The 144,179-nt window shown below is 43.5% G+C and overlaps 5 protein-coding genes across 16 annotated transcripts in view; 3 read left to right on the top strand and 2 right to left on the bottom strand.

Annotated features, from left to right (window-relative positions):
- The window catches only part of LOC124049042 (syntaxin-binding protein 1), a 52,558-nt gene extending 34,792 nt beyond the window's left edge, over nucleotides 1–17,766 (bottom strand). For both annotated transcript variants that reach the window (XM_046370337.1, XM_046370338.1), the window contains exon 1: nucleotides 17,615–17,766. In XM_046370337.1, the coding sequence (XP_046226293.1) occupies nucleotides 17,615–17,651 (37 nt within the window). In that variant the 5' untranslated portion in view covers nucleotides 17,652–17,766. The remainder of the gene's footprint in view (nucleotides 1–17,614) is intronic.
- Nucleotides 17,767–23,087: 5,321 nt separating this feature from the next.
- On the top strand, nucleotides 23,088–70,890 carry LOC124049039 (protein Niban 2-like). Of its 8 annotated transcripts, none has more exons than XR_006841350.1 (15): nucleotides 23,088–23,450; nucleotides 41,318–41,448; nucleotides 44,402–44,530; nucleotides 44,704–44,809; nucleotides 45,091–45,258; nucleotides 55,482–55,597; nucleotides 58,269–58,373; nucleotides 60,673–60,835; nucleotides 65,949–66,136; nucleotides 66,361–66,516; nucleotides 66,847–66,966; nucleotides 67,265–67,372; nucleotides 67,533–67,644; nucleotides 67,865–70,011; nucleotides 70,223–70,890. XR_006841350.1 is itself a non-coding variant. In XM_046370334.1 (14 exons), exons 1-14 carry the CDS (start codon nucleotides 23,396–23,398, stop codon nucleotides 68,785–68,787), a joined length of 2,580 nt encoding a protein of 859 aa, XP_046226290.1. In that variant the 5' UTR covers nucleotides 23,088–23,395; the 3' UTR covers nucleotides 68,788–70,890. The 8 variants fall into 8 exon arrangements, 1 of the variants encoding a protein (XP_046226290.1); XR_006841346.1 differs by having other exon boundaries at nucleotides 67,865–70,103; nucleotides 70,177–70,890; XR_006841347.1 differs by having other exon boundaries at nucleotides 67,865–70,176.
- Nucleotides 70,891–71,141: 251 nt separating this feature from the next.
- On the bottom strand, nucleotides 71,142–80,195 carry LOC124049041 (probable low affinity copper uptake protein 2). Of its 2 annotated transcripts, none has more exons than XM_046370336.1 (4): nucleotides 80,016–80,195; nucleotides 76,580–76,646; nucleotides 74,075–74,318; nucleotides 71,142–72,456 (listed from the first exon to the last, which is right to left on the bottom strand). In XM_046370336.1, the coding sequence occupies exons 1-4, from the start codon at nucleotides 80,019–80,021 to the stop codon at nucleotides 72,291–72,293; spliced, it is 483 nt and encodes a 160-aa protein (XP_046226292.1). In that variant the 5' UTR covers nucleotides 80,022–80,195; the 3' UTR covers nucleotides 71,142–72,290. The 2 variants fall into 2 exon arrangements, with proteins under 2 accessions (XP_046226292.1, XP_046226291.1); XM_046370335.1 differs by lacking the exon at nucleotides 80,016–80,195 and adding an exon at nucleotides 79,059–79,151.
- A 366-nt stretch (nucleotides 80,196–80,561) lies between these two features.
- Nucleotides 80,562–103,299, top strand: LOC124049038 (ER degradation-enhancing alpha-mannosidase-like protein 3). 2 transcript variants are annotated; one of them, XM_046370332.1, is made up of 20 exons: nucleotides 80,563–81,727; nucleotides 81,916–81,961; nucleotides 82,641–82,741; nucleotides 83,398–83,437; nucleotides 83,772–83,884; nucleotides 84,096–84,249; nucleotides 84,494–84,628; nucleotides 84,722–84,827; nucleotides 88,990–89,087; nucleotides 89,444–89,569; nucleotides 89,932–90,015; nucleotides 90,105–90,188; nucleotides 90,296–90,420; nucleotides 90,627–90,792; nucleotides 90,950–91,104; nucleotides 94,173–94,284; nucleotides 94,553–94,723; nucleotides 94,970–95,135; nucleotides 100,321–100,506; nucleotides 100,947–103,299. In XM_046370332.1, exons 1-20 carry the CDS (start codon nucleotides 81,585–81,587, stop codon nucleotides 101,270–101,272), a joined length of 2,637 nt encoding a protein of 878 aa, XP_046226288.1. In that variant the 5' UTR covers nucleotides 80,563–81,584; the 3' UTR covers nucleotides 101,273–103,299. The 2 variants fall into 2 exon arrangements, with proteins under 2 accessions (XP_046226289.1, XP_046226288.1); XM_046370333.1 differs by lacking the exons at nucleotides 100,321–100,506; nucleotides 100,947–103,299 and adding an exon at nucleotides 96,368–97,219 and having other exon boundaries at nucleotides 80,562–81,727.
- A 4,780-nt stretch (nucleotides 103,300–108,079) lies between these two features.
- Nucleotides 108,080–142,702, top strand: LOC124049037 (neural proliferation differentiation and control protein 1-like). Of its 2 annotated transcripts, XM_046370330.1 has the most exons (9): nucleotides 108,084–108,432; nucleotides 129,066–129,215; nucleotides 138,680–138,781; nucleotides 138,941–139,147; nucleotides 140,631–140,697; nucleotides 141,071–141,155; nucleotides 141,752–141,831; nucleotides 141,966–142,065; nucleotides 142,247–142,702. In XM_046370330.1, the coding sequence occupies exons 1-9, from the start codon at nucleotides 108,333–108,335 to the stop codon at nucleotides 142,325–142,327; spliced, it is 972 nt and encodes a 323-aa protein (XP_046226286.1). In that variant the 5' UTR covers nucleotides 108,084–108,332; the 3' UTR covers nucleotides 142,328–142,702. The 2 variants fall into 2 exon arrangements, with proteins under 2 accessions (XP_046226287.1, XP_046226286.1); XM_046370331.1 differs by lacking the exon at nucleotides 129,066–129,215 and having other exon boundaries at nucleotides 108,080–108,432.
- The last annotated feature ends 1,477 nt before the right edge of the window (nucleotides 142,703–144,179 follow it).

The following is a 144,179-nucleotide window of genomic DNA, read 5'->3' as shown; positions in this document are numbered from 1 at the left end:
TTCTCAAGCTCTGTTAAGTTAGATGGGGAGTGGCGGTGAACAGCAATGTTCAAGTCTTTCCACAGATGTTCAATGGGATTCAAGTCTGGGCTTTAGCTGGGCCACTCAAGGACTTTGACATTCCTATTCTGAAGTCATTCCAGCATTGCTTTGGCTGTATGCTTGGGGTCATTGTCCTTTTGAATGTAAATATTTGCCCCACTCTAAGGTCAATTGCACTCTCAAGCAGGTTATCATCAAGGATTTGCCTGTATTTAGCTCAATTCATTGTTCCCTCTATCCTTACCAGTCTCCCAGTCCCTGCTGCTGAAAAGCATCCCCATAGCATGATGCTGCCATCACCAAGCTTCACGGTAAGGATGGTGTTAGGCAGGTTATAAGTTGTGCCCTTGTATTTCTTCAGACATAGCGCTTTGCGTTCCGGCCAAGGAGTTACATTTTTGTGTCATCAGACCACATCGTCTTTTGCCTTTTGCTCTGAGTTTTTCACGTGCCTTTTCGCAAAATCTAGGCGCTAACATGTGCCTTTTCCTTTAGGACTGGCTTCCGTCTCCCATAAAGCCCAGATTGTTGAAATGCTGTAAAGACTGTTGTCCTTCTGGCAGGTTCTCCCATCTCAGCCAAGGAACTCTGTAGTTCTGTCTGAGTGGTCACTGAGTTCTTGGTCACCTTCTTGACCAAGGTCCTTCTTGCCCGGTTGCCCAGTTTGGTCGGATGGCCAATTCTATTTTAAATTTCCCAATGATGGAGACCACTGTGCTCTTGGAAACTTTCAACACTCTAGAAATAGTTTTAAACCCTTCCCCAGATATATGTCTCATAACTATTTTATCTCAGAGACCTACGGTCAGTTCTTTGGATTTCATGGTACAGTTTCTGCTCTGACATGCACTGTCAACTGGACCTTATATACACAGGTGTGTTTCTTTCTAAATTACATCCAACCATTTGAATTGGCCACAATTGGACTCCAATCAAGTTGTAGTGACGTTAAGGATGATCAAAGGAAATTGGATGCACCTGAACTCAGTTTAGAGTGCCATACCAAAGGGGTGTGAATACTTAGATATTTCTGTATTCCATTTCCAATAAAATTGCACACATTTCTAAAAACATGTTTTCACTTTGTCATTATGGGTTATTTTGTGTAGATGGGTGAGAATGTATTTTAAAAAATATATCCATTTTTAATTCAGGCTCTAACACAAAAAAATGTTGGAATAAGTCAAGGGGTATGAATACTTTCTAAAGGCATTGTATTGGACACCATTTTCTTTCATATTTATGTTATGTGCCAAGTGCTTTTACTGGTATACAAAGGTACCCATAGTATCAGATAAAGAAGTAATTTGACACGGAGCTAAAAGCCACAAGAGACTAGCAAATCCACAATGCTACGCAGATCACTGCCTGTGTATTAAATGCTGTCACTGGAGGGAAGGTCTCTGAAAGCATCATGTCTACTCTATCTTACACTGTAGCTAGCAAAATGCAGGGCTGCCTCCACCAATGAGTCAAAAAGCATGATGAAATACAGCTCGTCTATTGCCTTCCCATGCAATTCCATTCCAGAATGGACTGAATCTATTTTGACTCCATTACAAGTAAATATAGAATCAAATGTATCATCCAAGAGAGAAGACACATTTTTACTAGATACAAAATTGATTCTCTGAACTTAAAAAAATACAAATCAATTATTGGTGGTTGACTCAAATTGGCGCTAGTTCTTCTCTGCTGCAGTATGAATAAACTCATCCCATTGGTCATCTGTGGATCAGGCCAAGGCAGGGCCATGTGTGTGTGTGGCGGATCCATTATTAGCCTGATCGCTGTTGTTGGCCATCTGGCTGCAGTATTGGGATAAATCCATTTAGGATGACTCTCTTTAACATTTTGCGGTATCCCCATATAAAAACCGCTAAGCCCTTTGGCGCAGTAGTGCCCAACATCTGGGCATACACAGAGATACAGATGGATTATCACAGATTAAACAGGCTGTGTGTGTGAATGTGCTACGTGGAGACTACAGGGCCATTCAGAGAATGAGGGGGATTTGTTGGGTAATTGCTGCCGATAGTAATTTGTAAGGACAACACTCACATGATGACTAAAGGGATAGCTCACCCAATTTACTACATGACATATTGGTTTCCTTGAACCCTGTACACAGTCAAAGGACAAGGTCATTTGGGTGGACTTTCCCTTTAAGCACAGACCACTCAAAGCCAGGGGGTTAGGTCTGTACATAATACAGAACTCCAGCCGTAGATGCACTGATGTCATCATGATGTGACCTCGGTAGGGAAAGAGTCTAATCTTGCAATCTTTGTGGGGAATGGCAGAGAGTGAATCCAAAGTGAATCCTTGATTCAGCTCGTCTATTTCCAGCTTTTTCTAGGCTATGTCACAAGAAACTGTCAGCAAACAGGATGACAGAACTGTAGGAGAACAAGGGATATCCTTCTCTCACTTTCCCTTTTCCTCTGTCCTGTGTGGTTCTCTTTGCCCTCCTATCTTCCCCCTCTCTCTCCCTCATACAGACACACAAACTGCAAATCCACATGACTGCACATATACATAAAATTAAGTTAGAACCAAAATGGCTGTTTTTTAATGGCATGGGGTACATACATGTATACTCTCTCTGACTCCCTTCTCCTGAGCTGAGGTATGTGTATGTAAATGACAAAGAGACTGAGGGATAGCCAAAAGACAAACACCAAGATTAACAAAGCACATAGGAGGAAGTGGAAGTGGAGGCTGTTCTGGGATTGTTCTGGCTCTTCCTTGACCCCTGTGTGGCATAACAATGCAGTCCCAGAGCAGGCAGACTGGGAGGAGGGAAGGAACCTGAACACAGTGGAGCAGCTGTGTCAACTAGCAGAGTAGAGAGGCTCACCGGAGGCACGCAGGAGTCTCCTTCAGATAGGTCTGGTCATATGCTACCAAACATAAATAGTAGAGTTATACAGTATGCACGCGTTCTGTCCCTGAACAAGGCAGTTAACCCACTGTTCCTAGGCTGTCATTGTAAATAAGAATTTGTTCTTAACTGACTTGCCTAATTAAATAAAGGTTCAATTAAAAAATATATTTTAAAAATTATCAGTGTTTGTGTCAGTCTGTGTCTGTGACCAGATCAGTGTATGAAATTGTCCATTGTGGGATGGGTTGGAACCAGAGCTCTTTCTAGGTGAATCAGGCATAGCTGTCCTCAGCCTGATCCGTGTGTCACTGTAAATACAAAATCAATTTGACATCTCAGAGTTGTTCAAATTAGGGGGATACATAACCCTCACCTGAATCTTGATACTGACTTTTGTCTTCCAAAGTAGAGCAGAGAGAATTGGAATGGGTTAGACACATACAGATGTTTCCCAACCATTCACCTCACACAGGAAGGCAGCACTCTGTGTTCACAGCATAATGAACAGCTGTCGCTTTAGCAGCCTAGCATTAGCATCAACAATAACATTAACATCAATCCATACCACACTGCTAGGCTAACATTAACCCATAACCCATACCGTAACTGTCATGTTTTGTCTTATATTGTCTTGTCATTTTGCTTTTCCTTCTGTTCGTTTTCCCCCTGCTGGTCTTTTTAGGTTCGTTCCCCTTTTTCTCTCTCCCTCTCTCTCTCTCTTCTCTCTATCGTTCCGTTCCTGCTCCCAGCTGTTCCTATTCCCCTAATCAATCATTTAGTCTTCCCACACCTGTTCCCTATCTTTTCCCCTGATTAGAGTCCCTATTTCTCCCCTTGTTTTCCGTTTCTGTCCTGTCGGATCCTTGTATACTGTTCACCGTGCTGTGTCTTTGTATCGCCCTGTCGTGTCGTGTTTCCCTCAGATGCTGCGTGGTGAGCAGGTGTCTGAGTCTGCTACGGTCAAGTGCCTTCCCGAGGCAACCTGCAGTTCATTATCGAGTCTCCAGTCAGTTCTCGTGATTACGAGTGAAATTGTTTCTTATGCTTTATTTACCGCTCCGATTTGTCTAGGAGTATTGCTATTTCCTTAAACTGGATTAAAGACTCTGTTTTCGCCAAGTCGCTTTTGGGTCCTCATTCACCTGCATAACAGAAGGATCCGACCAAAGAATGGACCCAGCGACTACAGACGCTCGTAACACTGCCGTCGAGATCCAGGGAGCCATGCTCGGCAGACACGAGCAGGAATTGTCTGCTGCTCGTCATGCCATGGAGAACCTGGCCGCTCAGGTTTCCGACCTCTCTGGACAGTTCCAGAGTCTTCGTCTCGTGCCACCTGTTACTTCCTGGTCTGCCGAGCCTCCGGAACCTAGGGTTAATAACCCACCTTGCTACTCCGGGCAGCCCAAGGAGTGCCGCTCCTTTCTCACCCAGTGTGATATTGTGTTCTCTCTCCAACCCAACACATACTCTAGAGAGAGAGCTCGGGTTGCTTACGTCATTTCACTCCTTACTGGCCGGGCTCGAGAGTGGGGCACAGCTATCTGGGAGGCAAGGGCTGATTGTTCAAACAATTACCAGAACTTTAAAGAGGAGATGATTCGGGTTTTTGACCGTTCAGTTTTTGGTAGGGAGGCTTCTAGGGCCCTGGCTTCCCTATGCCAAGGTGATCGATCCATAACGGATTACTCTATAGAGTTTCGCACTCTTGCTGCCTCTAGTGACTGGAACGAGCCGGCGCTGCTCGCTCGTTTTCTGGAGGGACTCCACGCAGTGGTCAAAGATGAGATTCTCTCCCGGAAGGTTCCTTCCAGTGTGGACTCTTTGATTGCTCTCGCCATCCGCATAGAACGACGGGTAGATCTTCGTCACCAAGCTCGTGGAAGAGAGCTCGCGTCAACGGTGTTTCCCTGCTCCGCATCGCAACCATCTCCCTCCTCTGGCTCAGAGACTGAGCCCATGCAGCTGGGAGGTATTCGCATCTCGACTAAGGAGTGGGAACGGAGGATCACCAACCGCCTGTGCCTCTATTGCGGATTTGATGGACATTTTGTCAATTCATGTCCAGTAAAAGCCAGAGCTCATCAGTAAGCGGAGGGCTACTGGTGAGCGCTACTACTCAGGTCTCTCCATCTAGATCCTGTACTACTATGTCGGTCCATCTACGCTGGACCGGTTCGGGTGCTACATGCAGTGCCTTGATAGACTCTGGGGCTGAGGGTTGTTTCATGGACGAAGCATGGGCTCGGAAACATGACATTCCTTTCAGACAGTTAGACAAGCCTACGCCCATGTTCGCCTTAGATGGTAGTCATCTTCCCAGTATCAGATTTGAGACACTACCTTTAACCCTCACAGTATCTGGTAACCACAGTGAGACTATTTCTTTTTTGATTTTTCGTTCACCTTTTACACCTGTTGTTTTGGGTCATCCCTGGCTAGTATGTCATAATCCTTCTATTAATTGGTCTAGTAATTCTATCCTATCCTGGAACGTTTCTTGTCATGTGAAGTGTTTAATGTCTGCCATCCCTCCCATTTCTTCTGTCCCCACTTCTCAGGAGGAACCTGGCGATTTGACAGGAGTGCCGGAGGAATATCATGATCTGCGCACGGTCTTCAGTCGGTCCCGAGCCAACTCCCTTCCTCCTCACCGGTCGTATGATTGTAGTATTGATCTCCTTCCGGGGACCACTCCTCCTCGGGGTAGACTATACTCTCTGTCGGCTCCCGAACGTAAGGCTCTCGAGGATTATTTGTCTGTGTCTCTTGACGCCGGTACCATAGTGCCTTCTTCCTCTCCGGCCGGGGCGGGGTTTTTTTGTTAAGAAGAAGGACGGTACTCTGCGCCCCTGCGTGGATTATCGAGGGCTGAATGACATAACGGTTAAGAATCGTTATCCGCTTCCCCTTATGTCATCAGCCTTCGAGATTCTGCAGGGAGCCAGGTGCTTTACTAAGTTGGACCTTCGTAACGCTTACCATCTCGTGCGCATCAGAGAGGGGGACGAGTGGAAAACGGCGTTTAACACTCCGTTAGGGCATTTTGAGTACCGGGTTCTGCCGTTTGGTCTCGCCAATGCGCCAGCTGTTTTTCAGGCATTAGTTAATGATGTTCTGAGAGACATGCTGAACATCTTTGTTTTTGTCTACCTTGACGATATCCTGATTTTTTCACCGTCACTCGAGATTCATGTTCAGCACGTTCGACGTGTTCTCCAGCGCCTTTTAGAGAATTGTCTCTACGTGAAGGCTGAGAAGTGCTCTTTTCATGTCTCCTCCGTTACTTTTCTCGGTTCCGTTATTTCCGCTGAAGGCATTCAGATGGATTCCGCTAAGGTCCAAGCTGTCAGTGAGTGGCCCGTTCCAAGGTCACGTGTCGAGTTGCAGCGCTTTCTAGGTTTCGCTAATTTCTATCGGCGTTTCATTCGTAATTTCGGTCAAGTTGCTGCCCCTCTCACAGCTCTTACTTCTGTCAAGACGTGTTTTAAGTGGTCCGGTTCCGCCCAGGGAGCTTTTGATCTTCTAAAAGAACGTTTTACGTCCGCTCCTATCCTCGTTACTCCTGACGTCACTAGACAATTCATTGTCGAGGTTGACGCTTCAGAGGTAGGCGTGGGAGCCATTCTATCCCAGCGCTTCCAGTCTGACGATAAGGTTCATCCTTGCGCTTATTTTTCTCATCGCCTGTCGCCATCTGAACGCAACTATGATGTGGGTAACCGCGAACTGCTCGCCATCCGCTTAGCCCTAGGCGAATGGCGACAGTGGTTGGAGGGGGCGACCGTTCCTTTTGTCGTTTGGACAGACCATAAGAACCTTGAGTACATCCGTTCTGCCAAACGACTTAATGCTCGTCAAGCTCGTTGGGCGTTATTTTTCGCTCGTTTCGAGTTTGTGATTTCTTACCGTCCGGGTAGCAAGAACACCAAGCCTGATGCCTTATCCCGTCTTTTTAGTTCTTCTGTGGCTTCTACTGATCCCGAGGGGATTCTTCCTTATGGGCATGTTGTCGGGTTGACAGTCTGGGGAATTGAAAGACAGGTTAAGCAAGCACTCACGCACACTGCGTCGCCGCGCGCTTGTCCTAGTAACCTTCTTTTCGTTCCTGTTTCCACTCGTCTGGCTGTTCTTCAGTGGGCTCACTCTGCCAAGTTAGCTGGTCATCCCGGTGTTCGAGGCACTCTTGCTTCTATTCGCCAGAGCTTTTGGTGGCCGACTCAGGAGCGTGACACGCGCCGTTTCGTGGCTGCTTGTTCGGACTGCGCGCAGACTAAGTCAGGTAACTCTCCTCCTGCCGGTCGTCTCAGACCGCTCCCCATTCCTTCTCGACCATGGTCTCACATCGCCCTAGACTTCATTACCGGTCTGCCTTTGTCTGCGGGGAAGACTGTGATTCTTACGGTTGTCGATAGGTTCTCTAAGGCGGCACATTTCATTCCTCTCGCTAAACTTCCTTCCGCTAAGGAGACGGCACAAATCATCATCGAGAATGTGTTCAGAATTCATGGCCTCCCGTTAGACTCCGTTTCAGACAGAGGTCCGCAATTCACGTCACAGTTTTAGAGGGAGTTCTGTCGTTTGATTGGTGCGTCCGTCAGTCTCTCTTCCGGGTTTCATCCCCAGTATAACGGTCAAGCAGAGAGGGCCAATCAGACGATTGGTCGCATACTACGCAGCCTTTCTTTCAGAAACCCTGCGTCTTGGGCAGAACAGCTCCCCTGGGCAGAATACGCTCACAACTCGCTTCCTTCGTCTGCTACCGGGTTATCTCCGTTTCAGAGTAGTCTGGGTTACCAGCCTCCTCTGTTCTCATCCCAGCTTGCCGAGTCCAGTGTTCCCTCCGCTCAAGCGTTTGTCCAACGTTGTGAGCGCACCTGGAGGAGGGTGAGGTCTGCACTTTGCCGTTACAGGGCACAGACTGTGAGAGCCGCCAATAAACGTAGGATTAAGAGTCCTAGGTATTGTCGCGGCCACAGAGTGTGGCTTTCCACTCGAAACCTTCCTTTTACGACAGCTTCTCGTAAGTTGACTCTGCGGTTCATTGGTCCGTTCCGTGTCTCCCAGGTCGTCAATCCTGTCGCTGTGCGACTGCTTCTTCCGCGACATCTTCGTCGCGTCCATCCTGTCTTCCATGTCTCCTGTGTCAAGCCCTTTCTTCGCACCCCCGTTCGTCTTCCCTCCCCCCCTCCCGTCCTTGTCGAGAGCGCACCTATTTACAAGGTACGTAGGATCATGGACATGCGTTCTCGGGGACGGGGTCACCAATACTTAGTGGATTGGGAGGGTTACGGTCCTGAGGAGAGGAGTTGGGTTCCGTCTCGGGACGTGCTGGACCGTTCACTGATTGATAATTTCCTCCGTTGCCGCCAGGATTCCTCCTCGAGTGCGCCAGGAGGCGCTCGGTGAGTGGGGGGGTACTGTCATGTTTTGTCTTATATTGTCTTGTCATTTTGCTTTTCCTTCTGTTCGTTTTCCCCCTGCTGGTCTTTTTAGGTTCGTTCCCCTTTTTCTCTCTCCTCTCTCTCTCTCTTCTCTCTATCGTTCCGTTCCTGCTCCCAGCTGTTCCTATTCCCCTAATCAATCATTTAGTCTTCCCACACCTGTTCCCTATCTTTTCCCCTGATTAGAGTCCCTATTTCTCCCCTTGTTTTCCGTTTCTGTCCTGTCGGATCCTTGTATACTGTTCACCGTGCTGTGTCTTTGTATCGCCCTGTCGTGTCGTGTTTCCCTCAGATGCTGCGTGGTGAGCAGGTGTCTGAGTCTGCTACGGTCAAGTGCCTTCCCGAGGCAACCTGCAGTTCATTATCGAGTCTCCAGTCAGTTCTCGTGATTACGAGTGAAATTGTTTCTTATGCTTTATTTACCGCTCCGATTTGTCTAGGAGTATTGCTATTTCCTTAAACTGGATTAAAGACTCTGTTTTCGCCAAGTCGCTTTTGGGTCCTCATTCACCTGCATAACAGTAACGGTAGGCTCCAGCTGGAGTTACTCAACACACTCTTCATACAGATAACCAACACAGCGTAACAAAACTAGTAGAATATCAGACCACTATCCTTTCCACTTCCATATGTTTTGGTATGAAACATGAACCCCCATCAAAATAGATATAATTATGGTAAAACAAAGTATGCTATTGCTTCTAAGCAGTATAGTAAGTTGAAGCAGTGTAATCATTCATAGACAGACTGAGGCATTGCCTGTTATTTCTCAGCCTTTATTGTAGGTCGTAAGTGTGCTTACCACAGGATAAGCCTTTTATCCACACAGGAACAATTAGTCTCACTGAGAGGCTGGCTGGCTGTATGTTGTTTCGTTGATGTGTATTGGTTTTGTCATGGTTGTGCATTATGTCATCCACTTCTGTAGGATCCTCAACATTGACCCCAACAAACACACAGCTTTCACTACTCAACACTGAGACTTTCACCCTTTTCCTTCCTATTCTCCCTTGGGGGTTGGCGACTACGATTGAGTGACCCATTTTCTCTGGATATCAGCATTAGTCCCCAGGGAATGTAACATCCCTGCTCTTGAATGGAAAGGTGGCCATTTTAGCAGGAGACAGCCCCTCCCATCTCCCTCTCATCATCAGAACCATACTCTAGTCTTTGAGGGCACACAGCAGGAGGTACATTCACTCTTAATTATCTCAGTTAAAAGGATTAGGATCTTGACTGATTTGGTCCTCTCTGACATTTCGGATGGCTCTTGAAAAGACAAGAAGAGAATAGACACATTTGGTAAAATAGTCATATTTGGTTTAATTATGCCCTGTTCATACTTCATTAAGAATACTAAACACAGTTCTAACATGTATGTAATAGTGTGGATACGACACAAATAAAAAACAGAGGAGAATGGATTCTCAGATGTAGATATTGACTACTGCTCTCCCTGGTATGATCCTCAGTAACAGAAGGCGCAGAGTGTCTCAGAGTGCCCTTCCACAGACTTAGCCAATCACAGGCAGCCATGAGTCGACAGTACCTCCGTCAGCTCTGTGAGGCCAGCCTGCCGTTACGCAACCTCTTGTCTCTCACAGCGTCACCGCAAAACAGATTCCAGATCAGCTGAGAGACATCTCAGGAGAACTGAACAGGAATAACAAGCAAGCAGTGACTACTCTCATCCCCATCTCAGACTGGGTCAAAGGTTGTGCTGTCAGAGGCTGACTGCCGGTCATGACCACTCTCTCAGAGCAGGAAATGGATGGATATGAGTGTGACTCTTTGCTGTAGCCACAGCCAGTGGGAAAGGGACAGGGTATTGAGAGAGGAAAAATAATTCTAACATTCTAACAAACACAGACAAGATGAAGACCACGAACAATCCCTCACATAAATACTGTATTCTCATTATGTTGAGGTAAAGAATTTGTCTGCCACAAAAATCTCTCCTGGTGTCTGGGAGTTATATTCCATCTATTTCTTCATTTTCCTACAACACAGTGTAATGATAGACTAGAGCAGGGTTGGGCAACATGCAAGCCTATTCGGTCTAGCCCGGGCGAGGTTTTAGCACAAAAGAAAAGACATGATAAATCCACCTGCAGATACATTTCCCTCTATGTTTGAGTACATTTTCCCCCTTATTTGAAAGCTGTATTTACTGACTGCAGTCAAGTGCAACGTTGAAGCAATTTACAAAATGCCTAGTCTAGTGCTGAAAATGGCAGGCCGAAAGACATGTCAACGGAGAAGCTAGTGATGCGTTGCAATGCCGCAGGCTGCTATGTCCTGGCAAGATCAGTTAAAACAAGGTTTCTCTCTGTCTGAAGTCTGAGCGGAATGTGTGCATGCGTAAGTGTCTGGTGTCTGAGTGAGGAGGTGGAGGGGGGCTGTGATAGTAGGAGAAGGAGCTCTGCAATCTCATGAGGTCTGAGGTACGAGGGCTTAATGACTCTGCACATCACCATCTCTAGATGAAATCCCTTCCCATAAAGCAATAATACTACTTTCCACATCACTTCTCCTCCATCACTCGAGCTCTCCTCCTCTTCCTTCTGTCATTATCCATCTCTCCCACTGGCAGCCTAATCTGCATTCTGTGATGTTGTTCCTCTCTTTCTTCTGCAGCAATGGCAGTATTGGCCGATGCTACTTGGCCCTGCTACAGCAAGCCTCTCGATGGTCTCTGGTACATTTTGATGTTTCTATGTTAAGTATGAAAATATATTTAATTTGTATGGTGCTTTTCGCTGCAGCGGAATCTCAAATCTAAATACAAGTCTGTCTTTGCTGTGTGTGAGTGAGGTCTGCTGGAGAGTTGAGTGGGAGGAAGGAGGAATAGTCCCTGCCAGTGCTGACACAGCAGCAGTGCTTCTTAATCAAGGAAAATGGGATGTAATTATTAATGTTCATAATCAAGACTATTCTAATGTAGCATATAAAGAGGGCTAGTCTGTGTCTAGAAAGTCATGAGAAAATATATTCAATATTGGGTCTGTCTGTGTGTTTACAGTGGCAGGCTGAGGGCACTGCGTCACACAATGAACCCAGCAAGTGTGTGTAAGGCTGTATCCCTGTCAAGGTCAGTGTGTGTGTGTGTGTGTGTGTGTGTGTGTGTGTGTGTGTGTGTGTGTGTGTGTGTGTGTGTGTGTGTGTGTGTGTGTGTGTGTGTGTGTGTGTGTGTGTGTGTGTGTGTGTGTGTGTGTGTGTGTGTGTGTGTGTGTGTGTGTGTGTGTGTGTGTGTGTGTGTGTGTGTGTGTGTGTCCATCCTGGTGTTGGCCTGGGCTGTACAGCTGATGAGTGCTTGGGCTGGGTCAATGAGATGTACAGTAACTCCCTCTCTCCCTATACTGCAGAGCCTGGTCAACCCTGGAGCCCTGCATGGTGGTGAGCATCCTCCCTCCCTCCTTCCATCTCTCTCCTCTCCCTGCATGGTGGTGAGCATCCTCCCTCCCTCCTTCCATCTCTCTCCTCTCCCTGCATGGTGGTGAGCATCCTCCCTCCCTCCTTTCATCCCTCTCCTCTCCCTGCATGGTGGTGAGCATCCTTCCATCCCCTCCTCCCTGCATGGTGGTGAGCATCCTCCCTCCATCCTCATCCCTCTCCTCTCCCTGCATGGTGGTGAGCATCCTCCCTCCTCCCATCCCTCTCCTCTCCCTGCATGGTGGTGAGCATCCTCCCTCCCTCCCTTCCATCCATCCTCCCTCCCTCATGGTTGAGCATCCTCCTCCTCTCCCTGCATGGTGGTGAGCATCCTCCCTCCATCCTTCCATCCCTCTCCTCTCCCTGCATGGTGGTGAGCATCCCTCTCCTCTCCCTGCATGGTGGTGAGCATCCCCCTCCCTCCCTGCATGGTGGTGAGCATCCCTCTCCTCTCCCTGCATGGTGGTGAGCATCCTCCCTCCCTCCTTTCATCCCTCTCATCTCCCTGCATGGTGGTGAGCATCCTCCCTCCATCCTTTCATCCCTCTCCTCTCCCTGCATGGTGGTGAGCATCCTCCCTCCCTCCTTCCATCCCTCTCCTCTCCCTGCATGGTCATCTCTCTGTCCTTCTGACTAACATTGGAATCACATCTTAGCAAGCCTCGGAAAACCCAGGCTTCTCGCATTCTGTTGTAGTTTTGGAAGGATGGAGCCGCAAGATCTTAGCAGCAGTCACAGCCCACATGGGGATGTGGGGTGCTCTTGAACCATTTTATTAACAAGCTGAGTGATGTCCACTGCAGACTATTAAAACCACCCACTCAAGCAGCAGGGACAATGAAGTGGGAGAAATACTATGAGTCATTGGGTAGGATGCAGTCGCTTGGGTCAGTTGGGCTACTGTGTCTCTATCTGGCATGTGTCACACTGGATTTACAGTCATGATCACACTACTCCCGGTTTCCTCCTCTACTGTCAGGCTAGTCTCTTCTCACAGCCCCTGTACTGTCAAGCTACCTACACAAGCCTCATATCACACCCTGTAGACCTCAGTCTGACAGAAAGGCTAGAATGTAAGACAGGGCCATTGTGATAATACTGAAATGCATGTTTTAGGCTAAGTATTTCCAACAAGTAAAAGATCAAGACATGACAGAATTGAGAGCAAGATGTGTGACATCCTTCTTGTCTGATCCATATAAAGTCAAACATAAACGTCCACTGTATTACATTTGACATTTGAGTCATTTAGCAGATGCTCTTATACAGAACGACTTAGAGTAGTGAGTGCATACATTTTCATACTGTATGAAGCACAGATGAGACTGGGCACAGACAGCACTCTAACCCCTGCAATACCACTGATTCACTATAGTAGCAATAAAAAAGAGAGCAAACAGATGGTTTTATGTTGCAGAATGCTGCTGAAAAAATACCTTATTTTGTTGAAGGATAAAAATATAGGCTACCACGCATTCTCAATTATTTTTAAATAAATACATTTTAAGGGCCGGTAATGCAACTAGAATCACGTATTCTCTCTCATTTCGTTTAGAGGTGTAGGCAGCCTACAAATTAATGTCAACATTTAATTGACACATCTATGGACTTTGGCCTTTCATTCCTATCGCTGGCCCTATTTTGTAGTCTGCTGCTTCATGGAATTGATGCTCACAGTCGTGAAGGCGGAGGGAGAGAAATATAAACGCTATACGCTGCCCATCCCCCTTCAACAGAGGTTGCTACTGCGCGTGCTGCAGAGGGCCCGTGGTGTATCGCGTTTTACTGCGTACGTTCCCGTTGTAAACCAATCCGAGTCAATATCCTCACCATCAACCCAGTTAAATAGCGCGCAGGTGCTCGATGCATCCCTCCCTGCCTTTATCGACATGCTTAACTCGCAGGCTCTACCAAACAACAGTGCAGTATTCAATATAAAAAGTATAATTAATATGAAAAAAACACACACAAAATAACAATAAGTATGAAATAAGAGAAGAAGCTATATACAGTGTCAGTACCTAATGTATAATGTACAGGGATACTGGAATATTTGAGGTAGATATGCACATGTAGGCAGGGATTAGGCAGGGGCAGATTGACCATCTGGCAATTCTGGGAAATGTCAGATGGGCTGGACCATTTTTTAGTTGTGTGGGCTGATCGAATTTGACACACAAAAAAACTGTTTTTATATAAAAATAAAACAATGAAAAAGGTGACATGTCTGGCAGCCCATGGTCCTGTTATGATGATTTAAAAAAAGAAGATTTCTGCCAATTTCTCTCTTATACGAATCTACAGTACCTACTACTTTTTATCTACTTTGTAACTACTTAGCATGCTAGCTAACCCTTGCCCTAACCTTAACCCTTTAACCTGACTCCTAACCTTAACCTAAGCTTAACCCCTAACCCTAACTCATAGCCTAGCTAATGTTAGCTTAACATTAGTGTTTGCCACCTAGCCACCTACCTCATGTTAGCCACAATAAAATGGAATTTGTAACATATCATAGGTACTGCAAATGCGTAACATAATGTACAAATTGCAATTCGTAACATTTCATGAGATTTGTAATTCGTAACATATCATATGAAATGGATGATGGACATCCACAAATTGATACATAACACATAACGTAATACGTCTGCCTCTCTGTCCAGGTTGGTAATTTGGTAAGCTAACGTGATCAATAGGCTATTTCTTGAGAATCAAGCTGTTGGGTTCGTTTATTGAATATTCTTTGCATATCTAATTGCACTACCATTACTGATAGTAGGCTTGTAGGCTATGCCTACACATCCACAATAACCTCTGGATATAAAATCCGTTGCTGTTGATGTCACCATTATCTGATAAGAACATGTTTAATCTTTTAAAAAGCATACATTCGGTGAACCTTTAGACCCAGGACAATGCCTCACCCCGTAATAAATCTGGGTTGTGTTTAAAATGCGCACACTTGTTTTTGTCTGCAGTTTTCGGTTTGGCTATTTGTTTAAGTGTATGTGGCGGTTCTAGCATGTATGGCGCCCTGAGCGAACCACCCCTTCAGCGCTCGCCCCCACCCGCACCCGGTTGCGCCCCGTGACTCCCCCGCCCTGGGCTGCTGCCATATCGCCCGTACCTAAATCCGCTATTGATTTTTGTATTACTGAATAAATACATCTCTTTGCCAAAATTCGTCATCTCTCCCATGTCTTATTCGACTAGTATTTTTTGAAAGTGTAAGGATAATAATTCAGCTATAGTTGTTCTGAAATGTTTATTGCTTGCCTACATTTTACTCCCTCTATGTTTAATTTAACACACATGCATTCATTATTAATTGATGTTGCCTATATAAACGTGAAGTTTATTCAATAGAAAGTATTTGACTCTGTGTGTCACAGAACTGTGTGTCCCACTAGCCACAACATTAAGGAAATTAGAAGGGGGGGGGGTTCTGGCAGGGGGGAGATATTCGGCACAACACCTGTTATGTTTTGCGTGATGATTGTGAGGCGTTATACAAATATGACAAGGACTTCAAATAGGCCTATTACATTTACATTTAAGTCATTTAGCAGACGCTCTTATCCAGAGCGACTTACAAATTGGTGCATTCACCTTATGACATCCTATTACACGTCAATGGAACTGTAGCCTACTGTTCAGATGGGTTAAATGGAAACTTACATTTGGACAATGACTGTAGGTCTATAATCGCTCACATAGCCTTAATATTAACTCCAGCATAATTAATCATTTATTGCAGTATAATGATACACCAAACGTAGGCACAATTTTGATTTGGGAACAGCAGTAGATACATATGACTTATTTATTTCAGCATCTTGAGAGAATGCGAATGCGTTAGATTGGCTACCGTCTAGTGCTATCTATAGCAGAATCATGAAGGCTGATAATAGTATTTCATCCAATAAAATATGCATCCAAGCAGAACTGAAATCGTATCAGAAACATGTAGTGTCGTTTTCAAATCTTTCTATTTCTTTACAACCGGTCAAACTGATGCCATTTGGAAATTTTGCACTGATTTTTTTTTTCTCCCCTGACCCTAAACGGACTTGCTCCATAAAAGAAGCAGAGGGGACAGTGAAAACTTGATCCAATCTATCGATTTATGACATTATTCTGTTGAGCCGAGGTTTATTTAGTCCAATGACTAAAGAAAAGCTGCATGTATCTAATTATAGACAAGTTGACTAACAAATAACCCACCAAAATGTAGGAAATGATAAGCAGAAACATATCTAAATCAGGCAAAAAAAACGTCACGCCTTCTCTGACTAGCCTACTGCGCATGTTATATATTAGCAGATTAGGGTCGTGTTCGGACTCAGATGTTCACTTTACAACATATAGACGGTTGCGGATGGGTTAACAATTGCGGGCGGGTGAACAAACGGCTGACCTGCGCACTACTAGTCTACACATTTTGCCAGATGATTTGTGATGCTACACTCTTAAAAAGGGGGTTCTGGGTTGAACCAAAAAGTGTTCTAAACTTGCTTTGTATATGGCACCCGTAAACGTTCCATATGGAACCCAATGGTTCAATATGAATCCATTTTGGTTCAGTCAAGAATAACACCTGAGATTCCCACACAAGGGTTCTATATTGAACCTTTAGTGGTGCAATATGCTATATGAAGCAAGCAATATAACCATTTTTGGTTTTATCCAGAACCTTTTTTCCTATGGGTGTACGTAATATTTCGTTTGAACAGTTAGAGAGATGTCTCAAAAGCCCCTACATGACCATGGCCTACAACATCCATGGACTTCAACCTCCAGGGGATTGGGCAATAGGCCTAGTGACAGCACTGTCTGAAAACAACCATCGATGCTTATTTTGAAACCATACACCGATGCTGTTTCATTATGCTTCAACTGCTACTTAAACTGCGCAAATGATGCTTGTAAATCATGGGCAAGTAGGCCTATGAGTCAAGGCGCATTGCCTCTTATTATACGCGGATGAAAACACCGTAATATCCGTATTCGAAAAGGTGTGTTAACATACGAAATGCGGATTTTTTTCTTTTTTACTGTCTATTTCATTCCTGTCCTCCATATAGAGGACAGCTCAACCTCCGCCATTACTCTAATACTGCAGACCAAGAATATCATGATGTTTAACCATTTTATTGATTGAACCGTTCATGCTGAAGGATGATGTTCTACGCAGCATATTGCACTGGTGATCCATCATAGGGGTGAGGCATTTCTGAAACACGGGAATCTCATAAACGCTCTAGACGCAGCTCTCCTGGGTGGAGAATATTCATTTACGATCCATCTAATCATCAATTACATGAAATTATGTAATTTATCGGCCTACAACGTTCTACTGTGCAGTTAACATTGTGCCTCAATTTAAAAAATCAATGGCCTGGAATACCATATGGTTTTAAACGTTGTGTAATGTCACTCTACTGCCGCACAGTTTGTATTTTAATTTCAGATTCGTAGTATGGGCGTATCTGTGTCTTTCTCGATCAAAGCACCTTCTTATGCAGAGTTCGATTTTTCATAGTTGATAATTGGCCGCGGCGCGTTCAGATTATAGCCTAAACCGTCGAAATTGTAATGCGCATCAGCATCGCTGTAGCAGAGAAATTGCACATTTATAGGTCCCTGGCTAATGCTATAACTCCCTGGCTCATGCTATAGGTCATTGGCTCATGCACATCACCACTCTGTCCGAGAAAAACGCACAGTGCATCCCATCGATGTGTATCAATGGATGTTCAAATTATATAAAATGGTCAATAGGCTAAATATAATAAGGTATTCTTACTTTCACCAACCACCGCCTTGAGTCCTATGGGTGCCATGATGCTCTTGTGTGTTTGACCGTATTCTCAATCTCTCCCTTTGACTCCCTCTTTCTCCCTCGCAGTATTCCTCTCGTTTCTCTGCTCGACCGAATGTGCACACCTCACATCGCTGCAGAGCTTCGAATGGAGACGTCACTGCTTATCTCTCCACCCCCATATCAGTGGCTACATTAGCCAATTACATTTATAAAAATGTCATTATTATATGTTTTAGTGGAGACCCGTCATTCAGGGCAGGTGGGTCAGAACCACATTTTTTACCATGTTATTTTTACATTAATACATTTGCAAACATTTCAGTTTGCAAACAATGTAAAAAATGAAATTATTATTGAGTTTATACAGTCGCATACAGACATGTTCTCTTTTTTGCTTTCTTGAGTAAGGCAGCAACAAAATGCAGGTGTTTCAGTCTAGCTCAGTGCTTTTTATGGTGGTGGGGCAGCCAGCAGAAAATACAGAGTGTAGGGGTTGGTAATGTTCTCTAGTTGCGCAGTGATTGGCTCAGTGTTCTGTCACTCGTGGGGACCCAATGTCACCTCAAAATCTATGGGGAGAGCTCGAAATTCAAGCCACTTGGGTGCTGCCATAGAGTTTTATTAGAAGTGCCCATCCAAGAAGGCTCAAGGTCATAAAGGTCATAAAATGACATCAAATCACATTATTCTACCGTAACTTTGATTGGACTGATCATGTCAACATCAGACTTTAAAAATCTTAGCTAGCAAGCTAGACAAGCAGTCATCGTCATGTTCACGTCGACAATCTACTGGCAAATACTTTTCAATCCTTGTCATATGGAGTTAAATTATAGATTAAACATTACACAACAGATAAACATTACACAACAAGTTAGGAATTGCAAAGTTAACAATGAGTGGTTTGGAAGGAATCAGTGGCTAACTGCAAGTTGTTGCAAAGCAATCACTAGCCTGCTATTCAGTGGTGTGGGTGTGTAGTCCAAGTCTGGGTTTAAGTGTCTATTCCCAGGCTTAAAAGGATAAACATTCACATGTCATGGGCCAGAAGAAGTTGAATACATTGGCCATGCTATCAATGCAGCATGACTTTGGGTGGCATTCAAAACAACTGGAAACTCGGAACTGGGGAATCTCAGACTTCAATGAGTTTAAGACAACTGAGAACTCTGAAAAAAACTAGCTCCGACTGGGAAAATACATTTTGAACGGTCCACAGTGACCACCTCGCCACCTTCCTGTTCAAGTGAGCACAGCACAACAAAGTGAGTCCAAAAATGTATTGTATGCTGCTGCATAATGATGTAATATGCCAGGGAGATGTTGTATACTGAGCGAAGAAATGAATGCTAAGTTTATGTTGTGTAGTAAGCTGTTAGTAGCCCATGTGCCTAACCCTAATAATGTAGTCCCTTTCCCCTTCATAACTTAGCCTAGTGTTCTGACTTGGTGGTGCACATGTAGCCTATAGACTGTTTTATAGAAATGTAATCGTTGAATATTGTAAGAGCTTTCATTTTCTGCTTATATGCCCTCTATATTTATCTTACGGTTCTGACTTGGTGTACAGGGAGAATACTGTAAGAACGCCCATGTTCTGAATTCTGTCGCTGATTATTTCAAAGGTGCTGAACAAACATTTGTTTAAGCAAGTCAGCCATATTAGCAAGTTTTTTTAAAGGTAGTAAATTAGGCTAAATGTACTGTTTCGCTGCCAGTCAATGCTCCGCTGACAGCCAGGTGTAGCAGCGGTAAGGTTTCACTCCATGGTGCTGAAAATAAAGCTCTGCTGTTGGGAGAGCATTATGTAGGCCCTAACAGTTTGTGGGCATGGTGTGTCACAGTTATAGTGCAATTAATGCAGGCCTGCGAAAAGGCCGGCCCGGGGACCGGATGCGGCCCGTGACCTGATTCAATACGGTCTGCGGAATCATGCTCAGATCACGTAAAGAATTTACAATGGTAAAGTTTCGAAAAAATGTATTTGTTATTCAAATTAAAAGCCCAATGAATGCCAGCCTTTGTGTAATGATTTAACTCCCACCGCTTGGGGGACATTTACTTTGAAGGCACGTATAAATAACAACTGCACGAGGACATACAGTGACTGGCAGGCTGACACACGTCACAGTTATGAATAATAGTTAGCTAGAAATTGTGCAAAAATGAGTTTTTCAAAGATTTCAAAGAAAAGGAAAGTAGACATTGAATGTAGGGTGTTCTAGCAAGAGTGGACATTGAAATATGTATCTATTGAGGTATCAGGGAAAGCTGTGGGCTTAGTGTGCAAAGACAGCATCGTTGTCTTGAAAGACTACAACTTGTCCTGACACTACCAGACAAAGCATGTAGAGAAATATATGAATATGTCTTCTGAGCAGAGGACAAGTGCATCAAAAGAGTTGCTTTCTCATTTGCAAAAGCAGCAAGGACTTTTCACGAAACTGCATTCAGCAAATGACGGAATTGCTAAACATAGCAAGCCATTCGCTGAGGGCGAATTCATTAAATAATGTTTGACTCTGCAAAAATACTTTGCCCCGACAAGAAACAGCTGTTTGAAAATGTTTCCCTGTCAAGACAAACTGTAAAAAACACATCGTGTCTAGGACATCGCAGAGAATATGGAACAATAGTTGAAAGACAAGGTAAAGGATTTCACCTATTTCTCCTTGGCCCTGGATGAGAACAGTGATGCATGTGACATGGCACAGTTGTTGATATTCTTACAAGGCATAACCCCAGACTTTGAAATGACAGAGGAACTTGCTTCATTTTCCTGCATTGCATTATTCATCAGGAGGTGCTCTGTAAAAATGTGTTCTGAAAAAGAGCCATGTTGTGGATACAGTCACTAAAGTGGTAAACTTCATAAGAGTAAAATCTTTAAACCACAGGCAGTTTGTCTCACTGTTGGAAGAGACAGAGTCAGGTCATGGAGATCTTCCCTACCACACAAACGTGAGATGGTGTGGGACCTGAAGTTGGAGATTGCTGAGTTTTTGAAAATTACAGGAAAATATGGATTTCCTTCAACTGCAAGATAAAGAATGGTTGGATGATTTGGCATTCACCATGGACATCATGGCCTTCATGTATTAACTGAATTCCAAACTACAAGGGAAAGGCCTTTTTGCACATCAGATGTACAGTCTTGTCAAAGCTTTCAAGGGAAAATTGCTCCTTCTGACCCGCCAAGTAGAAGCCAACAATCTCACCAACCTTCCGACACTACTAGTCTGTTCCTTATCAGATGACCAGCGGGAGAAGTAGACATCGCTGCTGTGTGCTTTGAACGGTGAGTTTTCTCGTCGTTTTGAGGATTTCAAAGTGTTGGAAAATGACTGAAAATGCTGTTGGTTTCCTCTCCTTTCACCTTCAATGTGGATAACGCTCCCACTGACCTGCAACTTGAGCTTGTCGATCTACAGTCTGATGCAGTGATTCATAACAAGTCAAGGCACAGATCATCTCTTACCGACTCTCATCTCTCAGCAATCCTGCGCATAGCGACGTCAGAAACTATACCTGACTTCACTGCTCTAGTCAATGCCCATCAGAGACTTCACTCCACACACTGATTGGCTAGTTTAAATGTAATGTTGGGCTCTCTCTTTCTTGTGTTTTTGTGCATACACGTTATCAAGAGTTCTGTCCGTGGTTCTGAATGCACAGTGTACTTTTCCCTCCGTGTAGTTCATTGCATGTTTAATAATGAAAATACCAACCAAAAGGAGAACATTGATGTGGTTTATTTCTATGCATGTAAAAAAAGTAAAATAAGTAGCATATCTGGACGTGATTTACAACACAGTCTGCCAACACAGTCATACACATGATGTATAATCCTGTAATATGATTCTGGCCCACGATGGCAAAAATATTGTAATGACCTGACTAGATCATAAAGGAACAATTGTCCAGACAGAGGATTTAGTTTACGAATTGACGGTTTATTAACCCAACTTTACACAGGCTACTGTTTGTCCCCCCCTTCTTCAGCTTGCCCCCCTTCTTCGGAACCATGACGACTGGCGCCGCCCAGGGGGTGTCTGAGGGCTCGACGAAGTCTGCCCACTGCATGTCCCACACAGCCTTGTCTGCCGCCTCCTGGCGTGCCAGCGGGATACGGCGGGGACGCATCTTGTGGGTCGAGCATCACCTGTGTCGATCTCATGCTGCACCAGATGAGTCTGACCCACCTCTTCCTCACTCAGCGCAAAGCTGTCTCTGAATTCAAACAGCAACTGCCTCAACCGTTCCTGCTACTCGAGGTCAAGACCAACACAGTTCCTCCCCCATATCTCCCTCACTGCAGACAGTGTGCTCTCCTCTCCCATCTGGGTTAGCTGGGCTGGGGGGGCGCGGCCTGGGCTCACAGAGGGCTGTGTCGTGGAGGTAGCTGGGGGAATGTAACACACAGCCGTAGGTGACAGGGGGGCTGGGGAAAAGTCACACACAGATGTGGGGGAGGGGGGGCAGCCATGAGTCTCTGCTGCTTTAACTGTTGGAGTAAAGGGTTTGTTGGGTTGCGTGAATGTGACATTAGGGGGGGCCATGGTGACTGCCGGCCCTCCCTGGAAGCTCAGTGTGCCCCCATTTAGGTCTAACTGGCAGCCTGTGCTCCTAAGAAAGTCCAACCCCAGTATACAAGGGTCCTGCACAGCCGCCACCCACACAGGACCTGCCCCCTACTGTCAGAGTCATTAATCCCTTCCCTTTCATGGGTGCCAGCTCACCTGTGACTGTGCGGAGCTACACGGTTGTGAGCTCACACTGAGTCCAACCTGGCACAATATCTGGCCTCACCAGAGTTACTGTGGACCCCGTGTCCACCAGGGCAGAGCAGGGAACCCCCTCCACAGTGACAGGGACATGACAAAAGTCCCCAACACGGGTCCGGCCCACCACAACAACAGGCTCCATCCGCTTGTAACGTTTTAAAAATATTTACATTTAAAAATTTAAATTAGTATTGGTCAAGAATCTTCAGCCAAAACTGGATGAAAATGGTCCGTGGTGGTCCTTTCACTTTTGCCAATGTTGATGGTCCACACGGGGGCAGTATACCTCCTCCTGGGCAGTCTCATCCCCATCCCTAGCTCATCATCCTCTCCAAGACATGGCATTTTGTTTCCTGTCAAAGATTAATTTCTTACAAAAACAGAAACTTTACAGAATAACATCATCACTCATGACATGATAGATGGCTGTATTGTAGCCTACGCTATATTAGTGTTGAAAAACGATTATTAGCCTACATTTTTTTTGCAAAGGCTAAAAGCAACATTTCCGCACGTCAATAATGAAGTTGAAATTTGGGCCAGATATAATTTCTGTAAATCACAAAAGGGTACTTTATGCACTCCACAATCTGGCCATTTTATACCCAGAATATTCCTTTAAAAGCCACACCCAGGCTGAACACGATGGAGTGATGATTTTGAGAGGGTGTGTCTTGTCAGAATGAACTGACTTAGCCCACTTTCTAACTTTTCATTTGATTTTACTCACGATCCAGAAAAGGTACAACAGGACACGCTCTTCCACCACTTTTTGTCGACGCAGATTTTCTGGGGGATAAGCGATCAACTTGCTTTTGAAACATTGTATGTGGCGTAGTTTCGGGGAAAGGCGAAGTCATACGCGGAAGGCTAGTGTATTTATTCCTCTCCTAGGTTGAGATACTGTCCTTGACATTGGCCAACGCGCCTTTTTGCCCCTTCTCTTGGGGTTTGTTGGTTAACCAGCGGGGCTGTAACGATGGGGGATGTAATTTCCACTCACCTGGACGAAGGCAAGCGAGAGATGATTACCGGTAAGCTCCTCCTTGACTTTCCCTCCAATTTACATCTTGAATTGCTGCTTAATATATTTGCGTAAAATGTGAAGAGAGATACAAGACAATTAATTTAAAAGGATATGGGCTCCTTACCCACTGTTTTTTTAAATATATTCCTGCACAGGAAACTTACTCGACAGTCAGCATCCCTCGAAAGTTACACGTTTTAAAATGTACATTGTTGCAATAAATTAGAATACTACATAATGTCAAATTTCTTCGCATAAAATTCAGCCGAATTACATTCTAAACGGACAAACTCTCCCAATTTGAATCAAACCCAATCTGAAAGACCTTATTTCTCAGAGATGATAGTAGCTACAGATTGTTACACTAACGTGATTTAACCAAATATTTCTGGTATCCATTACTGGGAGTTACAGGTTAGGTCGCTCAAAAAGAGCCTAATGATACTCCTTTGTCCAAGAACATTACACTTTCTGTTTAAAGGGTGAATTGTCTCTGGAAGACAAAACAGCCAAATACTCCATCTAAACGTGAACTGATTCTCCATTGTGGTATGGTTCTAGAACCATAAATCCCTCTACTTTCATATCACAAAATAATTTCACAAATGCATAATACACACTTACTGTATGCTGTTACACAGTTACAGCCAACAGTATTTTTCACTGACAACACGACTGTGGTGTCTGTCTTCCATTCACACACAGGTGTACAGCGAAGCAGATAGCTAATTAGCACAGGTAGTCCACACTGTCTTCCGTATGTTTTCGGTAAACAAGCAGTGGTGGAAAAGGTACCCAATTGTCATACTTGAGTAAAAGTAAAGACACAGTGCTTGAAGAGTCACTACAGCCCCGGGTTCGAACCCAGTCTGTGTCACAGCCAGCCGTGATCTGGAGACCTGGAGGCACAATTGGCCCAGCAATCTTCCGGGTTAGGAGAGGGTTTAGCTAGCTGGGACATCCTTGTCCCATCACGCTCTAGCGACTCCTTGTGGCGTGCAGGGTGGCTGCAAGCTGACCTCTGTGTTTCCTCTGGCACATTGGTGTGTCTGGCTTCCGAGTTAAGCGAACAGTACGCCAAGAAGCAGCGCGGCTTGGCAGGGTCGTGTTTCGGAGGAGTCATGGCTCTCAACCTTCAACTCTCTGTACAGGTGTTGCAGCAATGGGACAAGACTGTAACTACCAATTGGTTAACACAAAGCTGGGGAGAAAAAGGGGTCAAAGTTTTTTTTTATACTTTAAAAGAAAATGACTAATGTAAAAGTGAAAGTCGCCCAGTAAAATACTACTTGTGCAAAAGTCTAAAAGTATTTGGTTATAAATATACTTTAAAAAGTAAATGTAATTACTAAAATACATTTAAGTATTAAAAGTATAAATAGTTAAAAACCAGATGACACTATTTAAATGTATTTTTATGGATAGCCACTTCAATATTCAGACATGATTTACAAATGAAATGTATTTAGTGAGTCCGCCAGATCAGAAGCAGTAGGGATGACCAGAGATGTTACATTTTGAATGATTATCAAGAGAACAAGTACTTTTGGGTGTCTGGGAAAATGTACTTTTTACTCCATAACATTATTTTCATTAGGAATGTAGTGAAGTAAAAGTTGTCAAATATAGATAGTAAAGTACAGATACCCCAAAAAGTACTTTCAAGTATTTTTAGTAAGGACTTTACACCACTGTAAACAAGCAATGTAACATGGAAATATGGCGTTGTGGGAACCTGACAAAGGTGTGTATCAATTTAACAATTTTGGGGAAAAAACTATAGAATTATTTCTTGCTGATATGAAAGAAAAGGTCCTTATGCTTCCAAAACCCTACCGTAAACTCCCCCATACAGAAGATGCCTTTGTCTAATGACTCATTTGTGTAATGTAATGGAACTGAGTCACAATCAAGGGCTACAGGTTAGGTACTGTTTGGTGTATAGGACTGATCATTTTCGACCAACCTTAATTTAGCAATATTTCAAATGGATTTATTTTAATAATGGAGTATTCTCTAAATTCAAATGCACCATCTGCAACTGGACACATACATTTTAGAAGATGCATGTTTGGCCGAATTGAGAACAAACCTGTAACTCCCAGTAATGGCTACAAAAGTATTTGGTTAAATCACATTATCTGTTCTAACAATCTGTAGCTAAGATAATAACTGCTTTCCCAAGGACAGTCAGCTTGAGCATAATGTTTGGGCAGTAGTTTGACCCTGTCCAATTGTGGTGGTGGGCTTTTTTTAAAACGGGGCCGATATTTGTTTCTAAAGGTTCTTGGGAGCTATTTTACCGTGCACTAAATAATTACAATAGCTGCCTCTGATTATTCCTCTTTCCAAGAAGAGCTGGACAAAGAATATATATGTTTTACATAGGAAGGTACAGCCCTATTTATTTGAGCCGGAATGTACTGAAGAGGAGTTGAGACAGCGAGAAAAATAATTGCGAGACCAGCAAGCATCAGCGGCTGGATAAGGAGGGCAAATGACAAACAAGTAAGTTGTTTTGCAGTCGATAACTAGCTAGCAATATAAGCTCTCTTTTAACATGTGTTGTTCAGTACAACTTTGTGATTTTCGGCCATAACGGGGCTTGCTAGTACCACTACAAGCAAAGTTTTGCTAGCTAGCTTTGTTTCCTAAACCTAAAATGTACTGTAGTTGAAGTTATAGCTAGCTAACTAGCCTAGCTAGCTTCCGTGCACCTCATTAGGAGCAAAATTAGGGAAATGTTTTGATGACGAAGAGTAAAGGAATGACTCTGGCTTTATGACTCATATTAGTCTTGGAGTAACTATACCTCTATGTTGTAGCTAACTAGCTAATGTTTGTCTGAGATTTCAAAGTGTCTCATATTATAAACTTTGGTGGTTCGAGCTCTGAATGCTGAAAGACCAGTATCGGACCGTATACCATGGCTATGACAAAACATGTATTTTTGCTGCTGTAATTACATTGGTAACCAGTTTATAATAGCAATACGGCACCTCAGGGTTTGTGGTTCATGACAAATATACCATGGCTAAGGGCTGTGTCCAGGCACTCGTGCATAAGAAAATCCCTGTGGTATGTTGGCCATATACCACACCTCTTCAGGCCTTATTACTTCATTCTAAATCATGCTGCTACAATAGCAATACAGACAGTACACAGCGATTGCCCACAAATGTCTAATAGTTTGTCTTTCTTTCACAGACAATTCCGCTTGGATACAAAAAAGTTGATGACTCTCAAAGAGATGTGAAAGGTCCCATAACAACAATCTCCCCTTGTATCAAAGTGACTCTGAACACCTCACTGCACCACCTAAACCCACCATATGCAAGTCTTCCCTTTGTAAAACTGTAGTATTTATTATAGGCGTTAGTAGTATATTCTTCTTCTATTGTATATATGTCATGTGTGTAACGGCGTTCTTCGTTTGTTGAAAGAGAGTCGGACCGAAATGCAGCGTGGTGGTTACTCATGTCTTTAATGAATTAAATGACGATACATGAAAATAACGTAAACAAATACAAAAACAACAAACAGAACGTGAAACCTAATTACAGCCTATCTGGTGAAACTACACAGAGACAGGAACAATCACCCACGAAATACAAAGCGAAACCCAGGCTACCTAAATACTGTTCCCAATCAGAGACAACGAGAATCACCTGACTGATTAAGAACCGCCTCAGGCAGCCAAGCCCATACAACACCCCTACTCAGCCGCAATCCCAATAACCACAAAACCCCAATACGAAATACAACAAAACAAACCCATGTCACACCCTGGCCTGACCAAACAATCAACGAAAACACAAAACACTAAGACCAAGGCGTGACAGAACCCCCCCCTAAGGTGCGGACTCCCGGACGCACCTCAAAACCATAGGGAGGGTCCAGGTGGGCGTCTGTCCATTGTGATGGTTCCGGCTCGGGACGTGGACCCCACTCCATTAAAGTCATAGTTCCTCCCCTTCGCGTCCCGGGATAATCCACCCTCGCCGCTGACCATGGCCTACTAGTCCTCACCCAGAACCCCACTGAACTGAGGGGCAGCCCGGTACTGAGATGAAGCTCAGGCAGGTAGTAGGCTCCGGTAGATCCTGGCTGGCTGGCGGATCTGGAAGACCGGGCTATGCACCCGCACTGGAAACACGGAAACGCTCCATAGCATAACACGGTGCCTGCCCGGTCTCTCTAGCCCCCCGGTAAGCACAGGGAGTTTGCGCAGGTCTCCTACCTGGCGTAGCCATACTCCCTGTAAGCCCCCCCAATAATTTTTTTGGGCTGCTTTTCGGGCTTCCATCCGTGTCGCCGTGCTGCCTCCTCATACCAGCGCCTCTCCGCTTTCCCGCCTCCAGTTCTTCCTTGGGACGGCGATATTCTCCAGGCTGAGCCCAGGGTCCTTTTCCGTCTAGTTCTTCCTCCCATGTCCAATTCTCCAAGTGGTGCAGCCTCTCCCACTGCAGCTGCTCCTCACGATTAACAGGGAGAGTTGGCTCAGGTCTGACTCCTGACTCAGACACTCTCCCTCTGAGCCCTCCCCCAATAAATATTTGGGGGTGACTTTCGGGTTTCGCTCTGCACCGCCGTGTCTTTCTCTTCGACTCCATTCTCCTATAGCCCTCTTCGCACTGCTCCAGCGAATCCCAGGTGGGCTCCGGCACTCTCTCTGGGTCGACCGCCCACCTATCTATTTCTTCCCACGTAGTATACTCCATGCTTCTGCTGTCCATAACGTCCTCCCTTCGCTGTTCATGCTGTCGCTGCCTGTTAACATGTTGCTCGGTCCGTGTGTGGTGGGTGATTCTGTAAGGGGGTTCTTCGTTTGTTGAAAGGGCGTCGGACCGAAATGCAGCATGGTGGTTACTCATGTCTTTAATGAATGAAATGACTATACATGAAAATAACGTAAACAAATACAAAAACAACAAACGGAACGTGAAACCTAATTACAGCCTATTTTTTTTTATTTTTATAAAAAATAATTTATTATCTTCAATACCATTCAATCTTTACAACTCATAATTTACATACATACACAAATAATGGTATTTTAAATAAACTAATTAAACTAAACATAAACCCCAAACAAAACCTCAGGGGAGCATCTTCCCTCCCCGTCACCCTACAGAATACCTCTCCCTATCTCCCCGTCCCTAATCTATCCTCTTACAAATCTAAATGACACCCAGCCCTAAACCCCCCTTCCACCTCTCCCGAGCAGCATGCTGCCCTCACTTCCTCTCCTCCCTCTTCATCCTCCCCCTCAAATCTCCTTCCACCCTCCTCACTATCCCTTCCACCCCCCAATCTCTCCCTGTCTTCACCATGTTCTGCCTTGCTTCCCACAGCCCCCGTTTAAAGAGACTCATGAGAAGCCAGAGCAGAAACCTGTCCCTCTCGCTCTCCCTACACCCCTCTAACCTGGCCCACGTCAATACAAAATCCCCCTTTACCAAACCTAACAACACCCGTGCCCTAGCCCATACTACTCCGGCAAAGGCACAGTCCCAACAGACATGGCGCACAGTCTCCTCCCTGCCACAAGAGGATCTTGGACAGGTGGGGGATTGCACCAAATTATACCGGTACAAGATGGAACGTACCGGCAAACACTTATGAAGGCTCAACCAATTCAGGTCCTTGAGCCTGTTGTCCAGACCCCGCACCTGCACTCCCTCCCAGACCACTTCCGAGATGCCCACTACAGGCGCCGGACTCCCTGCCTTTCTGACCTCCTCGTACAGGTGCCTATGATCTAAACCTACTCGGGCAACTTACATTTACATTTACATTTAAGTCATTTAGCAGACAACCTCAGGGTGCGCACAAAAGCCACTTGGCCGCATGACCAAAGTGCCACGGCAGCTGTTCCGCCCGAGGACCCATGTTAGACCACACCATTATGCTTCTCGCCTGATACGAGAAAAACACCCGCAGGAGGTAACCGGACAGGTGTATCATTGGCTGAGCAAGCTCCGTTAACAAGAAAGAAACAAAAAATTGTGTCCAGCTTGAGGGGGAAATGTTGTACCCCCCTACCTCCCTCCCCGATGGGACAGATCATGCGTGCCCTGGCGACCCACTCGCACCTGCCACTCCACATAAACTGAAACACAAGCCTCACTAGAAGCCTCCTCAGACAAGCCGGCAATGGGTAGATGTATGCCAAATACAAAAGAGACGGCAACACATCCACCTTTAGGACCAGGACTTTGCCCATAAAAGACAAATACCTAGCTTTCCACATTGCTAGCTTCCTCTGTACCACAGCGATACGCATGTTCCAGTTTAGCGTCGCTGAGCCAGGGGTCTCAAAATGGACCCAGAGAATCCTCAGGGCTGCCTCACAGAGAGAACCCCCCCCAGGCACATCCGTTCTACCGCGCCATCTTCCGAAAAACTTGACGGAAGACTTTGCATGGTTCAGAACTGCTCCCGATGCTCGGGTGAAATCCCCAAAGATGGCAAGGGACCTTGTCAGGCACGAGTCCTTGCACAACAGCAAGGAAGTGTCGTCGGCATACTGCGTCATTTTAACACGCAGCCCACCACTTCCAGGGATCAGCAAACCTTCCACCCCTGTGTCTGCCCTAATGGCAGCCCCCAGAGGCTCCATGTACAGAACGAAGAGGAGAGCTGAGAGTGGGCACCCCTGCCTGACCCCAGACGAGAGGTCAAAAACGTCACCCAAGTGACTATTTACACTAACTCGGCACCCCGCTCCGACATATAATGTACGAATCCATCCTATAAACTTCTCCCCAAATCCTAATCGACCTAACACTCTGAATAAAAAAGGATCTATTCACGCGATCGAAGTCTTTCGCCTGATCTAGCGCTGCTACCATTAAAGGCAGACCTCTATCTTCAACCCAAGCGATGGAGTCCCTGATTAACTGTAGGTTCCATCTAATAGAGCGGCCCTCTAACCCGCACGTCTGATCCTCATGAACGACGTAGGGAAGGGCTGTGCGCAACCGGTCTGCTAAAACCTTTGCAAGTAGCTTGTAATCTACACACAGCATGGTCAACGGCCGCCAGTTGCCAAGGTCTGTTACTTCCCCCTTCTTATATAAAAGTGACAGCACACCAACAGCCATTGATCCCCCTGGGACCCCCGTCTCAAGGATGGCCTTCAAGACTTCGAGGACCACTGGTCCAAGTATACCCCAAAACTTGAGATAAAACTCAGCCGGCAGCCCATCCATCCCAGGCACCTTCCCTTTTCCCATCCTCCTAAGAGCGCTCTCAACCTCTTCTAGTGAGATCTGGGCCTCCATCACTTCTCTAATGTCCTCCGGCAACCGCCTGGACAAGTGTTCTAAAAACATTTCCCTGCTCTACATCTATTTCCCTTTCCTTAAATAAACCTTGGAAATGATCAGTTGTCACCCTGACCATATCCTCTGGTTCTCTAACTATACTACCATTTTCTTCCCTAACACCATGCATTACCTTCCTACTCTGTCTTGCCCTAACCAACTTAAAGAACATAGCAGAACAAGTCTCATTATGTTCTAGAAAGCCACTATGCGCACGCTCAAGGAAAGCTCGAGCCTTCCGCTCCTGCAACTCCCTGAGCTGCGGATCTCTCCCAGTCAAACGACCCGCCGAGTTTGCCTGCCTCGTATTCGAGTTCAATTAACCTCTGGATACGATCCACCTCCCTCCTCTCCTCCCTTTTTTCCCTCTTGCAATACCCTATTATAAAAGCCCTAATCCTCACCTTAACTAATTCCCACCACTCTAACACCCCCTCGCACATGGACCGGAGGCCCTCAAGCCTCCAAAAGAAACCATAAAACCCGTCAAAAAAAGCCTGCTCCTCCAGCACATCCCGATCTAGCTTCCAGTACCCCCTACCAAAGAGGCAGACTGGCGACCCCACCTGCAGGAGCACCCCGTCGTGATCTGAAAAGAAAACAGGCAACAGCCGCCCAGACAACTTACCCAAAGACCTGGGTACAAAAATATAGTCGAGCCTCCGCTCAACCCCCCTGGAGTTGCGCCATGTAGGACCGTCCATTTTCGGAGTAGTGTGCAGACCACCATCTACCAGACCATGGCAAGCCATTAGCCTGGCAATGGCGCCCGCATTGCTATCCCCCCCTCTTCCTAAATCTGTATTAAAATCCCCCCTATCACTAATTTCCTATTTGTGACACACAGGGGCGTCAGACAGTCCACCATCTCCCTCCTGTCTGCCACCACCTGTGGCCCATACACCACCACTAATCTAAATTTACAATCCCTTATCGTGACATCCACCCCTATAACCCTCCCCTGCATTACCACAAAGAATCCTCCACTTTTACCTCCCTGTGCCCACACAAAATCCCTACCCCCGATGAGTGCACCCCCCCAACACCCCAAACAGACTCCCCCTTGTCCCACTCCCTCTTAAACCTACTAACATCCCCTCCATCCCTCAGGTGAACCTCCTGTAAAAAACAAAAATCAAACCCCACACCCTCCAAATAACTAAAAACCGCCCTCCTCTTAACAAAATCCCTTAAACCCCTTACATTTAAACTAACAAAAGTAAAATTAGACTCCATGAAAAAAAAAAAACATGTAATACACTCAAATTCTAAACCCAGACAGAAAAAAAAACAGGAGACTCACCCGATGCTCCCCTGCTCCATATCTACCGGTGAGAACACCATCCGTAATCCCGACATCCCCCCTCTTCCTCCATCACACCATCCCAGGATGCAGGAATAGTGTTTGGCTCCGGGGTGCCCTGCACCCTGGGTCTACCCCCACAATCCTCCCCCTCCCCAGTGTTGCAGCTGGTTTGGAAAAAAATTGGGGAGGCTGAGTCCCCAAACAAAAAACTCCCCACCTCCTCTTGTACCCAGTCCTGAGTCTTGTTAGGTGTGTCCCCACCCAACAGAAGTTGAGGGCCTGGGGAAACCAGCAGCAACCCAGAGGTTTCTCCCGCCCCCATCACTCTCTTGGCCATCCCCTCCCCCTCACTGTCGGCCAATCGCCCCCTCCTCTTCATACTCTTCTTTGGTGATGGCGGCAGTGGAGAGATACCACCCTTCCCCCCGCCAGCTCCTCCACCATACCCCTCATCTCTTCCACCAGGGCACTTTCCCCCCAGTCCACTTGCTCTTCCACCGTCTCCTTCTCCACCACTCGTCCCTCGCTTTCTTCTCTCTCATGCTCCTCCACTCGGTTGCCTTCTTCCGCCGCTTTTCCTGGTTCTCCTACTCCCGTGCCTTCCGTTTCCTTCTCTCTTCCATCCACCGCTTCTGGCTCCTCCTCCTTCCTTGTGGCCTTCCCCTCTGGACCTGTACTCTGGTCATGAGGCGTGCTTCCTTCCCCTCCTCTTCTTCCCCCATCCCCCGCTCCTGCTCCCCCCCCAGCCGCAGACGCATATGACCTCTGACAGGCCGGGCACCCCCGCCACAGGTGTGCTGACGAGCCACACCCATGGCACGTCTTAGGCTTGTCACAATCTCTCGCCTCGTGATCCTCAGTTGCACAAAATCTGCATTATCTTGTACTGCACGAGGCGAATGTGACCGTAGGCCATACAGCGCCTGCAAAATGGGGGCTGACGTGCATAAAACAACGTCCCCCTGTCAGCCCCTAGGGAGAACATAGCAGGAGGATGGAGGTAGACACCATGTCCCTTTGGGTCCTCTCTGAGGAGGGCCTGGAAGCCTCTCCTCCCATTCCAAAACCCAAGGGAGTCTTTGAGGTGCCTTGCTGAGGAGACGTTATCCATGTATCTCCCCAGAAAAACGTAAGGGTTGTAAATGTTGACAGTTACAACCCTAAAGTTATTCTTCGCCAGGCTTGTTATATCGTAGTGGCACATCTGCCTCTCACTGCTCTTGCCCTTCTCAGGATATCATCGTGTTTTTCCTCTGTATATAGTGCCACGTCGTATGCTCCCTCCAACGAGTTGCCTTGGAAACAAAACACGTCCTTCACCGTCAGCTTTAGAATCCCCATCAATATTATCCTTCCAAATGATTCCCGTCCTAAAGGCTCCATCTCCTTTTCCTTCCAAGCAAACCAAATCGTGTTGGCCAGCCCAATCCCAGGGACCGACCGTGTAGATGTATTTAGCACCATCTCCGCAAGGAGAATGGCGCTCGTTCTCTTCTTCCAAAACAAGTAAAAATAAAAACCAAAGTGACCGAGCCTATCTGGTGAAACTACACGGAGACAGGAACAATCACCCACGAAATACAAAGTGAAACCCCGGCTACCTAAATACGGTTCCCCATCAGAGACAACAAGAATCACCTGACTCTGATTGAGAACCGCCTCAGGCAGCCAAGCCTATACTAGACACACCCCTAATCAACCACAATCCCAATGCCTACAAAACCCCCAATACGACAATACAATAAACCCATGTCACACCCTGGCCTGAACAAATAATTAAAGAAAACACAAAATACTAAGACCAAGGCGTGACACCCTCAGTGAAAGTTGCACCCCTGTGTAGGGGTAAGGTGACTAGGCAACCGGATATAAGAAATGGAGTAGCAGCAGCAGCTTGTATGCGAGTGTGTGTGGAGTTAGTATAAATGTATGTGCATATTTTGTGTGAGTGAGAAGAGGATGGAGTGTGTGTTTAGGGCCCTGTGAGTGTGCATAGACAATGCTAAGTAAAAGGTCAATAAAAATACAAGGTTAACTCAATCCGTGTGGTCATTTTGTTAGCTATTTATCAGTCTTATTTCTTGTGTTTAGAAGTTGTTCAAGAGCCTGTTGGTCCCAGACTCGATGCACCGGTACTGCTTGCCATGTGGACGCAGAGAGAATAGTCTATGGCTCGGGTGGTTGAAGTCTTTTCCGTTTTTCCGGGCCTTCCTTATGTGCAACCTAATCCAGTGATTGTCATTCATTATGGGTTGACAATTAGGCTGTTTTTATTTTACATTTTCAAATAGGGCTCCAGAATTAAAAATACAAATAAATTCTCCAATTGAATGAATTTGCCTACATCTTAATGTGCACTAATACCAAATGCTAGTTTATATTAGAAACTCAAAACACATTAGCTAGATTGCTAACTCTAAATATGATACTCAGTGTTAGTAGCCATTAGTGTTGGGAAGTTCGGCTCAAAAGAAGGAATCTTTCGACTTTCATTCATTTGAGTCAACATTTTATTGTGACAGCCTAAATTTAAAATGGATTCAATATGTTTTTGTCACTGGCCTACACACAATACCCTGTAATGTCTTTCGAAATGTTTACAAATTAATCAAAAATGAAAAGCTGAAGTATCTTTAGTCAGTAAGTATTCAACCCCTTTGTTATGGCAAGCCTAATTCAGATTCATCCACAAAGACAAGGGAGGTTTTACAATGCCTTGCACCTATTGGTAGATGGGTTTTTCTTCTCTTTGCTCATTATCTATTTTCCTGCGCACATATGACAGATAATTGGTGGTCGACGCATGTCTCTGGAGCCGCTGAGCCGGAGGAGAGTGTATTAATCCTGCTGTAGGACTCATTGCGGCCAGCACTAGCAGGTCAAACAGATGACTAGTCACTCTGAAAAAAAAATGAATCATGACTCTCGAGTCAGTACAAAGAGTTACTTCAAAAATAATGAATCGTTTGCAAACTGCATATCACTTAATGCCCGACCTAGGTAATCGCAATTGCCAGTGCGCATTTCATGCACTCCATATCTCAAAACCATATAAAATATTTTGGTTGTAAAAATAGTTGCTATTGAGCTGAAAATTGAGAGCTGTGAAATAAAAAGTATAGCTATAGAACGCTGATAACCTCATTTATTCAACTGGGGCATCAGAATGGCTGTGTTTTCCCCACAATATGATTTTTAAATGTTATACAATCAGAAAACCATTTTATTTCTCCCAGAGCATTTTTCCCCCTGGGAAAGAGAGAGTGGTTCGCTTGACACAGCAACAGGCCCCAACTAAATGGGTACAGGGGCAGGCAGACACTTTCATTACAGGAATCATGAGGATAATGTACTTTTCTGTTTGACCAAATTATTATTTTGGATAAGAGCAAGATCATTTTTATTTGTCAAATGGCAGCCAAGATCATCATGTCACCAGAATAAGACCCTCGATTTAAGGCTCATCAAACTCATCACAGTGAACTTCCACCACCCTGTGAAGTTCATCGTAACTTATTGTAGCCTAATAAACTGCATGGTTTCCCGAGTTGTAGTGGGAGGACCACACCTGTCATCGCATGACTCAAAGTTTACTTCGATATGATGGTTATTATATTATGGATTTGATGGTTATCAGGGCTGACCCCATTTAGTCAACTGGTCGATAGGCGGTTGGTCAACCAATATTTTTTTTTTGTCGAGCTGTGGCAAATATATCAAAAATAAATGTTATGGCACACGAGACACCTGTCTGATTCACGCCTGTCTGAGTGGTCTAATCCATTGTGTAGGCTGCAGGGGTGGTTTACCATTTCTAATCTACAATGTTTGTTTGGACAAGGTACTTTCTGTTAATGCATTCAATGTAGTAATAATAATATAGTCTTGTCATTGTAGGAGTGGAAACGTTATTTATTTGATTCCATTTACGAGTAGTCAATTTATTCATTGTCTTTTGTTTGGAGCGCTCCTGTCAAATTTGAGTTATGCATAGAACTAGGCCTAGGCTGCCTGGCCTGTGCGCAAATGTAGGCTTATAAATGTGCCCATTTTGGGAATCTGATACTGTTTCTGATTTGTCTTAACTCACTATTACTGTGGAGCTTCTCAAAGTAATCTTTTCTTCGCCTCAAAAAGCAAGTGAACAAAGTCTGTTTTTACATCCATTGAGAAAGACAGTAGTTCATGCTCTGATCCGATGCAAATGTCATAAAATAGGCCAACCTGATTACTTCTTATCCCTTGTGCAAATACCATACAGCTTTTAGTCTGGAGCTCACTGGCATGGTAAACTCTGAGGGCCCAGAATATTGTATAAAATGTTGCAAGTTTGCAGGCCTGACCCACGTTAATAGTTAATACAATGTTTCAAGTTCCTTGCAGACAGGCCATACAGAGCCAATGTGATTTATAGGATTTGTATTTTTATCAGGATATTTTCAACCTGCGGGCTGCAATGTTTTTATTTGTTGGCTTTATGTAGGCTATTTTGTACGTATTGGCAATAGAAGCTACTTTTAGGTTTGTATCATTTTCATTTAGATCGAATTTTGATTAACCACATTACATTGATTTTGAGATATGAAGAGTTTATTATAAATTAAATTATTCAGAAAATGTGCATATGAAAATCATAACTGGCAAGCAGATCAGTAGAAATGGTATAATTACTTGGCACTACAAATGGAAAAAGTTGCAGAATGCTGGTGTACCCTATTACCGGCAACTTCAGGAGCAAAATGCCAGAATCTGCAAAGGCCAGCAGCGGGAGGAGGGGGGGTTGGGAACAGGTTTTTACTTCTGGTTAGGCTTTATTGATCTCTGGCTTCCTCTTTAGTAATTTGTGTCTTCATTTTAAAGTCACAGTGCTTAAAGCATCAGACAAATGTAGCCTACATATAGTTGATTTTATTCTAACATGGGGTGTGTCTACATATTGAAAAATACACATTTTAAAATTTCAACCAATCGAATGGTCGAAAGAACTGATGACTCTCGGTTGACTACTATATATACTGAGTGTACAAAACAAGAAGGATCCAACACCCAAAGGACATCCAGCCTCCACCTTGTAGAGTCCATGCCCCAATGAATTGAGGCTGTTCTGAGGGCAACAAGGGGGTGCACAACTCAATATTATGGAAGGTGTTTCTTATGTTTCGTACACTCGTTTAATATTTTTTTGAAAACTGAGTTTTTTTATAATGCTATTCTTACACATTTTGTCATGAGGCTAATTGAAAATGTTGCAGTTTTAAAGATGATTTCCTGCAATACTATATTTTTTGTCATGGGTGTGAGGAAAAATGTGCTGTTTTTTAGCTCATTTCAAGCTAGTCTACATCATTTGCCATGAGGCTGAGAGATTCAGGATTCTGTCCCTGTATAGCTTCCAACGATGTCTAAAGCTGCAGATTAAGAAAGAAAGAAAGAGAGGGAAGTGAGTGTGTGTACAGAAGAAGAAACAGGTAGGAACATGCCTTGGGATTACTGAGCAGAAAGACAGTTTGGTTCTCACACACTGCCCTATTTTGTCCTCCCTCTCTGGCTCTCTCTCGCTCTTTCACAATGCAGTTCTTTTGGCCTAAAAATCCATCATTCTCTCTGCAGCTTTCTTTCCACCTGTCATATTCCTATTGTTTCATCTTAAACATTTAGTCTATTTCACAGTTACTACCGAACCCACTGCATAAGGTGAGAGCAGTATGTGTGTGTGTCTGCACACATGTTTGTGCCTGTGGGAGGAGTGGTTAGTCAGCTCCTTTCCTTTGGGAGTATACTGTTTGGAGTGGTTGGCTGTACTGGCCGACATCTCCACATGTGCTATCAATGCACATTCTCAGCAGCTGAACTCCTCTTTGACACACACACATTTCTGTTTTCTTTCCTACTCCTAGACTTGTGTTAATCAGGTGTCAGTGAACCTCGTGAACCTTGTCTGTCACTCCTTCATCCCTTTAACCCTCCTATTGTGTTCGTTTCATGTTAATTCATTCTGTGTTCCTTCTATTTGCTATTTATGACCTGTAGGCCTCATCGACCTGAGCTCATACAACTCATTTTTGTGTAATAAAAAAGCATAATGTATGGATTATTTTTACTATAACAAATACTCCAGATGAAACTTATTGTGCTATTTATCACAGACAACTTTGTCAAAGTTCAACAAGGACCTCTCTCCTCCTCACCAGTGTCATGATCAAGAGTCTCACATACAGTATATCGTTTAGATATTGTGCTGCCACATAATTAAATGTGTGCAAGGTCTCAAAAAGCTTTATATGCCAAAGCTGCAAGAAAAGTTCTATATATTATTGTTTGTGAGAATGCCAACAGGTGTGGTTCCCGTGGGGGAAAGATTCTGTTGGGGAGTGGTTGCTATGGAAGCCAAGAAGGTGTGTGTGTGTGTGTGTGTGTGTGTGTGGGGGGGGGGTGGGGGGTCTGGGAGAGGAAGTGTGTCCATCTGATGAACGGGCTTGTGCCTGAACTAAATGTTATACACTAAAACCGGGAATGCCACAGGTGTACAAAAGTTAAAACACCCAAAATGTAATGGAAATCATCCAATTTTATTTTGTGTGTTCAGATGCCCTGTGTGGACAAAGTCATGGAATCTTTTGACAATCAGATTAAATTAACTACATTTTTCAGAGAGAACTTGTAAATCGGTCCAATTCAACCGGAACACAGTAGGAGGGTTACTACATTATATTATACAATATGGTACAGTAAGCCTAGCCTACATCAGTGTACCATTCAAGCTACAGGATGTCTGCTGATTCTTAGAGTTTTCCAGCTCTTTAGATCATCTGCACCCAATGGAAACAGGAAGGGAAATGATCAGTGCACTCTGACTACTGTACACTCACTCTCTGCCATTCTACCATCTGCCTTTCTTTCTCAAACACAGGCTAGAAGTAGGTGGTTGTGCTGTCAGTCTCTAATCCCTGGCACTGGGACTGCCTGCTCCTTGTATTTGGGATGACTGGGATCTAAGTAGACACACACACACACACAGTTTCCCAATTTAGCCCTTAAGTGCAATCGAATCTCCCATCAGTTTAGTTTGCTGCAGACTGTCGTTCAAGCCATGCCTTCATTCCAGTGGGGAAGTGTGTCATTTGACCTAACTCTCCCTGTGGCCAGTCTGCAGGCTTTGGCACCCCAACCCAGCCTGTGGAAAGTGCAGCATGTGAATGAAATAGCAACTCTAGCCTCTGGTTGTGAATGGGGCTAGCTCTGGTCCTCAGAGAACACACATGGGTGTCTAGTGTATTGTTCTCAGTCAGGTCACAGGCACAGTACAGAGAATGTGTGGGAAATAATGGATCAAAGTGCTCACAGATGTAGCAGGAGATATCTGGTACCTTCATGATGACTCAAACAACATCCAAGCCCTGCTGGCCTGTTTCCACTGTTATACAAATACACACTGAGGGTGGTGTCATGATGAATTAGACCAGCGTGGAATATATTATACAGGTGGAACTGTGGGGAACACCCTTTTTAGTATCTATGACTAGATCCTTCTCAGTATTTATTTTTTGGGTTCTGAAACCCAGGATTGAACCAAATATGTTTTTTTATACAGTGCATTACAATACACTGAAAGTGTGAACGTGTGTTTGAGTGTTACTTTGAGATTACTTCTCTCCCCTCTTTCCTATCTTGTCAGGTCTTTCCTTCCTGCCCTCCTACTCAGACTGTTCTCTCCTTCCTGTGGCGCCCCTACCATAAACATCTCACAGATTACTGTGTCATGAGTTGAGCTGAGAACATGGAGCCACCACAAGCTAAGCCTGTGGACTCTTAAGGGATCTTTAGGAAAAGGGCTATATTTAGGAAAAGTCCTACCAAAAATAACTTGTTTTTATAATAAAGAAGATGGTCTTTATTGCTGGTTAGACCATGGTATTTTACCATTCAACATCCTGATGCTTGTATCTCCATATAGTCTGTAGTGTGGTACAAATTCAGTAGATACAATGTTATTGTAGGCTTTAATGTGCCTTGACTGTAGAAGTCTTCATTATTTGTTCCAATTTAGAATTCATTTATTGTACTACATTTTATGAACTGAGTGTAAAACACGAGGAAATCTTTCCATGACATAGACTGACTAGGTGAATCCAAGTGAAAGATTTGATCCCTTGTTGATGTAAGTTGTTAAATTCACTTCAATCATTGGAGATGAAGGAAGGGAGACCGATTTAAAGAAGGATTTTTAAAGCCTTGAAACGAGGGTGACTAGGCAAGACAAAATATTTAAATGCCTTTGAACAGGGTGTGGCAGTAGGTGCCAGGCACACAGGTTTCAGTGTGTCAAGAACTGCAACGCTGCTGGGTTTTTCACGCTCAACAGTTTCCTGTGTGCTTTCGACACCTTGTAGAGTCCATGCCCTGTTCTGAGGGCAAAAGGTGGTTGCACCTCAATATTAATATTAGGAAAGTGTTTTTAATGTTTTGTACTCGGTGTGTTTAGCCCTTTCTCAATTAATGATGTCTCTGTTTAAACATACTATAACTCATGATTTGGTATAATTCCTTATAGTGACATGTGAGAGCATATACGGCTGATAGAAAGGTGGTAAAAATACTGGAGGGTTAATGCCCTCTCTTCCACAGTCTCTCTCTGCTTTACCTGTCTGAGTCCAGTCCACCTTTTTGTTACGAGTCTCCCTATAGTATAGCCTCTCCACAAGCCTGTCGTCTATGCCACCTTCGGTAGTCTCACAGCCTCTCTTCAAGACCACGTCCTCTGTGATCTGCTGAGTCACATTACTGATGTGTCATGCTCTGGCCCTACTGCCAGCTGAAGTTTCTGGGACTGTGTGGCCTAGCTGTGCTCTCTCTCCTGCTCTCCCGCTCTCCCACATTCTCTCCCGCTCTCCCACATTCTCTCCCGCTCTCCCACATTCTCTCCCGCTCTCCCACATTCTCTCCCGCTCTCCCACATTCTCTCCCGCTCTCCCACATTCTCTCCCGCTCTCCCACATTCTCTCCCGCATTCTTTGCTGCTCTCACTATTTGACTCTCACTCTCTCTGTCTGTGACTGTCTAGCATCTCTCTCTCTCTGTCTCTCTGTCTGTTTTTCCACATTGACATGTCTGTTTTGACATTGATGTTTGAGTAACTTGGCACCTGTTGACATTTACGTTACATACTGGATTATTCAGACTGTGTCGCTCTGCAGCTGTGTTGTGTGCGTTCTGTGAATGTGTCTCTATCTCTGCCCACAGCTCGTACCAGGCAGGTGACGGGGGAGTTTGGCCATGTGTACGAGCAGCAGTATGCAGTGGCCCTCTTCAACAGTGTCCGCTTTGAGATTGAGGGGGGAGGAGCGCCCCAGTCACAACTCCTGCACCGCAAGGCAAGAGGCCGGCCCGGAAACGACTCTGTCGCACCCGTTTACCCCCTGTTGCTGTTTTTGTGTCTTCCTCTGTTCTTCTCTTGCTCCATCTGTCCCTCTTCCATTGTTTTATTTGTATATAAACTCAGCAAAAAAGAAACGTCCTCTCACTGTCAAGTGCGTTTATTTTCAGAAAACATAACGTGTAAATATATAAATGAACAGAACATTATTCAACAACTGAGACATAAACTGAACAAGTTCTACAGACATGCGACTAACAGAAATGGAATAATGTGTCCCTGAACGTGGGGGGGGGGGCAAATCTGGTGCAGTGCATGAGGAGGAGATGCACTGCAGTACTTAATGCAGCTGGTGGCCACCTCAGATACTGACTGTTACTTTTGATTTATTTTGACCCCCCCCCTTTGTTCAGGGACACATTATTCCATTTCTGTTAGTCGCATGTCTGTGGAACTTGATGCGTTTGTCTGTTGTTGAATCTTGTTTTGTTCATTTAAATATTTACACATGTTAAACTTGCTGAAAATAAATGCAATTGACAGTGAGAGGACGTTTCTTTTTTTGCTGAGTTTATATTTATATATATATATATTAACAATACACAAACGACAGCATACAGACACACACACAAACATCAACTACATCACACCTGACCAGACCCACCTGCTCACACCCCCTTCTCCAGCGCCCACATTACCCTCCTCCACATGGCCTCAAACTGCACCATTTTGTTTCTCTCTGTCACCCATGCACTTTCAACATTTAGATAATAATGCATTTGACCTTTCCATTGTGTTAATGGTGGAGGATTGGTTGATTTCCTCTTTTTAAGTATAAATATATTTTTAGATGATTGATGGTAAAAGTATCGTCCAACCCATTGGGTATCTCACTGCACCCTCGTGAATTTTCTCTCTTTTTATTTTACCTTTATTTCACCAGGCAAGTCAGTTAAGAACAAATTCTTATTTTCGATGACTGCCTAGGAACAGTGGGTTAACTGCCTGTTCAGGGGCAGAACGACAGATTTGTACCTTGTCAGCTCGGGGGTTTGAACTTTCAACCTTCCGGTCACTAGTCCAACGCTCTAACCACTAGGCTACCCTGCCGCCTCATAAATTCTATACATTAATGTACATATTAAGCTGTCCCTCTTCCGTTTATTCAGTTATTTCATTTTCCTCTATCACAGTATTCCCTCGCCATCTGTTTCTCTCCTACTCATCCTCCTCCGCTCCTCATCCTCTGTTTTTTATCTACCTCACCATCCTTCTCTGAGTCTCCCTTAAGATTTTATCTCATTGTTAGGTCGTGAGTGTTTACACTGCTATGGACACAGATATGAAGCGTGTACTGTAGCTATCTCCACTGTAATACTGTTGAGTTCTGTGTTGGTCTCCACCATCGAGTCACTGGAGGGAATTAAAGCCGATTTCACACGTGAACAAACAGTGTTGGTGCTAAGAGTCTTGTGACTGCTTTCCTTGTCTATTTTCTACAGTACCCAAGTGATGCTCTGCGTAGGGACACGCTCGCATCGACACATGCGCGCGCACACACACAAACACACATGCACATACTTACATTCACACAAGGAAACAGCACAAAACTCTTTCAGTTTAAAACAGAGGCACTCATAGGCACCTTTAACCAAGCATTGTCAGTTAGCACATAACCTTTCTTCTTCTCCAGCTCCCCCCCCCCCCTTCCTTTCTTCCTCAGCTTGGATTATGCTGTTTGAGTTACAGTATTTGTCCTACAACAGGAAATCTAAAAGGAAAGTGGTGGTGTAAACAATATGCCACACCTGTGTGTTCTCACTTTAGCCATCCAGTCTCAACCTCCACCAGCGTGTCAAATGAGATCAGGCCTGACATTACTGTATGTATGAGTCTCAAATGGCACGCTATTCCCTACATAGTGCACTGCTTTTGACCAGAGCCCTATGGTGCTATTTGAGATACAGCCTGCCTGATGTCAGGACCTTGTTGTTCCACACACGTGATGCCTTCTCTGTATGTTACAAGACATGTTTAGACCAATGGTTTCCAATGTATTTCCTGAACAGCATTAGTGTGTGGTTTTCAGTCCTTTTTAAATAGTGTCTGAATTATATTGATTGCTCTGTAATTGACTTGGTAACTAACTGACCATGCAGATCAGCATCGCTTGTACAACTGCAAACACCACGGTTATGTCCCAAATTGCACCCTATACCCTTTATAGTGCATTATGTTTGACCTGGTAAAAAAAAAATAGTGCACTATATAGGGAATAGGGTGCCATTCGGGACGAAGCCCATCATTACTGCTTTTGCTGGTACTAACTAACTAGGGTTGGGAATTTCCAGGGACCTCAAGACACAATATTATCACGATGCTTAGATGCCGATACAGTATGACATTGTCCTGTGTAATTGCGCACTATTCATTGGGTGCTGAAATCAGTAGTTTTTTCTGAAAACATTTTGTGTTGTCAGAGCTCCAGTCTGCCCACACTAGTCGCCAATCAACTCCATCGTAAATCGTGGAGTTGAGTTTAATCGGCTAGATCAGTCATGAAAATAGGTGCTGAAAACATGTTGGATTGCTATTTTAAAAGAAGATGGAGAACAAGCTATAGAATGAAAAATACTTTTGTTTTTGTGTAGGTAAAAGAAATGATCTGATAGTCGTAGTGAGGTGGTAGATGCCTATTCTCCCATATGGCTCAGCTCAAGAGCCTACATAATACATACACCATAGACATACATAATTTACACACACACACAGAAGTCAGCTCAGACAGGCCCAGCTCAGTTTCATTTAGAATGGAAAATGAATGTGTTTATGCAACAGTTGTTAGTGCATCGAACCGAATTGTATCAATTTGTTCTCTAATCAAACCAAAACTCATGTAGTACAATAATACAAGTGACAGCAGCTCTAATGCTAACTGTCTGGTGTGGTAGAACCCTCTGGAGGACCGCTCCATCTTCTCCGGGGGTCTGTTCATGTACCTGGAGGAAAACAAGAGATGGAGGAACCGCTTTGTCTTCGTGGCCGACACCTACAACATCAGCTTCTACGAAAACAAAATGGTGAGGGTGGTCGCTAGATTGTTGTTGCTAGATTTGATTTTACTTTCATAATCAGACAGATTTACATGCCAGCTAGTCTGAATCGTTTAGGTCACAGCTTTAACTGTGATTTGATGGTTCTGAACTGTTTGTACATTTTTCACCCTCCCCTTGAAATCTAAACTCTCTGATAGGCTCACGAGAGGAGTTTGCGCCCTAAAGGAACCATCAACTGTGCTGGATACAAAGCTCTAACTTCCATGGAGGAGTATCTTGAACTGATCAACACCAGCCTGCCAGGTGAGAGATGATTTGGTTACACTTGACTAGCTCATTTGTGTATAATAAAAAGCTGATCATTAGATGATCATTGGATTTTGGAATAACCAGCACTTTCCCCAATGTAAGATCAAGTACTAAAGTCCTGTGACTAGCTGGGCCATATTCATTAGGGAATACTGTAGCAAAACATTTAGCAATGAGTGGAATTCCTTTTCTGATTCAATATGTTTTCTTTGTTTTGGTGCTCCGTTGAGGAGGCTATGAACACTGATAAACCTGAATGTGTGCTTGTGCTTTAGGTATAAAGGCCAAGGTGGGCAGTGGGCAGTTTGTGAAGTGTGCCACCCAATTCCCCCTGATCCTGTGGCACCCGTACGCCCGCCACCACTACTTCTGTGTGCTGACAGAGAAGGAGCAGAAGAAGTGGCACGCTGTGCTTCAGGACTGTGTCAGACACAGCAACAATGGTGAGGAGTTGTCTGAACACACACACCACACACTGTCATAATAACGCACACAAACGGCCTATACTCTCCTTGTCGGGACCTAAAATTGATTTCCGTTCAAAATTCTACACTACACATTTACAGCAAGAATATCACCTCATGCAGACAAGTCCATTGGTGGTTCTGCATGACAGAGGATTACCCATCTCAGATAGAGAACAACATAGAGACTCTCCCTCAGCTCCACCCTGACAAATTACTGCTCTTCTGCCTCACTGCCATTGTTCACAACACAGACCTGTGTGTGTCTTGTGAAAGTTTGCATACCATCACAATGAGCTGGTCTATCAGTGGCGGTGAAATGCACAGCAGGGCAGGAATGTGTTATTGAAGTTATTGTCTTGGGCAACATCCCAAATGGCCCGCTATTTACTATATAGTGCATTATTTCTGTCCAGAGGCCTAATGAGCTACAAATTGATATAGGATGAGGTGAGCCCCCCCCCCTTTCCATGTCAATCGTAAATGTGCTTGTGTGTATTCCTGTACCTCATCAAACACACACACACATTTTCAGAGAAACTTGGAGAAGTGAGAAATCCCCTTAGGGAGGATTTCACAGGAAGGTGAAACAATATGTGATTATTCATTGAGTGACAAAGTGGGCCGATGAAATCACATGAACAGACTTGCTAGGATCCAACAGGTTGCAGAAGCAGCTCACCAATAAAATGGTGATCACTGCACTGATGGTCCTCTGACATCACGTCAGCACCTTCCCATAATGCACTTTAAATAAACACGCTCGCATGTCTCGACCACTAACACTCCACGCCCTGGGAGGATCTGAGCCGGGTTCACTTGGGATCAAAGCGCACATGCATACACACATGCAGGCACACACACACACAATGATAAGGTGCTGACAGTGTTTGTGTCCATTTTGACTTCAACCTTTGAAGATGTCTTCTGCTGATTGATTTAAAGCATCATATATAGTCATTTCCATGCAGTATATAGTACATATTTTTTTCTCATGGACTCATTATTTGCCTATTTTTATGGTGGCGCCTAGCGGTTAAGAGTGTTTGGCCAGAAACGGAAAGGTCGCTGGTTCGAATCCCCTAGCCGACTACTAGGTTAAACATCTGTCTGTGCCCTTGAGCAAGGCACTTAAACCGAATTGCTCCTGTAATCTGCTCTGGTTACTTAAACATTCTCATAAATAGGATATATATTTTTTAACACCTAGACCACATTGGGTGAGCTTAACACATCCACTTCAGCTGCACATTGACTATAGTCTCTGACTCTTTGTATGAACAATAAGAAGCTCCAGACTCTTCAACCCTTGTTGGCCCCTCTGGAGCCAATCAGAGCCATGGTACTCCTCTTACCTGTCTAAGGCCTGGAGCCAATCAAAGTCATAGTACTCCCCCTACATGTCCAGGCCTGCCAGCTGTCCAAACAGAAAGCAATGCAGAAGCACGGTGGCTAGGAAAAACTCCCTAGAAAGGCAGGAACCTAACAAGAAACCTAGAGAAACCAGGCTCTGAGGGGTGGCAAGTCCTCTTCTGGCTGTGCCGGGTGGAGATTATAACAGTACATGGCCAAGATGTTCAAATGTTCATAGATGACCAGCAGGGTCAAATAATAATAATCAGTGGTTGTAGAGGGTGCAACAGGTCAGCACCTCAGGAGAAAATGTCAGTTGGCTTTTCATAGCCGATGAGAGAGAGAATTCATACAGGAGAAATACTCCAGATATACAGTTGAAGTTGGAAGTTTTCACAATTCTTGACATTTAATCCAAGTAAAAATTCCCTGTTTTAGGTCAGTTAGGATCACCACTTTATTTTAAGAATGTAAAATGTCAGAATAATAGTAGAGAGAAGGATTTATTTAAGCTTTTATTTCTTTCATCACACTGGTGTAACTGAGTAAGGTTTGTCGGCCTCCTTGCTCACACATGCCTTTTCAGTTCTGCCCACAAATGTTCTATAGGATTGAGGTCAGGGCTTTGTGATGGCCACTCCAATACCTTGACTTTTTGCCACAACTTTAGAAGTATGCTTTGGGTCATTGTCCATTTTGAATACCCATTTGAGACCAAGCTTTAACTTCCTGACTGATGTCCTGAGATGTTGCTTCAATATATCCACATAATTGTCCTTCCTCATGATGCCATCTATTTTGTAAAGTGCACCAGTCCTTCCTGCAGAAAATCATCCCCACAACGCGTCTCCTTCCTGAGCGGTATGACGGCTGCGTGGTCCCATGGTGTTTACTACTGCGTACTATTGTTTGTACAGATGAACGTGGTAACTTCAGGCATTTGGAAATTGCCCTCAATGATAAATCAGACTTGTGGAGGTCTACAAATAAAATTCTGGGGTCTTGGCTGATCTCTTTTGATTTTCCCATGATATCAAGTAAAGAGGCACTAAGTTTGAAGGTAGGCCTTGAAATATATCCACAGGTACACCTTCATTTGACTCAAATGATGTCAATTAGCCTATCAGAAGCTTCTAAAGGCATGACATAATTATCTGGAATTTTCCAAGCTGTTTAAAGGCACAGTCAACTTAGTTTATGTAAACATCTGACCCACTGGAATTGTGATACAGTTAAATAATCTGTCTGTAAACAATTGTTGGAAAAAATACTTGTCATAGACAAAGTAGATGTCATAAACGACTTGCCAAAACTATAGTTTGTTAATAAGACATTTGTGGAGTGGTTGAAAAACATGTTTTAATGATATCTTCAAACCACCAACTTAGTACCATGAGACAAGGCCGAGTATAGCCCACGAAGATCGGTACGAACCCGAGGGGGGCGCCTCGCTGGACAGGAAGATTACGTCAGTGACTCAGCCCACTCAAGTGACGCACCCCTCCAAGGGATGGCATGGAAGACCACTAGTAAGCCAGTGACTCAGCCCCTGTAATAGGATTGGAGGCAGAGAATCCCAGTGGAGAGAGGGGAACCGGCCAGGCAGAGACAGCAAGGACGGTTCGTTGCTCCAGTGCCTTTCCGTTCACCTTCACACCCCTGGGCCAGACTACACTAAATCATGGCTGTTAAAAACGCTCAGTTGGAAATATATATATATATATTTTTTTGTTGTCTATTTTCTCCCCAATTTCATGGTATCCAATTGGTAGTTAAGGTCCTGTCTCATCGCTGCAACTCCCGTACGGACTCGGGAGAGGCGAAGGTCGAGAGCCGTGTGTCAGTGGAGATACTGCCTTGTGATATAATCTGAAACACCCTGATAAGTCTAACCACCAACACACACACATTGTGTGGCTTGCTGTATACTCTCAGCGGAATTGGTTATCATGAAGTACAGTCCAGTAAAAGTGTTAGCAACAGTGTTTTGCATCACGTTCAGAGGATCTATTGTTTGCTGGGGTAGGACTGGGTTGGGCTGAGTCCCAAATGGCACCCTTAATAGTGTGTAGCTTTTTCAAAATAGGGATGCAGGCTCAGGCTGGTTTTGTGCTTGTGGCTCAGTGTCCTGTTGTATGAAATGAGTCCTATTTGAATACAAGCCTTCTTTGAGAAATGTAATACTAAAAGCTGAGGCCTTAGCACAAAGCTAGTGGAGTGCATGGAAGGAAATGGCTGATTTCTCCATTTTCCCTTTCGTAGAGAGTTAGAGCATATAGGGAAGACTCAGGCGCTTGTCATAGTGGGGGATAATTGCCATGTTGCTGTTATTGTGTCCATAATAACCACTCAACAAAATGACACGCCCACTCGTTCCTGTGGCCTAACCTGTGGCAGGTGATGGTATTGTTGTCACTTGGTGACATCTTCATTACCAATGCACCCACACGTTTAGAATAGTAACTCATGAGGGATTTTGTCTTTTGTGCTAACGCTGACATCAATCAATGTAATACATCAATGCCGTGCAGATATAACTGATGGTCTCTTCTCTATAAGATCAGACCATTTCCATACTGTTTCTCCAGCACGCTTTCTCCTTTTTGGTTGAACTTTTCATAGTCCTATGCTTATGGCCGGCTTATGGTATGTCATCGAGATGATCTCTCATGATTAGTCAGCTTGTCTGTTAGTCTAAGCCATGGTCTATCACCATACCAGTTGTATTTCCTGCAGGGTGGTGCATCTCATTGGCAGTCAGAGCTAGCCCTGGGCTGCCACCAGCCACCAGGGAGCCATCAATTGCTGTATCAGCATTGTCTTAATGAAGAGTTCGGCGTTCCACTAGCCACGTGCAGTTACAAGCCTGGCTTAAATAAGCGGCAGGTGCAGGATCAAAACCCACCTTCGTAACATGGATAAAGCCTGAGCTGGAATGTGAAGCTACATGAAGCTGGCTAGCTTTCTAAACTCCTGAATAGATATAGCTAGCATTGTAGTATCATACCCCTCTGGTCTGAGCACCACACCTCCACATCACTGCTTTAACCCGTAGCAGACTGAGTGGGGCCATATGTTTACCATGTTTACCATGTTTACCATGTTTACCATATGTTTACCATGTTTACCATGTTTACCATGTTTACCGTTCATTGTATGTTTTCATAATGTGTTGGCTGACTGTAGAATGGGTTCTGTTTGTCCTAGTGTGTTTATCGTAGTGAGGCTGGTACACACCCAGGCTGTGACCGACAGCATGGGAAGGAGTTTTGTAATGCTGTCAGAGCTTGGTTGTAGAGAACAGAGCTGAAGGCAATAGTACGTTTCAGTATATTACCATGAGGTGCTATCATGGTATACACTTGAACTCTGAACCCATCTTGCCTCTAGGCTAACGGAGAGCTGGTTGATGGTACTGTCTCGCAGACTCCTGTAAACAAGTAATTTACAATGCACACACACAGGCTAGATGTGAAGGGAACTGGGATCTGGCTGTGGCAGGAGTGCAAAGATGGACAGGCAAACGTCTCAAATAAAGAGACCATGGTAAACGCTACCACATATTTTTTACACAGACACACACACACACTTTTTCTTGCTACTCTGGATGCAATCTGCTCCCTGATCTTGGTATAAGTAATGGTTTCCAACAAGTCATATTGTGAATCAAACATTTATTCCCTTTTCCAGGATTCCCCCTCCCCTTTTGCCACCAGAACAGCCTCAATTTGTCGGGGCATGGACTATATAATAAGCTGTCGAAAGCGTTCCACAGGGATGCCCATGTTGTTGGATGTCCTTTGAGGGGTGGACCATTGTTAAATATGTTGTCTTGCCCATTCACCCTCTGAATGGCACACATGCACAATCTCAATAAGTATCAAGGCTTAAAAATCATTCTTTAACCTGTGTCCTCCCCTTCATCTACACTGATTGAAGTGGATTTAACATGTGACATCAATAAGGGATGATAGCTTTCACCTGGATTCATCTGTCATGGACAAAGCAGGTGTCCTTATTGTTTTGTATACTCTGTGTCAATACATGTAACTTAGTAAAGGTTCACACTAGTCCCCATGTCCCAAGAGGAACGTATTTTTATGAAGAAAGGAATTCATAGCAGTCCTGTTTTAAAATGGGTTCAAACTACATCCCTAGCGACACATTTTTCTTGGTGTGCATCCGAAGTGATGCCCTATTCCCTATATAGTGCATTAGTTTTGAGTGCACTTTATAAGACACGGGTAGGACACTCTATAGGAAATAGGGTGCCATTTGGGATGCAGCCTTGGTCAGCTGATCTATATGTCCAGTGGGTTCTCATGAGAGCCAATGCCTAGACAATCTAGCCCTGTTTCACCCTCACCCATCAGCCCAGAGTTGGCACAGCGGGCACTGGGGGCAGAGCGAGGGCTTCCTGTCTCTGTCAACCCCTCCCCAACTCTCCATTTATTTCCTGTCTTTGTCTAACCCACAGCCAAAGCATGCGAGAGACTCTCACATGAGCAGCATACCACCCTGCATCTCACTACTGGCTTGCCTCTGAAGCTAAGCAGGGTTGGTCCTGGTCGGTCCCTGGATGGGAGATGCTGCCGGAAGTGGCGTTGGAGGGCCAGTAGGAGGCACTCTTTCCTCTGATCTAAAATTAATTATCCCAATGCCCCAGGGCAGTGATTGGGGACATTGCCCTGTGTAGGATGGGGTGATAAACGGGTTTCCTGACTCTCTGTGGTCACTAAAGATTCCATGGCACTTATTGTAAGAGTAGGGTAAAATAATCAAAATCACACATTTGCTACACAGTGGTGTAAAAATACTTTAAAGTGCGACTTAAGTAGTTATTTGGGGTGTCTGTACTTTACTATTTTACTTTTATTTCACTACATTCCTAAAGAAAATAATGTACTTTTTACTCCACACATTTTCCCTGACGCCCAAAAGTAATCATTACATTTTGAATGCTATCAGGAAAGGGTCCAATTCATGCACTTATCAAGAAAACATCCCTGGTCGTCCCTACTGCCTCTGATCTGGGGGCTCAGTAAACAGAGAACATCCCTGGTCGTCCCTACTGCCTCTGATCTGGGGGCTCAGTAAACAGAGAACATCCCTGGTCGTCCCTACTGCCTCTGATCTGGGGGCTCAGTAAACAGAGAACATCCCTGGTCGTCCCTACTGCCTCTGATCTGGGGGCTCAGTAAACAGAGAACATCCCTGGTCATCCCTACTGCCTCTGATCTGGGGGCTCAGTAAACAGAGAACATCCCTGGTCATCCCTACTGCCTCTGATCTGGCGGACTCACTAAACAGAGAACATCCCTGGTCATCCCTACTGCCTCTGATCTGGCGGACTCACTAAACAGAGAACATCCCTGGTCGTCCCTTCTGCCTCTGATCTGGCGGACTCACTAAACAGAGAACATCCCTGGTCATCCCTACTGCCTCTGATCTGGCGGACTCACTAAACAGAGAACATCCCTGGTCGTCCCTACTGCCTCTGATCTGGGGGCTCAGTAAACAGAGAACATCCCTGGTCGTCCCTACTGCCTCTGATCTGGCGGACTCACTAAACAGAGAACATCCCTGGTCGTCCCTACTGCCTCTGATCTGGCGGACTCACTAAACAGAGAACATCCCTGGTCGTCCCTACTGCCTCTGATCTGGCGGACTCACTAAACACAGAACATCCCTGGTCGTCCCTACTGCCTCTGATCTGGTGGACTCACTACACACAAATGCTTTGTTTGTTTGTAAATGATGTCTGCATGTTGTAGTGTGCTCCTGGCTATCCGTAAATACATAAATAAGAAAATTGTGCTGTCCGGTTTGCTTAATACAGGGCCTTTGGAAAGTATTCAGACCCCTTATTTATTCAAAATAAAAAATCTCAGCAATCTACACACAATACCCTATAATGACAAAGCGAAAACAGGTTTTTAGAAATTATTTTCATACGTATTCAGACCCTTTGCTATGAGACACAATTGAACTCGGGTGCATCCTGTTTCCATTGATCATCCTTGAAATGTTTCTACAACTTAATTGGAGTCCATCTGTGGTAAATTCAATTGAAAGGACATAATTTGGAAAGGCACACACCTGTCTATATAAGGTCCCACAATTGATAGTGCATGTCAGATCAAAAACCAAGCCATGAGGTCGAAGGAATTGTCCGTAGAGCTCCAAGACAAGATTGTGTCGAGGCACAGATCTGGGGAAGGGTACCAAAGACATTCTGCAGCATTGAAGGTCCCCAAGAATACAATGGCCTCCATCATTCTTAACTGGAAGACGTTTGGAACTACCAAGACTCTTCCTAGAGCTGGCCGCCCGGCCAAACTGAGCAAACTGGGAGAAGGGCCTTGATCAGGGTGGTGACCAAGAACCCGATGGCACTCTGACAGAGCTCCAGAGTTCCTCTGTGGAGATGGGAGAACCTTCCAGAAGGACAACCATCTCTGCAGCACTTCACCAGTCAGACCTTTTATGGTAGAGTTTCCAGATGGAAGCCACTCCTCAGTAAAAGGCCCATGACAGCCCGCTTGGAGTTTGCCGAAAGGCACCTAAAGGTCTCTCAGACCTGAAACCAAGATTAAACTCTTTGGCCTGAATGCCAAGCGTGACGTCTGGAGGAAACCTGGTACCATCCCTACGGTGAAGTGTGGTGTTGGCAGAATCATGCTGTGGGGATGTTTTTTAGTGGCAGGGACTGGGAGACTAGTCAGGATCGAGGCAAAGATAAATGAAGCAAAGTACAGAGAGGTCCATGATGAGAACCTGCTCCAGAGTGCTCAGGACCTCAGACTGGGGTGAAGGTTCACCTTCCAACAGGACAACGACCCTAAGCACACAGCCAAGAAAACGCAGGAGTGGTTTCGGGACAAGTCTCTGAATGTCATTGAGGGGCCCAGCCAGAGCCCGGATTTGAACCTTGTCGAACATCTCTGGAGAGACCTGAAAATAGCTGTGCAGCGACGCTCCTCATCCAACCTGACAGAGCCGAGAGGATCTGCAGAGAAGAATGGGAGAAACTTCCCAAATACAGGTGTGCCAAGGTTATGGCGTCATACCCAAGAAGACTCGAGGCTGTAATCGCTGCAAAAGGTGGGTCTGAATGCTTATGTAAATGTAAAATTTCAGTTTTCTATTTTTAATACATTTGCAAAAAATTCAAAAAACCTGTTTTTGCTTTGTCATTATGGGGTATTGTGTGTAGATTGAGAGAAAAAACAAACAATTTAATCTATTTTAGAATAAGGCTGTAACCTGACAATGTGGAGAAAAAAATCAAGGGGTCTGAATACTTTCCGAAAACGCTGTATAGCAATTTGAAATAATTTTTACTTTCGATACGTAAGTATATTTTTGCAATTCCATTTACTTTTGATACTCAAGTAGATGTACTTTTAGACTTTTACTCGAGTAGTGTTTTTTTGGGTGACTTTTACTTGAGTCATTTTTTATTAAGTTATCCTTCCCTTTACTCAAGTATGACAATTGGTCACTTATTCCACCACTGTTGCTACATGACTACACTACATCAAAGACACTCAAGTTGAGCCTTTCCTGTATGCTTGACTATTGTGGAGTCATGACGTGATATGTGATGCTGTTTTTGGAGCTTATGTCAGACATAATGTTTCCCCATGTATGGCTATACCTCTTGGTTATATTTAGCAGGAGTCTCCTTTTATACAGTCCTTTCCCAGTAGGTAGCTTGGCTTCTACTAAGCTGAGAGCCATCCTCTACTGATTCCGTGAAGGGTTATAGTAGTTCGGTCCATGTCACATCTGTGCACTGTGTCTAGGGTTTACTGAGAATGGTGCAACAAACAAAATACAGTGGCAGTCCTGTTGGTGAAAACAGCTCGTTGATGAGAGCGGTCGAAGGAGAAAGGCAAGAATCGTACAAGCTAACAGGCGGGGCCACAGACAGACAAGTAACGGCGCAGTACAACAAGTGGTGTGCAGAACGGCATCCCGGAATGCACAACTCATCTGTCCTTGTCACAGATGGGCTATTGCAGAAGATGACCACACCAGGTTCCACTCCTATCAACTAAAATCAAGAAGAAGCCCGGTGGGCACGCGATCACTAACACTGGACAATTGAGGAGGGGAAAAATATTGCCTGGTCCGATGAATCCCGGGTCCTGTTGCATCAAGCTGATGGCAGTCAGGACTTGGTGTAAGCAGCAGGAGTCCATGGCCCAAACCTGCCTGGTGTCTATGGTACAGGCTGGTGGCAGTCAGGACTTTGTGTAAGCAGCAGGAGTCCATGGCCCATATAGCCTGGTGTCTATTGTACAGGCTGGTGTACTGGTATGTGGGAAATGTTTTTCTGGCACTTGTTAGGTCCCTTAATACCATTTGCGCAACACACATTTCCAACACATGTAAGGCAAGAGGGGGGGGGTGGGGGGTGGTCTGCCCTGGTTTTAGATGGGTGTACCTAATCAACTGGCTTGTGTGTTTGCGTGTTGTGTATTCTTTGTATACATGCTTTGGCACTCTGTCTCATCCGTCAATCCATATGGCAGACCGAGGCAGGCACAACCCGCTTGTGGCTATTCAGTTCATGGCCACACTTCTCAACACACTCACTTTTAGACGGTGTCACAATACAGAGACCTTAATAGAAACAGATCCTCAATTCAGGATCCCCTGATTTTGAGTGCTGGTGTATTTTCACCACATAAACCAACCCACACGGTGAGTGCCTACTTCCTGAAAGTGAATAGATTTTTCAAATGTCTCTACCACCTTTTGGACAGACACATGTCAAACACCACCACCACTGCAGAAGCTCCAACCTATCCAAAATGTGTGCTCTCTGGTGCCCCCTCCAGGTCTGTCCGAGGAGTGCAGGGTGCAGACCCCGGCCTTCACAGATGCGATGCGACTCCACAGGCAAGCTCAGGGACACTACGGCACCTGGGACATGATGTGTGGAGGGCCACCACAGGTGAGAGGAACACTATGGCGCTGGCTCTGGCTCTAGCTCTTGAGGACTATGTTACATTTAGTCAATCTCATTTCATTTGAATGTATTCTGAATTAGTGATGCTAACACCTTACAGTATATGTACTGTATTTAAGATCGCTAACCGAAGTTCAGGAGTCATTCCCGGCCTTAGCTAAACCTCTTGAGTGGTCAGTGGCCATGATGGATGTCAGTCAGGCAGCCGGTCTGTATTTCACAGCTGTTTGTTGAGGATTGACTGTTTATCTGAGAGTACCTGTGGAAGGGAATAGGGTGCTATTTGGACAGGCACCCAAAACTTATCATGTCAATATCATGGCCCTGTGTGCACTGAACAAAAATATAAATGCAAGATGTAAAGTGTTGGTTTCATGAGCTGAAATAAAAGACCCCAGAATTGTTCCATATGCACAAAAAGCTTATTTCTCTCAAGTTTTGGGAACAAATTTGTTCACATCCCTGTTAGTGAGCATTTCTCCTTTGCCAAGATAATCCATCCACCTGACAGGTGTGGCATATCAAGAAGCAGATTAAATGGCATGAACAGTACACAGGTGCACCTTGTGCTGGGGACAAAAGGCTACTCTAAAATGTGCAGTTCTGTCACACAACACAATGCCACAGATGTTTCGAGGGAGTGTGCAATTGACATGCTGACTGCATGAATGTCCCCCAGAGCTGTTGACAGATAATTTAATGTTAATTTCTCTACCATAAGCTGCCTCCAATGTCGTTTTAGAGAATTTGTCAGTACGTCCATCCGGCCTTACAACCGCAGACCACATGTGTGGCAACATTGTGAACAGAGTGCCCCATGGTGGCGGTGAGGTTATGGCATGGGAAGGCATAAGCTCCAGACAACGAACTTTAATTGCATTTTATCGATGGCAATTTGAATGCACAGAGATACCGCGACGAGATCCTGAGGCCCATTGTCGTGGCCTGCATACTCACCATCCATTTAGCATGTTTTGGATGCTCTGGATCGACACGTACAATATCCAGCAATTTCGCACAACTTCGCCATTGAAGAGGAGTGGGACAACATTCCACAGGCCACAATCAACAGCCTGATCAACTCTATGCAAAAGAGATGCATGAGGCAAATGGTGGTCACACTAGATACTGACGTTTTATGGTCCACTCCCCTACCTTTTTTTAAAGGTATCTGTGACCAACAGATGCATATCTATATAATGTGAAATCCACAGATTAGGGCCTAAAGAATTTATTTCAGTTGAATGATTTCATTATATGATCTGTAACTCAGTAAAATTAGATATTGTTGCATGTTGTGTTTTATGTTTGCTCAGTGTAATAACAGCTGTCCTGGAAGGACTAATAGTGTGTTTCTAGCTTATGTAGCATTCGTTGCACCAGAGCATCACAGGCATCCTAAAATATGAACTGTACCTCACCAACACAGTAGTTTTATATGGACATCTATGCTCCAGGAAAACATCTTCTGCATGTCATGTATCTAGCCACTTTCAGCTCCAATATGCTGCCTGGACCGCATTGAGACGGTTATTCAATTAGGTCTAAACCAGAGTGGGCCAAGTCAAGCCCTGGTCCAAGCATATTCAATTAAAACACATGGTTATGGTTTTGTAATCTGCAGCCAAGACCACTGCACGTTTAGATGATACTGTCTGAATGCTGTGTTTTAATATTTATATCTTATTTATACCCTGTATTATTTTCCATTGAATGGAAATGGAGAACTGGCCCTCTGACAAACCCACTCCCAGCAGATTTATGCATGTTGGGCTTCTTTGGAGTGTGTGAGTATTTTACTGCATTTTAGAGAGAAAATAGTATTTCATGAAGTTGTGGGTGCTGAGATTAGGGAGACAATACCATAGCACTGAATACATATGATATTCCAGTTTGTAATTCAGTTGACTTTTCACAGAACAGTCTATTACACACCTTTAAACTATTTGGTGTTGTATTAATAGGTATTGTATGGTACCGGCACCTTACTCATACATTTAGTTCTTATGTTTTGTAGAGGAGCCACATAATGCTGTTTCTCATTGTAGTGCTTCAACATCACTGCCCTCTTTCCCACTTCTATGGACTCATGTACTACATCCTCAGAATCACACACCACTCAACCCATTCATATGGGTGACTCAGAAGTTGTTCCTGCACTCATAGGTTGAGTTGTGTGTTTGTTGCCGTTTGAAGTATCACAACTGACACAACACCATGTCATTTTATCTGTTGTGGAAACACCTGACTCAAACAACAAAGCTTCTCTGAAGTCTTATTTTTTTCTTTATTTAACCAGGCAAGTCAGTTAAGAACATGTTCTTATTTTCAATGACGGCCTGGGAACAGTGGGTTAACTGCCTGTTCAGGGGCAGAACGACAGATTTGTACCTTGTCAGCTCGGGGGTTTGAACTCACAACCTTCCGGTTACTAGTCCAACGCTCTAACCACTAGGCTACGCTGCCAACCACTAGTTACTCCTCTGGGTTATTTATAGAGACACCTCCTACACACACTTTAAAGAGTGTTTAAGTAATGATGCATAAAGTGTGTGTGTGTGTGTGTGTGTGTGTGTGTGTGTGTGTGTGTGTGTGTGTGTGTGTGTGTGTGTGTGTGTGTGTGTGTGTGTGTGTGTGTGTGTGTGTGTGTGTGTAGATCCTAGCCAACCTAGTGATGGAGACCCTCCATCCAGAGTTGAGGAATCTGATTGGTCCTCGTCTAAAGGGGAAGATTCAACAGCGACAGAGGAACTGGATGCTGGTGAGTTGTTGTCCCTCCTACATGCTGCACTGTGTTCTTTCCTAGAACCTGGAGTTTCCCCCGACCACATGTTAAGTTTTTCCTATTCAGGTCACATAGTCAGGAAAACTCCTGAACCTACCATTCCTAACCACATTGCTGATTGAGCCGGCGTCCCAAATGGCACCCTATTCCCTACAGAGTGAATTTATATTAGGATAGATTCCCGAGAGCAATCAGAAAAACTACCCGCGGCTAGAATCTTGATTAATTTTTCACATCTCTTACGCCACCTCCGCGTGCGAGACTGCTCCCGCCAAGCAGTTAATGTAAACAAAATAGTATCCAAGAGAAATGTTTGCTCCTATAGTAAAAATTGTAATAGCAGAGCAATGTTTTTGAAACAGCTGAAATGTATAGACATGTACCTTATACTTGTTTTATAGATATTTTACCTGTAATTGCTGTAATAGCCTGTTACTCTCAAATTGGTCGCTGTAGCTTTAAGGGAATCTCAGAACACGGCAAGCAGGAACTGCAAGCAGCAACTCCCCAGTGAATTACCAACATTTTCAGGCACAATGACACATTTTTCATGTAATGATTTGCATGATATTGGTCAAATGAAGCCTGGTTTGTTGTAAGTTAACTTCAATACGCTAAAGTTGTAGCTAATGTAAGCCTAAAAGCTATCTACAGTGGCAAGAAAAAGTATGTGAACCCTTTGGAACTACAGGGATTTCTACATGAATTGGTCATCAAATTAGATCTGCTCTTCATCCAAACAATGAGACGAGATTGGATATGTTGTTTAGAGCTGCCCTGCCCTATAAAAAAACAATCACAAAGTTTGAGTTTGCTATTCACAAGAAGCATTGCCTGATGTGAACCATGCCTGCAACATAAGATATCTCAGAAGACCTAAGATTAAGAATGGTTGACTTGCATAAAGCTGGAAAGGGTTTACAATAGTATCTCTAAAAGCCTTGATGTTCATCAGTCCACGATAAGACAAATAGTCTATAAATGGAAAAAGTTCAGCACTGTTGCTACTCTCCCTATGAGTGGCCGTCCTGCAAAGATGACTGCAAGAGCACAATGCAGAATGCTCAATGAGGTTAAGAAGAATTCTAGTGTCAGCTAAAGACTTAAAGAAATCTCTGGAACATGCTAACATCTCTGACAAGTCTACGATACATAAAACACTAAACAAGAATGGTGTTCATGGGAGGACACCACAGAAGAAGCCACTGCTGTCCAAAAAAACCATTGCTGCACGTCTGAAGTTTGCAAAAGTGCACGTGAATGTTCCACAGCGCTACTGGCAAAATATTCTGTGGACAGATGGAATTACAGTTGAGTTGTTTGAAAGAAACACACACCACTATGTGTGGAGAAAAAAAGGCACACACCAACATCAAAACCTCATCCCCACTGTAAAGTATGGTAGAAGGAGCATCATGGTTTGGGCTGCTTTGCTGCCTCGGGGCCTGGACAGCTTGCTATCATAAACTTGGGAATTCATTTTTCCGTTGATCAAGACAGCCTTACATTCTCCTGCAAAATATCTGTCCACCAATTGAAGCTCAACAGAAGGTGGGTGATGCAACAGGACAACGATCCAAAACACAGAATTAAATCAACAACAGAGAATGGCTTCAACAGAAGAAAATATTCCTTCTGGAGTGGCTCAGTCAGAGTCCTGACCTCAACCGATTGAGATGCTGTGCTGTGGCATGACCTCGAGAGCAGTTCACACCAGACATCCCTAGAATATTGCTGATCTGAATGTTTTGTGAAGAGGAATGGTCCAAAATTTCTCCTGACCATTGTCAGGTCTGATCCGCAACTACAGAAAACGTTTGGATGAGGTTATTGCTGCCAAAGGAGGGTCAACCAGTTATTAAATCCAAGGGTTCACATACTTTTCTCACCCTGCAGTGTGAATGTTTACACAGTGTGTTCAATGAAGACATGAAAATGTATCATTGTTTGTGTTATTAGTTTAAGCAGACTGTTTGTCTATTGCTGTGACTTAGATGAATATTAGATTAAATGTAATGACCAATTTATGCAGAAATCCAGGTATTTCCAAAGGGTTCACATACCTTTTCTTGCCACTGTATGGTTCAGCTAATGTCATGGGCCCTGGTCAAACGGTCCTCATCCCAAATGGCACCCTAAATAGGGCATTACATTTGACATGCCTACATAGTGCACTAGTTATGGGCCACAGTCAAAAGTAGTGCACTATGTAGGGAATAGGGTGCCATTTGGGATGCAGTGTGTGTGTTCAACCTCTCTCTCTCCCCCTCTACAGATCTCTGAGGCGGTGTATAAGCAGGTGTTGTCTCAGACCCAGGCTCAGTATGAGGCTTTAGTCCAGGCCTGTGAGGTTCAGACATCCCGTCTAGACACAGTGTTACGCACAGATATGGACCAGATAATCACCTCCAAGGAACACGTCAGCGGCAAGATCCGCGGTGAGAGACATGCACACACGGAACCCATAGGAAACACTCCTTACTGATATGTAGACTTCATTCGCATCGGGACTAAAAGAGATCCTAATCAAATCACACTGTGTTCGTTCTCTCAACAATTGTACTTCTGCAGTCTTAGCGTCTAATGTCATTGTTAGAGTGCCTACTATTTGTCATTTCTAGTGATTTTGGTTTGTTGAGTACAGAGCAAAGGGCTTATTGGCACAGTAAAGCAGTAAGACCAGTTACTGGCTACATCCCAAATGGCACCCTATTCTCTACATAGTGTACTACTTTTGACCAGAGCCTTATGGGCCCTGGTCAAAAGACGTGCACTATATAGGGAATAGGGTGGCATTTGGGATGCACACATTGAGTAACACTACAGTATTAGACTATGGCATCATGTTACTAGTGAATTTCAATGGACAATTGCCACCAGAGGGATCCTGTACTATAACTGACCCTCCCTTTCCCTCTCACATGTCAAACTTCGACTCTGTTTCTTTACTCTCTCCCACTTTCTCTCTCTTCCCTTACTCCCATCTCTTTCTTTACCTCATCTTAGTTCTCTCTCTCTCTTCCCTTACTCCCATCTCTTTCTTTACCACATCTTAGCTCTCTCTCTCTTCCCTTACTCCCATCTCTTTCTTTACCTCATCTTAGCTCTCTTTCTCTCTTCCCTTACTCCCATCTCTTTCTTTACCTCATCTTAGCTCTCTTTCTCTCTTCCCTTACTCCCATCTCTTTCTTTACCTCATCTTAGCTCTCTCTCTCTTCCCTTACTCCCATCTCTTTCTTTACCTCATCTTAGCTCTCTCTCTCTCTTCCCTTACTCCCATCTCTTTCTTTACCTCATCTTAGCTCTCTCTCTCTCTCTTCCCTTACTCCCATCTCTTTCTTTACCTCATCTTAGCTCTCTCTCTCTCTCTTCCCTTACTCCCATCTCTTTCTTTACCTCATCTTAGCTCTCTCTCTCTCTCTTCCCTTACTCCCATCTCTTTCTTTACCTCATCTTAGCTCTCTCTCTCTCTTCCCTTACTCCCATCTCTTTCTTTACCTCATCTTAGCTCTCTCTCTCTCTCTTCCCTTACTCCCATCTCTTTCTTTACCTCATCTTAGCTCTCTCTCTCTCTCTTCCCTTACTCCCATCTCTTTCTTTACCTCATCTTAGCTCTCTCTCTCTCTCTTCCCTTACTCCCATCTCTTTCTTTACCTCATCTTAGCTCTCTCTCTCTCTCTTCCCTTACTCCCATCTCTTTCTTTACATCATCTTAGCTCTCTCTCTCTCTCTTCCCTTACTCCCATCTCTTTCTTTACCTCATCTTAGCTCTCTCTCTCTCTCTTCCCTTACTCCCATCTCTTTCTTTACCTCATCTTAGCTCTCTCTCTCTCTCTTCCCTTACTCCCATCTCTTTCTTTACCTCATCTTAGCTCTCTCTCTCTCTTCCCTTACTCCCATCTCTTTCTTTACCTCATCTTAGCTCTCTCTCTCTCTCTTCCCTTACTCCCATCTCTTTCTTTACCCCATCTTAGCTCTCTCTCTCTCTCTTCCCTTACTCCCATCTCTTTCTTTACCTCATCTTAGCTCTCTCTCTCTCTTCCCTTACTCCCATCTCTTTCTTTACCTCATCTTAGCTCTCTCTCTCTCTCTCTTCCCTTACTCCCATCTTTCTTTACCTCATCTTAGCTCTCTCTCTCTCTTCCCTTACTCCCATCTCTTTCTTTACCTCATCTTAGCTCATCTTCTCTCTCTCTTCCCTTACTCCCATCTCTTTCTTTACCTCATCTTAGCTCTCTCTCTCTCTCTTCCCTTACTCCCATCTCTTTCTTTACCTCATCTTAGCTCTCTCTCTCTCTTCCCTTACTCCCATCTCTTTCTTTACCTCATCTTAGCTCTCTCTCTCTTCCCTTACTCCCATCTCTTTCTTTACCTCATCTTAGCTCTCTCTCTCTCTCTCTTCCCTTACTCCCATCTCTTTCTTTACCTCATCTTAGCTCTCTTCTCTCTCTCTTCCCTTACTCCCATCTCTTTCTTTACCTCATCTTAGCTCTCTCTCTCTTCCCTTACTCCCATCTCTTTCTTTACCTCATCTTAGCTCTCTCTCTCTCTCTTCCCTTACTCCCATCTCTTTCTTTACCTCATCTTAGTTCTCTCTCTCTCTTCCCTTACTCCCATCTCTTTCTTTACCTCATCTTAGCTCTCTCTCTCTCTCTTCCCTTACTCCCATCTCTTTCTTTACCTCATCTTAGTTCTCTCTCTCTCTTCCCTTACTCCCATCTCTTTCTTTACCTCATCTTAGCTCTCTCTCTCTCTCTTCCCTTACTCCCATCTCTTTCTTTACCTCATCTTAGCTCTCTCTCTCTCTTCCCTTACTCCCATCTCTTTCTTTACCTCATCTTAGCTCTCTCTCTCTTCCCTTACTCCCATCTCTTTCTTTACCTCATCTTAGCTCTCTCTCTCTCTCTTCCCTTACTCCCATCTCTTTCTTTACCTCATCTTAGCTCTCTCTCTCTCTCTTCCCTTACTCCCATCTCTTTCTTTACCTCATCTTAGCTCTCTCTCTCTCTCTTCCCTTACTCCCATCTCTTTCTTTACCTCATCTTAGCTCTCTCTCTCTTCCCTTACTCCCATCTCTTTCTTTACCTCATCTTAGCTCTCTCTCTCTCTCTTCCCTTACTCCCATCTCTTTCTTTACCTCATCTTAGCTCTCTCTCTCTCTCTCTTCCCTTACTCCCATCTCTTTCTTTACCTCATCTTAGCTCTCTCTCTCTTCCCTTACTCCCATCTCTTTCTTTACCTCATCTTAGCTCTCTCTCTCTCTCTTCCCTTACTCCCATCTCTTTCTTTACCTCATCTTAGCTCTCTCTCTCTCTTCCCTTACTCCCATCTCTTTCTTTACCTCATCTTAGTTCTCTCTCTCTCTTCCCTTACTCCCATCTCTTTCTTTACCTCATCTTAGCTCTCTCTCTCTCTCTTCCCTTACTCCCATCTCTTTCTTTACCTCATCTTAGTTCTCTCTCTCTCTTCCCTTACTCCCATCTCTTTCTTTACCTCATCTTAGTTCTCTCTCTCTCTTCCCTTACTCCCATCTCTTTCTTTACCTCATCTTAGTTCTCTCTCTCTCTTCCCTTACTCCCATCTCTTTCTTTACCTCATCTTAGTTCTCTCTCTCTCTTCCCTTACTCCCATCTCTTTCTTTACCTCATCTTAGTTCTCTCTCTCTCTTCCCTTACTCCCATCTCTTTCTTTACCTCATCTTAGTTCTCTCTCTCTCTCTTCCCTTACTCCCATCTCTTTCTTTACCTCATCTTAGTTCTCTCTCTCTCTTCCCTTACTCCCATCTCTTTCTTTACCTCATCTTAGCTCTCTCTCTCTCATGCTCTTGTCTGCCTGCTTGTTTTAACCCTAAAGCATCTTTCACTATTTCACTTTTTTTTCTTTTTTTGTGATTTGTTTCCCATGGAGCCAGTGTTGAAGGACTGCATTCCTTAGATGTCACTGGAGTCCAATGTTCACTTTATACCACTGGTGCACTTAAGACCGGGCTCAGGGCTCACAGGTCCACTATGTGATGGAGGAGCGGCATCTATTGAGGAACTTTAAATGTCTTTCAACTTTCGATTTGGTTTAACGTTGGACCAGAGCAAACTAACCAGAGCTAGCTAACAGGCTTGTGTGTGTGCAGAGCAGCACTAAAATTACCTTTTTGTAGTTCATAAATCCAATGTGAAACGTGATAACTATAGTATCATTAACTAGCATTGAAAAAAGTTAATACATTCTTTTAAACATCTCTCCCTAATTTCTGAATCAGGCTTGTAACGTTGTCAGGAGGGTACTGTAATCTATGTAATGTTGGCAGGAGGGTACTGTAATCTATGTAATGTTGGCAGGAGGGTACTGTAATCTATGTAACGTTGGCAGGAGGGTACTGTAATCTATGTAATGTTGGCAGGAGGGTACTGTAATCTATGTAATGTTGGCAGGAGGGTACTGTAATCTATGTAACGTTGGCAGGAGGGTACTGTAATCTATGTAACGTTGGCAGGAGGGTACTGTAATCTATGTAACGTTGTCAGGAGGCTACAGTAGTCTATGTAACGTTGGCAGGAGGCTACAGTAATCTATGTAACGTTGGCAGGTGGGTACTGTAATCTGTAAAGTTGTCAGGAGGGTACTGTAATCTATGTAATGTTGTCAGGAGACTACAGTAAACTATGCTTCAGTGTGGAGGGGCAGGTAATTTACACACACACACACACACACACACACACACAGTAGCAAAGATTTCCAGCTGGCAGGCAGACGCTGGAATAAGTTTCTGAGTGACGGAGTGAGGGCTTTGCGTAGGCGCTTTGTTAGGATTTTTGTGTGACTGGGAAAAAAATGCCCGGAACATAAAATAACATTATTAACCAGTTTCCATGCTTATAAAATAATGGCTTTGTTCCGGAACAGTATAGATCACTTTCGTTTTCGGTTCGAGTTCTGTTCCTCAAATGTCATTATTTTTAGTGTTCTGTTCCCTGAGCCTGTTCCCACCCTTGCTTTCCTCTGGACTTTTCAGTCTGATGCCTTTGGGTAAGCCAAGACAGGGCTTTGTGGAATCTAACTTTAAATTATGAAACGCCAACCGCGTACTTTTGTTTGTCCTCTGGAGTTGCTTGCCTTTCTTTGTTTGCAGAAATACATACTTTTTCATTAATCGTTAATCAAATACCGCCACTGACTTTTTCCTTGTTGAGATTCAATTGCCACATGCGCATTTGTGCTGAGTTGAAATCTTAGAGCAACACCAATGAGCAAACAGTTGGTGGTTGTATTTGATTAACGTTTATTAGAAAGGTATGGTTTCAGCAAACAGAGGCACGTAACTACAAATGTGGCCATTTCATTATTTGTATTTTTTAAAGTATTGACCTTGGGCAAAACAATTGCAGTCAGAGCTAGATTCCACAAAGCCTGGTCTCGGATCCACTCCATTGTGTGTGGAGTTTAGGCTGCTAGGTAATGCTCTGGGTAATACTGTGGTCTGGAAGTGTGGGTGTTTACTGTCTACTGATCACCATGGTGACTAACATTACTCCCCAATGTCTCCCCACTCTGTAGCTCTGGTGTTGCCCAGGGCAGGGCAGCTCCTGCGGGGCAGCGTCCAGCCCTTCCTCAGCTCCATCCTGGAGGCCCTGATGGAGCCCACCAGCCGAGGCTTTTCCGAGGTCCGAGACGTCTTCTTCAGAGAGCTGGTGGAGGTCAGCAAGAACACGCTCAACGGAGGGGGCAAGGACAAACTGGCGGAGGTGAGTGGACCACCGGACTGGACACACCAGAGGGGTTCGCAGGGACCCTGGGGGATTGTCTTTGGTGCCAAGTACTCATCCCTCTGTCTGTCTGTCTTTAAACCCCACTCTTTCTCTCGCTCCCCTACTCTTTCTCTCTCTACCTACCCCCACCTCTTTCTCATTCGCTCCCTCTCTCTCTGTCTTTCCCCTCGCCCCTTTCACCATCACTCTCTCGCTCTCAGCACATGGAGAAGATCTCTATGCTGGCGTTCCACCCGGTGAAGATGCAGAGCTGCTATGAGAAGGTGGAGCAGCTGAATCTGGAGGGACTGCAGCAGAGGTTTGATGTGTCAAGCCCCTCCGTGTTCATCCAAAGGGCTCAAATCCTCATGAGAGAGGTGAGACCTTAACCCACAAATCCCACCATCTAGTAGGCATAGTGGGCATGGATGTGCCCTGCCACACCAGACTACCAACACTTTAGTTTTCTGAAGCTCTGATGCTGTGTTCATAACAAAGTGGGAAGGTGGTAATTTCTAGTTGTGAAGTAGTAAATACTAGTTGGATGCATTCACGTGTTTTGAACTCGTTGAGAAATGCTAATTGGCTAATGGCAAACAAGTGTGTCAACCATAAAATAAAAGTACAGCTGTCATGAGCTACGTTAGATCAGTAGGAATGCCCCCCCCCCCCCATGTATCACTTATGTCCTCTCTCCTCTGTAACAGCAAATGGATAATGCTGTGTACACGTTTGAGCATCTGCTCCACCAGAGTCTGGAGGGAAAGGTCCAGGGAGGAGAAGACCTGTGTAAGACCATCCACTGCTGTCAAGACAGAGTTCTTAAGGTTCGTTAGTTAGTCTGAGGGTGGATTAGGATGAAGGCGAATGACTGGATTGATTGAATGGATGAATAGATTCGCCCTCAATACGGTTGCAAAATTCCAGTTACTTTCCAAAAATTCCAAGGTTTTCCCGAAATTCTGGTTGGAGGATTCAATATTTCCCACCTGATACCGGGAATATTCCCATCAGGAGGCCGGAAAACCTGGGAATTTGGGAAAGGTTATGGAATTTTGCAACCCTTGCCATCACGGATCAAAGAGTCTAAGGTCTTGTGTCTTTATCCCTCCCTGTCCCTGTCAGAAATATGACTATGACAGTAGCACGGTGCGTAAGAAGTTCTTCAAAGAGGCCCTGCTACAGATCATCATCCCCTACATGCTGAAGCAGCTCTCTCCCTCCTTCCATCTGGTGAGGCTCACTGAATATAGTGATACCCCTCAGACTTTAGCCACTCGTATGGAGCCCTATAACCTCTGGTCAAGTGCACTATATAGGGACTGGGGTGCCACTTGGGACGTTGTCTATGTTAAGTGCATTCGTCTGTAACCTCTCATCTCCTACCTCTCAGGACCTCCCTCGCTTCCAGGAGTTGATCTTTGAGGACTTCTCCCAGTTCATCCTGGTGAAGAACGTGTTTGAGGAGGTAGTGCTGCAGTCTGTCACCAAGGACATCATGATGGGTGAGTGGTGGACATGCATGGAGACACTGGCCTGGCATAGACTAGATAATTGGAGAGTCCTTCTAGGCCCATATTCACAAAGCATCTCAGAGTACTGAACAAGATTATATGGTCATCTTACATCAGCAGTGCTATTCTGAGGTGACTGTTGATATGGCCCTGATGTAAATGTGATACAAATGGACTGTTAGCATGGTAGTGATTCTATGTTTGCCTACAGCTGTGAAAGAGGCGGCAGTCCAGAAGAAACACAACCTGTATAGAGACAGCATGATCCTAACCAACAGCGACCCCAACCTCCACCTGCTGGGGGAGAACCCCTCGGTGGACTGGGCCACCCAGTTCAGGGGTGGGAATGAGGAGCCTGAGGGGGCCCTGGGAGGAGGCGGCCAGTCCAGCAGGAGGCGTAGGCAAGTGGTCTCCATGATCCAGCTGGATGAGATGGGTCCACTGCCCTACGAGTCATGCCTGGAGGTTCCGGGGGTGGACTTCATCCCCGAGGAGGGAGAGATTGAGGAGGTGGAGGTTAAAGCTCAGGAGCTCAAGGAGCAAAAGACCCCCACGGAACCTGATTCTCCAGACAGCGTGCAGGAGATCTGTTACCACAGCAAACCAGTGGTGGAGATGATGGTCTCGGCTTCAGAGGAGGACTTAGCTGTTCTCGCCAATGGGACAGGGTCGCTGACGCTGGAGGATGGGAAGGAGGAGGAGGTGACACTCATCACCACCGTGGTGGAGGAGATGCACAGGAAGTCACCACAGTGGATGAGCGCCCCACGGGAAGTGAACAAGCAGCTGGTAGAAACAGGAAGTCCATACCAGGAAGCTGAGGGGGGGCATCAGGAAAAGGGGGAGGCAGACGAGGCGGCCATCAAGAACGCCATACAGGAAATAGAGATAGCGGTACAGGAAGAGGATGGAGAGAGGATAACTGAGTGTGCCGTAGACTCTGACGCAGAGCTGGCCCCGCCATTGGTCGACTCCAGCCCCTCGGGAAATGATGACGGAGGCTTCCAGCCGCCTACCAATGAGGGCAAAGCTCAGCCAATCCTGGATGCTCTGAAAACAGAGGACACTGTAGTCGACCCAGGAGAGGTGGTGGTGGTTTTAGAGCCGGGAGACACTGCACTTCACAACGAGTGAGACCGGGAGGACTTCACTGGGAAAACAGCAGAAGGAGAGACAGAAATTGTATATAAGATTTTGAGTGGGAGGACAAGGGAGCAAAAAACCTTTCATTTTAGTCGGTGTTAACTGATAATTCCTGACCCCTCAGCATTGTTTTTCTGGTTTATATTCCATACAGTCACATCTACAACAGTGGCCTATTTAACTGCGACTTCCAACCTCTCATCTGGAGTCATGTTTGTTCAAGTTTAATTTCTCTTAATTGTACATTTTATTTTACTCTATTCCTCAAGCTTTTGTGTGTGACACTGAACCCCAGGTATCTGCTGCATTATCCTTAGATTGTGTGGTCACTAAGGAATTTAAATCATTTAAGTCAGAATTGGATAAGGGATGTGGGGAGAATTGTGGATGCAGAAGATACACATTACACTACAGAGGCCTATCTGCAAGGGCCCTAAGGATATGTTCAGAGATGCATGACAGATAGTTATAACTATGGTTCATGGGCAGTCACACACCCACTGGTCATTACATGTCCTTTTATTCAGCAGTAGGGGGCACTGTAGGCAGGCGGTTGACACAAACAGTCTGGCATGTCATGCTACTGAAATGGACATTGTTGTGTATAACATCATTATAGAGATGTAGCTGTCATTGTATTCAGGATCTGGGAGCACTGCTTTTTAACATGTTTTTACATGGACTTAAAAACTTGTATAAAACCAGGCAGACATTTTGTCTTGAATAAATGTATGTTGGGCCTCCTTTTCAACCATTATTTTATTATTTTCACAAGTGGCCTCATTGTTTCAACACTATTTTTACAGTCCATGACTTCAGCATGAAATGGCACTTGCTTATGGACTTACTTTCTATGTATGTTAGTCCAACCCTTTAGTGTGAGGGGAGCTGCTCAAACGGTAGCAGTCACTACAGTCGTATTATAGATGCTAGAGGTCCCATGTCGGCTACAGTCACTACAGTCGTATTATAGATGCTAGAGGTCCCATGTCGGCTCCAGTCACTACAGTCGTATTATAGATGCTAGAGGTCCCATGTCGACTACAGTGCTACAGTCGTATTATAGATGCTAGAGGTCCCATGTCGGCTACAGTCACTACAGTCGTATTATAGATGCTAGAGTTCCCATGTCGGCTACAGTGCTACAGTCGTATTATAGATGCTAGAGGTCCCATGTCGGCTACAGTCACTACAGTCGTATTATAGATGCTAGAGGTCCCATGTCAGCTACAGTGCTACAGTCGTATTATAGATGCTAGAGGTCCCATGTCGGCTACAGTGCTACAGTCGTATTATAGATGCTAGAGGTCCCATGTCGGCTACAGTGCTACAGTCGTATTATAGATGCTAGAGGTCCCATGTCGGCTACAGTCGCTAGAGGTCCCATGTCGGCTACAGTGCTACAGTCGTATTATAGATGCTAGAGGTCCCATGTCGGCTACAGTGCTACAGTCGTATTATAGATGCTAGAGGTCCCATGTCGGCTACAGTCGCTAGAGGTCCCATGTCGGCTACAGTGCTACAGTCGTATTATAGATGCTAGAGGTCCCATGTCGGCTACAGTCGCTAGAGGTCCCATGTCGGCTACAGTGCTACAGTCGTATTATAGATGCTAGAGGTCCCATGTCTGCTACAGTGCTACAGTCGTATTATAGATGCTAGAGGTCCCATGTCGGCTACAGTGCTAGTGAAATGCCACCGTCATAATTATGGTGAGTTGTTACTAAAGGGACTTTCTCTGCTGATAACTTTTATTGACTGTGACGCATCAGCAGAATCTCATTGAGATCGAAAGCTCAGTCTGCGTGTGGGAGGTCTGGATGACTGACAGCAGACTATGCACCTTGTCATGAAGAGGCCTCTGTCAGTCGCTTCTGGCCAAACAAAGGGAATCATGGGAAAATAACCAAGTAATTTTCCCCCACTCTTTTAAATGAGGGAAATCAAATGTATTATTTCCTAAACTATCAATGCTATGTTTGTGGAAACTGTATATTTGAGGCACATTGTTCTTAAATCAGACTTAATCCGTTTGTAGCCTTGAGGAAAATATTTCCATGTAACTCCAGGACTTAAAGGGTTAGTTCACTCAAAGTGCTTCGGTTTCCTTCTTATTTATGACACATACTGTGTGGTGATCAATGCACCAGTCTCTGCTATATTCTTATTTTATATGTAAAGCTCCATGCAAGACCTTTTTATTGATTGTGTTTAGCTATATGTATGACTGGGTATAGTTGTATGGATTAATAAATAAGTTGATTTTATGGTTTTCCTATTGAGCATCTGTATCTCTACACTAAAAGGCATTTTCAAATCAATTAGATCATATTTGATTTTCTGAATTCTTAGTTGGTGGTATTTATTGATAATTAGAATAAAATGACACTAAAACAACAGTAAGCACATGTCTACATGGGTATTTCTCAATAGGGACTTTTTAAACAAAACCACTTTAGAAGCCTTGTATGAGTAGTCCGTTATCTACTTTCAGTTGACTTTATAGATCAACTGGACAATTCAACAGAAAATAGCTAATTAAAATGAAAATATTCATCTGTTTATTTGATATAAAAGGCACCAAATGGTTGGTTTCTCTACAGTGGCTCTCTTGCAAATGATTAAAAAACACAACATGACCCAGATTCTGTTCTCCTCTGTATTTCAGAGCAATAGAACAATCTGTTTCCCAATGAGCCTGACATGCAGTATCTATGGAGTTTACAATACTCCATCACATGCTTCTGTGCTGTCAAGGTGGCAATTCCTCAATGTTGTCTTGTGACTGGAGTGCTGGCTGGAAGTCTGACCTTGGAGTGAAATGGTAGAATGACAAACCTTAGGTCAGGGCTGCCCAACCCTCTTCCTGGAGATCTACAGTCCCGTGGGTTCAGTCCAACCCTAATTGAAACACACCTGATTCTACAAATTAGCTGCTCAACAAGACCTTAACCAGCTGAATCAGATACTCTAAATAAAGGTTGGACTGAAAACCTACAGGACAGTAAATCTCCAGGAAGAGGGTTTGGCAGCCCTGCCTTAAGTCAAGTAACCACAGGTTGACAACATTGAACTCAAGCCCTGGTCAAAATGATGACTGTGGATGTGTAGTACATGGTAACAGTTGCCTTGCTTGAACACAATGTAAAACTTCATAAAACTTTGATAAAAAGGGATCATGGCTCAATCACTCCTACTATGCTGTACTCTGTGTACATCTGTGTCACTATATGGAAGTCTCCATCTTGCTTTTTAATTAAGATCATGTATAGTAGGGAAGAAGTACTGGAACAACCTTCCACTTCGGGTAACTTGATAAGCGACACAGTCACATGGAGATCTATTGCGCATCAGTGCACAACAGTCAGAATGACATAAACCATGGGAGTTCCTACAATATGCTCTTCAGATCAAATCTTTGACCAACAGGTATGGGATAGCTAGTCCCTGTAGATCTATAGTCCAGGAAAAGAACTTTCGATTCCATTGTTTGATCAGATTTGACTCAGTAGTGGGAACCATATGAAGTATCCCAGGACCGAGCCCAAGATGACCCCTAGGAAGATCCAGGTGTTGTAGGACATGACACACAGCATCAGTATGTAGCCCAGAGTCACCTGTAGGATGTGCATGGCTGTCTGGATACCATGGAGACGCCATCTGGTGGAGAGGAGACAGAAGAGTAATATACTCAAAGTCGGTATTCAGGTCATAAGGAATTTCCCCTCGACAATCACCAACAAATTGGGGAAAATATGTAAAAAAGCCAACTGTCAAAGTTGTTATACAGAAATAACAAAACATGCCGAAAAGCTTCTGTGTTGTTCAATGTACATGTAATTAGGTTTTAAAAAATTGCAATGCTTCCATGTAGGGAAATGTAGCCTGCTAGAAGAGCTCTGTTGCTTCGGGATATTCAGTGGGAAATGTAGCCTGCTAGAAGAGCCATGCTGTTTCGGGATATTCAGTGGGAAATGTGGGGACCCGGTGTCCAAGTAGGCTACACATAGCTATGTGTGTGAAAAACATTTCATCACAGGCAAGACATTTAACTAACTCCACTCACTACTTGTAGCTGTGTAGACCGCTTTCTTGTGTTGTTCTTGGCTAGCTTAATGTTTCAGTTGGTAGCTAGCACTCTTGTGGTTGCTAGCGCCATCATGAAAAGGGGCATGAGGGAAGTCCTAACATTACGTTTTTCTAAGTAGTGAGAATGCGCGGGAGCAGGCAATGTTTTGCTGTGAGCTAATGGGATAACCTAGGTAACCACAGGTTGTTTTCCACACAGGAGGACGGGGCCACAACAGTCCATCTAATACAACTGGGACTGCTGCAGTACTCTCTCTGGAGTCATTATATAGAGGTGCACAGTTCAGGTTCTCATGGGTCTAATTATCAGCTGTTATTTATTCATAATTTATCAGTACATTATGTAGGCATGGGAACCCTGGTGCATGTGTAAATCAATCTAATGTATTTAGAAAGCCCTTTTACATCAGCCTAAAACCCCAAACAGCAAGCAATGCAGAAGTAGAAGCATTGTGGCTAGGAAAAACTCCCTAGAAAGGAAGGAACTTAGTGTAACGGATGTGAAACGGCTAGCTTAGTTAGCGGTGTGCGCTAAATAGCGTTTCAATCGGTTACGTCACTTGCTCTGAGACCTTGAAGTAGTAGTTCCCCTTGCTCTGCAAGGGCCGCAGCTTTTGTGGAGCGATGGGTAACGACGCTTCGAGGGTGACTGTTGTCGTTGTGTGCAGAAGGTCCCTGGTTCGCGCCCGGGTATGGGCGAGGGGACGGTTTAAAATTATACTGTTACATTAGGAAGAAACCTAAAGAGGAACCAGGCTCTGAGGAGTGGCCAGTCCTCTTCTGGCTGTTCCATAGATGCAGACAACAGTTTAAACTGAAGCAGGAGCACGACCAGGTGGACTGGGGACAGCAAGGAGTCATCAGGCCAGCTAGTCCTGAGGCATGGTCCCAGGGCTCAGGTCCTCCAGGAGGGAAGGGAGTGAATTCTTTTCAATCCTTGATGTCACTCGCTCTGAGTCCTTGAAGTAGTAGTTTCCCTTGCTCTGCAAGGGCGGTGGCTTTTGTGGAGCAATAAGTAACGATGCTTTGTGGGTGACTGTTGTCTGTGGTTCGCGCCCAAGTTGGGGCAAGGAGATGGATGGAAGCAATACTGTTACACATGCGCACTCAATTTGTGAAGCAGTAGATTTAAGCCAGCATCCCTGGAACATGTTACAGAGAACGACATGGGCTCCAGTGTGAATCCTACCTGTTCATGGGGGAGGGAGTGGGAACAGCCTGTTCCGTGGGGGCCAGAGAAGACTCTGACAGGCTACTGGCAAACACAGCGCTGCTTCCCTGGCAGTCTGAGGAGTGGAGGGGAGGGGGGGAAGGCCGTGGGAAGGCTGGCTGAGTGGGCTGCTCTAAGGGCTTTCCCAGCTGGACCTTCCACACCTTCAGCAGCGCGTAGAACACCGTCAACAGGAGGACCACAAACACAGACAGCACCATCCCTGCAAACACATTGACAACAGAGCTTATCATGGCTGACAGCAATAATGTTCATCAGAGACCACAGCTCGGTCTGGAACTATAAAGGTGAAGTTGGAAGTTTACATACAATTTATCAAAATACATTTAAACTCGGTTTTTCACAATTCCTGACATTTAATCCTAGTAAAAATTCCCTGTCTCAGGTCAGTTAGGATTTTTATTTTTTACCTTTATTTAACCAGGCAAGTCAGTTAAGAACACATTCTTATTTTCAATGATGGCCTGGGAACAGTGGGTTAACTGCCTGTTCAGGGGCAGAACGACAGATTTGTTCCTTGTCAGCTCAGGGGTTTGAACTCACAACCTTCCGGTTACTAGTCCAACGCTCTAACCACTAGGCTACTCTGCCGCTTTCATCACATTCCCAGTGGGTCACAAGTTTACATACACTCAATTAGTCTTTGGTAGCATTGCCTTTAAATTGTTTAACTTGGGTCAAATGTTTTGGGTAGCCTTCCACAAGTTTCCCACAATAAGTTGGGGGAATTTCGACCCATTCCTCCTGACAGAGTTGGTGTAACGGAGTCAGGTTTGTAGGCTTCCTTGCTCGCACACGTTTTTCAGTTCTGCCTACAAATTTGGGGCAAATTTTCTATAGAATTGAGGTCAGGGCTTTGCGATGGTCACTCCAATATCTTGACCTTGTTGTGTTTAAGCCATTTTGCCACAACTTTGGAAGTATGCTTGTGGTCATTGTCCATTTGGAAGACCCATTTGCGACCAAGATTTAACTCCCTGACTAATGTCTTGAGATGTTGCTTCAATATATCCACATAATTTTCCTGCCTCATGATGCCATTATTTTGTGACGTGCACCAGTCCCTCCTACAGCAAAGCACCCCCACAACATGTGGCTGCCCACCCCATGCATCACGGTTGGGATGGTGTTCTTCGGCTTGCAAGCCTCCCCCTTTTTCCTCCAAACATAACAATGGTCATTATTGCCAAACAGTTATATTTTTGTATCACCAGACCAGTGGACATTTCTCCAAAAAGTACGATCTTCGTCCCCATGTGCAGTTGCAAACCGTAGTCTGACTTTTTTAATGGTGGTTTTGGAGCAGTGGCTTCTTCCTTGCTGAGTGGCCTTTCAGGTTATGTCGATATAGAGCTCGTTTTACTGTGGATAGATACTTTTGTACCTGTTTCCTCCAGCATCTTTACAAGGTCCTTTGCTGTTGTTCTGGGATTGATTTGCCCTTTTCACACCAAAGTACATTCATCTCTAGGAGACAGAATGCGTCTTCATCCTGAGTGGTATGACGGCTGCGTGGTCCCATGGTGTTTATACTTGAGTCCTATTGTTTGTACAGATGAAAGTGGTACTTTCAGGCATTTGGAAATTGCTCCCAAGGATAAACCAGACTTGTGGAGGTCTACATTTTATTTTCTAAGGTCGTGGCTGATTTCTTTTGATTTTCCCATGATGTCAAGCAGAGAGACACAGTTTGAAGGTAGGCCTTGAAATACATCCACAGGTACACCACCAATTGACTCAAATTATGTAAATTAGCCTATCAGAAGCTTCTAAAGCCATGACATACTTTTCTGGAATTTTCCAAGCTCTTTAAAGGCACAGTCAACTTAGTGTATGTAAACTTCTGATCCTGGAATTGTGATACAGTGAATTATAAAAGTGAAATAATCTGTCTGTAAAAAATTGTTGGAAAAATGACTTGTGTCATGCACAAAGATGTCCTAACCGACTTGCCAAAACTATAGTTTGTTAACAAGAAATTTGTGGAGTGGTTGAAAAACAAGTTAATGACTACAACCTAAGTGTAGTACTGTACAGACTACAACAGTGACCTAATCTAAGAATGTAAGAAATCAGTACATCCATCACTTGGGGCCCGATTGAAACAGATCTAAAATATCTCATTTGCAAGAAGTTAATTTGTTGTACCAGAGACACACTGCAGGGTGAAGGGGGTAAACTGTGCATTCACATTACAATGAGGTCACCCTTACAAAAAAAGATTGAACTTTTAAAACTGTATTAAAAGTGCAGTAACTGCAATATTTTGGACACGGTAAGTACAGAATAACTGCAGTGTACTGCAGTTGAACTGCAGTAAAAAAATAACTTTTTTAGGATGCAGTATTTGCAGCATACTGCAGTTATAGTGTACTTTGACTGCCAGACAAACAGGTTCTGTACTATATGATTTACTGTGTGGATTCTCCTGAGGGCACAGGCCTGTCATCAATGTTAGCCTACCTGCGGGTCCGTGCACATCCCAGAAGTCAAACAGCAGCGTCACTCTACTCCCTGCCTCGAAGGTCATCTGTATGAGAAAAGAGAACCATATAACTACAATAAAGAACAGCAACATACAGGCAAGGCAGCAGACCAGATCTGGGACCTGTGCAGCAAATCCTTAACTAATGAACAGTGGTTACATCAACAAAATGTCAAATATATAAATGTACAAAATATTTTTTTGCTTAGTCAGGTGGATAATGACAACACAGGAACGTGCTTTGTCGGTGTTAGCCAAACTCTGCCAGACAGATGCAGTCCTGTTAATATGTCACCTGTCCAATAGTCCTCCGTTGAAATGCCTAGTCATAGGAGCTGATCATGCACAGTAAAGAATGTTTTGTATGTGAGGCCATGATGTGGACTTCATTATTATACCACGTGAAAGCAATTAGCTGTAGCTCTGGTAAGAGGTAATCAAACTCATTCTCTCCTTACATCTTGGGGAAGTATACAAAAGTTGGGCGCCGGTTTCCTGATGCATAGATCTGGAATTTAGGTTTACGATGCATCTTTCTTTCCAACAACAGCCCAAGATGTAACATGCATTTCCCAACACACCAAGCAGAGACAACGTTTGTTAAGTTCATCGTAGAGGCACTGCTCTCGGATCAGCGTTCTCCCTTTTAAATCTTACCTTAATATTCAAATTATTCCACAATAGTGGCAACGAATCATCTCCTAGAGAGATATCAAGTATTGAGGCGGCATATTCTAACCACCTATAATAATGAACAATATTTTTTGGGCTTCTGAGTGGTGCAGTGATCTAAGGCACTGCATCTCAGTGTTAGAGGTAACACAACAGACCCTGGTTCGATTCCAGGCTGTATCACAACCAGCTGTGATCGAGAGTCCCATAACGCGGTGCACAATTGGTCCAGCGAAGTTAGGGTTTGGCCGGGGTAGGTCGTCATTGAAAATAAGAATTTATTCTTAACTGGCTTGCCGAGTTACAATTTTAAAATAATAATAAACTAAATCAAGATTTGGCACATCATTCTGCACGTTACACATCATTAAATATATTGTAACGACCCTGGGTTTATAAGCTCAGAACTCTACCCTGCCGCACAAGCCTACTTTTGCGGCACAGTCGATAGCGCGCCGGACCTCGGGCTTTAAGGTCGAGGGTTCGAGACCTGCTCCCAGCTATTTTACTACACTGGTGTCAGAGGTTATCGGACCTTGCATCCACGACAGTGCGTGTGCTTGGCCGGTGAGCGCATTCCTAGCGCTCGCAAGCTAGCGCGAGGACTCGCTCATATAAAGGAGTGAGTAGTGTAACGACCCTGGGTTCACAAGCGCGGAAATCGCGGAAATCGCCCGTGCCGCACGAGCATGCTTTTGCGGCACAGTCGATATAGCGCGCCCGTCCTCCGTCGAGGGCTCGAGACCTGCTCCCTGCCTAATTTCATTACAATATAGAGGCAAAACATTTGCCTAAAGACAAAAACTTACAAATAGCTAAATAAAACTATTGAAATATATAGGTCTATGTAGCCTACACTGTATTTATATTTTAATACAGTTCTCGGTTTTATAAACTTTGTTGTGCAAAGAAAATTGCAATTTTGCATTTTTAGTTTCTAGGCAGGTTTCCACTGACCCATGTTTATTTGGCATAAATAAATTGGGACATGTGTAATGGAAATGACAGTCTACAGCAGAAATGTTCTAAAGATCAACATGTTTATCCATTCGACATGGGTGTATTTTTCTTTTGTCAAACGTTTTGTCAAACTGCAAGTTTCACCATGGCACGAACCGTGGGGATACATTGGCACATAATTATTCGAAAGTGGCAAATTATTTGATGGCTTTCGCGGGCTACCTGAGCCATGACACCGATAGGTGGGAGGTCATTACAGGCTGTCGCCAACATATTAATGCGCAATTTGCCTGAATGGGTCATGGAAACACTTTTTATTTGACACCGTAGGTTTTGTGAAAATGTTTTGTTTTTGTGTGTGACGTCACTACACCTAGCTGTTTTTATCTACAAGATATGTAAATGTAAATGCATCCTAGCAGGCAATTGTCGCATCAATTTTCCATGCAAACTTTCTTAATGTCGACAAGAAACCCATGGACAGGTTCATGGAAATATACTGTATCTAGTGTCACAGAAAGACAGAACTATCTTGATTTTGTGTTTAGCGGAGATCTGTGTATGTGACACAGAAAGGCAAAAAAGCATATAACGATGTAGCTGTTTACGAGTGGACTGGTTTGAGGCAATCGTAAAATAACCCAAATTCAAAATCCCCAAACTGACAAGGTACAAATCTGTAGTTCTACCCCTGAACAGGCAGTTAACCCACTGTTCCTCGTCCGTCAATTGCTCTTAGTTAGCGAGTAACGTAGCCTTAAAATACTTTTGGGGAAACAGCCCCGTACAATCTCAAAAACTTTCCTTACCTGCCCCTCTACCTACCTTTGTCAGGTTTAGCATTTTTTTAAAGGGTGTCTCTGTTTTACAATCTAATCCAATAGACCAAATCGTTTGTGGCAATTAATGACAGAGGCCACGTAATGCTTGGAGCAAACATATGCTCATTTCACGGACACAGCATTAGGCTACTATGGAAAAACAGCCCAGCGTGACTCGCTATTGAAACAAGCATGACTATTAAGAACCAAACCTTAATTTATTTTATTTTTTAATCTATACGATTTCGGATTTCAATATTTGATAGTTCTTACACAAAGTGTGCCATGACTATGATAATGATATATTCTGAATCAGGGAGGATGGACAAAAATCCACAGTTTTTTTTGTTTTTGAAATGTATTTTTTATTTTTATTCTGGCTTTAAAAATCTTCAATAGCTCGGGTGGATGGAGAATAATCCACACCTTCATTCATTCACAAAGCATGCCATGACTATGAACATTATATTTCCTTAAATCGGTGGGTGGAATTTTCCAAGCACTGTTCATGATACAAACTGTTCACACCCCTCTTGTTGGTGGAGAGAATTTTGCAGGTTTAAACCTTATTTTCTGAAATTCTACACATCTTGTCACAGGGCGCAAAGAACATTTTGCAGTTTTAAAGATAATTTTATGGCAATTCTATACATTTTGCCATGTCTAATGTGTATTCATGTTATATTTGAGTGACTACAACATTACAACAATATATATGGGGGGAATATTTAAAAAACGTTAGCTGACATGGGCTAGTATAAATAGCTCTCCAAGGTATGCAATGACTACTAACATGACAAGAGGAACTGATGATGCACTACCCGATTTCTAAATTGCACCTTTTACATTCTACCATTGCAACTTTCAAGAGTAAATTTAAGTTCCTTTAAAAAAAACTGTATTTTAGGGGGGACAAATCAAAGGTAATTACATAGAGGTCTAGGCGAATAAACTCACTTACCGACATGATTTATCAACTTGAGCAGACAAATAATTTTATGGGGGAATCCTCGGGTCCTTCGACTCCCCATTACAGAAGACAGCGAACTGCAGACATTTTTTTTTTTGTAATTTAGCTGCGTTCCACTTATACTTGTTTTGATCGTAGGGCTGTAGGCTACCATCAACGGCATGAGTCCGCCCCATGTGACGTTAAATATCGCAAGGGCAGATGGTAAATGGAGTCTCGTGCCCATTATACAATTACGTGCTGGAGGCAACTATGCGTATGCAGTATCTGTATATACACTACATTTCAGGTATAATCAAGTAATAATGCACATATAAAAAGATAGGTACAATGCAGTGTTGTTTTAAAAGACTGGAGGAATCCATGTTTATTCAAGTTAAAAACTACGGATCGGATACATTGTAATTCAATATTATGCTCATAACTAGTAAGAATGTAACTTTAAAAAACAATATCACTCGCCATTTTATCGTGATACAGACGTAATAATGTTTTCATTTTACTTCCGCCGCCTTAACCAATAGAATCAAGAGGCATTCTCAGTATCCAGCTTGTCAAGGGTTGTTGAGTAGCTAGCTAGGAAAGTAACGTTAGCTAGCCAAATAAACACCAAAGACACTGAGCACAGTCTGATTTCCGAAAATAGTACTCTCGCTGGGATTTCATCGACGGTTTGGTTGAAATACCCGTTTTGGGTCGGGAGACCCGGCGTTGTTCATGAGACTGGGACTGACACGGAAGAATAGGGATATTTGTGTTGCAATACGAAAGAAGACACATCACCACCGGCGTTCAGTCTTGTTTGATAATTAGCTAGCTAACTAGCTGCTAGCCAGCAAGCAAGCTGACCTAATGGCGATCCTCCCTGTTCTTTGGAGTATACGCCTGATTATAGACTGGGAACTCTCATTAGTAGTGAACACAAGGAGCTTCGTGTGTGATTCGAAGTATATGGACATAGCTACTATCTAGCTGGCAAGTTGGCTAGGTACACGTCTACTGTACAGATGTCAACTGGTTCACTTGTTAAGCCAGCTAGCTAATTAATTATCCTGACCTGCCAGGGGTAACATGCCTTGTCATTCTGTACATATCAAGTAACCTGTTGGTTATTGACAGTTGCTATCCCTTAAGAAAAAACGTTGCAGTATAACTGCAGTTAAAGAGCTATATAACTGCAGTATAATGCAAATACTGCGTCCCAGTTTTGTTTTTAACTGCAGTGATTTTGCAGTGTAACTACTATTCTGCAGTTACTACGTCCAAAATACCACAGTCTACTGCAGTTACTGCACGTTTACTGCCGTTTCAAAACTGCAATCTTTTTTTGTAAGGTATGGGTTAATGTGAAATTGTTGTCAATTAGCCATTTTGACAAATAGCTTGATAGCTAAACCCATCAACTGTAGTGGAGACAGCCAGTTGTCAACTTTATGAACTCTTGTTGCTTGTCCATGAGGCCACACCATGCAGAGGAAATGCATTGGATTATTTGATATTTCTGGGGTGTCATTGAGAGCACAGGAACACCTACTTGTGTACAGACCTGTCAAAGATTAAATGGGAGAAAAACTGTTTTGCCCACCACAGGGTTCTCCTGGCATTTCCATGATGCTGAGAGCCCTACTCCTCACAAGCCTTCTTAGCTGGGCCAATGGCCAAGAAGGTCTGACCATGTTACCTGAAGAAAAGTCCAAAATCAGGTGAGATAAAAACCGTGTATGATCACACACTCCAGTATTACCCAATGCCCACCTCTACTGAGTGGCAACGTCCATACTAAAAAGATGAAGAGACTAAATCTTTAAACACACCATCACTATCTATCTGTCCACTTGTCTGTTAGAAATGACTTGGTTATGTTGATTTTGTATATTTCTTTCTGTTGCAGGGACCAGATTGTTGAGATGTTTGATCATGCCTATGGCAGCTATATGGTAAGTCTGTGTCTGACCACATAATTGCCACTTTCAACTACACTAAGCAAAGTTGAATGTTTCGACCTGTAGCTATTGTTGTCCATCTGTATTACTGACCATGTCAGGGCATGCTGCTGTTTATGGTTTCCAGTATTGCAATATTTCTTTCATGGCAAAATGAAAACACAAAGTAAATAACTTTTTTGTCCTTTAATGTTATGTTAAATATTGTGTGCTAGAGCTTGGAAAATATATAAATGTGACTCTGGATAACATCATAATGCTGTTTGTTTCCAACATTATGGCTGTTTTCCTGAAGAAGTCAAATCCGCTTGGTGTTTAGTTTCCTTGCCACGATTCTAACAAATATTGCAATACTGGTATCGTCCCGGCCCTAGTTAATATTATGTTACTGCTCAAACAGCCTCTCTAACTTGACTGTGTGCCATACACTCGGCCTATACTTCTAAGTTCAAACCCGTGGAGACTGCTGAGGGGAGGACGGCTCATAATAATGGTTGGTATCAAATGTGGTTTCCATTGGTTGATACCGTTCCATTGACTGCATTCAAGCCATTACTATGAGCCGTCCTGCCCTCAGCAGCCTCCGCTGATTCAAACATTTAAACAAATGTTCCTCCTATTGAGTATGTGTACCGTACCCTGACTGTAGCCCCGTGCCCTGATTCTGCCACAGAAATATGCGTACCCAGCGGACGAGCTGATGCCTCTGAGCTGCAGGGGGAGGGTGCGTGGCCTGGAGCCCAACAGGGGAGACATCGACGACTCTCTGGGGAAGTGAGTATAACTGCACGGAAAGCCTCCTCACAACATGTGGTTCTCTGCGTTTAACCTTTGTGGTGATTTTAGCTGTTTATCGACTTTTGTACTCAAAGGGGTCTCTTGATGTATAGAGAGAGACAGCCACTCAGCCAACTCGGTCTCACAATGGATTCATTATGTGTCTGTTATGTCATCCCCTGCACTAGGTAGAGAAAGATGTCCCATGTTTTTCAATATGTAATTTTCATAGGAAAAGGAAATGAATTGAGGTGTGTTGTGAAATCATGTGGGGAAAACCTAGCCTATATTATGAAAATACAAGGAAGGAACACATCAAGGGAATCTGACCTCTCTGATTCTTCCTTAAGACCTTGTAAAACACACTTAACTTGGAAACACAATAGACGATGAGACTACATTGCACAGCATCCAGTTCCTCTGCTGTGCACTGCAGTATGCCATCCTCCTGACCTGGGTCATATTTATTAAGCACCAAATGGAAGAAAATGACTGAAACTGTTGTAAATATTTGCTATGGTGTGCTCTGATTCAGAGGGGTTCGGTTAAATGTGGAAGACACATTTCAAAGGTACATTTTGAATGCATTCAGTTGTACAACTGACTAGGTATCCCCCTTTCCTTAATGAATATAGCCCTGTTTTCTCTCTTAGGTTCTCCCTCACACTGGTCGACACCCTGGATACTTTAGTGGTGAGTGTCTTATCTTGTCTGTTTGGCTGTAAGTTTTTGAATCAGCTATAGGAACACCGATGTCTATAGAGAAATCAATGAGCAAATGGGATCCATTGTCCTGACAACCCCTCAGAGCCACACACATACAGTCAATGGCAGTATATTAAATGATTAGTCCTTCTTTCTTGCGTTTCTGGAAACTTTAGCAAAAAATAATTGAAATGTAGTAATTCACAGAAATTATTCAAATAGTTATGTGTTTTTAGGTAAGTATTTTTTTGCCTAAGTATAGAAACACTTATTTATTCTGTCTGTTACCCTATTAACGCATTTGTTTTGTGCATGTGTCCAGGTGTTGAACAAGCTGGATGAATTTGAGGATGCAGTTAGGAGGACTTTGAGGGATGTCAGGCTGGACAATGATGTGGTGGTGTCTGTGTTTGAGACCAACATCCGAGTCCTGGGGTACGAACCTATACAATGCATTGTCCCACTACTACACAGAGCTTCACCAAGATTGTGTACGATACTGGTCCAAATGTCTTACTGACTTTATGATAAAATAACTATATGACTTCATAATATAGGGCTGACAGTATTTTTATGTTGAGATGAATAGTAAATTGTCTGGGCATTGCCACGTGCTCACCACACCATCATCTTGCTGTCCCTACAGAGGCTTGCTGGGGGCGCATGTGATGGCTGACATGCTCCGTCAGCGGGGGGAGAGGATGCAGTGGTACAGGGATGAGCTGCTCCACATGGCCAAGGAGCTGGGCCACAGACTGCTGCCTGCCTTCAACACTACCAGTGGCCTTCCCTACCCCAGGGTAACACACCTCACTCGGTCTCCACGCTTCTGGTTTTCTCTGGACCCCTGGGTGCAAAACCTTGTTTATCAGAACTTCCACAATGTCACATGAACGGAAAAGTAGCAGATGCAGGTCTAACCGGACTGTCCAGTCGAATATGAATAGAAGATTAAAAGTGATTCAAGATAGTAATACGACTACAAAGCTATCTGACAATATGCATGTAGTACATTCAATATACTTCTTGCCTGTTTGTTTCCAGGTAAACCTGAGGTATGGGGTCCTTAACCCCCTGTCACGCACAGGCACTGAGTCGGACACCTGTACAGCCTGTGCAGGCACCATGATTCTGGAGTTTGCTGCTCTCAGTCGGCTGTCTGGGGAGGCTGTGTTCGAGGTACATTAGTAATTCAAGTAATAATCGATAGTGTCTTGTATTTATTGGCCAGTGTGTATGAAGATGATAACCCTGTGTTTCTGTTTTTCACAGGAGCATGCTAGGAAAGCATTGGACGTCCTGTGGGAGAAGAGACAGAGAGGAAGTGACCTCGTGGGCACCGTCATCAATATCCACAATGGAGACTGGGTCCGCAGGGGTGAGCCAAAGATCCACTGTCACACACTCGACCATGCAGAAAGTAGAGGTCAACCGATTCATTGGAATGGCCGATTAATTAAGGCCGATTTCAAGTTTTCATAACAATCGGTAATCTGCATTTTTGGACACCGATCATGTCCGATTACATTGCACTCCACGAGGAGACTGCGTGGCAGGCTGACTACCTGTAATGCGATTGCAGCAAGGAGCCAAGGTAAGGTGTTAGCTAGCATAAACTTATCTTATAAAAAAAATGATCAATCTTAACATAATCACTAGTTAACTACACATGGTTGATATTACTAGTTTATCTAGCTTGTCCTGCGTTGCATATATTAGATTCGGTGCCTGTTAATTTATCATTGAATCACAGCCTTCTTCGCCAAACGGATGATTTAACAAGTGCATTCGCAAAAAAAGTACTGTCATTGCACCAATGTGTACATAACCATAAACATCAACGCCTTTCTTAAAATCAATACACAAGTGTATATATTTTTAAACCTGCATATTTAGTTAATATTGCCTGCTAATATGAATTTATTTTAACTAGGGAAATTGTGTCACTTCTCTTGCGTTCTGTGCAATAGAGTCAGGGTATATGCAGCAGTTTGGCCACCTGGCTCATTGCGAACTGTGTGAAGACTAATTCTTCCTAACAAAGACAGCCAACTTCACCAAACGGGGGGTGATTTAACAAAAGCGCATACGTGAAAAAAGCACAATCGTTGCACAAATGTACCTAACCATAAACATCAATGCCTTTCTTAAAATCAATACACAGAAGTATATCTTTTTAAACCTGCATATTTAGTTAAAAGAAATGAATGTTCGCAGGCAATATTAAACTAGGGAAATTGTGTCACCTTTTCACGCAGTCAGGGTATATGCAAAAGTTTGGGCCGCCTGGCCGCCAACTAATTTGCCACCATTTTACGTAATTATGATATAACATTGAAGGTTGTGCAATATAACAGCAATATTTAGACTTAGGGATGCCATCAGTTAGATAAAATACGGAACGGTTCCGTATTTCACTGAAAGAATAAATGTCTTGTTTTCGAAATGATAGTTTCCGGATCTGACCATATTAATGACCTAAGGCTCGTATTTCTGTGTATTATTATAATTAAATAATTGATAGAGCAGTCTGACTGAGCGGTGGAAGGCAACAGCAGGCTCGTAAGCATTCATTCAAACAGCACTTTACTGCGTTTGCCAGGAGCTCTTCGCAATGCTTCAAGCATTGCGCTGTTTATGACTCCAAGCCTATCAACTCCCGAGATTAGGCTGGCAATACTAAAGTACCTGTTAGAACATCCAATAGTCAAAGGTATATGAAAAGCAAATGGTATAGAGAGAAATAGTCCTATAATAACTACAACCTAAAACTGGCTAGGCCACTCCAGGACCTTGAGATGCTTCTTACGGAGCCACTCCTTAGTTGCCCTGGCTGTGTGTTTCGGGTCGTTATCATGCTGGAAGATCCAGCCACGACCCATCTTCAATGCTCTTACTGAGGGAAGGAGGTTGTTGGCCAATATCTCACGATACATGGCCTCACCCATCCTCCCCTCAATACAGTGCAGTCATCCTGTCCCCTTTGCAGAAAAGCATCCACAAAGAATGATGTTTCTACCTCCATTGCTTCACGGTTGAGATGGTGTTCTTGGGGTTGTACTCATCCTTCTTCTTCCTCCAAACACAGCGAGTGGAGTTTAGACCAAAAAGCTTTTATTTTGCGCTGGCTTGAGCAGGGGGACCTTGTGTGCGCTGCAGGATTTTAATCCATAGTGTATTACTAATGGTTTTCTTTGAGACTGTGGTCCCAGCTCTCTTCAGGTCATTGACCAGGTCCTGCCGTGTAGTTCTGGGCTGATCCCTCACCTTCCTCATGATCATTGATGCCCCACGAGGTGAGATCTTGCATGGAGCCCCAGACCAAGGGTGATTGACCGTCATCTTGAACTTCTTCCATTTTCTAATAATTGCACCAACAGTTGTTGCCTTCTCACCAAGCTGCTTGCCTATTGCCCTGTAGCCCATCCCAGCCTTGTGCAGGTCTATAATTTTATCCCTGATGTCCTTACACAGCTCCCTGGTCTTGGCCATTGTGGAGAGGTTGGAGTCTGTTTGATTGAGTGTGTGGACAGGTGTCTTTTATACAGGTAACGAGTTCAAACCGGTGCAGTTAATATACAGTGGAGAACAGGAGGGCTTCTTAAAGAAAAACTAACAGGTCTGTGAGAGCCGGAATTCTTACTGGTTGGTAGGTGATCAGATACTTATGTCATGCAATAAAGTGCAAATTAATTACTTAAAAATCATACAATGTGGTTTTCTGGATTTTTGTTTTAGATTCTGTCTCTCACAGTTGAAGTGTACCTATGATAAAAATGACAGGCCTCTACATGCTTTGTAAGTAGGAAAACCTGCAAAATCGGCAGTGTGTCAAATACTTGTTCTCCCAACTGTATACACTGCTCAAAAAAATAAAGGGAACACTTAAACAACACAATGTAACTCCAAGTCAATCATACTTCTGTGAAATCAAACTGTCCACTTAGGAAGCAACACTGATTGACAATAAATTGCACATGCTGTTGTGCAAATGGAATAGACAACAGGTGGAAATTATAGGCAATTAGCAAGACACCCCCAATAAAGGAGTGGTTCTGCAGGTGGCGACCACAGACCACTTCTCAGTTCCTATGCTTCCTGGCTGATGTTTTGGTCACTTTTGAATGCTGGCGGTGCTTTCACTCTAGTGGTAGCATGAGACGGATTCTACAACCCACACAAGTGGCTCAGGTAGTGCAGCTCATCCAGGATGGCACATCAATGTGAGCTGTGGCAAGGTTTGCTGTGTCTGTCAGCGTAGTGCCCAGAGCATGGAGGCGCTACCAGGAAACAGGCCAGTACATCAGGAGATGTGGAGGAGCCGTAGGAGGGCAACAACCCAGCAGCAGGACCGCTGCCTCCGCCTTTGTGCAAGGAGGAGCAGGAGGAGCACTGCCAGAGCCCTGCAAAATGACCTCCAGCAGGCCACAAATGTGCATGTGTCTGCTCAAACGGTCAGAAACACTCCATGAGGGTGGTATGAGGGCCCGACGTCCACAGGTGGGGGTTGTGCTTACAGCCCAACACCGTGCAGGACGTTTGGCATTTGCCAGAGAACACAAAGATTGGCAAATTCGCCACTGGCGCCCTGTGCTCTTCACAGATGAAAGCAGGTTCACACTGAGCTCATGTGACAGACTTGACAGTCTGGAGACGCCGTGGAGAACGTTCTGCTGCCTGCAACATCCCCCAGCATGACCAGTTTGGCGGTGGGTCAGTCATGGTGTGGGGTGGCATTGCTTTGGGGGGCCGCACCGCCCTCCATGTGCTCGCCAGAGGTAGCCTGACTGCCATTAGGTACCGAGATGAGATCCTCAGACCCCTTGTGAGACCATATACTGGTGCGGTTGGCCCTGGGTTCCTCTCAATGCTAGACCTCATGTGGCTGGAGTGTGTCAGCAGTTCCTGCAAGAGGAAGGCATTGATGCTATGGACTGGCCCGCCCGTTCCCCAGACCTGAATCCAATTGGGCACATCTGGGACATCATGTCTCGCTCCATCCACAGACTGTCCAGGAGTTGGCGGATGCTTTAGTCCAGTTCTGGGAGGAGATCCCTCAGGAGACCATCCGCCACCTCATCAGGAGCATGCCCAGGCACTGTAGGGAGGTCATACAGGCACGTGGAAGCTACAAACACTACAGAGCCTCATTTTCACTTTGTTCCCTTTATTTTTTTGAGTTGTGTGATAAATCGTCCGATTAATCAGTAGCGCCTTTTTTTGGTCCTCCCAATAATCAGTGTCGGCGTTGAAAAATCATAATCGGTCGACCTCTAGCAGAAAGCACACTCGCCTGCACACATAGTCAACCACTCTCATTTAAAGTCAAAATTTAGCAGTAGGAACAAACATTTTATCACCTCTCATCATGTGATGACGCATCGTCCCACTCAGTTCCTTTATATACCATTTAGTCACTTCCAATACTACTAGTTTGGTTTTGAATACGTGTCTCTGCCTGTTTTTGTTATCTACATTAGCTCAGTCAGGTCCTATATTAACAGTATCTCCCCCCTCTCCCTTCCTCTGTGTATCTTCAGACAGTGGTGTGGGTGCTGGCATTGACTCCTACTATGAGTACCTAATGAAGGCCTACATTCTATTGGGAGACAACGTTTACCTGGAGAGGTTCAACACTGTGAGACTCTACTGTACTATCACCAGCTGCAGATATATTGCAATATATTGCTCTATGCTTGTAGATGACACTCCAAATTCTCAGACACCATTTACATTTTAATTTAAAATGCTACCTGCATCCAGATTGCAGAACCAGACACCAAAAAATACATGTTCATATCAAATGCTCTGAGTTCAGATTAACTGTGGTCAGATGTACATCTTGTTTTATCTGATTTCTATTAGTATGACGTGTAAACGGGGTCTCAGTCACATCACTGATCTAACCCCCCCCCCCCCCCCCCCCCCCATATCAAAACATCATGCATAATGTAGGTATCTTTAGTGACCCCGGCTGTCTGTTGTCTCCTACAGCATTACAGCGCCATCATGAAGTACATCAGCCAGCCTCCGCTGCTGCTCAACGTGCACATGCACAACCCCACGGTGAGCGTCCGCAGCTGGATGGACTCCCTACTCGCCTTCTTCCCCGGCCTGCAGGTGATTCCCATAACACAGCCTCTATCATCGCCACTTGTCAGGCTTATGGTTAGCCCCCCCTGCATCTAATAATATGACATAGGATGCATCCCAAATGGCATCCTATTCCCTATACAGTGCACTACTTTTTTTATGGGCCCATATGGTGCTATTTGGAATGCAAATATGACATAAGTGAACAATGAGACCCTCTGTTTGTATCATGACATCATCATGACCACATCTCTTTCCACTACAGCAGAAGAACGTTCTCTGGTTTGTAGGTTCAGTTTCTATAGTTTAAGTGGGTTGAATGATCAAGTATACGCTCTGAAAGGGACTTGTTCATAGTAAAGACTGCCTTATCAACCTCTTCACTATAGGTTTTGAGGGGAGACCTGAAACCAGCCATAGAGACCCATGAAATGCTCTACCAGGTCACCAAGCAACACAAGTTTCTCCCTGAGGTCAGAAAAAGTGACATTTGAAATTTGAGTCAAGAGGATAATATCTGCTCTCAGCTCTACTTGACTGCGTGGTATTCCTCACGTTGCAGGCTTTCACCACGGAGTTCAGAGTTCATTGGGGTCAACACCCTCTGAGGCCAGAGTTTGCAGAAAGCACCTACTACCTCTACAAGGTAATGCTGTTCCCGCTGTGAAAAGCCAACGTGCATAGTAATGGTGTACTCTGAACTGTTTGAGAGAGGGGTTGGGAATGGGATAAACCATGTTTTCCCTTCCACAGGCCACTGGTGACCCCTACTACCTCAGAGTGGGCCAGTCCATAGTGGAGAAGCTCAACGCTCATGCCAGGGTGCCTTGTGGGTTTGCAGCTGTGCAGGATGTCCGCACAGGGACCCACGAGGATAGGTAGGGGAACACAGTGAAACATATGGGTTCAAATCTGAAATCTCAGGTCATCTCCACTGATTCCTTTTCTCTACAGCCTTCAACTGTGCTATTTCTAATATTACTATTGGATATGTTGGTCTTTAGCAAGAGAGCTCAAATGACAGTGTCACGTGACCCATTATTTGTTCTGTTCAAGTGATTTCAAACATTCCCTTTCTCTTTAGGATGGACTCATTCTTCCTAGCGGAGATGTTTAAGTACCTGTACCTTCTGTTCTCTGAGAAGAATCAGCTTCACTTCGACATCGACGAATACATCTTCACCACAGAGGCCCACCTGCTGCCTGTCTCCCTGTCCACTTCACAGCCCCCCTGTCGGGGCAACAACACGGTGAGGCTCAGTCGGTTACCAACAGTTGTGTTATGGTCAGAGGAGCTGAAACTGATTTGCCATATGGTGTCTATTTGAACCAGCTGTCCAGTAATGAACGTGTGTTATGGTCAGAAGAGCTGAAACTGATCCGCCATTTTGTGTCTATACGTTCCAGGAAGCGCCCACTGCCGTGGAGGAGGACCTGTTCACCTACTCGTGCCCCAGCACCCAGACCCTGTTCCCCAACAACCCCTCCTTTGCCAAGACCATAAGGGACAGCTACAAGTACCTGACTGGGGTGGGCCGGGCTTTCCACGCGTCACCTGACAGGTGTGTCTGTGTGTTGCTGTAAAAAGCTGCACATTCAAAGATTTATTTTTTTCTTCTTTCAATTTTCCTTCTGTTACATCCTTTGTGTTAACCCCGGCATCCCAAAATTATACAACTTGAATAAACGCTTGGATGTAAGGATGACATCAGTGGTGTAGCCTACTGGCGATACTGATATCACTTATTATTGATATCTACTGTACATAGCGCATTGATGTGAATCGCACTGCTGCTCTCTCATTTAGCTATTTGCACCTTACGGATGGATTGTGGTTGATGTGGATGGCTGTTCACAAATGTGTAGGCCTATGTGTATTTTAACACATATAATGGTTGACTTGAATGAGTTTAACTACCTATCAATCATTGTTTTTGCAACCAGTGGACAGCCAATGAAAAATGCTCTCTTGCAACAGCTTCATAGTGTGGTTTACAGCCTTTGAAATAGAAGTTTGAGGGAGTTCCTCCGTTCTAAACTTCTCCATGGTATATTGTGCTCCAGTCCATACTGTTAGTCATTTTATTTAAGAAGAGTGGGGCTTTTATTGCTCAATCTAATCCGTGCTGATAAAAACAATCCAAAGACCTAACGGACACATGCTTAAACTCTCACACTTTTTGTAGACTTTAAACATATTATCGAGATATGAAAGTGTCACCATAAAAAACAGGCAAAAGGCCAATAGCAAATGCAAAATATGGCATTACATTTTCACATGCAAATGGCACTTTTCTGTAGTTCTCAAAGTGAGCCATTCCATGACAGCAGCTTCTTTTTTTCAACTCTAAGCAATGAGCCAAATCAATCCTCCATGACAACAAAATCATAAACAACAGTGTAGGCTTATAAATCCTTAATTATTGGGTTATGCTCAGGTAAAACAATTTGGGTCATCTATATTTCATATTTCCAAGTCCTTTTTTGTGGATCAAGGGATATTAAATTGATTGGAAGGACTGGAAATGTAAAGATATGGCATTATCATATTATTATATGTAGTAGAAAATGATGGGTTAAAAAGCCAACACATAAAGGAAAATGAAACATCCATTTATGGCCAGCTATGTAAACTCTAACGTTGATTAATCCTACTATAGATGTAGTTCAATTGGTAATATTCATTTTTGGCTTTATATTACCTCTTAAAGGAAAATTCCACCGAAAACCACACATTCCTACAATTTACAGTGTTAAATAACATTATGTGACAACAATATCTTCTGTGAACAAATTATCAATATTGTTGTTATTATAAGGTATAACGTGAAAATCATTGTTGAAATCTGCAGCTCACGCCGACTACAAAACCCACAATCCAATTCTCCATGGGTTGGCTGGCTAGCTAGCAAACATAGCTACACACAATAATACCGAAGTCTATATCAGAATGTGTATTAGGTAGTTAAGTGTAAAATGGCCTAAACAAACTCCACTATAAATATAGGAGTCTACAATCTCACTATGTTTAAACTGCAGATCGATGTGCCTCGCAGAGTGTAATCTGACATGCAATGGCCAGGCAAACGCACCATGCAATGCACCCTGGACTGAAGAGGCAGACAAATAGGAGAAATATGGTGGACCCTCTGTTAAATTACACATTTCTTGAGGTCAGACTATCGCAAAAATATGATCAATGACTCGTTGGAAAGAAGACAACCTCCCGCGTTTTGACATCTGCCAGTGTTGTAATGTAAGATAGATGTTTTCACAATCTAAAAATGGTAATCATATTAATTCCCAGCGTAGTGCTAGCGGCTTTATCGCAGTGCTACGTCACAGACTGGGTAATCCAGACACGTCCCAGACTGGGTAATCCAGACACGTCACAGATTGGGTAATCCAGACACGTCCCAGACTGGGTAATCCAGACACGTCCCAGACTGGGTAATCCAGACACGTCCCAGACTGGGTAATCCAGACACGTCACAGACTGGGTAATCCAGACACGTCACAGACTGGGTAATCCAGACACGTCACAGACTGGGTAATCCAGACACGTCACAGGCTGGGTAATCCAGACACGTCACAGGCTGGGTAATCCAGACACGTCACAGGCTGGGTAATCCAGACACGTCACAGGCTGGGTAATCCAGACACGTCACAGGCTGGGTAATCCAGACACGTCCGTTTAGAACGTTTTATCACCACCAAATATGCTAGTGAGAGGAAGTCCAGTAGTGGGAGAGGATGGAACTAGGTGAAACTGGGACGCTTCAGTGCAAAATCTCAATACATTTCTGTTCCCAAAACTAGAATATGTTACGAACACAGTGCACTGTTTTTTTTTTTTTTTATAGACTTGACGATTTGCCAAAGTTGTTGAAAATGACGTTGTTTAGGAGTGCAAGGTTGAATTAAGTTTGTGCACATGATCATTTCAGAGGAGGCGTTCGCTAATGGAAATATGCAAATAAATTCTACAACGCACCAATAGGATATCAATAGCTCGTGCTTGTTCTGCCCAATGCTTCATTTGCTCCCACTGTAAACGACACAGATGAACCATCTTGAGTTAGTTATAAATATTTCATACCAGCCAAATGTCGGCCTCCTTCAACGGCAATAGCTCAGATACAGAGTAATGATCCTGGGAATCGATACAATATTGCTCAGAGATGGGAAGAAAAAAACAATATAATGTTCAAAATGGGTGAGTCTTTCATTTTTAAGGGGAAAGTAACTGAAAGTAATCAGATTACGTTAGAGCTTGGGTAATCCAAAAGTTGTGTTACTGATTACAATTCTGGACATGTAACTAGGAACTAACGGATTACATTTAGAAAGTAACCTATCCAACCCTAATGTGGAGTAATGACTAAGTTTTCACATATGTACTTTATATGCCGCCTTAAGGAAAACTAGTTTGAAAATTCTAACATACATTTTGTATTTTACATAAAGTATGTTTCTGAACATTGCACCATGCTGCCTTGTTGACAATATGACCAGGCAGCACAGATGGCTATTTGATTTGAGAGGGGCCTCCCTCACCGCTTTTGCCCGGGGTCTACCCCAGTTCATCTTAATCAAATTCCCTATCTGATGATTGTGTGTGTGTTTGCAGGGGCATCGAGCTGCCACTTCACGACCACGGTATGGAGCCAGTGGAGTTTCTGAGGAGCATGGGCATCTCCCTCACCCCACTGAATGAAGCTGGGGCAACAGAGACACATGGGGTAAGATGATTGAGCAGCTTATTTATCTATAGCACTCTATTGCCTCTTAAGGTTGCATCCCAAATGACACCCTTTTTCCTATACGATGCACAATTGTGACCAGAACCCTATGGGCCATGGTAAAAAGTAGTGCACTATATAGGGAATAGGGTGCAATTTGGGATGTGACCTAGCATTCTATTGTCTCTATTGCTTAGCAGGGCAATATTACCCTGTTTCCCTCATGCTCCTGTGTAATTCATTTCACCAATGTCTTTCTTTTAATGAGGCACATGAAGGTGTTTACAGGGTGAAACTGGTGGCAGAGGTGACCCAGACCCCAGAGGAGGAAGTAGTGCCCCTCATCGTTCAGCTCATATCCCCCCCATATCTGGGTAGAATGGTCCTGACTGCTGGACCAGCCAAGTTTGGAATGGACCTAATCAAGCAGGAGCACGGGGTGAGCTTTCTTGAATCTTGCATTTATTTTGTATTTGCTTTATATGTCACTCAGAATATTGATAAAAGACAAACATGCACCTCCTAGTCCCCTTAAATGTATCACCCAAAAACTGAAATTTAAATATTTACCCATGTCAGCATTAGTTTTGGATATTTCTGGGGCTCTTTGGATGTCTGCATGTGTCACTACTGTATGGAGTATTTACAGGAATCTCTCCTCCCTTCTCTCACTCTCCTCTCCCAGGTGAAGGGCAGCATCGTGAAGACCTCTCCCTACACAGCGTGTGGGCCCATAGAGAATGCTCAGGAGCTGAGTGGGCACATTGCCCTTGCACTGCGTGGCGATTGCATGTTTGCTGCCAAGGCCCGCAGGCTACAGGAGGCGGGGGCTATCGGAGTCATCTTCATAGGTGAGGGAAAAAGTCATACACACAAATTCTGCCTCTCTCTCTCTCATATTACACCCACACAGTCCATAATATCAGGACACAGCCTGTTACTCTGCTGTAAGAGTCAGGAGCTTAGGGAAAGAGTTTAGTGGGGCTTAACCTAGTTTGAGAAGGCCATGTAGGTCTGCATTGTTAGTGCACTACTGTCTACTGTATCTACTTACAATCACTCACTTTTTTGTGTGAGTTTACAGTAGTTCTGTGTTTTACCCTTCTAAGTTAGTCCCCTAACAGGCTCTGATTGATATGCCATTCCTTTTTTCATTCATGTCACTCACGAGCCTTCCCTCAGGGATGCAAACTAGTCACCTTTCGTTTTGAATCCAAAATAGGTGACCTACGTGTAGATCTGATGACAAAAGTTTTGGAGGGGGGGGGGAGTTGGATCACTACTGACTGTAAGCGAACGAGAGATGCGCGTTTGGAGTAATACTAGTGGCCGTAGGCTCAGCCAATCGTTCACATAACGACAGAATGCAGCGCACCGTGACTGAAGAAAGAGGAGACAGCCAATTGACTAGTTACAGCATCAGTGGTGGTCAAATGAAAAACATTTGGAAAGTTTGAGGAAAGGGAGAACGTGTGGTGGAACAAGTATTCGTTAAGTATCTTGCTAGCTGGATTGAAGGCTCCGTTAGCCAGAGTAATGTTGAGCAACATTAGCCAATTTAACTGATCAAATAACTGAGTTTATCGTGTGAAAATTAGCTTGCTAATAGTCAGACAGCCACAACATTATATTAGCGATCATTATTAACCTAACCAATTCGCTCTAATATTAACTGGTATACGGCTCTTTGCCGTTCCACAAGTTAGTTGCTTACTGGACCCTGGCAATCTGTGTGAAACTAGTTAACTAGCTAATGAACTAACCACGATCTGTTAACTAATGTTTTCCCTCTACAGTATGTGGTTGAATATCATAATGTGAATGGCTCCTCATTTCAGTTCGATGCAGCTAGCGACTGGAAAAAACACTCAAACTGAACTGTTTTATCTCCATCTCTTCATTCAAAAAATCATGGACACTTAATGACAGTTGTGGCTGCTTTGTGTGATGTATTGTTGTCCCTACCTTGACCTTTGTGCTGTTGACTGTGCCCAATAATGTTTATATCAAATCAAATTGTAAAGCCCTTCAGCTGATGTAAAACCATTTAAGGGATCAATACATTTCTATATTGCTTCCCCAGTATCTGCATGAACCATCAGCCCAAGTGTTTTTGTTGACCCTGCTGGACAGAAAGAGGAGGAGGAATCGGAACACGCTGCATTCAAATTCAGGTCTTAGTTATTCCAACCGCACCAATGTGTGCACTGCGCCCGGCCTGCCACAGGAGTCGCTAGTGCACGATGAGACAAGGATATCCCTACCGGCCAAACCCTCCCTAACCCGGACGACGCTAGGCCATTTGTGGGTCGCTCCATGGACCTCCCGGTCGCGGCCGGCTGCGACAGAGCCTGGGCTCGAACCCAGAGTCTCTGGTGGCACAACTAGCACTGCGATGCAGTGCGCCACCCGGGAGGCCTGGGGCAATAGTTTTTCATCTTAACCAGCCCTTTTTTACTGGAGTACACTAACTCCTAACTGGGGATCTTTTCTTGACATATAGTAGCAGTTTACCAGATAAGAAGTGAAGATCAAAAAGTAGATTGTTGTAAAAGTGTATTACGTCTTGTGCTGGCCCCATTGTCATGTCCATTCTGGATTCTGAGTGGTAAAATCATAGCTGAAAAATGCCTCTTATGTATGTGTATACATTTTCTCCCAAGACAGAACTGCCAAAGGGGGTGGAGTTGCAATCTATTGCAGAGTTCTGTAATGCTATCCAGGTCTGTGCCCAAACAGTTTGAGCTTCTACTTTTAAAAATCCACCTTTCCAGAAATAAGTCTCTCACTGTTGCCACTTGTTACAGAGCCCCCAGCCCACTGGACAGCATATGTGAATTAATTGCCCCCCATTTATCTTCAGAGTTTGTCCTGTAGGTGACCTAAACTGGGATATGCTTAACACCCCGGCCATCCTACAATCAAAGCTAGATGCCCTCAATCTCACCCGAATAATCATGGAACCTACCAGGTACAACCCCAAATCCGTAAACTCGGGCACCCTCATAGATATCATCCTGACCAATCTGTCCTCTAAATACACCTCTCCTGTCTTCAACCAGGATCTCAGCGATCACTGCCTCATTGCCTGCATCCGTAATGGGTCCGCGGTCAAACGACAACCCCTTATCATAGTCAAACGCTCCCTAAAACACTTCAGCGAGCAGATTCCTTCAGTAGAGGATGCCTGGTTATTCTTTAAAAGTGCTTTCCTCACTATCTTAAATAAGCATGCCCCGTTCAAAAAATGTAGAACCATGAACAGATATAGCCATTGGTTTACTCCAGACCTGACTGCCATTGACCAGCATAAAAACATCCTGTGGCGTACTGCATTAGCATCGAATAGCCCCCGTGATATGCAACTTTTCAGGGAAGTTAGGAACTTATCGGCAGACTCAACAGCCTTGGTTTCTCAAATGACTGCCTCGCCTGGTTCACCAACTACTTCTCAGATAGTTCATTGTGTCAAATCGGAGGGCCTGTTTTCCGGACCCCCGGCAGTCTCTATGGGGGTGCCACAAGGTTCAATTCTCGGGTTGACTTGTGTCTGGTGGTTTTCTGATCCACTTCTATGAAGACTACACCATTCTGTATAATTCTGGCCCTTCTTTGGACACTGTGTTAACTAACCATTCAACTCTCCTTCCGTGGCCTCCAACTGCTCTTAAATGCAAGTAAAACTAAATGCATGCTCTTCAACCGATCCCTGCCCTCACCTGCCCGCCCGCCTAGCATCACTACTCTGGACGGTTCTGACTTAGAATATGTGGACAACTACAAATACCTAGGTGTCTGGTTTGCACCCCAGTATCTCTACTTGCACATCTATCACTCCAGTGTTTATTTGCGAAATTGTAATTATTTCGCCTCTATGTCCTATTTATTGCCTTACCTCCCTAATCTTACTTAATTTGCACACACTGTGTATATAGACTTTTCTATTGTGTTTTTGACTGTACATTTGTTTATTCCATGTGTAACTAACTCTGTGTTGTTGTTTGTCACACTGCTTTGCTTTATCTTGGCCACGTCGCAGTTGTAAATGAGAACTTGTTCTCAACTGGCTTACCTGGTTGAATAAAGGTTAAATAAAAAATAAAATACATTTTAAAAATACTGTATGTGGGAATGTCCATCCTACATGTAGTGTTGGTACGTGGAATATTCCTCAACTGCATAGATCATAAATTGCTATTGCAAATAGAAGTATTATGTTCAACAACTGACATTTTCAGACATTATTTTGACAAACACACTTTGTTACTTACAATTAATTCTCTATTGTCATAGATTTGGTGGGCACCGTCACCTGTGATCTTTGTGATATGACTTTCTTTAAGCATGTACTGATGAAACTGTCACTCAATCATTATTTTTTTTAGTCTACACACGCTCTACTTTTATTCACTCTGTGATAGGGTTGGATCCTATATGCTACTTTTATTGTCCTGTAAATGGTTCAGTGCCTATAATTTAGGCTGTGTGTAGAATGGGGCATAAAGGAAATGAACTCTACTACTAGATTATAGTGGTTGATATTAATGACGAAAGGAGATACCTGTCCTTCTCCTATTGTGTACTGCAGTTAAATACTGTGTGAAAAATAAATGGGAAAATAAGTACTTAGAACTACCAATTATTATAGATAAATATTAAAGAAAAGGGTACACACAACACTGGACTGAACCCCCTAATTGTCAAACTAATATTAATTTATAACAATATAGAAGAGACATAACTAGAGGTTATGCAATATGGGTGTATATCCACTGCACGCTAATTAGGTGTGTAATTGACATGACCAAGGAGCTATTGAAATTTAAAACTATGAAAAATGTACATTACACCATGTGATTCTACAGTACACAAACAAGTGTGCAATATAGAAGGGTACATTCTGCACCATGTTTGAAGTCACTAGGTCACATGACCAAGGAGCTATTGAAATTTTACATTTTGAAAAATTCATGTAAAATCTTGAGACGAAAATGGACAAACTAAAAGGTGTGCAATATAGAAGGGTAGTCGATGGACATTCTGAACCTTGTTTGAAGTCATTAGGTCACATGACCAATGAGCTATTGAAATTCGAATGTATAAAAAAAAGGTTTGTGCTTTGTTTACGCTCCCTAACTAATTCAACTAGGAATACAAAATGCTGCTCACATTTCCATATGTTTATTAGCTTTGGAACACGAATTAATGTCCAAATCGTGAAAATAAGACCTGTGCAATGTTGCGCGCAATTTTTCCAACATAATGACACTTATTTGGAGTCTGTGGCTCAAGTGGTTTGAAAGCTATTGAGGTTTGAAAGCGCGAATATCCGTTGAATATCCAACTTGAAACTGTCTTTACCTCGGTGCTACCATGTTGTTGCTACCATGCTGTGTTGCTGCCTTGGTATGTTGTCTTTTTTTATCCCAGTCCCAGCAGGATGCCTTTTGCCTATTGGTAGACCGTCATTGTAAATAAGAATGTGTTCTTAACTGACTTGCCTAATTAAATAAATAAAAAGGAACACCACACACTTTCTCTCTCAACACAGTGGATAAAAGGGGTATCCCAGGTGTACTCTCTGCCTGAAAGAGATCCATTATGCCAACGGGTATCATGCTCTGCTGGCACATTACATTTACATTACATTTAAGTCATTTAGCAGACGCTCTTATCCAGAGCCACAAGCATAAAGTGTACAATGTAATAATGTGCAGTGTAGCCCAAAGATATTGTTTTTGTTGTGTTGAACTTGACAGTAACACGTCGTATGTGTGAGTGAGGGTGATTGTCATTTTTTAAACTCATTGAACGTTATTTTTGCACACATGTAGCCTTGTGGCAACTATAATAGAGCAAAAATAGAATGCCTGTTTGTTTAATTCTATTAAACAATAGAATGTGGTCACAAGCATTCTATTATAAATGCTGTCATGCTAACTGCAATATTAGTGGGGGGTTTTCTCAAGATTTGAGTGTAGTAAAGTCTAGGCAACAATTAACATTGGATTTCCCATGTTTCACCGTCCCTCCTAGACCACCGGGAAGGGAGTAACAGTGCAGAGACGCCCCTGTTCCAGATGGTGGGAGACGGAGGGTCCACGGGTGACATCACCATACCTCTGGTTTTCCTGTTCAGCCAGGAGGGGGCGCTGCTCACCTCTGCTCTGGAGGATCACAGCAATGTAGATGTACTGATGCTGCCCAAGGAGAGACAGCTAGGTAAGAGAGGGGGCCTGTGCAAAGCCTGTGGTCTAGCGGTCAGTCACATATAATGCTCCCCTCCGAAGACCAGGGTTTAATTACAGCATCTATGCTTCTTGCTGTTCTCCAATTTGCTTGTCTCCTCATCTGTCACCAACAGTCTAAATAAAGTGTAAAATGTAATAAATCAAATTTAAAAAGTGGCAGCCTGGATATGGGGGTTCATTATGAGGATGAAGGGTTCTAAATTTAGTGAAGGTCAAACAGCCCAAAAACCTCACTCCATGTTTCATTCTGAACTTTAGTATCGTTTTTTTGGGGTTCAATGACAAAAAACACTTCTGTAACTTAAATGCTACATGTTTGAGGTGTAACAGACTACATGTTTTCCACTTACACTGTCTTCTTCGCTCCCTCTGTCCCCGTCTTTCTCGTTCTCTCTCTGATCACTACTCCAGACAAAGCAGATAAGCCCCTGGGGAAGATGAACATCAAGTTCCGCCTGGCAGAAGAGGGGGAGCTAGAGGAGGGGGAGGCCAGAGGCCCCACCCTGAAGTTTGTCCTGGAGAAGGGAGAGGTGGTGTTGGAGGAAGAGGAGTACAGAGAGCAAGGAGACAGCTGCTTAACACCTGGAGGCGATCATGTGCTGTGTTCTTATGGACAGACTGCTGCCTCGCCCCCCTCCCACAGCCCCAACGACCCCAATACAGACCCCGGATCTCAGGACAGTCGGGTTCCTCAATCCCCTCCCACTGACCACAAGCCCTGGGCTCCCCAGCACTGATCCCTGGTCAGTGTCTATAGGCATGTTGCTGTGCCAAGAGAGAGCCCTCACTGCCTTGCCGCACGCTCGGAACTGGACTGAATTGATAGTTTTAACCAAGAGGGGAGCTTAGTATGACAGTCAATCCCACTGACTCACTCACTCTCCCTTCTCTTCTAGTTAATCGTTATTGGGACTGCAGTATGTATTCATGTATAGGAAGGGATGGGCATTGGGCAGGGGTAGTGCTACACAAACATAGCTTGTTAGTCTTACATTGCTACTGTAGCCTCATCCCCAGTTGTATTGTGGTGATGACATATATTTAGTCAGATGCTTGTAAGAGAATTGATGATGTGCACATTTCAGAGAAATAGCTGAGTTAAGCGGAGGAGGGGATATTAGGCTGATATAGGGCACCTTTGTCTGAAGCCTTGTGTTTGAGTCTCTGTACTGTAGGCTAGATTGTTGAGCTACTGCAATGATGAGGGGATTTCTTTATTGTCCCCTGTACCAAGATGGTGTCCTGTCAATACAGTGATGTGTGTTAATTTCCACATTGTGGCAAGTAGTGCTGTTTGAAGAGATGCGTTATCTCTCACAAGAATAACAAGAATAACAAACTATAATGATTTTCGATAAGGGACCAATTTCGGTGAACTGATGACTTCAGTCTTATTTATTTTGTACTGGTAAATCAGGGAATTTTAAGAGTGAAAAATACTTGAATGTGTGTGATCGTTACTACACTACAGAATCAAGACCTTTTATCGACCTTAGTCTTGCATATTCCATTTTTCAAATGTCAGTTGGTTATTATTAAAGGTAGACTCGGCGATACACGAAGTAAACATCATTATCTAGCCGATATCCATAACAACTAAGACCGTTTAAGTGCCAAACTAAACTTCTCTGCTGTTTTGGATCCGTAGCTACCATGTTGTAGCAGTGTGAAGCACACCAGTGCATGATATGCAGGTACTGTGTGAGAAGAAGGTATTGCATTGCAGTTAACTCAATATCTGCGAAGCTGCTCGTTGCAACTTTAAAGCGCTGAGTCTACCTTTAAGTTCACGCCAATGCCTCTTCTAGGTCTTTATCGGATGGTTTTAGCTCTAGGTTTGTACTCTTCCTGTCTTCACCACTGCCACCAGAGTCTTATAATGCCATGCACTTTGGTACATGGGCATCTTCCTACTAGAGCTATTGTCATGGTGGGGCCACACCCAGGGACTGCTCCTCAAACAGCTCACAGCACACTAAACAGTGTCTGTCTGTTTGGTGTCTCATTGCAAACAGCCTTTGTATGATTGTCTGTGTGGACCGTTTAAAAACATCACTGTTCCATTGTTTTCTTTTTCTCTTTCCATTCATCTTTCTTTTTGCAGTGTGAGATTACCTAGGCATGAATGTGTCTGTGTGTACCATACAGCCATAACGTTTATATTTGTATGGTCAAATGCAGTCACTCACATCTACGTATTTTATCATTCATTCCTGAGTCTCAATTTTATCTGCCAGATGTTGAATAATTTTTGCATGGGTTTTATGCGTAATATATCATTTTAAGGTGTAAAAGTGGGTTATATTCCAAGTATCCCTGTGTGAACATGGGAATGGTTTGTAAAGAAAAACAGTGTTTTGTCATGAGTGTATTCCAAACAGTTAACAGTGTAGTAGACAGGTCATTGTTGCTGCTCACATTTTAAATCTTATTCCAACATTGCCATCTATATACATGTGTATTCAAGGCAAAGTATACCTGCATACATCTATGGCATCTATGACCATTACTCTCCACTCAGAGAGGAAAGCGCCATGAGACATTAAACATAGGTTGACTTTTTGATATTTATTCTGCAAATATTATTTGCCTTTTGGAAATGTTGATAGGAATAGCTGAAGCTCCTAAAAGTGCCAAAGTGATTAGTGCTGGTAACACGGTATCAGATTCTAATGTACTCTGTATTTTGTGAAGATTCTTTGAGAGCTGAAGCAACTTGATCTTGTCAATAAAATAAGAATCATGATCTCAGTTTTTCATTTAAGTTCAGTAGCCTACTTGTTTTACTGCTTTATTGTGAGCTTTTCTTTCAGGGGAGAGTGGATGGGTGGGCATATAATGCGAATGTCTATCAACCCAAAGGCTGAGTGTTCAAATCTCATGGACAACTTCAGCGTTTTAGAAAGTTAGAAACATTGCAAATACATAACTTTTTTGCTGCTTTGCAACAATTTAGCATGTTAGCTAACATTAACCCTACCTTATCCTCTAACTCCTAGCCTAGCTATCGTTAGCCACAAAAAAATGCTATTTGTAAAGTATCATACAAAATGGATGATGGATATCCACAAATTATTATACTATACATATACTAAATGGATGTCCTGGATTTAGTTTTACTATGTTATGTCTACCCCTGGGTCCAGGTTATGTAAACTGCTACTCCTATTATTACTCTGGTGATAGTTTTAGTAATACATCTGTATTGCAGCTTATGCTTCATACAATGGTCAGCATGCTGCGCCTTCTCAAAATCACAGATGTCCTCCCAGACCCACGTGTTCTCCTTGCCCAGTCTGGGCCACTCCATACTAGAGGTCTACGGATTAATCGGAATGGCCGATTAATCGGGGCATTTCAAGTTTTCATAACAATCCGAAATCGGTATTTTTGGGTGCTGATCTGCTGATTATTTTTACACCTCTATTTAATCTGTATTTAACTAGGCAAGTTAGTTAAGAACACATTCTTATTTTCAATGACGCCTAGGAACGAGGCAGAATGACAGATTTTTAACCTTGCCTGCTCGGGGGATTCAATCTTGCACTGATTACATTGCACTCCACGAGGGGACTGACTGTTACTCGAATGCAGTAGGAGCCAAGGTAAATTGCAATCAATCAATGACTGTCATTGCTCCAATGTGTACTTAACCATAAACATCAATGCCTTTCTTAAAATCAATACACAAGTATATATTTTTAAACCTGCATACCGAGCTAAAAGAAATCCAGTTTAGCAGGCAATATTAGCCAGGTGAAATTGTGTATTTTCTCGTTCATCGCACGCAGAGTCCGGGTATATGCAACAGTTTGGGCCGCCTTGCTCTTTGCGAACAAATTTGCCAGAATTTTACGTAATTATGACATAACATTGAAGGTTGTGCAATGTAACAGGAATATTTAGACTCATGGATGCCATGCGTTAGATAAAATACAGAACGGAATAAACGTTTTGTTTTCGAGGTGATAGTTTCCGGATTAGTCAAAGGTATATGGTTTAGAGATAAATAGTTGACGCTTTATAATTCCTGTAATAACTTGCAGCTGAACTTGAAAGGGGGTTCGGTTCCTTCGTTATTTTACCGTTCATGTCTTCCATAGAGAATGTCTTGATCTACTTCAAATAAGGGCTGTGTTTCGTGCAGGCTTAAACCGCCTCTGCGTTTTGATACCCGTGTAAATCTCACTAGGATAAGGTAACGTAACATTTGTCAACATATTTTCATAAATCCACTCTACATTTTTTTTTAAATCTTCGCTTATATTTAGCCAATATTGATCAGAATTACCTTGTCCTGTGGATATCTACAGTTATAAAATTGGCAAGGTGGTGTAAGCCTACACGAAACGCAGACCTTATTTTAAGTGAATCTAGAAAATATCCTATGGAATAAATGAATGAAGGAGCCGCTTTTCAGATTTTGCTAGGTGTCATGGGAATTATGACTCGCACTTTAGTAGTCAATTCTTACCATGCCCATTATTAAAATAGGATTTCCTGCATATAGAAATTACAGTTTTTGTTTTCAACATTCATCACAGGTAACTCAAACAGTTGAGAGTATTTGTCTCCTAAACAGACTCTTCAGTATCATTGTCACTTCAGAGCTGTGTGTGTTTTACAGATGGCAGAGAAAAGCAGAGCACCAGTGTGGGACTATTACATAGAATTGGCACCAGGGAAAGCAAGGTGTCTTATTTGTGATAAAGATGTAAGCATGGGGTCAGCAACGGCTAAATCAAAAAATAACCTGTGGAATCACCTTAAGAACACCCATCCAAAAGCCCATATGTATTATATTAAGTTAAAATAAAAGTGTTCATTGTTCATTCAGTATTGTTGCCATTATCATTATTACAAAAGTGTGTGTTTGTGTATATATATATATATATAAATCCGTTTTGTATTTTATTTTTATATCGGCCGATTAATCGGTATCGGCTGTTTTTTTGTCCTCTAATAATCGGTATCGGCGTTGAAAAATCATAATCGGTTGACCTCTACTCCAAACCCCTTATCTCAAAGAAAAAGCACACCATAAAATGTGAGCTTTTCAATCTCCAAACGTCTGAATTTAGAATGAACTTAATCTCCTCTGTCCTCTCCTTCACCTGCAATTTGTATTTATTATGGATCCCCATTAGCTGCTGCCAAGGCACACTGCCAGGTCTCTGACCTCCTTCCTATGCGCTGTCTCGTTGTTGGTGATCAGGCCTACCACTGTTGTGTAGTCAGCAAACTTAATGGTGTTGGAGTCGGCCACGCGGTCATGGGTGAACAGGAAGTACAGGAGGGGATAAAGCAAGCAGCCCTAAGGGGCCCCAGTGTTGAGGATCAGTGTGGCAAATGTGATGTTACCTACCCTTACCACCTTGGGGCGGCCTGTCAGGACGTCCAGGATCCAGTTGCAAAGGGAGGTGTTTAGTCTCAGGGTCCTTAGCTTAGTGAATAGCTTTGTGGGCACTATGGTGTTGACTACAGCTCAGCGTTCATTGAACAGGATTCTCACATCGGTGTTCCTTTTGTCTAGGTGGGAAAGGGCAGTGTGATTGAGATTGCATCATCTGTGGATCTGTTGGGGCGGTATGCTAATTGGAGTGGGCCTAGAGTTTCTGGAATTATGTGTTGATGTGAGCCATGACCAGCCTTTCAAAGCACTTCATGGCTACGGACGTGATCACACAGTCATCCAGAACAGCTGGGGCTCTCATGCAATGCGTCAAGGTTGCTTTCCTCAAAGTGAGCATATAAGGCAATTAGCTTGTCTAGTAGGCCCGTGTCACTGAGCAGCTCATGGCTGGGTTTCCCTTTGTAGTCCGTACTAGTTTTCAAGCCTCGCCACATCCGACGAGCGTCAGAGCCGGTGTAGTAGGATTTAATCTTAGTCCTGTGTTGATGCTTTGCCTATTTGATGGTTCGTCTGAGGGCATAGCGGGATTTCATATAAGCATCCGGATGTGTCCCGCTCCTTGAAAGCGGCAGCTCTAGCCTTTAGCTCGGTGCGGATGTTGCCTGTAATCTATGGCTTCTGGTTGGGAAATATAAGTATGGTCACTGTGGGGACGATGTCATCGATGCACGTATTGATGAAGCCTGTGACTGAGGTGGTATACTCCTTAATGCCACTGGATGAATCCCGGAACATATTCCAGTCTGTGCTAGAAAAACAGTCCTGTAGATCGTCCAGTTTGTTTTCCAATGATTGCACGTCGAGCCAGTCTGAGCGTTCCCGTCACTCCCAGAGAAACCCTACTAAGAAGAACGCACAGAAACAGCAGAACAGTCCTCCAAGCCATGAGGTAGGCCACTACTCACTCTATGTTATAGAAAAAAGGGTTCGAAAAGAGTTCTACGGCTGTCCCTATAAGAGAACCTTTTTTGGTTCCAGATAGAACTATTTTGGGTACCAAAAGGAGTTATTCCAAAGGTTCTCCTTTTTTTCTAAGAGTGTATGGGGCAGTTTCCCAGAGACAGGTAAAACGTAGTCCTGGACTAAAAAGTAAGTTCAGTGGAGATTCTCCATTGAAAATGATTTTAGTGGAGGACGAGACATAATCTGCGTCCGGGAATCTTCCCCTGTATCAGAAAAGTGTTCTGAGATATATTATTATTATTATTATTATTATTATTATTATTATTATTATTTATATATTATAAGAGGGGTAACGCTTTGGAGGTCATATGTAGCCATGTGATAGGGGTTATTATAGTGTTTTGGTAATGGTTCTCACACCCTATGATCCATACAGCTACAGAAACTATGTATGTTATGGCTGGCTGAAGTAAAACTATTCCCATTGGCTGCCATCAGATAGAAGGCCTGAAGTGCTCCAACTGGGACCCTTATGAGACAGATGTCACCTTCCTCACCGGCGTTGACACAAATATTCACCCGATGCTGTACTCACTTTCTGGTATTTTGGGCAACACTTTTATAGCACAAAAATAGGCTATTGTTATTAACTATGTTATTTTCTCAGAAAATAGAGAGGTTGGGTTATATTAATGTTGTGATAGCACGTTAATTGACTTGTTAAAATAAAGGGGTAATACCAGGGTAATAGTGGAAACTCAAAGGAGCTGCCTAGGCCTACACATTGTCTCTGGCATAAACATGGACATTGCATTGCATATCTTACCAACAAATATGCATCAGGAAGCTTTGTAAATATTTTCCCTCCTAATTCTGATAAGGCTATATCTTCATACTTTGCTGTATATATAGTTCCCAGAGTATATACTTTACAGTGTACAGTGATTTACATTGGTGAAGTGAAACGAAAAGGAAAAAAATAGTTAGCCTACGTGTTTGTGTGACTGGTAGTGGTCAAACCAGAGACAAAAGAATACACCGTCTTTGGTCAGACCACAGGCTACACAAGACACACACCTGGCGATCGCTTACCTGCCTGCGCTGTCTGTCAAAGTGCCCAAGCCTGTTTTGTAAACGCGTCATGACGCCGAAACCAAGATTTGACGTAGCCTACCTCCACCGTTCACCCGTGCCCCTCCATCTAATCTCGCCTCTCTGTGAATGCTGAATTCCCCGCCTCCCCACTTTTCAACGAGCGCACCGCTATTTTTAGCACTGCCACGGATTAATGTAAAGTGGCGCAGAGACCGTGAACCGGACTGTCCACAAGCATTGTAGGACCTCGCTCGGTATCGGTGCATTCGGCGAGTTACTTGTCACGGAAACCACTTGGCACGGATTCGGAAATCGAGTGGGGGGAATGATGACAAACCCCATGTACCCTTTTCTGGCTTTCTTTTCCTAAAGAAGCATTTTCAAGGATGCTGCTTTCGAAGCGGATCGAACGACAACCCCGGCCCTCGCTCCTGCCTGTGGTTCTCCTATGTTTCATTCTCACCACTGTCAGTGCCAGCATGCCAGGTAAGCATATAGTTTACTTCTAGGACAAATTAAAACGATTTATATTTTGCTTTGTCCCGTATAAAATTAGGATTAGCCTATGCCCTATTAATATCTTCACATTTTAAAAACAGCCCGCATCCAATTTAAAAACAACAAACATAACATTAAAAACATGACATTACTTGGTCATTTTATGGAGAAAATTGTCCAAAGGGCACTGAAATGTAAATGTTTTTCTAATTGTGAGTTGAATCAATTAATTGTGTTTAACGCTCACTGTACTTTACTACTTAGTGCGTGACGGTAACATTTTGCTTCACTAAGAGTTGTGACATCTGATATGCAACAGGGTGCTGCTGCTCTCTACCAAGACAACAGTCTGCTTTTAGTCTGGTTTACTAAATCTAGATATGTCTCTGCGCAAACTAGCAAAAGGGATCGAGAAAAATACATTCTCAAGAATTCCCCACTAATTCCCTTACTCGTAATTTAAATTTCTCAAAGCGTTTCCGCTCTACAGTTGCACCGTGTATTCCCTAGCAAATGGGATTCCCGAGTGACGCAGCGGTCTAAGGCACTGCATCTCAGTGCTAGAGGCGTCACTACAGACCCTTGTTCGATTCCAGGCTGTGTCACAAACGGCCGTGTTTGGGAGTTCCATAGTGTGGCGCACTATTGGCCCAGCTTCGTCCAGGTTTGGCCGGCCAATATTGTAAATAAGAGTTTGTTCTTAACTGACTTGCCTAGTTAAATAAGGGTTAAATAAATACAAAATGGATGTGGTCTATATTATTTGATGTAATTCATATAACTATGTATACATTTTAAGTAAATCATCGTGTAGTCTTAGCCTATTGCAGATTGTAATTGGGGGGAGACACTTAATTTAGTAAATATAATCAAATGGAATTTAACTGTAATTTCCATGAAAATATTGAACATGTAGGCCTTATTTTACAGACATAAAGTAAATCACCTTTTTATAAGAGACAGATGAGGTTGAAAAGGATGAATTGGAGAATGAATATTATCTGATGATGAGAGGAACTGACTGATTGTTGATGAGAGAGCTATTCACACTGAGGCCCTATGAGCAACACAAAAGCTGGACACTAACACACACAATCTCTTTATCTTCTGGACTAATCACACACATCCCTCCATTAGCAGTGGCATGCATCCACTCTTTAAATCTTATACACTCATGCAGTTCCACACAATAACTCAAACACACTCATACACTCTTTAGTGTAGTGTAACTCCGGCATATACAGTATAATCCCAAAATGGTGGGATGTGTGCAATGTATATCTCTACAATACATGTGTACACAGACCTGTATGTTGGTCTGTACTGCTTGTTGAAGTTTCCAAGTAAGGCTTCAGGCATTCGGACAATGTTTACCATTAGGTGTTGTTATGGATGTATCATCATCCTGATTGACTATAAGCAGGCTGTTGAATTGCTAACATGTTCATGTTATGTAAGCCGAGTACTGTCAAAGAGAATGACAGCCAGGGATGGAAATGCATCATATAAATCAACCTGTATTTGCATTGGCACCACTTTTGTGTTCTGAGAGCTTCTCCACTGTAAAAATGCCGTCTGTCTTATTCAACTGGCTTCTGTTGATGAACAACACCACATAACAAGCATATTCTCTCTCAGGCCCTACCTTTAGCTGATTCTCCCTGTTGTCATCAGTGTTTTACTTTCAAATGTCAGGTTTGTCATTGCAAAGGCAGTGCCTTTGTGTGGTTCTCTGGCAATCTTGTCACTATTCAGTGATCAGTCGCCTGGAGGCTTGCTTGTGTTAGAGGAAGAGATTACAGTTGAACTGTTATTGCTAGTCACAAATAACACGCACGCACGCACATACACTTTTGTGACCCAGATACTGTCCAGATTTTGCAGCACCTTTGGGGCCAGGCAGAGAGAGCAGATGGAAATAGTTAAGGGTCTGAACTGACACTGTGACAGGCCCACGTAGACCACTGACTTGCACTACTGAAGGGGTGTCTTTCTCTCTCTCTCTCTCTCTCTTTCTTTCTCTCTCTAACTATGTTTCCATTGAAGTTTTTATGCCAGTAAAGTCATGCTGTATGAAAAAAAGACCATGACAGGTTTGGTGGAAACATGAAGTGTTGGTACAATTTCAGAAATGTCAACAGACAAGTTGCTCATTCGACATGGTGGGATCTTTTTGTGTCGGTATAATCAGTTATGCAACAATGGCGGTGGGAACTCTTTCATGTTCAAATATTTATATCACAAACCGTCATGTTGAAGTAAACTTGGAGTCACGCAGTGATCTGCTATACATTGTACTACCACGACGTGGAAAAGCGTTGTGCGTTTTATAGGTAGATGAAATAAGTTATGATGAACTTCATGGCGGTTAAGGGATGGACGGTGATGATCCTAATGCAAATGTTCTATAACTATTGAGGGTTTTATATGAATGCTGGTGACATGATGATCGACGCTTGGCTGGCAATTATCAAATAAAAATGACATTGCTCTTATTTATAATTCATCATATAACCTACCCTGTCCACTTTGTCAGCAAACTGTTGTCTAGAGAACATGTGCCGAAACCAGATAGGGAAAGTTTGCTTTTAATTCGGTACATGGAAACTCTAATGAGAATTTAGCTTTTTTTTACAACCAAATCTAAAAAAAAATATATGTAAATGAAATGTTATAGAAGTGTCCAGACACGTTTTCTTTACGATTTGACTTGTTTTTGAGAAACGTACCACAACCAGACTTGGATAACACTGGAGGCCCCTTCGGTCTCCACACAGTTGGGTAAAGTTGCTTTTAGTTTTTTGTGCCCGTTATGTGGAACAACTTCCAGAGCTCTCTGATATGAGATGTTCTGGTCCCCCTTGATCTGTTCAGAGTAATGATTGGATACCTCTATGTTGATACATTTATTTTTCTTAATATGTTTTGTAATTTTGTATATTGTATGTTGTCCATTTCTAAAAGGACGTATTTGGGGTAAGTTTCTCAAAAACAAGTGAAATTGCAACAAAAAAAATGTCTAACACCCTATTTACATAAATTGAGATTTGGTTGAAGAAAACCAAAATTCTCCTTTAAGGCTGTGAGATTGACCATTCTGTTCAATTTTTAACAGTGAGGCGGAAACAGCAGTTCTTTACTTTTCTTGCCCCAAGTGAGGCTTTTATTAGCAAAAGTGAAGATAGCCAGGGAACTCTACAAATATTTACATAAGAAAATAACAAACTGGATGTTGCAACAGGAATACAAACTGAACCTAATAGAGCGCTTCAAACAAAACCCAGGCCCCAAATGTACTGTAACCCAGCAGCATGCCAACCAGTTCCCTGTCCAATCCCAAACAATGAAAATGACAGGGTTTAGATACCCACAATGTATGTGTATCAGCCAATAGGATGAACTGTATCACATCATGATTACCAATAACGACGAGACGGCCTACAGGGAGGAGGTGAGGGCCCTTGGAGTGTGGTGTCAGGAAAATAACCTCACACTCAACGTCAACAAAACTAAGGAGATGATTGTGGACTTCAGGAAACAGCAGAGGAACACCCCTATCCACATCGATGGAACAGTAGTGGAGAGGGTAGCTAGTTTTAAGTTCCTCGGCATACACATCACAGACAAACTGAATTGGTCCACTCACACTGACAGCGTCGTGAAGAAGGCGCAGCAGCGCCTATTCAACCTCAGGAGGCTGAAGAAATTCGGCTTGTCACCAAAAGCACTCACAAACTTCTACAGATGCACAATCGAGAGCATCCTGGCGGGCTGTATCACCGCCTGGTACGGCAACTGCTCCGCCCTCAACCGTAAGGCTCTCCAGAGGGTAGTGAGGACTGCACAACGCATCACCGGGGCAAACTACCTGCCCTCCAGGACACCTACACCACCCGTTGTTACAGGAAGGCCATAAAGATCATCAAGGACATCAACCACCCGAACCACTGCCTGTTCACCCCGCTATCATCCAGAAGGCGAGGTCAGTACAGGTGCATCAAAGCTGGGACCGAGAGACTGAAAAACAGCTTCTATCTCAAGGCCATCAGACTGTTAACAGCCACCACTAACATTGAGTGGCTGCTGCCAACACACTGTCATTGACACTGACCCAACTCCAGCCATTTTAATAATGGGAATTGATGGGAAATGATGTAAATATATCACTAGCCACTTTAAACAATGCTACCTTATATAATGTTACTTACCCTACATTATTCATCTCATATACATATGTATATACTGTACTCTACAACATCGACTGCATCCTTATGTAACACATGTATCACTAGCCACTTTAACTATGCCACTTTGTTTACTTTGTCTACATACTCATCTCATATGTATATACTGTACTCGATACCATCTACTGTATGCTGCTCTGTACCATCACTCATTCATATATCCTTATGTACATGTTCCTTATCCCCTTACACTGTGTATAAGACAGTAGTTTTGGAATTGTTAGTTAGATTACTTGTTGGTTATCACTGCATTGTCGGAACTAGAAGCACAAGCATTTCGCTACACTCGCATTAACATCTGCTAACCCATGTGTATGTGACAAATAAAATTTGATTTGATTTGATCATGATCAATTAACATTAACAATGCAGGAAATTCAATACAACATGTTAATAAGTTCATAAACATACACTATATGTTTTCATACCAGCACACATGTCAATAAAGCTGCTCCACTTGCTTTAAGCATAAATACAACCTGGGATATAAACATGTTCATCCCCCCGGGATAAGCTACTACCGCAGTACCATTCATTAACTGTGCTCGCCCGAGCACCTTTTGGCTGTCAATTCTCAGACCAGGAAATAACCGGAACTCTCTTCAATAAACGAGGATAACAAGTTAAGAATCTACATTTAAGCTTAACGCTCATGATTTCATCTTCAAACATGATTACATCACAGTTGTACTTCCTAGTCATAAATACATGAGCATGAAGTTATATAGTGGGCGATGCACAACTATGTTTTGCGCGCACAAACCCATTGACGGCATGCGACCACCAACTCTCACCAAAGTCTCCTCTCATTTGCAGGTGATCAACAATCAAGACGTCGAAATACATCCCTAATCCCACATTATATTCAATAAATACATGTGCCTCATAAACAGTTTCATAAACATTGTCTGGTTATTGATAATCGGGCCTAACTTTTGCTTAGGTGACAAGGACATAATCAGTGGTGTAACGTACTTAAGAAAAAAATACTTTCAAGTACTACTTAAGTAGTTTTGTTTGGTATCTGTACTTTACTATTTTTATTTTTGACTACTTTTGCTCCACTACATTCCTAAAGAAAATAATGTACTTTTTACTCCATACATTTTCCCTGACACCTACAAGTACTCAATAAATTTGGAATGATTAGCAGGACAGGAAAATGGTCCAATTCAAATCCAATTTTATTAGTCACATGCGCCAGATACAACCTTACAGTGAAATGTTTACTTTCGAGCCCCTAACCGATAGTGCAGTTAAAAAATACGGATAAGAGATAAAAGTAACAAGTAATTAAAGAGGAGCAGTAAAAAATAACAATATATACAGGGGGTACCGGTACAGAGTCAATGTGCGGGGGCACCGGTTAGTTGAGGTAGTATGTGCATGCAGGCAGAGTTAATTAAAGTGACTATGCATAGATGGCAACAGAGTGGCAGTGTTGTGGGGGGGGGGGAGCAATGCAAATAGTCTGGTTAGCCATTTGACTAGATGTTCAGGAGTCTTATGGTTTGGGGGTAGAAGCTGTTTAGAAGCCTCTTGGACCTAGACTTTGTGTTATGGTACCGCTTGCCACGTGGTAGCAGAGAGTACAGTCTATGACTAGGGTGGCTAGAGCCTTTGACAATTTTCAGGGCCTTCCTCTGACACCGCCTGGTATAGAGATCCTGGATGGCAGGAAGCTTGGCCCCAGTGATGTACTGGGCCGTTCGCACTACCCTCTGTAGTGCTTTGCGGTCGGAGGCCAGGCAGTTGCCATACCAGGCAGTGATGCAGCTGTAGAACCTTTTGAGGATCTGAGGACCCATGCCTAATCTTTTCAGTCTCCTGAGGGGGAATAGGTTTTGTCGTGCCCGCTTCATACCTGTCATGGTGTGCTTGAACCATGAGTTTGTTGTTGATGTGGACACCAAGGAACTTGAAGCTCTCAACCTGCTCCACTGCAGCCCCGTCAATGAGACTGGAGATGTGCTCGGTCCTCCTTTTTCCTGTAGTCCACAATCATCTCCTTTGTCTTGATCATGTTGAGGGAGAGGTTGTTGTCCTTGCACCACACGGACAGGTCTCTGACCTCCTCCCTATAGGCTGTTTCATCGTTGTCGGTGATCAGGCCTACCACTGATGTGTCATCGGCAAATGTAATGATGGTGTTGGAGTCGTGCCTGGCCATGCAGTCATGAGTGAACAGGGAGTACAGGCGGGGGCTGAGCACGCACCCCTGAGGGGCCCCTGTGTTGAGGATCAGTGTGGCGGAGGTGTAGTACCTACCCTTACTACCTGGTGGAGGCCCGTCAGGAATTCCAGGATCCAGTTGCAGAGGGAGGTGTTTAGTCCCAGGTTCCTTAGCTTATTGATGAGCTTTGAGGGCACTATGGTGTAGAACACTGAGCTGTAGTCAATGAATAGCATTCTCACATGGGTGTTCCTTCTGTCCAGGTGGGAAAGGGCAGTGTGGAGTGCAATAGACTGCATCATCTGTGGATCTGTTGGAGCGGTATGCAAATTGGAGTGGGTCTAGGATGGGTCTTTCTGGAATGATGGTGTTGATGTGAACCATGACCAGCCTTTCAAAGCACTTCATGGCTACATACGTGAGTGCTACGGGTCGGTATTTATTTAGGCAGGTAACCTTGGTTTTCTTGGGCACAGGCACTACTGTGGTCTGCTTAAAACATGTTGATATTACAGACTTGGACAGGGAGAGATTGAAAATGTCAGTGAAGACACTTGCTAGTTGGTCAGTGCATGCTCGCAGTACACGTCCTGGTAATTCGTTTGGCCCTGCGGCCTTGTGAATGTTGACCTGTCTAAAGGTCTTACTCACATCGGCTGTGAAGAGCGTGATCACACAAGCATAGAAGTAGTTTACCTCATCTGGTTGGCTCGTGTCACTGGGCAGCTCTTGGCTGTGCTTCCATTTGTAGTCTGTAATAGTTTACAGGTCCTGCCACATCCAATGACCATCAGAGCCGGTGTAGTACAACTCGATCTTCGTCCTGTATTGAAGCTTTGCCTGTTTGATGGTTCGTCGGAGGGCATAGCGGGATTTTTTATGCTTCTCAGTTAGTCACGCTCCTTGAAAGTGGCAGCTTTAGCTCAGTGCAGATGCTGCCTGTAATCCATGGTTTCTGGTTGGGGTATGTATTGTCACTGTGGGGACGATGTCATCGATGCACTTATTGATGAAGCCAACAACAGATGTGGTGTACTCCTCAATGCCATTGGCGGAATTCCGGAACATATTCCAGTCTGTGCTAGCAAAACAGTCCGGTAGCTTAGCATCTGCTTCATCTGACCACTTTTTTATCGATCTAGTCACTGGTGCTTCCTGCTTTAATTTTTGCTTGTAAGCATGAATCAGGAGGATAGAATTATGCTCACATTTGCCAAATGAAGAGCTTTGTATGCATCTCTGTGTGTGGAGTATAGGTGGTCCAGTTATTTTCCCTCTGGTTGCACATTTAACATATTGATAGAAATGAGGTAAAACTGATTGAAGTTTCCCTGCATTAAAGTCCCCAGCTACTAGACATGCTGCCTCTGGGTGAGTGTTTTCTTGTTTGCTTATGGCGGAATACAGCTCATTCAATGCTATCTTGGTGCCAGCCTCTGACTGTGGTGGTATGTAAACAGCTACAAAGAATATAGACACAATCTCTCGGTAGGTAATGTGGTCTGCAGCTTATCATGAGAAACTCTACCTCAGGCAAGCAATGGCTCAAGACTTCCTTAAATATCGTGCACCAGCTGTTGTTTACAAAAATGCATAGAACGCCGCCCCTTGTCTTACCAGACGCCGCTGTTCTATCCTGCCGGTACAGCGTATAACCAGCCAGTTTGTATGTTGAGATTGTCGTTGTTCAGCCACGACTCTGTGAAGCATAAGATGTTAGTTTTTAATGTCCTGTTGGTAGTTTAATCTTCCCAATAACTCATCCATTTTATTGTCCAAAGATAGCATGTTTGCGAGCGGAATTGAGGGGAGTGGGGGTTTATTCGCTCATCTCCTACTCCTCAGAAGGCAGCCCGCCCTCCTGCCTCTCTTTCTCCACCTCCTCTTCACGCAGATCACGGGGGTCGCGGCCTGTTCCCGATGGAGCCCTATATCCTCAGGCTCGTCAGAGTCGTGAAAGCTGAAAAAGGATTCTGCTCGTCCGTGGTGTGTAATCACAGTCCTGATGTCTAGAAGTTATTTTCGGTCATAAGAGACGGTAGCGGCAACATTATGTACAAAAATAGTAAAAAACTAAGTTACAAACAACGCAGATAAACTAACAAAATAACACAATCGGTTGTGGGCACGTAAAACGTCTGCTCCGGCACTATTTTAGTTTTTTTTTTTCACGCACTTATGAAGAAACCTCCCTGGTCATCCCTACTGCCTCTGATCTGGAGGACTCACTAAACAAATGCTTCGTTCTGAAATTATGTCTTAGGTTTGGTTGGAGTGTGCCCCCGGCTATCCATAAATTTAAAAAACAAGAAAATGGTGACGTCTGGTTTGCTTCATATAAGCAATTAGAAATTATTTGTCATTTTACTTTTGTTACTTAAGTACATTTGATCAATTACATTTACTTTTGATACTTAAGTATATTTTAAACCAAATAATTTGACTTTTACTCTAGTAGTATTTTACTGGGTGACTTTTACTTGAGTCATTTTCTATTAATGTATCTTTACTTTTACTCAAGTATGACAATTATTTACTTTTTCCACCACTGAACATAATGACAATCGTTAAAGGTTAAACATGTATTTGATGTGCACTACGTCATCACGCACAGCATTTTACCCACAAAAAGTCAGTTTGATGGAAACACACATCTGGTGGGAAAATGCGCATATATATTCTATACGCATGAAAATGTGTTCCCAGTTCGATGGAAACCAAGATAGATACTTATGAGTATTTTAGAAGAGTACGGACAATGCAATCTTCTCCAGGGGCCCTGCACTGTGGCTGACCCTGGCTTCCAACCCCTTGGGTGTATGTGCGTGTTTCTCAGGAGGTTGGCTTGAAAACAAATAAGACACATTTTGGAAAGGAAAATGGACAATAATGTACTCCTCTTCTTCAGATCTCTTATCCATGTCTGTTTTTTTTAAGTGCGTCTTGGGGCTTTGACCATTTTTATAAGATTCAGTTATGTGTACTCCATACAGGGACTATAAGTGGCCACATGCTGTTCTATGCTCTGAGATCAGTTACAGGTTCAGGAGGGGTCAGAAGAATATGTGATTACAGTAAAAAGATGGAATGAGGAACTTGGCAGTGAAATTACTCAAATCCTGGTCTTGAACCCACATGGCAGCTGGCAGCAAACCTTACGCTAAACTTTAGCCAGTTTGCTACAGCAAGGCAGCTGTTTTTGTTTATTTAATCTCAACATCAAATCATTTCTGGGTAACAAGTAAGTACCTTACTGTGATTGCTTGGTGGTCATAAAGAACAAAAAACAATAATGTTCTAGGTCTGGCTGGGAGTGGTCTGAGTTAATTACTGTTATTGGCAGCTTTGCACCCTCTTGGCATTCTCTCAACCAGCTTCACCTGGAATGCTTTTCCAACACTCTTGAATGAATTTCCACATACGCTGAGCACTTGTTGGCTGTTTTCCTTCACTCAGCAATCCAACTGAGAGTTTTGGCACTCTTTCTTATTGGTCTGTTAACTAATTTACCACCAGGTGATGTCACCAGGCAGGCCAAAACTCAATATCACCAAAACAGGTTGAAATTTTAGGTCTTTAGCTCTTACACTACATTATCATAATTTTCACAATTTCACAGTATTATTCCAACCTCAATGAGGAGATATATATATATATAACACATTAAAATCTAGTTTTTAACTGCACTGGGCCTTTAAACAATACACTACAAATTGTAATTATCTTGTATTGCAGAAACGTTTTCCTGCTACAGGGTGATAAAATTAAGAGCCTACATCTGTATTCTGAAATTGTAAGTGCTTCAATGTGATGTTTCAACTATAAGCCAGTAGCTCAGTTGGTAGAGCATGGCGCTTGTAACGCCAGGGTAGTGGGTTCGATCCCCGGGACCACCCATACGTAGAATGTATGCACACATGACTGTAAGTCGCTTTGGATAAAAGCGTCTGCTAAATGGCATATAATATTATTATTATTATTATTATTATTATTAACTCATAGATAATTATTAACCTGGCCAAATGTGAGCTATAAATGTCATACCTTTTTGAGATTAGGTATACTAATGGTAGTACAAGTCTATAGATGCAGAGAGAAATTAAAATGGTCTATAGTATACAGTGGAGAGTGTTGCTCTCAGAAAGATTCCTTCGAAAAAAAGGCTATCAAAATCTCTTAAGTTGCACTCAGAAAGGAGTTAATATTGATCTGTTTTCCTTGATTCCTTTTCCTGATTCAAATCCTCCTGAACAAATGTTGTTTGATAGGACTAAGGGGCAAGGAGGAAGAAAGGATGGGTTTTTTTCACAACACAATTGGTCTGGCAGGGACTTGTTGCCATGACAACTCTGAAGCCTCAGATGAAGCAAGCCAGTTTCTCCCAGCCAGCCCAAGGGAAAACAGTAGTGTAGCTGGCAATGGAATGCCTAATATTGATGCTGAGACATTTAACCAGACTCAACCCACTGCATCTTAATTCAATGCTGTCTATATTGTGCTGTATGATTTCTACTAATTTGAGTGAGTGAGTTATGCAGGAAATTTAAAACTTGTGGCCTATCTGGGGTTTAAAGGACCAGTGCAGTAAAAATCTTGGTTTCCTGGTGTTTCTTAACTCAATACTGTTTATATTGTGCTGTATGGTTTCTGCTAATTTGAGTGAGTTACGCAGGAAATGTCAAACTTGCGGTGTATTTGAGGTTTAAAGGCCTAGTGCAGTCAATCTTGATTTCCCTGTGTTTTACAGTATATACAGAACCAGTCAAAAGTTGACACACCTACTCACTCCAGGTTTTTTCTTAATTTTTACTAAACCCTTTACAATGAAGATCTGTGAAGTTATTTAGATTTTTATGAATTATATTTGAAAGACAGGGTCCGGAAAAAGGGTGGCTTCTTTTTTTTTTTTTTTTTGCTGAGTTTTAGTTCTGCTGTCTTTACTGTTATTCTATACTGTAGAAAATTGTAAAAAAAAAAAAAAAAAAAAAAAAAAAAGAACTATTGAATGAGTAGGTGTGTCCAACCTTCTGACTGGTACTGTTTATTTCCACACTATGAGGTTGGAATAAAGTTGTGAAAAGGCCACTATTCAGGAATAAATTATTTCACTTTCTTGTAGTTTTTAGTCATGTTGTGTGATTATGTGTGACTGTCAGTATGTGCTTGCACTGTAAATGTATTTAAACAGGTGCTGTGTGAGCCTCAAGGGCTATCTTTGCTTCTTTGACACGTTTGAAGGACTTAACAAGAAAGTGCCATTGCTACAGACTCTTATCAGGCCTTTTCAGGGTCATGGTTGAATCACCAGACTGAACCTAAATCATGAAAATAGGAACAGCTTGGTCTGATAGGGACTTTTTTGCACTGAGTTTTGAAACCCCCCAGTAAACCAAGCGAAATTGTCCGGCCTTCTAGGACTATAATGCGTAATGACAGTCAGCTTTAACAAATACAGTTAGGCCTCCCTTCATGACAAAATACTATAGTATGCAAGGGTATAAATACTATAGTATTACTATATTTATATACTACAGTATTCATTGTACAGTATCCATAATATATGGTAGTATTTACTGTAGTGTTTTTTCGCTGACATTACTGTAGTGTTTTTGTTTTATTATCTTTAACATAGAAGTCAGAAGTCAAAGGTTAGGGAAGACAGTATTTGGTCTATGCTTGGCATGTAGGTTTCTCACTCATAGGTGACACAAATTGGAATATGGGGAGGGGAATGGGCAGTGTTTATGCAAATGTATAAGTACTATAGTATTCTATAGTAAACTAGTATTTTTATGTGGGTAGTTCTTATGTTCTATTTCACAGCATTTTTTTCATGTCTGTGGTTGAATCATGTCTTTGACATGACCATTTTTATAGAATTTAACCAAATAAATAATACTCTGAGTACTGGCTGTTTGTTACATGGGCTATCTATATTTTCTTAATCAATTTAAATTGGGCTGCAATGAATGACTTGATCGTCCTTGCTGTGTAAAATATAAAAGTGACACTTCATATACAGATGTACTCATACCGTGTGTCTCCAAGAGACTGTCTGAAACAGATAATCATATCCATTTCAAAGGTATCTTCAGTCCGTCATGAGGCTGCTGGCTGTAGCCACTTGACGTGCATGGCTCAGTTCCTGTTTAACTAGAGACAGGAATTCCACACAATGGGACAGCATAACCCTGCTGCCCTTTCAGCTTCCTGCACCCCCTCTCACGTCACTGCACCAGTCTACACTCAACCCCCCCACACTGGTAGAGTACATAATAAGAAGTGCGGGGGGCGGGGAGTACAGTTACAGTAGGCGTCTGTCCAAAATGGGTCCCAAAATGGGTCCCTGTACTTTTGACCAGGGCACATAGAGTTCTGGACATTTCTTACTGGGAAGGGCTATACGGGCTAGTTTATGCTGGCTAACTGGCAACAACATTAGCATGGCATTAGTTAAAACGGGTAAAAGAAAGTAGTTTTTTTCAATGGACAAGGGAGAAATAACTTGCTGTTACATGCCAATTAGCTAATGTAATGACAAGTGTAACGGTGTTGTTTCGAGGTGCTTCTCACTGCTGCTTTCCACTCGGTAGCAGTTGCTTCACCGGGCTGCTGTGTCGCTGTAGGTAGCTGATGTGGAAATGTTGTTCCATCCCACTTGATTTTATTTCGAGTAAGATTGCAGAAATAATACAAGAAATAACTTGTAATATTGGTAGTAACCACCTGGATGTCACCGTGATACAGTCTACTGCTCAATGGGAAGAGTTTGCGCTGCAAGCCAGCAACACAACATGGAACAATGTGCCTATCAGTCCCGCTTGCCAGGCATTGCTCTCCTGCAGTAACTTACTGTAGAGGGAAGTGGCTAGATATTGTAGATCATATCAAGCCAGGGTGACAGCCAAATAAAAGTATTGCTTTTGTAGTCTGAAAAAAATAATAAAGATTCTGAACACTCCCAAGTCCCAACAAGTCCAATTCTAGCTGACGTTTATAGAAACAAGCAAAACTACACTGAACAAAAATATAATCACAACATGCAACAATTTTGAAGATTTGAGTTACAATTCATATAAGGAAATCAGTCCATTTTAAATACATTTATTTGGCCCTAATCTATGGATTTCACATGACTGGTAATGCAGTATCTATGTATCTATTTGTCACAAGTACCTTTAGAAGGAAAAAAAGGTAGTGGCGTGGATCAGAAATCCAGTCAGTATCTGGTGTGACCACCATTTGCTTCATGCAGATTGATCTCCTTCGCATAGAGTTGATCAGGCTGCTGATTGTGGTCTGTGGAATGTTGTCCCACTCCTCTTCAATGGCTACGCGAAATTGCTGGATATTGACGGGAACTGGAACACGCTGTTGTACACGTCGATCCAGAGCATCCCAGACATTCTCAATGGGTGACATGTCTGGTGAATATGCAGGCCATGGAAGAACTGGAACATTTTCAGCTTCCATGAATTGTGTACAAATCCATGCGACATGGTGTCGTGAATTATCATGCTGAAACATGAGGTTATGCGGTGGATGAATGGCACAACAATGTCCGTAGCTTATACCTCCCCATACCATTATCCCACCACGGGGGCACTCTGTTCACAACGTTGACGTCAGCAAACATCCAAACGCGCTGTCTGCCATTTGCCCGGTACAGTTGAAAACGGGATTCATCCATGAAGAGCACAGTGGCCATCGAATGTGAGCATTTGCCCACCGAAGTTGGTTACGACGTCGAACGGCAGTCGGGTCAAAACCCTGGTGCGGATGACGAGCACGTAGATGAGCTTCCCTGAGACAGTTTCTGACAGTTTGTACAGAAATTCTTCAGTTGTGCAAACCCACAGTTGGTGGCTGGTCTCAGACGATCCAGCAGGTGAAGATGCCGGCTGTGGATGTCCTGGGTTGGTATGGTTACACGTGGCCTGCAGTTGTGATGCCGGACGGACATACTGCCAAATTCTCTATGGTAGAGAAATTAACATTAAATTCTCTGGCAACAACTCTGGTGGACATTCCTGCAGTCAGCATGCCAATTGCACACTCCCTCAAAACATCAGACATCTGTGGCATTGTGTTGTGACAAACTGCTAATTTCAGTGTCCTTTTATTGTACCCAGCACATGGTAGTGATCATGCAAGAGTCTAAGCCCTGTCTATGTCAGAGGTGTACTACTAAGCTATATGTAATTGTTTTAAGAAGATCATACCAAGGATCATTTTACTATTTGATTTGGAATTGTAAAACCCCTTGAAGTATCAAAATGTTTTTGCCTTACTGCTATTAGCCCATACAAATGCATTGAATAACATATTCACTACATGGAACAACAGATGATCCCCCCAAAAAATCCAAAGAAAGTTTGTTCAGAAGTGTCTGTCCTATATCTGAGATACAAGAAACACCTTATTTTTGTCACTAAACCATCTCCATATATACTATACTTCCATAAAGAATGCGTGGGCGTTCTAGTGCAAGCTAACCTACATGTACATGTTTGTGAGAGTCTCACCTTTACGCAGAGGGGTCATATTAGTGTGTAGTCCAAACTGTTCGGACGCTACAGACAGAAGTTGGCAGATCGGCTGTTCTGACTTCAGACGAGTCCAAGACGCTTGTGGGTCGTAGAGCAAAACGGAGAACACCATCTTGTTCATGAGTCTCGTCTTTCCACAGAAGGGTCATAATAGTTTTCTAGGCCAAACCGTGAGAAGACCGATTTTTGAGATGTCTCATGGACTGATAAACACCGCTGTAGATCTTTCACCGCAGATGCGAAAGTGTGACATAGGCAGATGCGAAAGTGTGACATAGGCAGATGCGAAAGTGTGACATAGGCAGATGTGAAAGTGTGACATAGGCAGATGTGACATAGGCAGAGAAAGTGTGACATAGGCAGATGCGAAAGTGTGACATAGGCAGATGTGAAAGTGTGACATAGGCAGATGTGAAAGTGTGACATAGGCAGATGTGAAAGTGTGACATAGGCAGATGCGAAAGTGTGACATAGGCAGATGTGAAAGTGTGACATAGGCAGATGTGAAAGTGTGACATAGGCAGATGTGAAAGTGTGGCAGGCAGATGAGATGGATTTGAGTTGCATTTTATGCAAAAAAAAACAAATTAAAATCAAATTAATTATGCATGCTCAAGTATAGTTTTTTGTTTTATTTCTTGTTTGTTTCATAAGAAAAAATATGTTGCATCTTCAAAGTGGTAGGGATGTTGTGTAAATCAAATGATACAGACCCCCCCCCCAAAAAAAATCTATTTTAATTCCAGGTAAGGCAACAAAATAGGAAAAATGCCAAGGGAGGCGAATACTTTCGCAAGCCACTGTAAATAGTCCGGTGGCCATTAATTGTTCAGCAGTCTTGTGGCTTGGGGGTAGAAGCTGTTAAGGAGCCTTTTGGTTCTAGACTTTGCGCTCCGGTACCGCTTGCTGTGGGGTAGCAAAGACAACAGTCTATGACTTGGGTGACTGGAGTGTCTGACATTTTTGGGGGGGCTTTCCTATGACACCGCCTAGTATATAGGTCCTGGATGGCAGAAAGCTTGGGCCAGTGATGTACTGGGCCGTACGCACTACCCTCTGTAGCGCCTTATGGTCAGATGCACTAGCTTAAACTGACAGATTTGATTATGTTAATTCGATTTCCATGGTGGTGCGGACATTGACTTTTTCAGCTTCTTGATATGCCACACCTATCAGGTGGATGGATTATCTTGGCAAAGGAGAATTGCTCACTAACAGGGATGCAAACAAATTTGAGAGAAATATACTTTTTGTGCGTATGAAAAATGTCTGACAAATCTCATGAAGCATGGGTCCAACACGTTACATGTTGCTTTCATATTTTTGTTCAGAATAGTTAGCTGGGGAGGGCTCATTAGAATGACTGACTGAACCAAATCCATTCGTCCCTACTCAACTCTCACTGCGCATCATGCATACGTCATCAATTTTGGGCACCAGGCGTGTCCATAGACTCTCCTCTCTCGTACTAGGGTAACAGTATAACTTTAGAACGTCCCCTCGCCCATACCCGGGCGCGAACCAGGGACCCTCTTGGCACATCAACAACAGTCACCCACGAAGCATCGTTACCTATCGCTCCACAAAAGCCGGGGCCCTTGCAGAGCAAGGGGAACCACTACTTCAAGGTCTCAGAGCAAGTGACGTCACCGATTGAAACGCTATTTAGTGCGCACCACCGCTAACTAAGCTAGCCGTTTCACATCCGTTACACTGGCACTTTGCCGATAGATAGCACATTTTCCTCCAAAAACTTACTATGACTGACACAGTATGTGGTTGTCTCACTTCATCTGGATAAGAGCTTCTGCTAAATGACAAAAATGTAATTGTATAGGAGGCCCACTCCACTCCTCCTATGCACTGATTGGTGTAATTTGCCAGCGTTTCTCATGACTTCTGATGATACCACCTTAAGCCAATAAACGGTCAACATTGCCACATCAGTGTTTTTCACCATCTATGGTACACATGTCATGGCACTGTTTGCTGGTCTGCCCTTCTTGGAACTGTTTATGATTGCACAGCCTGGCAGGCAGGCAGCAGATGGCTAGAATAGTCATTTTTCATGTCTCATATTGACTTATTCTGGTGTTACATAACTGTATTTACACTTCTGGTCCCACCTGGCCTAATGGTTCTCTCTCTCTCTCTGAGATCTTCATGTTTCCTAATTAGTGAGTGGTGTAGGAGGCATGATGAGGTGACAACCTGGCCTATGGTTTATTGATATTCTCTCCTTCTGTAATCACATTGTGTTTGTGGCGATCGACAAGATGAGGACACAAAGGGAAAGGGTATAGGACGCTGTCTCACAATGGTGATGGTGTCATGAAGACCCTATAGACTGTGCATATCTTTCCCTTACATAGTGCACTTCTTTTGACTAGAGCATTTAGCCATCCTGTCAGTGTCTCCACACATGCCTCAGTATTGATGCTCTAGCAAGCCTCTCCCTCCTCTCTTTCTCTCACCATTCTTTCTTTCCACCCACCTCAGTCGCAGGTTTAATGAAGTGCCTTAAGGTGTGACTCAGACTATTCTCCTTTAATTGCTTCATGCTGTGGTATCTTGGGCTGATGATGCACTTATCTCTTAATTCGCTACTATTATGACCCACAGCGAAGAGGTGGTGCTTCAGCTGGGAAAGATGCACTTGGAGTGTGTGTGTGTGTGTGTGTGTGTGTGTGTGTGTGTGTGTGTGTGTGTGTGTGTGTGTGTGTGTGTGTGTGTGTGTGTGTGTGTGTGTGTGTGTGTGTGTGTGTGTGTGTGTGTGTGTGTGTGTGTGTGTGTGTGTGTGTGTGTGTGTGTAAAGATCAGTCTTCAGGGCTGCAATTTTCTGTGCAACCATTAACTTCCCGCTTAAAAAGAAAACTACAGCAGAACTGCAGGTTAATGATACTTACACCACAGAACATAGAGGCAAACACAGATATAATGATCTGAACAATGCTTGCAGATATATCTTTTTTGGTACTGCACTAAGTATACCAAACATTAGGAACACCTTTTGTCTTGCCCATTCATCCTCTGAATGGCACACATACACAATCCATGTCTCAATTGTCTCAAGGCTTAAAAATCCTTCTTTAACCTGTCTCCTCCCCTTCATCTACACTGAAGTGGATTTAACAGGTGACATCAATAAGGGATCATAGCTTTGACCGGGATCCACTTGATCAGCCTATGTCATGGGAGGAGCAGGTGTTCTTAATGTTTTGAATGCTCAGTGTATCTCTCTATTCTCACTATTCTCAGTAGAATCACTACATGCTACCATAATGACATCAGTCAAGCCAGGCAGAAAGATGTGAAGACACACTGCATTTTTTTGTCATGATCTGGGTCCCATTGTGTGAATGATCCAGGTGACCTTGGCACTCTGAACAAATCCTCAGATCAAAGAAGAGCAATCAGTCAGAGAAGAAGAAAAAAATGATCTGGCACAATTTGATGAAAAGAACCATTGATGGAGAGAAGTGGACAGACAGAGATCTATATACATGAAGGGAAGTTGGGATTAAAATCCTTCAAAGGGCAGGATATGTGGCCTCCAAAGCCACATCACATGTGGGAGCAGTCAACGGTGCATGATCCCAGTGTGGCCTGGGTAACATAAGCACTGCCACCTTCAGAAGGACAGGCCAGTGAGTAGGGAAGACAGACAGGCAAGCTGGAGGTGGGAGGCTTAGTGGTGCACTCCTTAAGTGAAAACACCAATTATTTTATACACACACTTAATACTCAGGCCGTGTCCGAAAAGCCGTACTTGCATTCTAAATAGCCTATGCATGAACATGAGCGATCTAAGTGATATAAATGCCAGGATGTCATACACATCTAGCAGAATTCGCTACACACTATTAAGGAATAGAATCGTCTTTCGAGACAACGGCTGACAATCAGCTGAGGGGACCCGCTATACCAAAATTAACGAATGGCGGGAATCAACGCGACTGCGGATTAGATGACGCATTGTCAGTAGGATGAGCCTAGTATGCTGATATTTGTTTCTTACTGCATTCATTTTTACTAAACAGTATGTTCTAAATAGTATGTTGTAAGATTAGTACACAGTATGCAGTAAGTAGTGGGTAATCCAGATTTTGGACACAGCCTATGACATACCCACATACAGCACAGGAGGTTGGTGGCACCTTCATTGGGGAGGACGGGCTCATGTTAATGGCTGGAGCGGTATAAGTGGAACTCATTATATAGCCATTCTAATGAGCTGTCCTCCCCGTAGCAGCCTCCACTGACATACAATACACACTAACATAAACATTACTGTGACTCACACCTCCTGATGTCAGAGATCCTGTTGCCATGGAGGTCATTATGGCAACCGATGTAGTTCTGCAGCAGCCTAGGGGGCATGCGTTTCTATGAATACCCTCCTTCTGTACTGTGCACTTGTAAAAGCCCATGGTTACTGTACCACTCTGGGGCGGCAGGGAGCCTAGTGGTTAGAGCATTGAGGCAGTAACCAAAAGGTTTCTGGATCGAATCCCTGAGCTGACAAGGTTAAAAATCTGTCATTCTGCCCATGAATGGCAGTTAACCCACTCTTCCCCGATAGGCCGTCATTGTAAATAAGAATTTGTTCTTAACTGACTTGCCTAGTTAAATAAAGTTATGTTTTATTTTTTTTGTTAAACTCTGCCTCTTTAAGCCCTGATAGGCTGCTAAGTCTATTGCTATGTCCTTGCTTACCCTCTACAACAAAATGCACATTGTGACCCACTTTCTCTCTCTCTCTGTGTGTGTGTGTGTGTGTGTGTGTGTGTGTGTGTGTGTGTGTGTGTGTGTGTGTGTGTGTGTGTGTGTGTGTGTGTGTGTGTGTGTGTGTGTGTAAGCCAATGCTTACACTTTAGATATCTATTATATGGCTAGATAGGGATGTTGATAATCACAGATTGGAGAATTATTCAAGCATTCATGCTGTCAACCTGGTTTATAATCCTGATCAGCAGAACATCATGATCTAGGCCTTGAGGTATAATTGTATATTCTTTCAATCGTTTTGATAGATGACACTGCTGGTTGGAAGGACAACCTTTTCTAAGGTCAATCGAGCCAGGGAACAGGTGAAGATGTTTGAGTGTCACAGGAGGTTGGTGGCACCTTAGTTGGGGAGGATCGGCTCATGGTAATGGCTGGACTGCAATAAGTGGAATGGTTTGAAATACCATTCGCTCCGTTCCAGCCATTATTATGAGCCGTCCTCCCCTCAGCAGGTCTCCTCAGTTCCCTGGTAACTGTTTTTAAATTCAGCACAATGTGAATACGATAGCTTGAGTCTGTGTCTGAAAACAGAGTTCTAACCAATACATGATGTTCATGCAATGAAGACAATAGCACAGTCAGAAGGTTTTGCTATTCGAAATCCCTCTACATTGTACATAATAAAATGTTGTTTGCCACTGGTGCATCAATTCATCTTTAATTCAATCAGTTGTCATGACTACATGGCATCTTGTCATCTCCAAGCAGCCTCTTTTGTCATGACACCTGGGGGATGATGTGACACACTCATGTTCCTGTCCTCTCACACACACTCCATAAGAATCATGATGACCATAATTCAGTATGTTCTGTTAGAGGAGGTGAGCAAAAGTGTTATCTAACGCCGGGCTCTCTGTTTCTATTTAGCTGGGGGTAAGTGCCCGTACCACATAGACTGTGCCCGTGAGGGGCGGCACTTCTGCAAACCTGGCACCTCCTACTGCGGCCCCTGCCTCACCCCATTGGAAGAGAACGAGGAAGGACAGTGTGTAGCAAGGAAGAGGCGCCATCACCATGGTATGTTGGTCTGGATATTGCACACTCAAAAAGCCCCACAATCTCCATTATAATGTAGGAAAGCAAGGGGATTTGGGTCATTTACGAAAGATGTTATTGAATTTATTGAATGAAGCTGCTTCAACAGCACAGGGTCATTTTCTACGTATATTCAATGAACATCGATCATCATCCTTTCCCTGGTTGTGTTTGCATCCCAAATGGCACACTGTTCCCTACATAGTGCACTACGTTGACCCCTTTGTAGTTTACTATGTAGGGAATAGAGTGCCATTTGGGACACAACCTGTGTCAAGCTACAGATCTCTGAGCATCCAGACATGGGTTATGGGGTTAGGTCAAACGCAGTTTGGTCACACAAAGTGGTTCATGAGCTGATGCAGAGAGGCTGCCATTTAATTGGATGTGTGTGTACGTGTGCCTTTGTTCGTGACGTAGCCATGAGTAACCAACTCTGTGCTTTAAGAGTGAGCATAGTGAGCCACAGTGACACAGACAGGAAACCCTCACTGCTCCTCTTTCTCCTCCTCCCTCACTCTCCCAGTCCCCCTCCTTGCTTACTGCATTCACTCTCAATCTCCCTCTTCTATATTTATTTGATACCCCCTTTTTTTTACTCTATCGCCTTCCTTATCAATTCCTCTCCGTCCTTCTCCCTATTGATCTCTCCATTGTTCTCTCTCCCTCGATCTCTTCAGCTCTCTGCATCAATCTGTCCTTATTTCTCCCTCTCTCTGTGCGCTGTAGTTTGATCCTTTGTTTCTCTAATCCCCGCTCCTGCTGCCCACAGACAGATGACCACCGCATTTAATCACCCAGAGTACTGCATGCATCTCTCTCTCCTGCATCACTCACTCTCTCTCCATCTCTCTCACTCCCTTCCATCTCTCTCCCTCTCCCTTTCTCTCTGTTACTCTCCCCTTCCATCTCTCCCTCTTTCACTCTCTCTGGCTCCTTCATACAATCTAATTTCATTCTGTAAAAGCGTTGCTCTGTGGAAATAAATAACATTTTTTTTATTGTCCGGTGATTTTACAAGGCATGCCATGGTTTGTGAAAGATATTGAGGGAGAGGAGAAATAGAGAGGAAGAGGGAGATATTCTCTCTTACCCTGCCACCTCTACCTTGTGTGTGTGTGTGTGTGTGTGTGTGTGTGTGTGTGTGTGTGTGTGTGTGTGTGTGTGTGTGTGTGTGTGTGTGTGTGTGTGTGTGTGTGTGTGTGTGTGTGTGTGTGTGTGTGTGTGTGTGTGTGTGTGTGTGTGTGTGTGTGTGTGTTTCTCTCTCTGTGTGTGGTTCTCTCCAGGATTAATAATTTAGTTGGGTCTGCAGCAGAGGACATTAGATTAGGGGTCACGGCATCACACAGAGAGATATGAGGACATTAGATTAGGGGTCACGGCATCACACAGAGAGATATGAGGACATTAGATTAGGGGTCACGGCATCACACAGAGATATGAGGACATTAGATTAGGGGTCACGGCATCACACAGAGATATGAGGACATTAGATTAGGGGTCACGGCATCACACAGAGATATGAGGACATTAGATTAGGGGTCACGGCATCACACAGAGAGATATGAGAGAAAGAAAAATAAGAGCGGATGAAAAGGAGAGCGAGAACTTTGTGGAGGGAGTTTATCAACCTAGGAGCATCTAATTCGCAGAACTTCTGACACCAAGCAGAAGCGGTGTGTGTGTATTGTGAAGGCTAGGTCGTTGTGGTGGTGTAGTTTGAGTGTGTTGGGTGGTATGAGTGCTACAGACCACTGGGCTAGGTTACGTAAACCTGTGAGGGCTGGCTAGAACAAACTGACCCTGTGGCGACCTACCTTGTGGTCAGAGACTTTAAAAAATATATTTTTACCTTTATTTTGCTAGGCAAGTCAATTAAGAACAAATTCTTATTTTCAATGACGGCCTAGGAACAGTGGGTTAACTGCCTGTTCAGGGGCAGAACGACAGATTTCTACCTTCTCAGCTCGGGGTTTCGAACTTGCAACCTTTCGGTTACTAGTCCAACGCTCTAACCACTATGCTACCCTGCCGCCCAGTCCCCCTCCTTGCTTACTGCATTCACTCTCAATCTCCCTCTTCTATATCTATTTGATACCCCCTTTTTTTTACTCTATCGCCTTCCTTATCAATTCCTCTCCGTCCTTCTCCCTATTGATCTCTCCATTGTTCTCTCTCCCTCGATCTCTTCAGCTCTCTGCATCAATCTGTCCTTATTTCTCCCTCTCTCTGTGCGCTGTAGTTTGATCCTGTGTTTCTCTAATCCCCGCTCCTGCTGCCCACAGACAGATGACCACCGCATTTAATCACCCAGAGCACTGCATGCATCTCTCTCTCCTGCATCACTCACTCTCTCTCCATCTCTCTCACTCCCTTCCATCTCTCTCCCTCTCCCTTTCTCTCTGTTACTAGGGTAGCCTAGTCTAACCACTAGGCTACCCTGCCGCCCCAAGACTGCTGGCTATGTCTGAAATACTACCCTATTTCCTATATCGTGCTCAGGTTAGCGTTTTCTGTCATGAATCTTGCTCTGGAAGCAGCTCTGCAGAGTGGTCACAAGCTGGCACAACCACAAAATTATACATTCAGAATTGTTTTACCTTACCCTAACCTGAACCCTATAACTTAACCACACTGGTAAGCCTAATGCCTAACCCTAACCTTAAATTAAGACCAGTTTTTCATGAATCTTTAAAATATAGCCAATTTTGACTTTATAGCTGGCCTATCTAAGGGGAAATCGCTCAGTTCTGCATCCAGGACAACCTGTATATAGCACACTGCTTTTGACCAGGGCCCATATGGTGCCATTTGGGATGCAGCCCCTATGTACAGGATGAGGTGTACATCAATGGAGATGTGCTCCTAATCAGAGCAATCCGGACATGTCACCATGCAAAGCCTTACCTTTTATGTTCCTTTTATGTGCTAAACATATTTGTGCTTATTTTTGAGCATGATCTTATCTCCATAGGCTGTGTCTATTGAGGAAGCTGATGGATGTTTTTTCCAGTACACATGTAGACCGGGTCTGTTGTCCATGGAGAGATGAACCCCATCCAGACACAGCAGGACCAGGGAGAGGCTTATGTGACCCAGTGGAGCCGAAACGGATACATTATTAAATCTAGCAACTCGGATGTCTTAGATTATGTATGAGAGAGCAGCAGGATGCACATCAGTATACACCACAGGAGGTTGGTGGCACCTTAATTGGGGAGGACGGGCTTGTGATCATGTCTGGAGGGGAATGGGTGGAATGGTATCAAATACATCAATAACATGGTTTGATGCCATTCCATTTGCTCCGTTCCAGTCATTAAGAGCCGTTCTCCCATCAGAAGCCTCCACTGGTATACAGAAAATAAGCAAATACACTCTCCACAGCAACATGTAATACACACATTTACAAATTGACACAAACGCAAACACACTCGCATACATGAGCATACAACGTCTTGTTTTCTCTTTCACACGTGCACGCGCCCACACACACACTAATACACAGATATTTGAGTGTAGGTGCCATGCTTTGTAGGTAAAGTTGTCATGGGTAGGTTCCACAGGAGTCTGGTGAGGGGAGGATGGCTTATAATAATGGCTGGAATGGAGTGAATGGAATGGTATTAAGCATTTGAAACTGTGTTTGATACCATTCAATTAACTCTGTTCCGGCCATTACTATGAGCCACCCTCCCCAATTAAGGTGCCACCAGCCACCGGTGGTAGGTACAAGCTGTATCTTCTCAGAATGGGAAGAGTAGTATTGTTATTCACTGGTTATACAGTGGCCGCCATGAGGAGCAGAGGTGAGGGGGTAGGTCAATTACAGTAGCTAAGTGAGTACAGTTAGTGAACAGTGCTCTTTGTGTGTGTAAGACAAGCCTGTGTTTGACATCAAGACATACACTTCCACAGGTAAACACTGGAGCTATGGGCCCTGTCTGGTAATAAGGCTGGCAACCAGTCAGGAGAACTGGATATGCATACACACAGTATGTACTGAGGGCAGAGCTCTACTCAGAAACAGGGATGTGTGGTCATCAACAGCAGGTAAAGCTGTGGTCAAACTGACCCCTCCATAGTCAGACATAGAGGCTAATAATAGATCAGGAGCTAGACATGGGGAACAGGGAGACCCGCTAGAGATGGGGTGTGGACAGGGATGATGCATAGTGGGCTAAGCAAAGCTAATGAAGCTCTCTAATGGAGCCTAATGACAGCTGTTGACAATCCATTAGTCCTGATGGGAAATGCGTTGTGGAGTCGTTGAGTGGTGGTGATGTTCATTTAAAAATAGTGAAGTCCTTTATTTCAATATTCTGTTTAACATGGTGACTACTAGGGTTGATGGAATTTGATAGACACCTGTAGAAGGGACAATACTCTTGGGAGTTTGGTGTTCAGGAATTATTCACTTGAAAATGTGTTTTATATAGCTACGATGAGTGTCACCATGGAGAGAGAAATGGGTTGTTGCAATGTTGAGGATGAAATAGTTAACCAAGACATGTTATGGATGTTGACCAAGTACCTCTGACCCAAATATAGGCTTGGGTCAACAAGCCTTACCATGTGTTGTCAAGAAGAAGCTATAGCTGCTAACATTCTGGTGAAAATGATTGTCCATCTAACCTAGTGCACTGTATGGCGGTAGCCTAGTGGTTAGAGCATTAAGCCAGTAACCGAAAGGTTGCTAGATTGAATCCCCAGCTGACAAGGTAGAAATCTGTCATTTTGCCCCTGAACAAGGCAGTTAACACACTGTTTCTAGGTCGTCATTGTAAATAAGAATTTGTTCTTAATTGACTTGCCTTAATTAAATAAAAATGGAAGAGGTCCAATTGAAAATACTCACCGGCACATTGTTCTCATAGCCACAAGAGGGCAGCAGTAGACCCTAAGAATGAACCCCTGAGAAATATTAGTCAGGAAATCACATTTCCACCAAGTCATATCGTATAAAAAAAGTAATGACAGCTGTGACGGAAACAGGCAGTTTCGGTGTCATTTTATAAGTTTAGACAGAATTTGTTTGTTTCGGTAAAATTAATTATGCAGGAAATGGCGGTGGAAATGCTCAAATACTGATATAATAACCATCATATCAAAGTAAATTTGGAGTCACGCGATGATATGGGGTGTGATCCTCCCACTACGACTCAGGAATCCATGCAGTTTATTAGGCTACAAATGAAATCAATTATGATGCACTTCACAGGGTGGTGAAAGAGCACTATGATTAGCTTGATGCCGCTTTCCAATAAATCTCGAGGGTCTTATTCCGCTGACATGGTGATCGATGCTTGACTGCCATTTGACAACATTTTTTTTTATTGCTCTTATCCATAATAATCTCATCGTGTAGACTAGCACAGCCTACCCACACTGTATTTGTGAGCTGTTGGCTAGAGCGCAGGTGCCAGGACCAGAGTAGGCACATTTGACATTTAATGGTAAAATATTGTTCTTTTTTTTATGCCGACCCTAAAATATTTGCATGAAAATCTGTCTCCAATTGGATGGAAACCTAGCTAGTGAGACTAATATATTTTTGTACTATTGCAAGCTATGTATTGATGAAATAATGCATACTGTTTGGTTATGTGTGGGTCTGAATTCAACTTTTCGGTCAGGTATTATACTCATTCAATCTGGTAAACAATTAGAAAAAAGTTTAATAAGTTTAATTTACATATCCATTAGATACTGTTATTTACCTTCAAGACCCATTCCTTCAGTTCACAAACAAGAGCAGGGCAGCCCCTTTGACTGTAAATACAAATGACAAATTTGGTCGTTATGTTGTGATGTGAAATGATAGGTAACTGAATGCGTTGTCCTGATGTATAACTAAGGCCCAGCCAGGGTGGGGAAAGGGTAGATAGAGATGATGGGAATAAGAGAGTCTGACTGTTTAGTGTTTGTTTTCATAAACTTACATCCCTCTTCTTCTACTTCTATGATATCATTGCCGTCCGCAAACAAATGTTTAAGGTGCATGCTGCCACCTACTGTGCAATCAATCATGGTCTGCCTAGTTCTGTACTACTAACCCCCCCCCCCACACACACCTTTTTCTCCATTTTGTCCACACTAATCGCTGTCATTTCCAACCCAGCACGTTGTCAAGCCCTCTCTTACACAAGCTCAAGGCTAGTGCACCTTACATCCCTCTTGGCATCTCTTGGCTTATGGTTAATTATCAACCTGGTGCCAAAACTTCCTCTCTGATGCATGGAGAGGTGTATGCTTAGTCAGTGTGTGAGGGTTTACTGACACACACACACACACACCAATTTCCCCATTCTTATTTTCTGTATCTACTACACACTCCCACTCAAACAAACGTATATAAATACATACCCTCATGCTCCCTGATTCCTCTATGTACCCTCTCACTCAAGTAGTCATGCCAACACAACATTTCAGGAATGTTCTCTTTTTCTTTCAAATGTTGACATTTTCCTCAAATGTTGTAATTTTCCTCATGTTGTTTAAGTTAGCTAACAAAGTAGGGTATAAAGTGCCAGGTACACTGGCACACTTGAAGCACTCCACCACCTGCAAAGTACAGATGGCATGACCCACCCCCCACTGACACCTGCTGTGGATCACACTAAATGGGATAGAATGGGGTGAGAAAGTAACAAAGCACAGACTGAAAGTGCCGTCACATCATATCACGCACATTACCACCGCCAGATGGCCACCCTTCTGTAGAGGACAACACCTTAATCATTAATAACACGGCGCTTACGCTAATACAAACACAATGAGACATTACTAAGCATTTTCAAAGAAGTGGCTTAGTTGGTGATATGGCTCATGATGTCTCACTATAGTAATTAAATATTGAATCTGAATCATATTTAGCTTATCACGTAAACAGTGTAGAATTACCTGGTCTTTTAGAGTAACCTTGGGGAGGGAGAGATTATCACCATTAGCACTCAGCTGAGTGAGATTTAGGGACTTGTGTGTGTGTGAGAGGGAGCAGGGCCGAGACAGAGGGGTGGGGTGATTGCACAAGCCCCCTGCGGTGCTTCAACCCCTGGCCACACACACACTATGTATACCAGTAACCAGGGAGAACTGTGGCCTAGTCCTGGAATGTGGCCTACTGTCTGGCCAAAAGAGCTGTTAAACAACACCCTGGCTTTGTGTCTCTTTCACTGTTGCCCAAACAAACAACACACCGGCACACTCTCTATCACACACACAAACACATTTATACACACGCGCACACACACACTCACTGGCTCTCTGGCTCTCTCATGGGTTGCTTCATGCACTTGCAGTCACACAACAGGATGTCCTGTTTCTTCTAATGCTTGCTCTTTCACGCCCACACTCTGTTCTGTTATATGGTTACCACTTTAAATTACATTTTTGGGCAAAAAGGCAAACTCCCCTCCATCATTCATTGAATCAGGTGACTCATTCATCACAAAACCCACGGATATTGCCAACTACTTTAATGATTTTTTTCATCTGCAAGATTAGCAAATTTAGGCATGAAATGCCAGCAACAAACACTACTAAATAGGTAAACACTAACTGACCAAATTATGAAAGACAAGCATTGTAACTTTGAATTCTGAAAAGTGAGTGTGGAAGAGGTGAATATATATTTTTGTTTATCAACAATGACAAGCCACCTGGGTGACAACTTGGATGGAACATTTCTGAGGATAATAGCAGACGATATTGCCACTCCTATTTGCCATATTTTCAACCTACATGAAAGTGTGTGCCCTCGGGCCTGGAGTGAAGCAAAAGTCATTCCGCTAACCAAGAATAGTAAAGCCCCATTTACTGGCTCAAATAGCAGACCGATCATCCTGTTACCAACCCTTAGTAAACATTTTGGAAAGAATTCTGTTGAACCAGATTCAATGTTTATTTTACAGTAAACAAATTGACAACAGACTTTCAGCACGCTTCTAGGGAAAGGAATTCAACATGCATGGCACACACAAATGACTGATGATTGGCTGAGAGAAATTGATGATAAAAGATTGTGTGAGTTCAGACTTCAGTGTGGCTTTTGACATTATCGATCATAGTCTGCTGCTGAAAAAACTTGCGTGTTATGGCCTTACATCCCCTGCTATATTGTAGATAGAGGTACCTGTCTAACAGAACACAGGGGGTGTTCTTTAATTGAAGCCTCTCCAACATAATCCAGGTAGAATAATTAATTCCCCAGGGCAGCTGTCTAGGCCCTTTACTTTTTTTTCAATCTTTACCAATGACATACCACTGAAAGCCAGTGTGTCTATGTATGCGGATGACTCAACACTATACACTTCAGCTACTAAAGCGAGTGACAAAGAGCGGCAGTTAGTTTCAGAATGGGTGGCAAGAAATAAGTTAGTCCTAATTATTTCAAAAACTTAGTATTGTATTTGGGACAAATCATTCACTAAACTCTAAATCTCAGCTAAATCTTGTAATGAATAATGTGGAAGTGGAGCCATTTGAGGTGACTAAACTACTTGCAGTAACCCTGGGTTGTAAAACTGTCATGGTCAAAACATATTGATGCAACACTAGCTAATATGGGGATAAGTCTGTCAATAATAAAGCACTGCTCTGCCTTCTTAACAACACTATCAAGGTCCTACAAGCCCTAGTTTTGTTGCACCTGGACTACTGTCCAGTTGTCTGTTCAGGTGCCACAAAGAGGGACTTTACAATTGTCTCAGAACAAGGCAGCACAGCTGGCCCTTAAATGTACATGGAGAGCTAACATGAATACGATGCATGTCAATCTATCTGGCTCAAAGTAGAGGACAGATTGACTTCATCACTACTTATTTTGTAAGAAGTATTGACATGCTGAATGCACAGAGCTGTCTGTTTAAACTACTAAAACACAGCTCGGACACACATGCATACCCCACAAGACATGCCACCAAAGGTCTCTTCACAATCCCAAATTCCAGAGTAGACTAAGGGAGGCGCACAGTGCTACATAGAGCCATGAAACCCTATTCCACATCAGGTAACTGATCCAAGCAGTAGAATCAGATTAAAAAATATATAAAAATATACCTTATGGAACATGTGAATAGACACACACTCAGGCACAGACACACACATATACAGACGCATGATAACACACTCTCTCTATACACACGTGCACATGGATCTTGTATTGTGTAGTAGTAAAGTAGTGGCCTGAGGGCACACACTTAATGTGTTGTTAAAATCGTTATGAATGTAATGTTTTTAATTGTGTTTAACTGCCTTAATGTTGTTGGACCCCAGGATGAGTAGCTACTGCCTTTGCAAGAACTAATGGGGATCCTTAATAAACACAAATACAAAATTCACAAAATGTAGAAGCACAATATACATACATATAATAAGATATCCTGAACAAAGGCATGATGTGCATATGGACTCATTCTTAAATCTGCCAATGTCTTTCTCCTCAGGTCAAGTGACAGCCTTCTCTGATCTAGATGAAGAGATTGACTTCCTTCACTCAGTCATTGCCAAACAGGAAGTGTCAGAGGTCAAACAATCAAAACAATCAGGTGAGCCTTACATCCTGTATGCATTTCTATGAATTTGATTACGTTTCAGTTACTTTTCCATAGATGCGTGTCGCTATATATAAAACGTTATCTACACCACAATAATAACAATGTCTGTCTCTCTCTTCCGCTCTCTTATTCTCTCCCTCTCTCTCCCAGACACCCCCTCCAAGGCAGTTCCTATGACTCAGACAAAGTTTCCCAGACAGAGAGGCAAGGCCCAACCTTCTGTGGAGCAGCCCACTACCGCCCACCCCTCTACCCGGACCCCGCAGCCTGCCACTGCGGCTCTGGAGAGGGTGGGACCGGGGAGACCTGGAGGCCCCATAGCCATCCCATACCCCTCCAAGGACAGTCTCCTTGTCAGTAAGTGTCTTTATTAGTTGAAAGTAGTGACACGTTTATGGCGTAAGACCGGGCCAGCTCTACTAAGTGCGCTTAGGGTTCCTGTTGGAAGGTGAACCTTTGCCCCAGTCTGAGGTCTTGAGCGCTCTGGAGCAGGTTTTCATCAAAAATCTCTCTGTACTTTGCCCCTTTCATCTTTCCCTCGATCCTGACTAGTCTCCCATTCCCTGCCGCTGAAAAACATCCCCACAGCATGATGCTGCCACCACCATGCTGCACCATAGGGATGGCTAGGTGATAAGTGGTGCCGGGTTTTCTCCAGACGTGACACTTGGTATTCAGTCCAAAGAGTTCAATCTTGGTTTCATTAGACCAGAGAATCTTGTTTCTCATGGTCTGAGAGTCCTTTATGGGCCTTTTGGCAACCTCCAATAGGAGATGTCATGGGGCTGACATGTGCCGTGGCTTCCATCTGGCCACTAAAGGCCTGATTGGTGGAGTGCTGCAGAGATGGTTGTCCTTCTGGAAGGTTCTCCCATCTCCACAGAGGAACTCTGGAGCTTTGTCAGAGTGACCATCGGGTTCTTGGTCACCTCCCTGACCAAGGCCCTTTTCACCCGATTGCTCAGTTTGGCCGGACGGCTAGCTCTAGGAAGAGTCTTGGTGGTTCGAAACTTCTTCCATTTAAGAATGATGGGAGGCCACTGTGTTCTTGGGGACCTTCAATGCTGCAGAAATGTTTTTGTACCCTTCCCCAGATCTGTGCCTCGACACAATCCTGTCTCAGAGCTCAACGGACAATTCCTTCCACCTCATTGCTTGGTTTTTGCTCTGACATGCACTGTCAACTGTGGGATCTTATATAGACAGGTGTGTGCCTTTCCAAATCATGTCCAATCAATTGAATTTACCACAGGTGGACTCCAATCAAATTGTAGAAACATCTCAAGGATGATCAATGGAAACAGGATGCATCTGAGCTCAATTTCGAGTCTCATAGCAAAGAGTCTGAATACTTGTAAATAAGGTATCCGTTTTTTATTTTTAACAAATGTGCAAACATTTCTAAAAACCTATTTTTGCTTTGCAATTATGGGCTATTGTGTGTAGATAAGGGGGAAAAAATAAGTAGGTATTTTTTTTATTTCACCTTTATTTAACCAGGTAGGCTAGGTTGAGAACAAGTTCTCAATTGCAACTGCGACCTGGCCAAGATAAAGCATAGCAGTGTGAACAGACAACAGAGAGTTACACATGGAGTAAACGATTAACAAGTCAATAACACAGTAGAAAAATAATAATAATAATAATAATAATAAAATAATAAGGCTGTAACATTACAAAATGTGGAAAAAGTGAAGGGGTCTGAATACTTTCCGAAGGGAATAGATTTGAAAGTGGTTAGATTCCATCTGCAGTCACACACAATTTCATAATTTCTCCTCCTTTTATGGGTATCTTGTCTTCACTCTATCCTCTTCTCTGTTTGTTTCGACCTCTGCAGTTATGATCTCTGTGTGTATCATCTTTGGCACTGTGGCCCTGATCTTGGCTACAGTTTGCTGGGTAAGGTAAGACATCAGACAGTAACAATATCAATATGTTATTATTTAATTTGACAACTTAGATGTGCTAGACTCCCTTCTATTGTTTTACTGTCAAGTGATTTTGTTAGAGCATGTTAAATCATTTTCCAACACATTTTATAAAGGATCAATTTAAGCACTGCACTGTTATGATGCATCCCAAATGGCACCCTACTGCCTATGGTGCACTTTGGACCAGGGTCCATAAAGCTTTGGTCAAAGTAGTGCACTATATAGGGAATATCACGCTATTGGGAAGTGTCCAAACTGCAGATTTTATTTTAATTTTATTTTACCTACAGTTCCTGCTCCAGTCTCCCTAGTCTCTAATGGCTCAGAATAATGTTGCCCCCTACAGGTTGCAGAAGGAATCACGTCTGGCCCAGAAGGTAGATTACCCTGCATTTGGAAGCAATGGAAATGGAACAGCCAACAGGACTTCAGTAAGTGCATTGTTCCGCATGGGGCACAATACATCCACCTCAGCTAAATACGTTAGGAGTCTTTTCCAAATTACCCAGATTAGACCCTGTTCTCTTTGGTCCTCTGTTGTTTCCACAATCAAGTGGGGAGGCTGATGACATCAGAGTAAAACCATCAGACCAGCTCCTTGAATGGCCAACTCTTGAAGTTTGCAATTGTGTCTCAAAACATATGTGTACCCATAAGTGTGTGTACATTACTGTATTTATACAGGGGATATTGTTTTTCAACAGGAAACATAAAAAAATGGCTGGAGTTTGTCTTTAATCTTAGTCCTGGATGAAGAAGCATTTTGAATATAAGATCCCTATTTTGAACATGCATTTTAGACCAGGATTAGCCTTAATCTATGTCCGGGATACTGTACCTACATGTGTGTAAATAAGGGGCTAGACTATTTTTTTGTATGATTAATTTCCTTCTGTCAATGTGATTTGACCACAGGATGTCTGTGACGTAAGCATCTGATTTTCAGGCTTTGCCTCTTCTTTGCTTTTCCTCCCCGCTGAGGGTGGTTTTCATGGGTCTCTCCTCTCCTTCTCCCTTTTCTCCTCAGTCGGGGGATAAGAAGTTGGCACAGAGTGCTCAGATGTACCACTACCAGCATCAGAAACAGCAGATGCTCTCCATGGAAAAGTGAGTTCTACTCCTCCTCTTGCCCTTTTCGGTCTCACGTCCTTTCTCTCTCCCTACCTGTCCGACAATTCAGTTTCATTCAAATATGAATACACACACACATATTCATCTTGGTGCATTCTGTTGTTTTTCAGACATAAATCGGAGACGAAAGTCACTGACTCAGAAGTCACATCAGATGAGGAAGAAGTGGGCGGAGACTTCACTGTGTACGAGTGCCCTGGCCTTGCACCGGTGGGTGTGCTAGGACACACACACACACACACACACACACACACATGCACTCGCACTCAGACATGCGCACACACACACACACACACAAACACATAATATATTCACACAAATTATGTCCTTGTTTACACACAATATTCATATTGCTGATGACTGTGTTTGTTTGGCTTTTATTTCATTGCAGACTGGAGAGATGGAAGTGAAGAATCCTTTGTTTGACGACTCTACCCTACACTACCAAGGGAATCCCAAGGGAATTCCATAGGCTTTAATGCATGCTGGAACACGCAGACACCACACACACAGAAACATACACCCAATTAAAACACAATACAAACCTACACACACGCAATTTCTTTACTCTGGACCAGCTTAACTCTCCAATCAGGTTGCTCTCTCAAAACTGGACAGGCTTATACAGATGTCGGATCTTAATTTGATGCATATTGTTGCAGAAGGAAAATGATCTGCAGCAGTAGGAATTGAATGTCTATGTAATATTGAGAATCAATACCAGGGGGCAGCTGGAAGCAGTGTTTTGTAGGCTATACAATCATTTAGACTGTAGGTCCACTGACTAATTGTTGTATTATATGTTCAAGGCAAACGATAAGCAAAATAAATTGGTGGTTATCACAGAGCCTGTGTGGTCCAGTGGGTACAGCCGCTGACAACGGTAAACATATGCTAGAGTAGGCATGGGTTTGAATCTGGTCCACTAATGTCCTTTGAGAAACTAGTACATTTCTAGTTAATCTCTGTGGGCTGTACATTTAGTCTTACTCAAGTAATTTCTGGAGGAAGTAACTTATTTTTTACTCCATTACATTTGACCAAATTACTTTAGTTACATAGATTTTTAATATAATATTGTCGCTGTCGGATGACATTTTTTACATGACTCGATACTATACGTCTGTATGAACGTTTCACAACCACTTGACCAATGAAATGTATTCAAAATAGGTTGTCATCAAAACTCTTAAGTCCATTGTCTCTCAAAGTTGTCCATCAAACCCAGTTTTATCTCCACCACGGCTCTTGAAGGGAAGCGCACGTCTTCATATTTTTGTTCTTGGGTTCTTAGCCAGACTCGATCAGAGGTAAGTTGCACTTTAATTACCTTCTGCCTTTGTAATATTATATATTTCTGAAGTAAGATAAGTCATTTCTAATTAGCTAATATATTAGAAATATAGAAATTAACTAGCTAGCTTTGGCTGACCCAGACTGTGACAGAAAAAGTTTAATCTCATGTTTTTAGCTCCCCATATGACCTCTGGTGGACATTCCTGCAGTCAGCACACCCCCTCAAAACTTGAGACATCTGTGGCATTGTGTTGTGTGACACAACTGCACATTTTAGTGGCCTTTTATTGTCCCCAGCACAAGGTGCACCTGTGTAATGATCATGCTGTTTAATCAGCTTGTTGGCAAAGACACACCTAACAGGGATGTAAATACATTTGTGGGGAAAAATGTAGATTAAGACTTTTTGTCTGTCTAGAAAATGTCTGGGATATTTTATTTCAGCTCATGAAACATGAGACCAACAGTTTACATGTTGCGTTCATATTTTCGCTCAGTATAGCTATCACATTAGGTTGCCATTACAAGACAAGCTGTCTAAACTAGATGCAGCATCAACGATGTAGCTAGCTAACATTAGCAAGATCAACAGGTCAGTCCACCGCAGCATCCTCCCACACATTATTCTCCCTGTTTGTGTGTGTGTGTCATTCTGTTTTTATTAAAATGCCTATAAGCACCTCTTTCATACAGTCAGTGTATCATCTCCGGAAGCTTTTTGTGCCCTACAGAAATCATATAGATTGTCTTTTTATTTATAGCTTGTAGCGGCAGAACCGAGGCGATAGGAGAATGAGCCAGCCAAGAAAAGACTCTTGAAAGTGGAAAGGACAGGTTCGGAAGGGATGGAGTATAAATACTGTTTTGTCTAGAAGGGATAAAGCTTTTGTCAAAAATATTAAAAATTCATAACAGGTTAGGAGGAATAAATTAAGATTAGTAAATCGTTCTACAGTAGGCCTACATTTGTCAATCAATTGATGCTCCAAATCAGCTCAACAATTTAGCCAGGGAAACACAACCAGTAG

This window comes from Oncorhynchus gorbuscha, linkage group LG11 (assembly GCF_021184085.1).
Source record: "Oncorhynchus gorbuscha isolate QuinsamMale2020 ecotype Even-year linkage group LG11, OgorEven_v1.0, whole genome shotgun sequence".
Classification (NCBI taxonomy): Eukaryota; Metazoa; Chordata; class Actinopteri; order Salmoniformes; family Salmonidae; genus Oncorhynchus; species Oncorhynchus gorbuscha.
The sequence above is the reverse complement of the archived record's forward strand: the minus strand, read 5'-3'. Positions and strand labels throughout refer to the sequence as shown.

Excerpts from the sequence above, each read along its gene's own strand:
- LOC124049041 (XM_046370335.1), bottom strand. Across the intron at positions 74,319-76,579 it reads GGATGTGCACGGACCCGCAG|GGATGGTGCTGTCTGTGTTT; the intron begins GTAGGCTAACAT and ends ATGTGTTTGCAG. Across the intron at positions 72,457-74,074 it reads ACTCCCTCCCCCATGAACAG|ATGGCGTCTCCATGGTATCC; the intron begins GTAGGATTCACA and ends CCTCTCCACCAG.
- LOC124049038 (XM_046370332.1), top strand. The coding sequence starts at position 81,585 with ATGGGAGAAAAACTGTTTTGCCCACCACAGGGTTCTCCTGGCATTTCC. Across the intron at positions 81,962-82,640 it reads ATGCCTATGGCAGCTATATG|AAATATGCGTACCCAGCGGA; the intron begins GTAAGTCTGTGT and ends ATTCTGCCACAG. Across the intron at positions 100,507-100,946 it reads GCCCAAGGAGAGACAGCTAG|ACAAAGCAGATAAGCCCCTG; the intron begins GTAAGAGAGGGG and ends TCACTACTCCAG.
- LOC124049037 (XM_046370330.1), top strand. The coding sequence starts at position 108,333 with ATGCTGCTTTCGAAGCGGATCGAACGACAACCCCGGCCCTCGCTCCTG. Across the intron at positions 139,148-140,630 it reads CAAGGACAGTCTCCTTGTCA|TTATGATCTCTGTGTGTATC; the intron begins GTAAGTGTCTTT and ends CGACCTCTGCAG. Across the intron at positions 142,066-142,246 it reads AGTGCCCTGGCCTTGCACCG|ACTGGAGAGATGGAAGTGAA; the intron begins GTGGGTGTGCTA and ends ATTTCATTGCAG.
- LOC124049039 (XM_046370334.1), top strand. The coding sequence starts at position 23,396 with ATGGGGGATGTAATTTCCACTCACCTGGACGAAGGCAAGCGAGAGATG. Across the intron at positions 41,449-44,401 it reads CACAACTCCTGCACCGCAAG|AACCCTCTGGAGGACCGCTC; the intron begins GCAAGAGGCCGG and ends CTGGTGTGGTAG. Across the intron at positions 67,645-67,864 it reads CACCAAGGACATCATGATGG|CTGTGAAAGAGGCGGCAGTC; the intron begins GTGAGTGGTGGA and ends GTTTGCCTACAG.